General features: G+C 43.6%; 5 protein-coding genes across 12 annotated transcripts; 1 reads left to right on the forward strand and 4 right to left on the reverse strand.

The window, feature by feature from the left end:
- Positions 1-11461: 11461 nt before the first annotated feature.
- On the reverse strand, positions 11462-35036 carry LOC118358397 (V-type proton ATPase 116 kDa subunit a 2-like). The gene is made up of 20 exons (XM_035736186.2): positions 34322-35036; positions 31620-31698; positions 29091-29188; positions 27613-27750; positions 27185-27258; positions 26968-27094; positions 26669-26751; positions 26416-26509; positions 24638-24850; positions 23840-23990; positions 23493-23632; positions 23170-23330; positions 22516-22606; positions 22106-22224; positions 21704-21914; positions 21330-21452; positions 21048-21167; positions 14959-15076; positions 14357-14528; positions 11462-14221 (listed from the first exon to the last, which is right to left on the reverse strand). The coding sequence occupies exons 1-20, from the start codon at positions 34436-34438 to the stop codon at positions 14119-14121; spliced, it is 2532 nt and encodes an 843-aa protein (XP_035592079.1). The 5' UTR covers positions 34439-35036; the 3' UTR covers positions 11462-14118.
- A 414-nt stretch (positions 35037-35450) lies between these two features.
- tctn2 (tectonic family member 2) lies at positions 35451-45304 on the reverse strand. Of its 2 annotated transcripts, none has more exons than XM_035736189.2 (17): positions 45156-45304; positions 44915-45028; positions 44742-44812; positions 44240-44438; positions 44035-44135; positions 43719-43918; positions 43454-43574; positions 43096-43252; positions 42804-42998; positions 42589-42663; positions 42375-42470; positions 42068-42182; positions 41605-41708; positions 41318-41465; positions 40999-41136; positions 40782-40870; positions 35451-40686 (listed from the first exon to the last, which is right to left on the reverse strand). In XM_035736189.2, the coding sequence occupies exons 1-17, from the start codon at positions 45241-45243 to the stop codon at positions 40565-40567; spliced, it is 2133 nt and encodes a 710-aa protein (XP_035592082.1). In that variant the 5' UTR covers positions 45244-45304; the 3' UTR covers positions 35451-40564. The 2 variants fall into 2 exon arrangements, with proteins under 2 accessions (XP_035592082.1, XP_035592081.1); XM_035736188.2 differs by having other exon boundaries at positions 44915-45043; positions 45156-45291.
- Positions 45305-62852: 17548 nt separating this feature from the next.
- On the reverse strand, positions 62853-65745 carry LOC127911690 (uncharacterized). Of its 2 annotated transcripts, none has more exons than XM_052478857.1 (2): positions 65664-65745; positions 62853-65167 (listed from the first exon to the last, which is right to left on the reverse strand). In XM_052478857.1, exon 2 carries the CDS (start codon positions 64908-64910, stop codon positions 63948-63950), a length of 963 nt encoding a protein of 320 aa, XP_052334817.1. In that variant the 5' UTR covers positions 64911-65167; positions 65664-65745; the 3' UTR covers positions 62853-63947. Both variants share the same exon structure in this region, with proteins under 2 accessions (XP_052334817.1, XP_052334818.1).
- Positions 65436-72870, forward strand: LOC118358402 (phosphoinositide-3-kinase-interacting protein 1-like). The gene is made up of 7 exons (XM_035736198.2): positions 65436-65473; positions 65686-66012; positions 66430-66558; positions 67137-67253; positions 68940-69104; positions 69384-69462; positions 71135-72870. The coding sequence occupies exons 2-7, from the start codon at positions 65946-65948 to the stop codon at positions 71346-71348; spliced, it is 771 nt and encodes a 256-aa protein (XP_035592091.1). The 5' UTR covers positions 65436-65473; positions 65686-65945; the 3' UTR covers positions 71349-72870.
- A 310-nt stretch (positions 72871-73180) lies between these two features.
- LOC118358399 (LIM domain kinase 2-like) lies at positions 73181-120836 on the reverse strand. 6 transcript variants are annotated; one of them, XM_035736191.2, is made up of 18 exons: positions 120715-120836; positions 119806-119877; positions 119604-119707; positions 117143-117239; positions 102112-102247; positions 89180-89289; positions 84280-84468; positions 83784-83889; positions 80616-80830; positions 80284-80470; positions 80085-80171; positions 79576-79707; positions 78289-78345; positions 77636-77701; positions 76540-76714; positions 76371-76426; positions 76004-76161; positions 73181-75518 (listed from the first exon to the last, which is right to left on the reverse strand). In XM_035736191.2, exons 3-18 carry the CDS (start codon positions 119617-119619, stop codon positions 75308-75310), a joined length of 1998 nt encoding a protein of 665 aa, XP_035592084.1. In that variant the 5' UTR covers positions 119620-119707; positions 119806-119877; positions 120715-120836; the 3' UTR covers positions 73181-75307. The 6 variants fall into 6 exon arrangements, with proteins under 6 accessions (XP_035592084.1, XP_035592086.1, XP_035592087.1 ...); XM_035736193.2 differs by lacking the exon at positions 120715-120836 and adding an exon at positions 120472-120546; XM_035736194.2 differs by lacking the exon at positions 120715-120836 and adding an exon at positions 120186-120311.
- Positions 120837-121896: the final 1060 nt, after the last annotated feature.

Genomic DNA, 121896 nt, shown 5'->3' on the forward strand with positions numbered 1-121896 from the left:
TTTCTATGGAGTTTTTCCTAGCCACCGTGCTTCTACACCTGCATTGCTTGCTGTTTGGGGTTTTAGGCTGGGTTTCTGTACAGCAATTTGAGATATCAGCTGATGTACGAAGGGCTATATAAATACATTTGATTTGATGAAAACAACCACAATTATGAGAGCTACTATCCCCCAAAACACTCTCTTTTGAATGCTTTGAGAAGCCAAGCGGTTGGGAAGCCAGCTGTCCCAGTGGTCTGATGACCACTGACCTGGTCTGGGCCTGGCACAGAGTGCTGATGACCTGGTCTGGGCCTGGCACAGAGTGCTGAAGACCACTGACCTGGTCTGGGCCTGGCACAGAGTGCTGATGACCACTGACTTGCCTCCATCTGTGGGGCCCACCAGCATAGCGGTGTGTCTGGTCATCATGGTCTCGTACATCTTCACCACCTTGTCCACCTGAACACCACAGACACACCACAGCATTAGGATAGGGACTTAACATCTCCAGTTTCATGTGTTGGAATAATAACAGAATTTGTCATCTTTCAATTGTATAATGCTCATGGTCATTTTCACAAAGGTTCCTATGCCCTGAGATTTAACGTTGAGACAGATAAGGGTCTGCTCTGCAGCATCGTTGAATCTGGGGTAGCGCACACGGGGTTAGTCAAGCCCCGGGAACAGGTCTGAGATCAGCCCCAGGAACAGAGGCACGTCCTCAAACACAAACTTAGGCAGGTCCATGTCACACAGGGCACGCATCAACCCTACATCCTGAGAGAGAAACAGTGAGAGAGAGAGAGGGTGAGAAGGAGTTGGGGAAGGAGAAGGGGAAAAATCATTTAAAAAAACAGAGGGAGAGAGAAAGAGAACAATTGTCTGAGACATCTTCAAGGGCATAGAAATTAAACCACCCACAATTTCCAGAAAATCATGAATGCTCTCTTTGTCTACTTACTGTAAATAAAATACAGAGGAATCGGATGGATCACAGTGGACTTTCACAGGTCTTCATTGAGATCTGGTGAGCCTCTCTTCAGTTCTCCAGCCATCACTAACACACATTTCAGAACCTGCCGTCCAAAGTCATAGCAGAACTGCTTAGACAGCTGCTCTCTGGCCAGCTTTTACAGCACTGTCATCTTCTTGGCCAGAATCTGCATTCAAATGAAGATCACTAACTGAGTAATGTGACTGTCTAACAATGTCAGGTACAACATTTATCTATAACAGTGTATGTGTCTGTGCACGTGAGTGTATGCATGTGTGTGTGTGTGTGTGTGTGTGTGTTGATGAGAGGATATGCTGCTCATTTTGGCCAAGAAGAATCCCCCTGAGAAGAGCATGGTTTCACTGATCTGCTGCAGGTCAGGCACCATGACCACCACAGGTCTGAACAGGGCTTTGATTGACTCAGGCAGCTCTGTGCGTCCAGCTCTGTGAGTCCAGCTCTGTGAGTCCAGCGTAGCCAGGGTTCATAGTGCTGAAGATTCCCATGCGGTCGTCCATGCTGATCTCCAGGCCCGGAAAACTGACACCCACAACAAAACTGAGTTCAAAGCCTCCTGAGTCAATGTCACCAACAGTCTTTAGGGAAAACATCTTAAAATTGTTATTACCTTGCCATAAGTACATCATTGATGTTCTGTAGCAATTGTTTCTAGCTACTTACTCAAATTGCAATGTTATTGTAACAGCCTCTCCCAATACAGAACTGTCCTGGCAGTCTCCAGACATCAAAGAAATCACTGTGTGCCATAATAACTCACATGGAAGCACTTTGAGGTGCAGGATGAGAGCATTGCAGATGGTCTGGATCTTGGAGTAGATGACAGACAGCAAGAGTCATCGATGAGGTTGAATTCATCAAAGCAGCCCCAGGCAACACACTGGGCCAGGCCAGACAAAATGTTACCCACAGCCTGGACACAGAGGAGGAAGACAGAGGAGAGGAGAAATGTGTGGCCCCGAACCTTGGTAAGGTCCTTGGTGGACTGTCTTCCCTGTTCCAGCCAGCCCTGCAGGGGCTCCACCCAGGTACATGGACAGGGCCTGAGGCAAGCACAAACACAGTGGTAGCTAAGTTAGACAAAATCTTAGTTGAGGTTCAGGTATTGGACCTGTGTGAGGGTAAGGTAGATGCGGCCAGTCAGCTGGGTGATGACCAGATGACCATTCAGCCCAATGTATTCATAATCATAGCAGAAAGCTGGTGCACAACAGAGCACGTGGACATTGATGATATGAGCCACGCACACAAACAGCTCCCGGGCAATGCGCTCCGTGAAGGGCTCCATGTGTTTGTCCTTGTTATAGTAGCTGGAGATGATCCACACCATGTACAGACAGTTCATCATCAGAGGGATGGTGTCCAGAAACACAGCAAAGTCTGCCCCAGTGGCCAGGTTCTGGAACACACAACACAAATGCTTAGTCTCTGGGCATGGAGAAGAGCCTACAACTTAGCCTCAGGGATAGAAGGACAACATATCAAAAGAGCATGTCAGCAGCAGAAAAGTCAGAACGACAATACCAGTCAAAAGTTTGGACACACCTACTCATTCAGAGGCTTTTCTTAATTTTTTACTATTTTCTACATTGTAGTGAAAACATCAAAATGATAAAATAATACATGTAGCAACCAAAAAATTGTTAAACAAATCAAAATATATTTCAAATTTTTGATTCTTCAAAGTAGCCTCCCTTTGCCATGATGACAGCTTTGCACACTCTTGGCATTCTCTCAACCAGCTTCATGAGGAATGCTTTTCCAACAGTGCTGGAGGAGTTTCCACATATGCTGAGCACTTGTTGGCTGCTTTTCTTCACTCTGCGGTTCAACTCTTCCCAAACCATCTCAATTGGGATGAGGTTGGGTGATTGTGGAAGCCAGGTCATCTGATGCAGCACTCCATCACTCTCCTTCTTGGTCAAATAGCCCTTACACAGCCTGGAGGTGTGTTGGGTCATTGTCCTGTTGAAAAACAAATTATAGTCCCACTAAGCGCAAACCAGATGTGATGGCGGATCGCTGCAGAATGCTGTGGTAACCATGCTGGTTAAGTGTGCCTTGAATTCTAAATAAATCACTGACAGTGTCACCAGCAAGCACCCCCATACAATCACACCTTCTCCTCCATGCTTCATGGTGGGAACTACACATGCGGAGATCATTCGTTCACCTAGGCTGAGTCTCACAAAGACACAGCGGTTGGAACCAAAAATCTCAAATTTGGACTCATTAGACCAAATGACAGATTTCCACCAGTCTAATGTCCATTGCTCATTGCTCGTATTTCTTGGCCCAAGCAAGTATCTTCTTATTATTGGTGTCCTTTAGTAGTGGTTTCTTTGCAGCAATTTGACCATGAAGGCCTGAAGGTTACTTGAACACTGTGAAGAATTTATTTAGGCTGCAATTTCTGAGGCTGGTAACTCTAATGAATGTATCCTCTGCAGCAGAGTTAACTCCGGGTCTTCCTTTCCTGTGGCGGTCCTCATTTACATTTACATTTACATTTAAGTCATTTAGCAGACGCTCTTATCCAGAGCGACTTACAAATTGGTGCATACACCTTATGACATCCAGTGGAACAGCCACTTGCATCTAAATCTTTTTTTTTTTTTGGGGGGAGGAGAAGGGGGGTGAGAAGGATTACTTACCCTTACTTACCCTATCCTCATGATCCTCATGACTTACCCTATCCTCATGAGAGCCAGTTTCATCATAGCGCTTGATGGTTTTTACGACTGCACTTGAAGAAACTTTCAAAGTTCTTGACATCTTTCAGATTGACTGACCTTCATGTCTTAAAGTAATTAAGGACTGTAGTTTCTCTTTCCTTATTTTTACACCACTGCTACTCTCTTTTTATCATATATGCATAGTCACTTTAACTATTCATGTACATGTACTATTCATGTACTATTCATGTTCATGTACATACTACCTCAATTGGGCCGACCAACCAGTGCTCCCGCACATTGGCTAACCGGGCTATCTGCATCGTGTCCCACCAACCCCTCTTTTACACTACTGCTACTCTCTGTTCATCATATATGCATAGTCACTTTATCCATATATACATGTACATACTACCTCAATCAGCCTGACTAACCAGTGTCTGTATGTAGCCTCGCTACTTTTATAGCCTTGCTAATGTATATAGCCTGTCCTTTTACTGTTGCTTTATTCCTTTACCTACCTATTGTTCACCTAATACCTTTTTTGCACTATTGGTTAGAGCCTGTTAGTAAGCATTTCACTGTAAGGTCTACTACTCCTGTTGTATTTGTCGCACGTGTCACGCTCTGACCTTAGAGAGACGTTGTCTCTGATTAGGAATCATTCTTAGGCAGCCCTTTTTCACACTTTCTGTTGTGGGACCTTGTTTTTGTTAGTTGCTGGTTTAGTGCTACAATTCTTTACGTGTCGTTTATCTTGTTTTTTTGTTGGTGATCATTTAATACATTCAAAATGTACGCCTACCACGCTGCACCTTGGTCTCATTCCGACGATAGCCGTAACAGCACATGACAAATAAACTTTGATTTGATTTATTTGAGCTGTTCTTGCCATAATATGGACTTGGTCTATTACAAAATAGGGCTTTATTCTGTATAAAACCCTTACCTTGTCGCAACACAACTGATTGGCTCAAACTTATTAAGATGGAAAGAAATTCCACAAATCAACTTTTAACAAGGCACACCTCTTAAATGAAATGCATTCCAGGTGACTACCTCATGAAGATGGTTGAGAGAATGCCACGTGCGCAAAGCTGTCAAGGCAAAGGGTGGCTACTTTGAAGAATTTCAAATGTAAAATATATTTTGATTTGTTGAATCCTTTTTTGTTTACGACATGATTCCATATGTGTTATTTCACAGTTTTGATGTCTTCACCATTATTCTACAATGTAGAAAATAGAAAAAATAAAGAAAAACCCTTGAATGAGTAAGAGTTTCCAAACTTTTGACTGGTAATTGACATATTGCAATAACACATGGAATGTTTCTGCTATAATGTGAAGCTTAGGGAGAACAGGGCCTGTTCCTCAGGACTATAAGCCCACCTTGAAGAGTCTCTCCAGTGTGCTAAGGAAGCGCACAATCCCCATATGGAGATTGCTTAGCTCGGTCATGGACAGGTCCAGGTTTCTATGTCTGCTATGGGGCCTGGTGCCTGGGAATGTATAAAACAACCAGTAATAGTACTAACCAGCCATTTCTACTCAATTCATTTTCATTTGAAATCATAAAAGGTCTGAATGAAAAGTATGGATCCAAAAAGCTATTCCCTCTCTCGCCTGTGGTTTCTTCTTCTGCTGCGCCTCGACGACAATGGTGATCTGAGTCTGCTAGTTCAACACACACTGCTCCAGCTTCTCCATCACCTCTAGAGTGGCCAGCAGCACATCCACCTCCGGATCCAGTTCCAGTTCAGGGATGTGAAACTTAATCTCACCTGCAATGGAGAGGCCACAGCATTATCATTCACCACATAAACATCCACCACAAAAACATTCAGATACAGTGTAAAACACCAATGAAAAACAGTGCACTTGTTACATGGTGTATGCATGCATTCAAACACATCACGTAGATTGGTTGATGAACTACCTCCTGACACTGTTGATGGTTGGGTGGGTCCTGTCTGGGAGGAGGAACAATTTTTTACATTTATTTTACTAGGGACGTCAGTTAAGAACATAAAGAACAAATTCTTATTTACAATGACTGCCTACACCGGCTAAACCCAGACGTTGCTGGGCCAATTGTGCGCCACCTATGGGACTCTCAATCACAGCCGGTTATGATACAGCCTAGATTCAAACCAGGGTGTCTGTAGTGACGCCTCAAGATACAGTTCCTTAGACCGCTGCGCCACTCAAGAGCCCATGGTATCTATGATCCACAAACACAGACACACACACCTTCCAGCTGCTGGAGAATCCTGTCGATGTGACCCAGGAACTTGTGACAGCTCTTGAGTAACTCATCACGAATCATTAGGTTACCAATTTGACTCCACAGGATTCTCATCCTTGTTCCCGTTCCCATCACCACTGGCCTCCTTATCCTAGGAGGCTGCTGCCCCCTGCTGGTAGCCTCCATCAGTCAGCTTCAGCTGGTTGACAGACTGACAGTATTGCGATATTCATAAGAGAGCACCAAAAAGTCAAGAGTGTAGTGTAATGAAGGCTAGAAGGAGACAACAAAAACAACCAAGAACAAAAAGCATGAAAAGTGCATATACAGTACCGGTCAAAAGTTTGGACACACCTACTCATTCAAGGCTTTTTCTTTAGTTTTACTATTTTCTATATTGTAGAATAATAGTGAAGACATCAAAACTAAGAAATAACACACATAGAATCATGTAGTAAACAAAAAAGGGTTAAACAAATCCAAATATAGTTTATATTTGAGATTCTTCAAAGTAGCCACCCTTTGCCTTGATGACAGCTTTGCACACTCTTGGCATTCTCTCAACCAGCTTCATGAGGTAGTCACCTGGAATTTTTAATTCCTAATGCATTTGGGTCAATAAGTTCTGTTGTGACAAGGTAGGGGTGGTATACAGACCAAGTCCATATTATGACAAGGACAGCTCAAATAAGAAAAGAGAAACGACAGTCAATCATTACTTAAAAACATGAAGGTCAGTCAATCCGGAAAATGTGAAAGTTTCTTCAAGTGCAGTCGTAAAAACCATCAAGCACAATGATGAAACTGGCTCTCATGAGGACCGCCACAGGAAAGGAAGACCCGGAGTTAACTCTGGAAGACCCGGAGTATACCACCCCTACCTTGCAGAGGACAAGTTCATTTGAGTTAACTGCACCTCAGTTTGCAGCCCAAATAAATGCTTCACAGAGTTCTGGTAACAGACACATTTCAACATCAACTGTTCAGAGGAGACTTAGGGATTCAGGCCTTCATGGTCAAATTGCTGCAAAGAAACCACTACTACTACTAAAGGACACCAATAATAAGAAGAGACTTGCTTGGGCCAAGAAACACGAGCAATGGACATTAGACCAGTGGAAATCTGTCCTTTGGTCTAATGAGTCCATGCTGAAAGACCCAGCCACGTTTCATCTTCAATGCCCTTGTTGATGGAAGGAGGTTTTCACTCAAAATCTCACGATACATGGCCCCGTTCATTCTTTCCTTTACACGGATCAGTCGTCCTGGTCCCTTTGCAGAAAAACAGCCCCAGAGCATGATGTTTCCACCCCCATGCTTCACAGTAGGTATGGTGTTCTTTGGATGCAACTCAGCATTCTTTGTCCTCCAAACACAACGAGTTGATATTTTACCAAAAAGTTATATTTTGGTTTCATCTGACCATATGACATTGGGACAATCTTCTTCTGGATCATCCAAATGCTCTCTAGCAAACTTCAGACGGGCCTGGACATGTACTGGCTAAAGCAGGGGGACACGTCTGGCACTGCAGGATTTGAGTCCCTGGCGGTGTAGTGTGTTACTGATGGTAGGCTTTGTTACTTTGGTCCCAGCTCTCTGCAGGTCATTCTCTAGGTCCCCCCATGTGGTTCTGGGATTTTTGCTCACCGTTCTTGTGATCATTTTGACCCCACGGGGTGAGATCTTGCGTGGAGCCCCAGATCGAGGGAGATTATCAGTGGCCTTGTATGTCTTCCATTTCCTAATAATTGCTCCCACAGTTGATTTCTTCAAACCAAGCTGCTTACCTATTGCAGATTCAGTCTTCCCAGCCTGGTGCAGGTCTACACTTTTGTTTCTGGTGTCTTTTGACAGCTCTTTGGTCTTGGCCATAGTGGAGTTTGGAGTGTGACTGTTTGAGGTTGTGGACAGGTGTCTTTTATACTGATAACAAGTTCAAACAGGTGCCATTAATACAGGTAACGAGTGGAGGACAGAGGAGCCTCTTAAAGAAGAAGTTACAGGTCTGTGAGAGCCCGAAATCTTGCTTGTTTGTAGGTGACCAAATACTTATTTTCCACCATAATTTGCAAATAAATTCATAAAAAATCCTACAATGTGATTTTCTGGATTTTTTTCTCTCATTTTGTCTGTCATAGTTGAAGTGTACGTATGATGAAAATCACAGGCCTCTTTCATCTTTTTAAGTGGGAGAACTTGCACAATTGGTGCCTGACTAAATACTTTTTTTGCCCCACTGTATATAGTGTACTCTATACCATCTACTGCATCTTGCCATCTTTATGTAATACATGTATCACTAGACACTTTAAACAATGCCACTTTTATATGTTTACATACCCTACATTACTCATCTCATATGTATATACTGTACTCGATACCATCTACTGCATCTTGCCTATGACATTCTGTACCATCACTCATTCATATATCTTTATGTACATATTCTTCATCCCTTTGCACTTGTATGTATAAGGTAGTTGTTGTGAAATTTTTAGGTTAGATTAGTCGTTATTACTGCATTGTCAGAACTAGACTCGCTACACTCGCATTAACATCTGCTATCCATGTGTATGTGACAAATAACATTTGATTTGAAGTTTGTAACCCCCAAGACTCTTCCCAGAGCTGGCTCCCTGACCAAACTTAGCAATGGAAGGGCCTTGGTCAGGAAGGTGACAAAGAACCTGTTGGTCACTCTGACAGAGCTCCAGAGTTCCTCTGTGGAGATGGGAGAAGCTTCCAGAAGGACAACCATCTCTGCAGCACTTCACCAATCAGGCCTTTATGGTAGAGTGTCCAGACGGAAGCCACTCATCAGTAAACAGCACTTAAATGCCCGCTTGGAGTTTGCCAAAAGGGACCTAAAGGACTCTCAGACCCTGAGAAACAAGATTTTCTGGTCCGATGAAACAAAAATGTAACTCTTTGGCCTGAATGCCAAGCTTCATGTCTGGAGGAAACCTGGCACCATCCCTACCGTAAAGCATGTTGGGGGCAGCAATGTGCTGTGGGGATGTTTTTCAGCGACAGGGACTTGGAGACTAGCCAAGATCGAGGGAACGATGAACTGAGAAAAGTACAGAGGGATCTAACTTGAGAATGGCGCCAAAGAAGATGGCTGCCGTTTTACTATCCCGTAACCAATTGTGCTATAGTGTATGTTTTTTTTCATGTAATTTGTCATTTATTTTGTACATAATGTTTCTGCCATCGTGTCTTATGACCGAAAAGAGCTTCTAGATATCAGGACAGCGATTACTTACTCCGTACTGGAGGAGTACTTTTTCTTCAACGAGTCAGACAGGAAGGATTTACTTCAGATGCCCAACAAGGCCCTCATTCCCATCATTCGTAGGAGAAAGAGACAGAGGTATCGGGGACGAACGTCCGGGTGCCTTGTAAGGATCCGTCAACGAGAGAGTAATCTACCTTTACCATCGATCCTATTAGCCAACGTACAATCAATCGATTCAATAGACAAACTACGATTACGTATAACCTACAAGCGGGACATTAAAAACTGTAATATCTTATGTGTCACCGAGTCGTGGCTGAATGACGACATAAAAAACATACAGCTGGCAGGTTTAAAGCTTTTTCGGCAGGATAGAACAGCGGCCTCTGGTAAGACAAGGGGTGGGGTCTATGTATATTTGTAAACAACAGCTGGTGCATGAAATCTAAGGAAGTCTCAAGGTTTCGCTCACCCGAGTATCTTGTGATAAGCTGTAGACTTCTCTATTTACCAGGAGAGTTTTCATCTGTATTTTTCGTAACTGTCTATATACCACCACAAACTGATGTTGGCACTAATACCGCACTCAATGAGCTGTATACGGCCATAAACAAACAGGAAAACGGTCATCCAGAGGTGGCGCACCTAGTGTCCGAGGACCTTAATGCAGGGAAACTCAAATCCGTTTTACCTCATTCCTACCAGCATGTTAAATGTGCAACCAGAGGGGAAAAAAACTCTAGACCACCACACACAGAAACGCATACAAAGCTCTCCCTTGGCCTACATTTGGCAAATCTGACCATTATTTTATCCTCCTGGTTCCTGCTTACAAGCAAAAACTAAAGCAGGAAGCACCAGTGACTCGATCAATAAGAAAGTGGTCAGATGAAGCAGATGCTAAGCTACAGGACTGTTTTGCTATCACAGAATGGAATATGTTCCTGGATTCTTCCGATTGAGTACAGCACATCAGTCACTGGCTTCATCAATAAGTGCATCAATGACGATGTCCCCACAGTGACTGAATGTACATTCCCCAACCAGAAGCCATGGATTACAGGCAACATCCTCACTGAGCTAAATGATAGAGCTGCAGCTTTCAAGGAGGGGGACACTAACCCGGAAGCTTATAAGAAATCCCGATATGCCCTCAAACGAACCATTAAACAGGAGAAGCGTCAATACTGGACTAAGATTGAATTGTACTACACCAGCTCCGACGCTCGTCGGATGTGGCAGGGCTTGCAAACTATTACAGACTACAAAGGGAAGTACAGCCACGAGCTGCCCAGTGATACGAGCCTACCAGATGAGCTAAACTACTTCTATGCTCGCTTCAAGGCAAGTAACACTGAAGCATGCATGAGCGCATCAGCTGTTCCGGATTACTGTGTTATCACGCTCTCCGTAGCCGATGTAAGTAAGACCTTTAAACAGGCCGTTTGAAGCAGCTCTGGCTCGTGGTGGCCTAACGACACTTTATGTTGGTGTTTCCTATATTTTGTCAGTTTCTTGTATGTGAGGCTAGAGCAAAACATGTAGGCCTAACATACCTATCAGTCAGATTGCACAGGAATGAGATGAGGATTGGGTAGCAGTATTCCATCTCATCCTTGTTGCCTGGACTGAATGCAGCCTTAACAGCCTTCTTCTCCAGGAGCTCAGGAGCTAATCCTCTGTACTCAATCCTAAAGACGAGTGCCAAAGCAAAAAAAAAGAGAAATCAAAACCTTCATCTCTTAATACTATACTCACAAGAATTGTTACGATAGGCCTATTTGAATAAAACTATCCATGCAACCTTTCTTACTCCAGTTTGAGTCATTAGACCTAACCAGCACATCACAGATATGCAAGAGAACTAACATACAAGAGGTAAATCTCTGAGCAGCAGTTGTATCTGTGCCCTGCTCCCCTGGCTTTTTGGAACTATTTTCCTCTTTGCCTTAGATGGAATAGAACAGATTCCAGATCACAAATAATGGAGGTTACATTAGGTCAATGCAGCTGTAACAATTTAATGTTACTAGTCTAGTAGTTGCCCAGTCACTCCTGACATCTTACTCCTCAGCACACTCGAAAAGCATGTCATTGTCTGTGTTGGCTAATTTCAAGTCGAGTTATGATTGAAAGCAATTTTTGCTTTCAAAAACAGTGTGCATGTCCAAATTCAGTCAGGAATGCTTGGCCTCTATACTTTTTCAATCAAATCATCAGGTTTATTCACAAGTGACATGTCATATTTTGACAACATGTTCACCATTTAAAAAAAGAAAATAATTATGCAAAGCCAAAACAGAGGAATGTATGGATACCCCTAAGTATGGACTTTTTAATGACGCAAAGTAATCAAGTAGTTACATTACTCTTTAAAATAAATATGATTACATCTAGACCAGGAACAGACATTTACAGCAACCGTTCAACAAACCACAGATTGTGTTATCAAGGATTAGATGACAAGAAGCTAATGACACACTACACCTTTCTAAGAATTAGTGGTGATCATAGTTGTAGAAGTCTTTCTAGCCACTATTTTGACATGACCTCATCTCAACTTCACAGCAGCATTTCCCATAGAATCCTGCATTAGGAGCATATTTAAGCATCAATAACATACAGCTCATTGAGGTTTGATAACACAGAAAATCAGTTTACAATGAAATGGTGCAAGCTCCCCATAAAGTTCTGTTACATGGTAATCACAATTAAATCAATTAGCTCCTCTTCAAAGGGTTTAATACCATTTAGACAAATACAATATATATATACAGTAGCAGTCAAAAGTTGACACCTTCTCATTCAAGGGTTTTCTTTATTTTGACTGTTTTCTACATTGTAGAGTAATCGTGAAGACATCAAAACTATTAAAGAAAACATATGGAATCATGCAGTAAACAAAAAAGTGTTAAACAAATAAAAAATGTCATTATATTTGAGATTCTTCAGAGTAGCCACCCTTTGCCTTTATGACAGCTTTGCACACTCTTGGCATTCTCTCAATCAGCTTCATGAGGTAGTCACCTGGAATGCATTTCAATTAACAGGTGTGCCTTGTTAAAAGTTCATTTGTGGAATTTCTTTGCTTCTTAATGCATTGGAGCAAATTAGTTGTGTTGTGACAAGGTAGGGGTGGTATACAGAAGATGGTATTTTACTAAATAGGGCTACGTCCATGTTATGGCAAGAACAGCTCAAATAAGCAAAGATAAACAACAATCCATCATTACTTTAAGACATGGGCAGTCAATCTGGAAAATGTAGTCACAAAAACCATCAAATGGTATGATGAAATTGGCTTTCATGAGGACTGCCACAGGAAAGGAGGACAGAGGTACCTCTGCTGTAGAGGATAAGTTCATTATAGTTAACGGCACCTCAAGAAATTGCAGCCCAAATAAATGCTTCAGAGTTCAAGTAACAGACACATCTCAACATCAACAGTTCAGAGACCACGTGAATCAGGCTTTCATGGTCAAATTGCAGCAAAGAAACCACTACTAAAGGACACCAATAATAAGAGTTAATTGGGCCAAGAAACACGAGCAATGGACATTAGACCGTTGGAAATCTGTCCTTTGATCTGATGAGTTCAAATTTGAGATATTTGGTCCCAACCACCGTGTCTTTGTGAGACACAAAGTAGGTAAATGGATGATCTCTGCATTTGTGGTTCCCACCATGAAGCATGGAGGTGGTGTTATGGTGCTTTGCTGGTGACTGTGTCAGTGGTTTATTTAGAATTCAAGGCACACAACCAGCATGGCTACCACAGCATTCTGCAGCGATACATCATGCCATCTGGTTTACGCTTAGTGGGACTATCATACAGGACAATGACCCAAAAGACACCTCCACGTCGTGTAAGGGTAATTTGACCACAAAGGGTGGCTACTTCAAAGAATCTCATATATTTGGATTTTTTAAACACTTTTTTGGTTACTACATTATTCCTTGTGTTATTTCATAGTTACGATGTCTTCACTATTATTCCACAATGTAGAAAATAGTAAAAAAATAAAGAAAAACCCAAACTTTTGACTGGTACTGTATATATTGTACCTTAAAGATGAAAAAAGGGTTATCATTTTATATATATATATCAAATCAATTATACCCCTTCTTTTTTCATCTTTAAGGTACAATGCCATTACCCAACAACAAAAATGACATTCTCCGGCTATGGTGCTACAGGATGGGAATATAGGAAAAAGCTTCAGCAAGAATTGATTGCTGCACTGGTCCAGTACCTGCTTTATTCCTAATCGGGGATTGTTGGTGTCATTAAAATGGCTCTTGACCAGCAGAACTATCTCTGTGAATGATGTCTTGAGCTATACATTCAATTTCCATCGATGGAATGTACAGTTAAGAGTAGTCTCCCACAAAGCGATGGAGGCATAGGCAACATGTGTTAGGACATTTTTGCTAACATTCAGCACAACAGTATGCATACATTTTCTCTTGAATATATGCACCACTATAGTTAAGCCAAATGCTAAACTCTCATTCCAACTTTATTTTTTATAAAAGAAAATGTACATCCCGCTCCTACATTCATCTAAAAATACTTTCATTTTCAACCAAGACTGAATGAGGCTTTTCTTTGCAAAGTTTTGGTAACCCAGAATATCATTCAATTGAAAATAGAGCATGATATGTTGACATTTGTTTGTACATATGTAAGGCAGTCAGTCAGTACATCAAATAGTATAAAAAAACACTATGAAATTGAACTGTACATCGATGAGGCTCAATAGTAGTTAGGGTACCAATCGTTTTGTGCCATCACATGTCGCGGGCAGAGAAGGCCAGCCACTTGTAGATGATCATGTTTGGCATGAAAAGGAGTGGCATGATGGCACAAAGAGACTGGTACGCAGGCTAGCTCAATAGCACTGGATCCTGCTGGTACATTGTGGCAGTTTGCCTCGGAGGGCGGGAGCATTGTGTCCCATTCACAGCAAGCCATCATGTTCAAAGCTAGAGGGCAGGAGGGAGAAGGCAAAGGGAACAAACTTGATTCCAGTCCCACTGTAGAACTTATTTTGGAACTCCACCCTATGGAGAGAGAAGAGAGATCACTGAATATAGAGTACAAATTAATCAAAGCATTATAAAGGCGTGATGTGTTGCATTTTTACACAGATTTCCTGTACTACACTGTCAATTCTGCAAGTTTAGTAAATAACCAACCAGTGCAGCCTGAGAGCATGGAGGAAGGCAGACAGTCCCTCCATAACCAGGAGGATAGACACAGTGAGCACAGCGAATATCCCAAACACTGGCACCAGAAACATGATGCCTAGACTGGTGTCCATCCGCAGGCCCACCCGCATCACCATGGACCACAGCACCTCCGACAGCTCTGGGGGAGCAAGGACAAATAAACGTCACATCAGTCTCTGATTTAATTAAATGTATGTGTTAACTAAAAAGAAGGCTTCAAGTCAGAGACAAAAAAAACATATACATATACATATATATACACATATACATACATATATACATATACATACACATATACATACATATATACATATACATACATATATACATATATACACATATACATACACACATATACATACATATACATACATATACATACATATACATACATATACATACATATACATACATACATATACATACATATACATACATACATATATTTGTAATAAGTTAACACAAGGCTTATTTCCAATGTGTTCCACTCTCACAATAAAATTAACTTTAAAATGCTCATCCATCAGAAAGATGAATTTACCAAACTGTTTAGGTGCGGTGATACTCACGGGCATGTGCCAGACTCAGAGCCCAGAGGCGCAGGTAGGAGGCTGTGTTGGAGATGCAGCCCAGGCAGTACTCTATGGTGTGAATAGACTGGTGCAGGAACACATCCCCAAAGTCAAACTGGAAAAAAAAAAAAGATAAAAAAAAAGACATGGGTACTGAAAGTATTGGATCCTCCTTAGGGTTTAATATTTTTCCAGTATTTTAGAAAATGTTCGTCCCGAGAGAAAAAATAAATAATCCCAGGTAACCCGGTATTTCCCGCCAAAACCGGAAGTGTCATTCAAAATCATATAATTGTGTCTAGATTTGATTAGAATTTAGATCAGCATGAAAATTCAAACCTGATGCTACCGGAGCCTGGTGAGACATATATTAGACATTTTATAAGCCCTACATTTACAACATTTAATGGGCCGAAGCCCAAATGATTGTGCCGTTATCTAATACATATGGGATATTGCACATTACACACAAAAGAAAAACAAAAGCCCATAGATGTAGCTAGCTATATGCTCTTGTCATGACTGTCCTCTGATGATCAGAATGGGTCACATCAGACTGGGGAGGGGAGGGGGTGGGGGGGTGACCGTAACCAGGCCTCTTTCTCTCTCCCAAAGAGGGGAGCTGTTGGATGGACAACCGTTCACACGGTTGGAAATTAAGCAGGAGGGTACTCTCTACCCTTTTAGTATCAACTAAAGCAGTGGTAACCAACCTTTGAGTCAAGAAAACTTTCGCATTCAAAAAGCAAGCTGAGATCTACTGCTCAGATAAAAAATATCTATACATTTTATTTTTTACATTAACCCAAACAGTTTTGTAAGAATGAGGTTTGGGCAGTAGGCCTAATACATTACCACCCATATTGGCTATATGATTGGCCTGCCAATATTGTTAGTCAGACCATGTTATATTTCAAAACGCAAGCTTTTTCGCAAAACAAAATTAGATCAGTTGGTTTAGCACTCGTGAGGCACTGTGGAGCATGAACATAACAGTTAGCTTTTTTTATATTACAGGACTGATGGTACCTGCATCTGATAGTCAACGAGATCAAATCAATACCTCAATGATCTTCAGGTCGAAAAGTCAGAGCTCTAGAAAGATGCCCGAGTTGGATGACCATTCAAAACTAATTTTTCCCCAACCTCCTCTCACGGTCCCTGTTCTCTCCTTCCCTTCCTCCGGTGAGACTGCCCAAAGAGAGGGGACAGCGTCTTCCACCTGCTCTCTCCTTCCCTTCCTCCGGTGAGACTGCCCAAAGAGAGGGAACAGAGTCTTCCACCTGCTCTCTCCTTCCCTTCCTCCGGTGAGACCGCCCAAAGAGAGGGGACAGCGTCTTCCACCTGCTCTTTCCTTCCCTTCCTCCGGTGAGACTGCCCAAAGAGAGGGGACAGAGTCTTCCACCTGCTCTTTCCTTCCCTTCCTCCGGTGAGACTGCCCAAAGAGAGGGGACAGCGTCTTCCACCTGCTCTCTCCTTCCCTTCCTCCGGTGAGACTGCCCAAAGAGAGGGGACAGCGTCTTCCACCTGCTCTTTCCTTCCCTTCCTCCGGTGAGACTGCCCAAAGAGAGGGGACAGAGTCTTCCACCTGCTCTTTCCTTCCCTTCCTCCGGTGAGACTGCCCAAAGAGAGGGGACAGCGTCTTCCACCTGCTCTTTCCTTCCCTTCCTCCGGTGAGACTGCCCAAAGAGAGGGGACAGCGTCTTCCACCTGCTCTCTCCTTCCCTTCCTCCGGTGAGACTGCCCAAAGAGAGGGGACAGTCTTCCACCTGATGGTAAAACTAGAGTCGCACCGCATCTGCCTCATGCACAAATTCATGTTGTTCCTATGACCAGAGAAAGTTAAATATTCCTTAATATTATAAAATCGACACGAGCTGCTAATAATAAAAACGCAGGGCTATCGATACTTGGCAACTCATTCATTGCAGCTGCAGCCAGAGCGGAAGTACGGAGAAGAGCGTTCGTAAGTGTTGAATAAAAAGTGACAGTGCTGAATATAAACTTCAACTCAAATCAGAAAAACAGCAGTGCTTTGCTGTAATCGTTGAGTCTCTCGGTGGTCATGGTTTTAAAAGTGATTAAATCTTACGCTGGCTAGTAGCCTATTAAACTTGGTTGTGGCCAGGGTCATGGAAGCTCTGTAGCCACGGTGATTTGATCTAGCCGATTGGGCAGCAGAGCAGGAGCACTCGATTTAGTCACAGATTTTACGGTTCGCCGGGTAGGCGGAGTTTTGAATCAAGTGCACCTACCGGCAACAGCTCAACACGATTTTTAAAAAAGGAGCGCAAGCCTATCGTTCGTTGGCTTTTCTACAGAAATATTTGGTGATCGACTAGGAGTGCCTTGAAGATCACGATCGACCGGTTGGCGACCACTGAACTAAAGGAATGTACTTTAGTCCCCAGAGAATTTTGCCCGTCCAAAACTCTTACCGTCCCAAAAGTGGAGAATGGAACAATTCTAACAAAGAATTTGGAGAATGGTCAGTGGGGAGATGTAGAAAACGAATGTAATATTTTTTTTCATTGTGTGATGTTATTAAAAACTGTATGGACCAAATACGGTAACTTGGAATGGATGCCCCCTATATCTGTTAAGTTTTCATCCAATTTGAGTTTTTGTTAAGATAGGAATGTGATTTTAGTGTCTCCCCCTTTGAAGAGGGGGATGACCGCGAGAGACCGGGAGACACTCTAGACAAACTGCTACAGACCTATCTATCTTACCCTGAAAGCCAAATTAACAAACAGATCACCGACCATTTCGAAATCCACCATACCTTCTCCGCTATGCAATCTGGTGAGATTGCAGAGCGCCAAACTCAAATACAGAAATATTCATTATAAAAATTCAGAAAAGATACAACTATTTTACATAGGTTTAAAGATGAACTTCTTGTGAATCCAACCACGGTGTCAGATTTCAAAAATACTTTACGGCGAAAGCATACCTTACAATTATTTGAGAACATAGCCCAGCAGACAAATCATTACAAACAGTAACCAGCCAAGCAGAAGAGTTACACAAGTCAGAAATAGAGATAAAATTCATCACTTACTTTTGACGATCTTCATGTTTGCACTCAGAAGACATTCATTTATTCAATAAAATGTTCCTTTTGTTCGATAGTCTCTCTGTATATCCGAAAACCCCAGTTTTGTTTGAGCGTTTTATTCAGTAATCCACAGGCTCAAACGCAGTCACAACAGGCAGACAAAAAAATCCAAATTGTATCCGTAAAGTTCATAGAAACATGTCAAACGATGTTTATATTCCATCGTCAGGTTGTTTTTAGCCTAAATAAATCAATAATATTTCACCTGGACAATAACGTCATCAATATAAAAGGTAAACAAGAAAGGCACTCTCGGTCACGCGCATGAAAAATCTCTGACACTGCAGGGTCCACTCATTCAGACTGCTCTTACTCCCTCATTTTTCAGAATACAAGCCTGAAATAATTTCTAAAGACTTGACATCTAGTGGAATGCAGAGGAACTGCAATTTGAGTCCTAAGTCAATGGATACTGTAATGGCATTGAATAGAAAACTACAACAACAACAATCCTACTTCCTGAATGGATTTCTCTCAGGTTTTCGCCTGCCAAATCAGTTCTGTTATACTCAGACATTTTTAACAGTTTTGGAAACTTTAGAGTGTTTTCTATCCAAATCTACTAATGCTATGCATCTCCTATCTTCTGGGCCTGAGTAGAAGGCAGTTTAATTTGGGCATGCTTTTCATCCAAAATTCCAAATGCTGCACCCTACCCTAGAGAAGTTAACTAACCTCCAGACGAGCTTCAATGCCATACAACTCTCCTTCCGTGGCCTCCAACTCCTTTTAAATGCGAGTAAAACTAAATGCATGCTCTTCAACCGATTGCTGTCCACACCTGCCCACCCGCCCAGCATCACTACTCTGGACGGTTTTGACTTAGAATATGTGGACAACTACAAATACATAGGTGTCTGGTTAGACTGTAAACTCTCCTTCCAGACTGACATTAAGCATCACAAATCCAAAATTAAATCTAGAAACAGCTTCCTATTTCACAACAAAGCATCCTTCACTCATGCTGCCAAACATAACCTCGTAAAACTGACTATCCTACCGATCTTTGACTTCGGCGATGTCATTTACAAAATAGCCTCCAACACTCTACTCAGAATGCATCCAATTTGCTATCACAGTGCCACCCGTTTTGTCACTGAAGCCCCATATAATACCCACCACTGCGACCTGTATGCGCTCGTTGGCTGGCCCTCGCTTCATATTGGTCGCCAAACCACCTGGCTCCAGGTCATCAATAAGTCTTTGCTCGGTAAAGCCCCACCTTATCTCAGCTCACCATAGCAGCAGCCACCCGTAGCACGTACTACAGCAGATATATTTCACTGGTCACCCACCCCCAAAGCCAATTCCTGCTTCGGCCGCCTTTCCTTCCAGTTCTCTGCTGCCAATTACTGGATCAAACTGCAAAAATCACTGACGCTGGAGACTCATATCTCCCTCACTAGCTTTAAGCACCAGCTGTCAGAGAAGCTCACAGATCACTGCACATAGCCCATCTGTAAATAGCCCATCCAACTACCTCATCCCCATACTTTTATCCATTTGATTTATTTTTTCTCCTTTGCACCCTAGTATCTCTACTTGTACACATCTACCACTCCAGTGTTTAATTGCTAAATTGTAATTATTTGGCCACTATGGCCTATTTATTGCCTTACCTCCGTCATCCTACCTCATTTGCACACACTGTATATAGACTTTCTGTACTGTATTATTGACTGAATGTTTGTTTATTCCATGTGTAACTCTGTGTTGCACTGCTTTGCTTTATCTTGGCCAGGTCGCAGTTGTAAATGAGAACTTGTACATAAATTGTAAATGAGAACTTGCTCATAAAAAATGGGTCTGAATAAATAACTGCTATAGCCTACCGCCATTACGCATTCGCTCTTCTTTCAAACTACCTGTGAGTTCTATTGGTTGCTGTATTTAACATTCAGCAAAACAGAGCTTGCATCGCTCTTCGGTATAAGTGCAAAAAAAAAAAAAAAGGAATGTCCATCAATGTATCATAAGAGTATAGCTTCTGTCCCTCTCCTCGCCCCTACCTTGTTTCATACCAGGGAACCTCTGCACACATCGACAACAGCCACCCTCGAAGCATCATTACCCATCACTCCACAAAAGCCGCAGCCCTTACAGAGCAAGGGGAACAACTAATTCAAGGTCTCAGAGCGAGTGATGTCACCGATTGAAACACTATTAGCGAGCACCCCGCTAACTAGCTAGCCATTTCACATCGGTTACACTAATCTAGTCTAGATTTTCCTGCATGGGACTCCAAGAGAAAGGCCAGCGGAGCACAGGTGGTTATGTACTAAGCAAGAGAGAGGCTATAAGTTAAGCTTATTATACATAACCCATTATTAATGAGCGAAATACAAGGCTAATATTGCATTGAATTGATTACCTGAAAGGGGTAGGCTAGGACATCTATATATCAATCTAGAACAGGATGATCCATTGTGGATGCAATTTGAATGGAGTTGATGGCGAGAGAGAAAGACAGAGTGCTCATGGGTGCATGGATTTAAAGCAACGATATTCGAGTGATAAGCTATTTTAAAACACAGCAGCTGCAATTATTATTATTATTTTTTAATCTTCATGATTAAAAAAGGTGACCCGCAAAAGCCAGATAGATAGATTAGACACGCATTAAGTCTCTATATTACATATGCAAAAGCAAATATAGGTCTACGTGTCACAAGAAAAAAGTTACCAAGATGAGATTATTCTTCAAGTAGGTCTGCATGCATTGTGAACTACACTACACATACTGAGATGGGCTGTCTCTTCCCACCTGAGCGTTGATTCATCATGAGGCCGTAGAAAATATTTAGACATTGCATACAATTTACCGGTTTGTCAGTTATTTACCCCGGGGAGTGGTTTTGGGCAGTAACTGGGTTCCTGCCATTCAACCCTAGTACCCATACTGTAGTGTACTGATGCCTGACTGAGAGGCTAGTCGGAGGTGGTGATGGTGTTGTCATCAGCTAACCTCTTCTTTCTGCTGCTCTCTGCTAGTGGAGAGGTCATTGTGGACACTGCCCTCCTCCATGTCATGAGCCCTCATCAGGGAAAGCTCTTCCTCGCTGTGCCGCCGCACACGCTCATAACCCTGGGGAGGGACACACACAAACACCACACTGTTACAACCAGAACACACTCCTATAAACAGACTACACACCAGCATACTGTTACAACCAGAACACAGACCCATATGGAGAAACTACACACGCCCATGACTCTTGAGGTCAGAAACAGACACACAAAACCTCACCCTGTACATTCCCATGAGGTTGGCACCCCCGTTGTGCAGCAAGTAGAGGTAAACTGGTTTCCCCAGCAGTAAGACAGGCACTGATAGTATAGCAATTAACACCAGGAACACCTGCAGCCCAACCTATCGTAGCAGAGGGACACAACAGACAGGTCTGTTAGTCTCACCGAAGTATCTTTGGAGCGGGTTGGGCTTGTATACATGTCTTCACACCCACTTGGAAAACCACTCCCTTTTCCCAGTGGGTGCGTCCGAAATGCCACACTATTCCCTATATAGTACACTACTTTTGACCAGGGCTCTATAGTAGTGCACTATATAGGGAATAGGATGCCATTTGGGACACAAGCACGGTGCGATCCCCATCTTTGTACCTGTCCTGGGAAGAGGGGCGGCACCCCGTCCCCCTGCATGAGGAACATGTTGATGAAGTGTATGAGGATGCTGGGGGCCACCTGGGAGTCACGGGCAGAGAAGGCCAGCCACTTGTAGATGATCATGAAGACCAGGTAGCCAAACAGACACAGCAGGAACAGCAGCTCCGGGAGGAATACTAAGTACAGGTTGAACTTCTTTCTGAAGTGTCTGCACAGACAGACAACAGGGCTTTAAAGTGTCTGCACAGACACAAACAGGGCTTTAAAGTGCCTGCATGGATAAACAGAGCTTTTAGGATTCAGAACAGAACACTATATATCTTTAAGTTGGCCATAATCCTATATAGTTCTTAGCATTCCAGTGCTGATATTGTGGGGAATGTGTGTGCTGTAACTTACAGGTGGTTGAAGACACCTAGGATGACCCCAAAGCTCATGTGAATGATACCCACAATCACAGACATCTTCATCTTGTAGGAGTTCAGAAAGGTCAGACGATTTGACGCCAAGTTCCAAATCTACATAGTGGAAGAAATTAGGAAAACCCTGTCAAGTTAAGGTATGGACAGACAACAATCCCATCAATCTAACTGTGATGTAAACAAATATTGTTATAAGAACATTAAAATGAGTAATGATCCATGATTTACTTTATTGGCTCTGGTTGGTGAGAGGCAAGAGGCAAGTGTGTATGGTTATGAAGGGACAGGGCATATGAAGGGACAGGGAATAACATGTGTGTGAGTGTAGTGAACATGGAGACAAGACAATGCTGTTTATGACCATGGATCATAAAGCCATGTACTTACCGGGTCAATGCCCAAAGGGTAGGGTCCATTGAAAACCCCAGGGACAATGGGATCAAGGGTCAGAAAGGCATTGGTGCGGAGCGTGGAATCCCTTTTAAAGAAAATACCAAAGTCAACAATTATAATAAAGAGCAAACTATCAGGTGATTTAATGTTTAATGTTACATGCATTGTTATTGATATTTTGAAACTTAATTTTACATATAATTCATATGTAATAAAAATGTTAAAAAGAGTGTTCAATCAGTGATAAGGAAAAGGGATCTTCAGGAGATCAATGATCATATCAATGAATGAATGATAAATCTCTTGCACTTCATCATCATAAAACTGACTTCTTTTAAAGAGACAGTGTACAATTTTCTATGTACTCCATATCATTAGGAAAACAGTGCTTTTACACAATGTAGACACCTAATATTCCACAAATGACTAATTTCAATGACAGGTATTTGTATGCATTTTCAGTGTTACATTAGTTTATAGGACACAATGTGCTTCAAAAGTATTCATTAAAGGGCTGTATTTTCTGGTGCCCTTAAATTAATGTGGTGCTCCTAACTTTTTAAAATTGGGAGCACCAGTTCCACCAATGAAAAATGTTAATCTAGAGCCCTGGGTACATTACAGAACAGATTATAGTATAGTACTAACCAAGTCCAATTTCCAGATTTAAACATGGCGTTGACATTCCAGCCAGAGCCAAAGATGTTGAGAGACTTGGAAAAGCAGTCGTTGTAGATGAGGCCGGTATAGACCGAGAACAAGCCCATCATCAGGATGATGTAACGGCCCTCGAAGAACGTGTTCCAGATCTGAGCATACAAACACACCAATATCAATGTCAGGGAAATAATCTAGCTAACCAGATTTCCTGTTAATTTATTCATATGGGCCTGGTCAAACCTAGTGCCCTACATAGGGAATAGGGTGCCATTTGAGTGGCACCCCCAAGAGCCTCTCCCTGGCCCTCTCACCTCGTTTCTTGTGCGCTTCAGTTTGCGGTTGTCTTCATACAGCACCATCCAGAGAGCAAACAGAGCCATGATCATACCATGGCCCAGGTCTCCAAACATCACAGCAAACAGGAAGGGGAAGGTGATGACTGTGTAAGGAGCTGATAGACAGACAAAACATCATATTCCATATACACATTTAACTATCCCTCAAGTTCATTGTCCATTCTTGTTCGGAGTGGAAATGTGTCTTTGGCTACAGGCATGTAGCTCATACACATAGCAAACAAACAGAAAAGCCGTAGGGCTAATGAAAGCTTCCTAAATATACTCATCAGTGGTCATTCACTGATGAGGTCTTACTGTACCTGGGTTAACCTCTCTATAGTTTCCCACTCCATAGGCCTCCACTATGCTCTGGAAGCCTGAGGTGAACTTGTTGGTCCTTATCAGGGTAGGCGGAGTGTCGTTGCTGGGGATACGGTTGACAAAAGAAGGCACTGTGGCTCCACTTTTCCTCTGTGAAGGCAAGTCAATAATGTCAGACAGACCAGGATTATTGCAATGTTATTAGTCTAAAAGTTGCATAGAGGTTTTTTGAGGGCAAGCCAATAACTTGACATAAAAATGTATATTTTCCAGAGGGTAAGACAGAAAACTAAGAGCTTATCAAATAGCTAGTAAGTTCAAATACTTTAAGACCATTCAGATACATTTTGACCATTCAAGCTTCGCTTTTGGAAAACTCATTTAAGCCATGTTTAAAGGACTAAAACCCCTGGCAGAACGCTGACATGGGCTACTGCCATTGAACTGACTGTGACCTTTATTATGTACATTAACCAGTGCAATTAATGAATGGACAGAAGCCCTGATAGCCATCAATTGGGACCCAACAGGACCTATAACATGTCTAGTTTATTAAATATGGCTTAAATCATCAGACGTGGTCAGGATAAGATCAATGCCACTCCCCTCTTTCAACAACCATGACCCCATTACTAAAGCAGGGCATACTGACTAGGTGTGTGACTTGTGTTGGTTTAGCCAAATACTGAACTTAGAAGGGGGAGGTCACAAACAATGACATTACAATTCAAAACGCAAAGAGTTAAGCCCAACAATGACATTACACAGGTAGCCATGGTAACAACGAGCTGACTGACCGATCCTTCCTCTAGCGCCCGCCGCAGGGTCGGCAGGTCGTTGACAGGGCACCACACCTCAGCTATCAGACACTTGTTAGTGACGTCAAAGCTGCACAGGTTGAGGATGTAGTAGATGGACTTCATCTTCTTGACCTGGATGACCCAGGTGTAGACAGACTCAGAGGCCTTGTTCAACACCTGTCTCAGGTAGTCTTCTGTCCTATGGAGAACCTGGAACAGCCAGCATAGGGAAAGAGGAATAGTATTACATTTAAACAATGGGAGGGTTTCCCATCCATTTAGAATATCAAGAGGGTGTGGGCAAATGATGAATGACTGTTTAAGAATGTTCTGTGCATGAGATAATCTTCCAATGCACATACTAGGGATGGAATTTGAGTGTGCATGCTGGTAGTTTTAGTGTGAGTGTGTGTTAATGTTAGCATGAACGAGAAAGAAAAAACAAAGAGTGAGCATTCAGCTAAGTCCTCATGGAGATCATATGCTGGGACCAGAGGTTAATGCAATTATTTTTTCCCTCCGGGGGTAGAACATCCAAAAGGATTGATCTTTAAAGTCTACCACACAGCAAGGAACAAGCTAAGTCATTTGACCCCACAGTGGTCATGACAGAAAACGCGCTCTGGCGCCTGAGTGAGAGCTCTCCCTTTCTCTCGCGCCTGAGAAATATACCCCTCACACGCCATTCTGCTTCTTTCCAAAAAGTTATAATGTTCTAAATCACTCTAAACACCCGCTGTCCATGCCTCGCTCTAGCCAGAAGCACAAGGCCCATTCTGTGAGGGATACCTCCAGCACTTCTTTACTATCAGCCAAGCTTCATTTTCTATTTTATCTAAAAGCCAAAGTCACAAGTCTTGCAACATCCTCCTTTGTTAAAATGCCTCATCAAGCACAAGATATTTCAACAGCTAAATCCAGCAGTAGGAACACCTTAAGCTGTAAGCCATTGATAGCTTACATTTTAACTAGCAAAATGTTGCTGTTTTAAAGCTCATTTCCTGCAATTCTAATTGCCGCTGTTAAATACATTTAGGGGAAACACTAACTTATAAATGCCTCATGAGCTTAGTTCAACTCTCGTACGCCATCAATTTGTAAACATTGTAAATGTAAACAAACACTAAAGCCTCAAAAACATGCTTAAAACTATCATTTTTATATCTTGGATGGTAAGTCCTTGCATCCAGAGCTCCATATATACATTTGAGTGGTTACATTTCTCCAGGCTCTGCCTCAGCTTTTTACCAAAACAGAGACGGCGAGGGCTCTTCATTATCATTTCAACTGCAGACTTGCCCTTTAAAAACAAATTATTAATAAATAATGCATCAACCACTATCTTGTTGCTGACAAGGCTTTTTTATTTATTTAAATTTTACCCCCTTTTTCTCCTCAATTTCGTGGTATCCAACTGTTAGTAGCTACTATCTTGTCTCATCGCTATAACTCCCATACGGCTTCGGGAGAGACGAAGGTTGAAAGTCATGCGTCCTCCGATACACAACCCAACCAAGCCGCACTGCTTCTTAACACAGTGAGCATCCAACCCGGAAGCCAGCCGCACCAATGTGTCGGAGGAAACAACGTGCACCTGGCAACCTTGGTTAGCTTGCACTGCGCCCGGGCCCGCCACAGGAGTCGCTGGTGCGCGATAAGACAAGGATTTCCCTACCGGCCAAACCCTCCCTAACCCGGACGAAGCTATGCCAATTTTGCGTCGCCCCACAATCCTCCCGGTCGCGGCCGGCTGACAAGGCTTTTATAGAGCTTACAGTGTGCAGGTCCTGGATGCGAGTCCTGAGTCCCTCCACAACGTCATTCCTCTCCTCATTGCTGTTAGGGTATGGATACACATGACAGTGGTAGCTGAGGGGCAAAAAGAGGAGATGATGTTATTATCGCACAGGTTAAAGTCACCGTCTTCAGAGCTTGTTGGGGACAACATATTAGGCCTAATGGTTTGACAGAGAATGACCTCAAGCTGAAAGTGGAACAGGAGGTCATTGGGAGAGGAGGTTTAATTACCAGTCACAGATCTTCTTGACTTTCTGTCCGATCTGCTCACCCCAATAAGAGATGAGGAACACCACACTCTTGGTTGGCTCACCCTGCAATAACCATAGAACAGGAAGTGGTTTAGAATAGACACACATTACTGCAGAGGTGAGAGGTTCTAATTCTCATAGGCCCAACACAGGTGCTGTTATATTTAGCTATGTGATAAACAGCATCTTATTCTTTTATCTTTGATTTCACTTTCACACTAAGCACTTACTGTAGAAAATGGTAAACAATATATTTTACGCAGAACAAGATTGACCCACCGTGTCAGGGTCCTCCAAATACTCGTCAATCTCAGAGTAGCTAAGAATGGTGTAGCCCTTACACACTCTCCACAGCATGCGCTCAAAGGCCTCTATCTTCACCCTCTGAATCAGCCCTGATATAAACCTGCAGGGGGAGGGGAGAGAAACAGGGTGCTACAGTAAACAGGCACACACAAGTGTGTATAAATCTATATGTCTGCTAATAGCCCCTTACCCTAGTTTGGCTCCTAGCCGCTGCATGCTAGTGTACTCCATCATGGAGTCCTCTAGGAAGGAGAACTCCTCATGCTGGGCGTGCAGGAAAAATAACATTTTCACAGCGTAAGAACACACATACCAAAATACATACCCCAAATTCACACCAGGAGAGAAAAACACATTGCTAGAATAAAGGCTACATTTTGCCCTTGCATGAATGAGGTTTTGGCTAATCTAAGATTTATCCCCAAAACCTCCTATATAGAGGGGAGGAAAGAGCAAAGAAATTGTCACAATGGAAGCAGCCAAGCCAAATCATGTGATTTAAACTATTTAGCGTCTCCTCCTCAAGCATACCAAAGCAAGTGCTCTGAAGTCAAACAGTGGGGCAGAGAACTTGGTCAGTAGTGGGATCTTGCTTTGTGGAGGAGCTGTTGGACTTACTTCTGTGCTGCGGTGCACAAAGTTGCGTGTGATACGCAGCATGTGTGTGTACTCTGTCAGCTCCAGGAGGTTCTTCTGTAGCTTCTCCTTATTCCTGGTCACCTCGCTCAGCTCCACCTCCAGCCTCTGCAACTGCTCCTGGAGACAGCCATACATAGTGTCAATTAGCAATGATACTATGGGATGTCCCAAATGGCACCCTATTCTCCATATAGTAAATAAACTGAACAAAATTATAAACGCAACATGCAACAATTTCAAGGATTTTACTGAGTTACAGTTTGTATAAGGGAATCAGTCAATTTAAATAAATTCATTAGGCCCTAATCTATGGATTTCACAGATGTGCATCCTGTTGGTCACATATACTTTCAAAAAAACAGTATCTGGTGTGACCACCATTTGCCTCACGCAGCAAGACACATCTCCTTCACATAGAGCTGATCAGGCTGCTAATTCTGGCCTGTGGAATGTTGTCCAAATGGATGTGCAAAGTTGCTGGATATTGGCGGGAAATGGAACGCGCTGTTGTACACGTCGATCCAAAGCATCCCAAACATGCTCAATGGGTGAAATGTATGGAGAGTATGCAGGCCATGGAAGAACTGGGGAATTTTCAGCTTCCAGGAATTGTGAACAGATCCTTATGACATGGAGCAGTGCATTACTATGCTGAATGGAGGCGGATGTCTGGCACGACAATGGGCCTCAGGATCTCGTCACGGTATCTCGGAGTGTTCAAAATTGTCATGCCAGCCATCCAAATTAGCTTATGCCTGCCCATACCCCCACCATGGGGCACTCGGCTTACAATGTTGACGTCAGCAAACCGCTCTCCCACACGATACCATACAGACGCTGTCTGCCTGGTACAGGTGAAACCGGGATTAATCCGTGAAGGGCACACCAATGGCCAGTGTGCCAGTGGCCATCGAAGGTGAATATTTGCCTTCTGAAGTCAGTTACGACACCGAACAGCAGTCAGGTCAAGACCCTGGTGTAAACAACGAGCATGTAGATGAGCTTCCCTGGGATGGTTTCTGACAGTTTTTGCTGAAATTCTTTGGTTGGTCAAACCCAGTTTCATCAGTTTATGCTGGAGAAATTAACATTCAAATATCTGGCAACAGCTCTGGTGGAGATTCTTGCAGTCAACATTCCAATTGCACACTCCCTCAAAATTTGAGAGATCTGTGGCATTGTGATGTGACAAAACTGCACATTTTAGAGTGGCCTTTTATTGTCCCCAGAACAAGGTGCTTCTTGATATGCCACAACTGTCAGGTGGATGGATTATCTTGGCAAAGGAGAAATGTTAACTAACAGGGATGTCAACAGCGAACCAACATTAAACATGTTCTGTTTATATTTTTGTTCAGTGTATATGGTGCCATTTGGGACAAATAAAATACTTAATTCTTATGAAAAAAAAGATTCATAACATTTTAGAGAATGAGAGACAGGTAGAGTGTGCTAACCATTATAACCAGGACATGCTTGGGCTGGGGTGCAATCGGGTTCACTTCTCCCTCTGGAAGTGGGATGTCTGCTCTCTTGATTTCCCTTAGAAGGTACCCTGTCAAAGACGCAGTGAAGTCTTAGTACACAACACACAGTCACTGAATCTATTTGTTTAAAATACTACATCTTTAGCAATAAGCTTAATCTGTTTTCATTTAAAAACTCTACAGTGTTTTTCATTGAATCTTAGTCTCTATTCTGCCTCACGCCAACTCTCTCGCTCTTCCCTCAGGAACTCACATTCCTCTGAGAAACCTACCTCAACACTCCTTGTACTTTCCTTTTTTAGGGGCCTAAATTTAATCTCCAAGCATCTGCCTCCAATTAAGCCGGAGTTTAGATTCCTTTAAATGAGACTCATTGGCCAGGGCACAGTGTATCTCAGAACTGTACAGTGGTCATGTAATGGAGACTGGGATTTGTGCAGCAACTGTGTGAAAGTTAAAGAGTTATTCAGGAGTGCATCAATGCCCATCACTTTTAAACAAGGGTGAAAGTAAACCTATACGGTCCAGTACAGCATCTCAGCAAAATAAAAAGTGGGGGTACATCGAACCGTTAAAACATGAGCCTATCACAATAACTAACACAAAATACCAAGAATACTATAGGCTATCACACCATTATTTAACCTCACTGTATGTCAGTCGCATGAACATTTAGCGAATTGACTTGAAACCGGGTTGTATAAGCTCCAAATTGCGTTGTGGTTTGACGAGAACACTTACATTTTGCCAAGGTGGAGATGAGTGGCCAAGCCCGAGACACGTGTGGACAGCAGTGGACGCATCAATTTGGGTTACAAGTGTAGGCCTAATGGCAGAATGTGATTATGTAACGGATGTGAAACGGCTAGCAAGTTAGCGGTGGTGCGTGCTAAATAGCGTTTCAATCGGTGACGTCACTTGCTCTGAGACCTTGAAGTAGTGGTTCCCCTCGCGGCTTTTGTGGAGCGATGGGTAATGATGCTTCGTGGGTGACTGTTGTTGATGTTTGCAGAGGGTCCCTGGTTCGCGACGGAGTATGGGCGAGGGGACAGACTAAAGTTATACTGTTACAATTACAATACACGTGTAGGTTTTGGGACAGACGTCTTTCCATTCATCAAATTGCGGGTGCACAGTTTGGATGCTGGAATAATTTTGTGAGTGGAAGAACGTACGCAGGGAGCCTACAGGAGCACCTGTTTGATGTGATTGACAACCAGATGAACACATCATGGCTGGTTGTGTTCATTCCACATTAAAAGGTAATACATGTTAGAAGTTCTATGACAATACTTTTCAACCGATCGCTGCCTGCACCCGCATGCCCGACTAGCATCACCACCCTGGATGGTTCCGACCTTGAATATGTGGACATCTATAAGTACCTAGGTGTCTGGCTAGACTGCAAACTCTCCTTCCAGACTCATATCAAACATCTCCAATCGAAAATCAAATCAAGAGTCAACTTTCTATTCCGCAACAAAGCCTCCTTCACTCACGCCGCCAAGCTTACCCTAGTAAAACTGACTATCCTACCGATCCTCGACTTCGGCGATGTCATCTACAAAATGGCTTCCAACACTCTACTCAGCAAACTGGATGCAGTCTATCACAGTGCCATCCGTTTTGTCACTAAAGCACCTTATACCACCCACCACTGCGACTTGTATGCTCTAGTCGGCTGGCCCTCGCTACATATTCGTCGCCAGACCCACTGGCTCCAGGTCATCTACAAGTCCATGCTCGGTAAAGCTCCGCCTTATCTCAGTTCACTGGTCACGATGGCAACACCCATCCGTAGCACGCGCTCCAGCAGGTGTATCTCACTGATCATCCCTAAAGCCAACACCTCAATTGGCCGCCTTTCGTTCCAGTACTCTGCTGCCTGTGACTGGAACGAACTGCAAAAATCGCTGAAGCTGGAGACTTTTGTCTCCCTCACCAACTTCAAACATCAGCTATCTGAGCAGCTAACCGATTGCTGCAGCTGTACATAGTGTATTGGTAAATAGCCCACCCACTTTCACCTACCTCATCCCCATACTGTTTTTATTTATTTACTTTTCTGCTCTTTTGCACACCAATATCTCTACCTGTACATGACCATCTGATCATTTATCACTCCAGTGTTAATCTGCAAAATTGTAATTATTCGCCTACCTCCTCATGCCTTTTGCACACAATGTATATAGACTCCCCTTTTTTTCTACTGTGTTATTGACTTGTTAATTGTTTACTCCATGTGTAACTCTGTTGTCTGCTCACACTGCTCTGCTTTATCTAGGCCGGGTCGCAGTTGCAAATGAGAACTTGTTCTCAACTATTCTACCTGGTTAAATAAAGGTGAAATAAAAAAATATAAAAATGACACCTAGGCTATAAAAACCTTCTTTTTTTTAAGTGCACGCACACACATAGGGAGTCCCGTACCGTAATAAATGACATGTACTTTCACTCCTGCTTTTAAGTTAGGAACAAACCAACCTGTTTTATCCTTACCTAGAATTCTCTCCATTTCCTCACATCGTTTTATCTCAGTGACAAACTTCCGCTGGAATAGGTTTACGCTGGGGTTGAGCTGAAACAGTAGGAGCAGAGCCACATTGTTACTGTCACCACAAACACACACCTGTCTAAACTGATATTGAATGGATTTTGCAAATGATCGCCAACATTCCACATTCTCTCTGATACACAACCCTACAGGGCAAGAAGCAACATTTTGAGATGTCACTATGAAATCAAACTGGTCCACAGACTTCTCACGATCCTATTAAGTGTCAGTAAACAAGCATATCCATAATCTACTGTACTCGGTAAGGTTAGATATAGTCTGGTTAATCAGGCTGTAATACACAATTAATTGGCATCTACAGACAAACATTTGTGCAAAATTGTGTAAATGTTGCTTACAAGCCAGAATGTTGAAAGAAATGACATTGGAACTTACTCCACCGGTTGTCTATGCCGTATGCCCTTCAGCTGCTCGAAATTTGAGACAAAAATATCCACAGGAAAGTATTGCTTAGGCAACTTTTCAGAAAGCTGGTAGTTCGGTTTGGAACCAAGGTACATTTAGTATTGTGTTGGATATTCAGTTGTTTTCTATTGTCAAACATTGAACCAAGCACGCCATGACAATGAACATTGTATATTCTGAATCAGGGGACGTTGGAGAACAATTCACCTTTTTTTTGTATTTATCTTTCAATTAGGGGTGGAATATTCTCCATCCTCACCTGATTCAGAGTATACCATTTTAATGTATTGTTTGGTTCAATAGCTATTGACAAGAGAAAACTGAATATCCAATATAAAACCATATACCTACTGGCTCTCTAAAAAGTCTGGTCAACAATACATTCCACTGGAAATTTGTCTACAATTTTGAGCAGCTGAAGGACAAACCGCACAGACAAATGGTAGAGTAAATTCAAATCTAATTGTATTCAACATTCTGGCTTGTACAAAAAAAATACACAATTCTGCACAGAAATGTTTCAGGTTGTATATACACCAATAAATTGTGTATTACAGCCTGATTAATCAGACTAGGTTAGACAAGACGTTATCTAAGCCAGTGTTTCCAAACTCCACTCCTCAAGTACCCACAACAATGAGTTGAATCAGGTGTTTTTGTCCAGGGCTACAACAAAAATGTGTGCTGTTGGGGGTACTCGAGGACCAGAGTTGGGAAACACTGATCTAAGCTATTTTATCAAGTCTTGTGTTCGGAACGCTCTAGCTCTCAAACTCTAGGTGGCATTCTGCCTTCTCCCTACAGTTCTCAGACATCATTAGCTTCGCCCATGACTGCCTCATGCAAACTACAATCCCCACGCTGTGTTTTAACATTTAGAAACATCAATAATCATCGCTTGCGATACAAATTTCGGAATATATACACCTTATCTTTCATCGGCGAGAAAGAATTCTTAAAATAAAAATATATATACGCATCACCGGGTGCAAACTACCTGCCCTCCAGGACACCTACATCATCCGATGTCACAGGAAGGCCATAAAGATCATCAAGGACAACAACCACCCGAGCCACTGCCTGTTCACCCCGCTATCATCCAGAAGGCGAGGTCAGTACAGGTGCATCAAAGCTGGGACCGAGAGACTGAAAAACAGCTTCTATCTCAAGGCCATCAGACTGTTAAACAGCCACCACTAACATTGAGTGGCTGCTGCCAACACACTGACTCAACTCCAGCCACTTTAATAATGGGAATTGATGGGAAATGTAAAATATATCACTAGCCACTTTAAACCATGCTACCTAATATAATGTTTACATACCCTACATTATTCATCTCATATGTCTCATCTCATAAAACTGTACTCTATATCATCTACTGCATCTTTATGTAATACATGTATCACTAGCCACTTTAACTATGCCACTTTGTTTACAGTCATCTCATATGTATATACTGCACTCAATACCATCTACTGTATCTTGCCTATGCCGCTCTGTACCATCACTCATTCATATATCTTTATGTACATATTCTTTATCCCCCTACACTTGTGTGTGTAGAAGACAGTAGTTTTGGAATTGTTAGTTAGATTACTTGTTGGTTATTACTGCATTGTCGGAACTAGAAGCACAAGCATTTCGCTACACTCGCATTAACATCTGCTAACCATGTGTATGTGACAAATAACATTTGATTTGATTTACACTTACTGTAGTAGCTTCGCACAGATCCATAAACTATGGGTGCCTCCATCTGACTAAACTAAACCAAGTTACCGCTTACACACAGGTGTTCAGAGCATGCTAGATAGCACAGGTAAACAAGCGCTGTAACATGGAGATGTGGCCATGTGGGAACACTAACCCATTCAAGGTGTGTATAAATGTTATCTTAAAAATAATGTATATTTACATAAAATACGTTCCTTATGCTTCCAAACCCGTAACGCAAATGGTGCATATTAATGTTCAGGCTGAGCGTCATGGATCTTAACAAAACTCCCCCCTACAAAAGACGCCTTCGTCCAATAACTCGTGTAATGTAATGAACTTGAGAGTCATGATCAAGGGCTAGGGTCGGGCAACATTCTACCTACCTGATCATGTCTGACAGCTCACAATGCAACTGGACCATCAAAGAGAAATTAACTTCGACCGCTGCGCAAGTTACATGAGACTGTTTATTTGGAAAGAAATCAATCAGTAAGTTACTTACGTCTCTGAATTCCACCAGACCCATTTCTCCCAGTTCGCTAATGCAGTCGTATGCCGATCCAGACTGCAGAAAAATCTGGGCCAAACACATCTCTTCACTTCGGAACAACGAACCCATCTTGACAGCTTGCTCTTGTCCTTACAATACAACCAGCTAGTTAGCTTCAACTACAGCTAACTAACGTTAGTCTCGAGCGCAAACCACTTAACTGGGTAGGCTTATAAATGCGGGCTCCGGCGTCGTTGGAAGTAGCTACCTAGCATGCTAGCTAACAAACTACTGATGAGCATTCGCTTCAACACCGTGTCAATCATTGGCTTATCAGTGACACGTCTCGAGTCCAGTCAAGACGTTCCCGTCGAAGTGGTTGTTGAAGTCATCTTGCTGTAGCCATATAACCTAGCTATCGATAGAGAACCAGAAGATCCTAGCTAGTAGGAACTCTGTCAGTTGTGCTTGCTAGCTCTGCTTCCGTGAACTCTAATCAATTTAGTTATCGTAGTTAGCAGAAGCTACTGTTAGCTAACTGACACAAGAAACAATCATGTTTGGTAGCAAACTATAACTATAAGCACATTTAAACTTGAAACTTCAATAAAGACTACAGTAGCTCGTTTTATTAAATACTCTCGAAATCATGCGCACTTTGATATCGCGCTTGTAAGCGAGTTACAAATTCCACGTCATTTCGTACAACTCTTGTGCGTGCTCTGGGGCGTATTCTCATTACGCAAATGATGTTGCAAAACGTTTCTTTAACAGAACGAAATGGGGCGGGACCTACCTCAATTTGTCCAGTAGAAACTCTCGTTTTAGTTTTGCAACTGTTTAGACTAATGTATGGCTTCTCGGACGTCTGAAGCGAGAGGTTTTATTCCGCCCAAAATCTGTCGACAAAACAAAACACAGAAGTGGTGATTTTTTTAGATGGAGGTTAATGAGAGGGTGTCAAATTTGATCAACAAAAAAATGTAATTGCTAATTTGCTACGGAAAGCTTATATGATCAACTATAGGTTTTGTAATGGTTAGGTTGTTACGAGTGCACTGATATAAGTTATGGATAAGTGGACCTATGTGGCATTTCGGCAACTTTTAAAGAAAAAATACTTTATTTCAATTGTGCATAATTATTGTTTAAACCTTTATTTTATCAGGGAGTCATATTGAGACCAAGGTCTCTTTTTTTTATACAGATGAGCCCTGAATTACATAAATTACAGAAAATACACACATCAAAATATAAATACAACATGCAGAAAGTAAAACACGGTCATAAATGTCTTCAAAATATGTTGTTCTGCCATTGAATAAGGCAGTTAACACACTGTTCCCTGGTAGGCTGTCATTGTAAATAAGAATTTGTTCTTAACTGACTTGCCTTATTAAATAAAGGTTAAATGAGATAAACATTTAAAAAAAAAACATTAATCAGTAATAAGGTCCCCAATCAGCTTTCTGAAATGCCCTGGAGGCACCAGAACATAAAATGTGGCACCAGAACATAAAATGTGAGAACATTTTGAAGATTGTTTCACAAATAAGGTGCAAGAAAGCTAAACGCTGATTTACCTAACTCAGTAGAGATCAAAGGAATTTCCAGAGTTTGCAATCCTTGAGACTGGGTGTGGTAACTCCTATGTCTAAAGATTAGTAATGATGTTAGGTACAGTAGGACTTTTTTGTAAAAGGGCGTAATAAATGAAAACATAGCAATATATCAACATACATGACATCAAAGGCCAACCAACTATATGGTAGAGAATGCAGTGATTTGTACCAAAATTGTCACCCGTAATAAAGCACAGTGCGCCATGATAAACTGCATTTAACGGTTTTAATCAAGTGGCAGCTGTGTTCATATAGAAGATGTTGACAAAGTCTAGGACAGATAGGAACATCGACTGAAGAGGGGCAGGACCTATTTCTATAAAAGAAGCCCATTTTCATTCTCAGCTTCTTATAACTAACTCATCCATGTGCTTTTTAAAAGACAGCTTTTCATCTAACAGATGCCCAGATATTTATAAGCATGGACACGATCAATATGGACACCATCCAAAGTACAGTGCCTTGCGAAAGTATTCAGCCCCCTTGAACTTTGCGACCTTTTGCCACATTTCAGGCTTCAAACATAAAGATATAAAACTGTATTTTTTTGTGAAGAATCAACAACAAGTGGGACACAATCATGAAGTGGAACGACATTTATTGGATATTTCAATTTTTTTAACAAATCAAAAACTGAAAAATTGGGCGTGCAAAATTATTCAGCCCCTTTACTTTCTCTCTCCAGAAGTTCAGTGAGGATCTCTGAATGATCCAATGTTGACCTAAATGACTAATGATGATAAATACAATCCACCTGTGTGTAATCAAGTCTCCGTATAAATGCACCTGCACTGTGATAGTCTCAGAGGTCCGTTAAAAGCGCAGAGAGCATCATGAAGAACAAGGAACACACCAGGCAGGTCCGAGATACTGTTGTGAAGACGTTTAAAGCCGGATTTGGATACAAAAGGATTTCCCAAGCTTTAAACATCCCAAGGAGCACTGTGCAAGCGATAATATTGAAATGGAAGGAGTATCAGACCACTGCAAATCTACCAAGACCTGGCCGTCCCTCTAAACTTTTAGCTCATACAAGGAGAAGACTGATCAGAGATGCAGCCAAGAGGCCCATGATCACTCTGGATGAACTGCAGAGATCTACAGCTGAGGTGGGACACTCTGTCCATAGGACAACAATCAGTCGTATATTGCACAAATCTGGCCTTTATGGAAGAGTGGCAAGAAGAAAGCCATTTCTTAAAGATATCCATAAAAAGTGTTGTTTAAAGTATGCCACAAGCCACCTGGGAGACACACCAAACATGTGGAAGAAGGTGCTCTGGTCAGATGAAACCAAAATTGAACTTTTTGGCAACAATGCAAAACGTTATGTTTGGCGTAAAAGCAACACAGCTCATCACCCTGAACACACCATCCCACTGTCAAACATGGTGGTGGCAGCATCATGGTTTGGGCCTGCTTTTCTTCAGCAGGGACAGGGAAGATGGTTAAAATTGATGGGAAGATGGATGGAGCCATATACAGGACCATTCTGGAAGAAAACCTGATGGAGTCTGCAAAAGACCTGAGACTGGGACGGAGATTTTTCTTCCAACAAGACAATGATCCAAAACATAAAGCAAAATCTACAATGGAATGGTTCAAAAATAAACATATCCAGGTGTTAGAATGGCCAAGTCAAAGTCCAGACCTGAATCCAATCGAGAATCTGTGGAAAGAACTGAAAACTGCTGTTCACAAATGCTCTCCATCCAACCTCACTGAGCTCGAGCTGTTTTGCAAGGAGGAATGGGAAAAAAATTCAGTCTCTCGATGTGCAAAACTGATAGAGACATACCCCAAGCGACTTACAGCTGTAATCGCAGCAAAAGGTGGCGCTACAAAGTATTAACTTAAGGGGGCTGAATAATTTTGCACGCCCAATTTTTCAGTTTTTGATTTGTTAAAAAAGTTTGAAATATCCAATAAATGTCGTTCCACTTCATGATTGTGTCCCACTTGTTGTTGATCCTTCACACAAAAATACAGTTTTATATCTTTATGTTTGAAGCCTGAGATGTGGCAAAAGGTCGCAAAGTTCAGAGACAACGATAGACAGCTGCCTCTGATTGAGAACCATACCAGGCCAAACACATAGAAATACAAAAACATAGAACACATAGAATGCCCAAAAAGGAACTAAAGTCAGGACGTGACACTAGTACACTTATCAGAATTTTGTTGTAATCCAGAAAGGTTTGAAAAAGTTGTCTAGATCATCTATGAGGATGTGGAGGGACATTTGCCTCAATGCTGTCATATCCGTGGCTTATTGCTAGTGTGGCTTTCAGTTAGTTACTTTTGGCAACCTACCCTGTGAGAGGGAATATCATCATATATTTAATCAAATCTGACTAACCCAGTGCACTGCTTGCTATTAATTCTATTGGAGGGTGTTTGCATGTTTATGTAAAAATACACACCTCTGACTCTCACACAAAACCTTTACACATTCCCATACAGTGCAATCGGGAAAGTATTCTGACCCCTTCACCTTTTCCACATTTTGTTACATTACAGCCTTATTCTAAAATGTATTGAATAAAAATGTCCTCAATCTACACACAATATCCCACGATGACAAAGTGAAAACAGGTTCTTAGAAATGTTTGCAAATGTTTTAAAAATATTTACCTAAGTATTCAGACCCTTTGCTATGTGAATCAAAATTGAGCTCAGGTGCATCCTGTTTCCATTGATCAACCTTGAGATGTTTTACAACTTGGAGTCCACCTGTCGTAAATTAAATTGATTGGACATGATTTGTAAAAAGCACACACCTGTCTATATAAAGGTCCTATAGTTGACAGTGCATGTCAGAGCAAAAAAACAAGCCATGAGGTCGAAGGAATTGTCCGTAGAGCACCGAGGCAGGATTGTGTCAAGGCACAGATCTGGGGAAGGGTACCAAAACAGTTCTGCAGCATTGAAGGTCCCCAAGAACACAGTGGCCTCCGTCATTCTTAAATGGAAGACATTTGGAACCACCAAGACGTTTCCTAGAGCTGGCCACCCGGCCAAACCAAGCAATCGGGGGAGAAGGTCCTTGGTCAGGGAGATGGCCAAGAACCCGATGGTCACTCTGACGGAGCTCCAGAGTTCCTCTGTGGAGATGGGAGAACCTTCCAGAAGAACAACCATCTCTCCTTTATTCCACCAATCAGGCCTTTATGGTAGAGTGGCGAGACAGAAGCCACTCTCAGTAAAAGGCACATGACCACCCACTTGGAGTTTGCCAAAAAGGCACCTAAAGGACTCTGACCATGAAAACCAAGATTGAACACTTTGGCCTGAATGCCAATCGTCACATCTGGAGGAAACCAGGCACCGCTCATCACCTGAAGCATGATGGTGGCAGCATCATGCTGTGGGGATGTTTTTCAGTGGCAGGGACCGGGAGACTAGTCAGGATCGAGGGAAAGGTGAATGGAATAAAGTACAGAGAGATCCTTGATGAAAACCTGCTGCAGAGCGCTCAGGACCTCAGACTGGGGCTAAGGTTCATCTTCCAACAGGACAATGACCCTAAGCACACAGGCAAGACAACGCAGGAGTGGCTTCGGGACAAGTCTCTGAATGTCCTTGAGTGGCCCAGCCAGAGTCTGGACTTGAACCCGATTGAACATCTCTGGAGACCTGAAAATAGCTGTGTAACTGACAGAACTTGAGACGATCTGCAGAGAAGAATGTAAGAAACTCCCCAAATACAGATGTGCCAAGCATGTAGCGTCATACCCAGGAAGACTAGAGGCTGTAATTGCTGCCAAAGGTGCTTCAACAAAGTACTGAGTAAAAAGAGTCTGAATAATTATGAAAATGTGATATTTCAAAAACCTGTTTTTGCTTTGTCATTGAGGTATTGTGTGTAGATTGATGGGGAGAAAAAAAAACAATTGAATCAATTTTAGAATAAGGCTGTAACGTAACAAAATGTGGAAAAAGTGAAGAGGTCTGAATACTTCCAAATGCACTGTACACTACATATACACAAACACACACACACTTCTGCAGTCATCATATGCTGCTGCTACTCTGTTCTTTATTTTACTCTTTATCATCTATCCTGATGCCTAGTCACTTTACCCTGTCTTCATTTGCATATCTACCTGAAATACTGTACCTCATACCCCTGCACATTGATCTGGTACTGGTATTCCCTGTCTGTATATTGCTCCATTCTTGTGTATTTTACTCCTCGAGTTACCATTTTTTACTATAATTGTTTTTTTACTCTGCATCTTTGGGAAGGGCTAGTAAGCAAGCATTTCACAGTAAAGTCTACACCCATTGAATTCGACGCATGTGACAAATAAGGCCAGATTCACATTTCAAGCCTAAATCAAAAATGAAAATTTCCAAAAGGTAACAAAAATATCAAAATACAGTCAACTTGATAATTTACCTTCTTACCAACCATGAAAGAAACCTGCTAAACATGTTTGAATTTACCACCTGAAAATTACTTACTTACTGGCTGTTTACTAGCTCAATAACAATATGTTCATCCATTATCTTTCAGCAGGAGCAAGAAAATGTAAGCCATTAGACAGTCATGGTCAAGGTGGGTAGCCCACGTCAAGAACTAGGGCATGTCAGTATGTCTACTATTGCTCTCTTTCTCAGATTCATTGGTTTAGAGAGAAGCACTTCTCCATGCCTGTCGGATCTGTTTCCATGGAGTCCCGAGAATGGAGGCAGCGATGAAGAAAAACACCAAGATGAGGCCCTTGGCCAGAGACAGGGAGTACGACTCACCTGGAGATAGAGGGGTGGAGGGAAAGAGTTAATCCTACTGTCATCATCCATTTAGCATATTTAATTAGTCACATTTTGGGACAGCAGAGTCTCACCTGTATAATACCTGGTGAGGGGGAAGGCAAGCTGGGGCCAGCACACATCGTTCCTGTCGCAGTCATACTCAGTAAAGTTAATCTGAAACCTGAAGGACACCAGGGCAGAACCACATCAGAGTTTTATTCACTGCACTTACCAACTGTTCAACATAGTCAGGAAACCTTATACTGAGGCTATATTTAAATTCTCAGGCCTTTAGCCTTTCAGACTCACCTGGTTTTGGGTGGTCCTGTGTTGATGGAGATATCAGTGAAGGTGATGGAGGAGGTGACAGGGAAAGTCTGAATCCTAGTCGGCTCCAGACAGGGGTCACCCCCTCCACACTCAAACTTCCAAGTGGACACATGGTCACTGTGGAGAGGCAACACTCACATCAGACACAGTGGAGTAAACAAGGTATTCAGTCACACATAAACATCCAATCAATGCATTGTAATGGGCCCGTCCTGAGTATGAACAGAAGGTCAGCACAGACAGAAAGGAAAGATGTTTGTGATGGCAATGGACAGTGTTGTAGGCTGTTACCACATACCTGACTTCCACTGCTTGTATCTCCCGCTGAGGCAACCCCCCCACCACCTCTGTCACAATGCTCGTAACGTGGATGTGCCGGTGGGAGGGAATCCCAGAACATATTCCAATACCACCACCCACAGGCTGGTTGGAGTTCAGTTCTACAACTGTTGGTTATTCAGTGTGTTGAATACAGAAGTGGAATTGAAGCAAGCAACAAAACCAAAATAATGAATTAATAGGGTGAATATTTTGGCTAATATTTAGATGAATTTAACAGTTAAAGTTTGAAAGGTTTCTACTCACAGCTAATGTTCAACCAGTCAGTCAGGTTCAGAACATCTGGGTCTCCATTCCTCGCTATGTGTGTTGCTGTGCTCAGTGCTCTCTGAAGAGAGGCCACATTCTGACTAGCAGAGGTAAAAAATAATTAAAAAAAGGGGGTCAAACATTTTACAGGAGACATGGATCCTTTCCATTTGCAGGCATGCAGCTGTAATTTGATCAACTCCAGAAATGCTATTTATCTGTGTGTGTTTCAAGTTTCTAAGTTGTATTGTCACATGCACAGGATACAGTATGTGTAAAACAGTACGGGACACACTCTTTTTACAAGACTTCGATACAAAGATTTTCGTAGCAGGTTAGGAGAGCATTTTCACTAACCCTAACCCTTTTCTTAACCTTAACCTCAGTCTCCTAACCTGCTACGGAAAAGTCAGTGTCGAAGTGGCGTGAAAATAGTTTTTTTGTGTATCCAGTGACTCACCTAAGCAGGCTACATTGGGTCAGGTTCTGTAGGCTCACAGGTAACAGACATCCTGCAGTTGAGTTCTCCCCAAATAGTACTATTCTCCCCTCAGAGGCACACAGTCCACTGCTTACTGAAAACAGAAATAGAAAAACATGAATACACATACACTAACAGCTGTAACTGCTGGTTTTCACAATAGTCTAATCGAAGTGCCTAAGCTAAAATATGTCATATATTTTTGATGTGTAGAGTTAAATAATTGAGGCCTTTCAAAGCCGTTGATTTTTCAGTGCACTATCCATGGTACAAAGACGACCGTTACCTGGCTTCCAAAGATTGACTGGGGTCCTCTGTATGACTGTTTCATTCTCCAAGGTGTTCACAATCCCACCAATCACAGGCCTGCCCACCTGGTAACCTGAGAGATTACACAAGGCTTTGTCTGTAAATCAGTGAAACTAGTCTCATCTTTTTATGTTGCACATTAAGATCCCCATTATGAAACGCTTAGAAAAAGTGTATTAGGTTGCACAAACCTGGGTTCCCCGAGTTGGGCTGAGCCAAAGCATTTCCATTCAGAAACACAACTGAATAGCTGGCTGTCAAACCCACTGTGAGAAACACATAAAAGCAGGACAATTATCTGTTAATCATTAACAAACACAACGTCAGCGTTGATAAGGATAATTAATGATACTACAAATACCCAGTAATGCCCAGCATGTAAAAACTAAACAAAAGAGGCCCTTACCACTAGCAGAAAGGACATTCCCAAGTATGCGGGTTAGTGTGATATTTGTGAGACCATTCCCTTTCCAGAAGAATTTGTAATTTAAGGCCAAGGTCACATTTTCACACAGCAGTCTGCCATCTTCAGCCACAGGACTCGCGACAAAGGGCCTCAGATCAACAGCCATTTTATCTGTGACATCCACTGTGACCACACCTGAAATGTTTCCCCAATGACCACACAAAGGAAATCAAATCAATCAGAAAAAGTTGAAAAAGTAAGTAATTGTTCTGATCATAGAGAGACAGAGTACCCCCTTGGCCATCCCTGACTTGCACCCTCAGCTCAGTTGGTGTCGTCTGTAAGGGGGGTCCCGTTGGGCAGGAAAGGAGACGGGTCACACACTGCGCTTGGAAGTTTTTCAAAAATGCCACAGGGGCATTATCTACACACTGGCCAACCAGGGAGTTCTGAGGAATTAAGACATAAATTAGACATATCAGATGGCATAGAAGACAAAACACTTTGCTTTGAGCCACAGAGACTTCTGACTGTACATTTACAAACACACAGTTTAAACACAGAGAGAGAGAGAGAGAGAGAGAGAGAGAGAGAGAGAGAGAGAGAGAGAGAGAGAGAGAGAGAGAGAGATTCAGACACACAAGTCTAACCTGAGGAATGGTGAAATACTGATCACTTATGGTAAAAATGGGATCCCCCTGCTGGTAGATATGGGTGGGCAGTGGAGCCGACAGCACTGGCCTTTGGAAAGATGGCCTGGGCTTTGGTGTGCTGGAGCACGTATAGAAGAAGGCACAACACATATTAGGTCGATGCAGTAAAGGAGATATAGCAAACACAAAAACTCTATCAATTAAGATTGAAGTCTATGTTTATCAAGACAAAACTGTCTTAAGTAAATAGACGGCGCCTCACATTGTGTCCCCTTCATAAAAGAGTCCAAGGAAGGGATTGTTTTCAGGCAGGGAGATGACACAGAGAAATGGAAACCAATCAGGGGCATTTTCAGCAGACTGTGCAATGCACAGGTAATCAGGAACTGGAGAAACTTCCCCTCCAAAGGGCCCCGAAAGACACTGGCCCTGAAACAGCTTCAGGGCTTCAGGGGAACAGTCCTGGGGGAGACACATGACAGAAACACCATTACCTGATGGACAGACAAACAGAAACAAAATGTCTACTCTAGCCACAGAGCAAGCAGATTAGCATGTGTAAAGATGGATGTAAATACCTTGTCACAGCAGCATCGCACATCACAGGCTCCCACAGTGAGGTCGCAGGAACAGGAGCCCAGGGGCCGGTACACTTGGTTGGGAATTACTGTTTTGTTGTCTGACAAAAATAAAAAAGCACTATTAAAAAAGGGGGACAACCAGACAAACAGAATATCTCTTGGATTGATTAAAGATACCTACTTTAAAAAGAGCCAGACTTACCAGACACAGGTTCAGTGGGAAACACCTGGGCATAGATCCTAGCCTGGATTAGCAGTGAAGCCTGAGATGTGTTCCCCAGACAGGCAGACACACGTAGAGTCTCCAGCACACACAGTGGCTCAGGACAGCAGTCTGTGTCATTATTATTACCACACAGGAGCAGGCTGCGGTTCAGACTCAGCTGCACTCGCACTGTAGTCTGACACACAGGGAAAGAGAGAGGTTGCAGGGAGACAGCAATTAAGTGGCGAGAGTAATTTCCATGAAGAAAGTTCTGAATGGTGTCAATCATTTGGTGTCTTTGTGTGCAGACAAGACTATTTGGTTGCAAACAGAATATTCTATGTCAACTTAAACCGTGAAAAAGCAGCCCACTTGTGTGGTATGTGGTGCTGCTAAAAGGCCAGGTAGAGGTAGCAGTCATTTTTGGTAGCAGTGGTCAGGGGGGACTCTGTCGTGCTAAAAAACAGCTCCTGATGAGAGCAGTATGTCACACACTTACCTTGCCCACCAACTCCTGTGTGAGAACCCACTGTGTCAGATTTTCTGAGCCTGATGGGGGTGGAAGGCGATCTGTCAAAATGAATCCACAAAATGCATGTCATTGCTGACAAAACCCATGCCATGGACAATGACAAGTGTTCACTGACAACATCATGCAAGTAGCTTATTTACCTGGGGGATTGGAGAGCGATAGAGAGCTCAGGGTCAGGGATATGCCAGATGTGTTTCCAAGCAAGAAAGCAGACAATCTAGGTCCAGATGTGACGAGATACGACGGCTGAAAAACTAGAAAATGGATTGCTGCTTGATGTTAGCCAGGTAACGTTAGCTAGCTAAAGTTAGCTAGCCTTAGGGCCACACATCATGTTAGTTGATTGATTGATGGAAAAAGTATGAGAGTTGAATGACTTACCGACATTGCTCTTTGCATCCGTAATCAAAACACTCAGAAGAATGTATGCACATCGACATAGAACACGTGCAGAAAGTATATTAGCCATCGCTGAAAATATCGGTTCACCAGGGAGTCGCCATTTTTACGAAGTGTTGTAGAGATGTCTAGCTATGGCAACGACATATCAACCAATCACAGCTTATACGATGACTTATTCTCTCGTGCTCCATAGAGGCCATGCTACTGTTAAGACAGTCAACAGCGACGCTTGTGGAGCCGAGTGTGTACTATATAAACAGACAAATAATCATGCAACTGTTAAAGAACGCTAACTTCTTGAAACCAACATGCAACATTATATATAATCTCTGCATGCACTCGAATTCATTTGCAACACAACATGAAAACAAAAGCATAATGTTGCAAAGATGATCTGTTGAGCCAATGTATAATCCTATACAGTAGATGGCGGCAATTCATCAGCTCCAATAGTAGAGTTAAAATGACAAGGAAAAACACGAGGAAGGAAGCAAAAGCCTTAGGAATTAGCAAACAATGGTGCCTGTTGGATCAGTCGAAGATCAAATGAAAGCTGTACTAGACTGTCTGGTTGCTGAGGATAAAATACCCACAGATGCCAGCACTACTTTGAAGCTCTTCATAAACAACCTTGACGAGTGCTCAAGGTAAATCTGGTTGAGAAGTGCCTAATGTGAATAAAAAATATAAAAAATAAGTGCCTAATGTGTTTTCTCTGACAGTTGTAGGGAAGAGCATGTGTAGCCTCACCTGTATATGAATGATGTACTACTGCTTCTGCCAAAATATCTGGGATTTTGTGGTACCGGCAGTATGTGGTAGTGCAATGACTGGAACGAACTGCAAAAATCACTGAAGCTGGAGTCTTGTATCTCCCTCACTAACTTTAAGCACCAGCTGTCAGAGCAGCTCACAGATCACTGCACCTGTACATAGCCCATCTGTAAACAGCCCATCCAACTCCCTCATCCCCATACTGTATTTATTTATCTTGCTCCTTTGCACCCCAGTATCCCTACTTGCACATTAATCTTCTGCACATCTATCACTCCAGTGTTTAATTGATATATTGCAATTATTTTGCCACCATGGCTTATTTATTGCCTTACCTCCCTTATCCTACCTCATTTGCACACACTGTATATATACTTTTTCTACTGTATTATTGACTGTATGTTTGTTAATTCCATGTGTAACTCTGTGTTGTTGTACGTGTCCAACTGTTTTGATTTATCTTGGCCAGGTCGCAGTTGTAAATGAGAACTTGTTCTCAACTAGCCTTCCTGGTTAAATAAAGGTAAAATAAAATAAATACATTTTTACCCCTTAACCACAAGGTTGCTGCTTCAAGCTCTTCATTGACTGTTCTCATTCAATCACTACGTGGGTGGCAGCAGTGTTATATTATCTGCGGTCTCTGAGTGACTGGTTCAAGCCCACCACTGACTGTTCCTACCATCTTGTTACACATTCATTGTTTGTGTCACTGTCTCTGTCTCTTGATGGCATCACATATTGTCCCCACACCAGATACAAACATACACAGACGCACACAAACAACGACTACATCTCATCTGCCCAGTCCTGCATTCTCACACCCCCATCCCTAGTGCCTGCATTATTATTATTATATATTTTTTAACCTTTATTTAACTAGGCAATTATTGATTTTCACATGGCCTTAAATTGTACCAATTTGTTTTTCCTCGGTTGCCCATGCTATTTCAATAATAAATCTTTAGAGTTTCCATGGTGATGTTTTCAATGATCAGTATGAACTCATTTGCTATCCCGAATATGTGTTTGATCATGTCATTACAGATGTTTCAACATCTGGTGAAAGTCAACCACCTTTTGGTTCTTAGAGAGATCCAACCCTGTTTGTCCACTATAGTGTAAAATTAAAAATCTTATTGTTCTAAAAAATAATCCATGGTTAGAAGTATTCTTTAGCAATGCAGTAATGTTTCAGCAGCTTTCCTTTTCAGACCTCCACAGAGGTCATCATGTTTGTCTTCTGTTTTAGTGTGAGTGGCATTGTCAATATGAACAGTGATCTTGTTGGCCTCGTTTTAAGTTCCATGTTATATCATATCCGCAAGACATGCTAACTTCTCACTATTACAATAACAGGGGAGGTTAGCATTTTTGGGAGGGATTGTCAAGGTTGTCCTCCTCTTCATCTGAAGAGGCGAGAAGGATCGGAGGACCAAAATGTGGCGTAGTATGTGTTCATGATGAGTATTTAATAAAAGAAATCACTGAACACTGAATACAAAAACAATAAATAAATAACGACCGTGAAGCTATAAATGAGACCTGTGCTGACACAAGTAACTAACATAGACAATCGCCCACAAACAAACAGTGCAACCCAGGCTACCTAAGTATGATTCTCAATCAGAGATAACTAATGACACCTGCCTCTGATTGAGAACCATACTAGGCCGAAACATACAAATGCCCAAATCATAGGAAAACAAACATAGACTGCCCACCCCAACTCATGCCCTGACCATACTACATAAATACAAAACAAAGGAAACAAAGGTCAGAACGTGACAGGGATATGATATTTATGTCTGTGTAACTCTCTCACTCATTATAATTATTTACGATTCATTCAGGATTATCTGTAATAATGGTAGCATTCACATTAATGTAGAAGTGTTTAGATATATTCTTATTTACAATAAAAGTGACTCCAAAATGACACAATACATTATGTACCATTCATTTCTATTGGGCACGAAATAATCTGAAATATTACCTAAACAAACAGCAAATGCATCCAACAAGTTTGTAGTCAGACGTTTGATGTAGTCATTGCGTGCTATGAATATGGGACCAAATGCTTAACTTTTGACTACTTTAATACACATACAGTTGAAGTCAGAAGTTTACATACACTTTAGCCAAATATATTTAAACTCAGTTTTTCACAATTCCTGACATTTAATCCCAGTAAAAATGTACTGTTTTAGGTCAGTTAGGATCACCACTTTATTGTAAGAAAGTGAAATGTCAGAATAATAGTGGAGAGAAGGATTTATTTCAGGTTTTATTTCTTTCATCACATTCCCAGTAGGTCAGAGGTTTACATAGACTCAATTAGTATTTGGTAGCATTGCCTTTAAATTGTTTTAACTTGTGTCAAATGTTTCAGGTAGCCTTCCACAAGTTTCCCACAATAAGTTGGATGAATTTTGGCCCATACCTCCTGACAGAGCTGGTGTGTGCATCCTGTTTTAGGCCTCCTTGCTCACACCTGCTTTTTTAGTTCTGCCCACACATTTTCTATAGGATTGAGGTCAGGGCTTTGTGATGACCACTCCAATACCTTGACTTTGTTGTCCTTAAGCCATTTTGCCACAACTTTGCAAGTATGCTTGGGGTCATTGTCCATTTGGAAGACCCATTTGCATCCAAGCTATAACTTCCTGACTGATGTCTTGAGATGTTGCTTCAATAAATCCACATAATTTTCCTGCCTCATGATGCCATCTATTTTGTGAAGTGCACCAGTCCCTCCTTCAGCAAAGCACCCCCACAACATGATGCTGCCACCCCCGTGCTTCACGGTTGGGATGGTGTTCTTCGGCTTGTGTAACAGTATAACTTTAGACCGTCCCCTCGCCCATACCCGGGCGCGAACCAGGGACCCTCTGCACACCTCAACAACAGTCACCCACGAAGCATCGTTACCCATCGCTCCACAAAAGCCGCGGCCCTTGCAGTGCAAGGGGAACTACTACTTCAAGGTCTCAGAGCAAGTGACGTCACCGATTGAAACGCTATTTAGCGTGCACCACCGCTAACTAAGCTAGCCGTTTCACATCCGTTACACTTGCAAGCCTCACCCTTTTTCCTCCGGACATAACAGTGTATGGGATGTACAGCATCATTCTCTGACAATTCATATCTAATTTACCTTCAACAATCATGTTGCGTGCATATTTAGCTAGTATGGTTAAACCGTGTGTGTGCTAAACTGCTAACTGGTTTTCTCTCCAGGGCCTAGAGGTGTTGCAGTCTCACTGTACGTCAATGACCCGGCGGGCAGCAGGACTACCCATGCTCATCCTGTGAGTGGTGTCAGCAGAAGAGGCCAGTAAGGCTCTGTCCCTCCTGGCCCACAGCATACACACCCTGCTGGGCACAGCCAGAGCCCCTCTGCCCCAGGACTGGGACAAGACACTGGTCCTGCCACAGGTAACACACATCATCAATGCACCAAACACAAGTTAGCCAGATATACAGTGCCTTCAAAAAGTATTCATACCTCTTGACTTATTCCACATCTTGTTATGTTACTGCCTCAATTCAAAATGGATTAAATATATATTTTTTACCAATCTACACACCCTTACCAATGTACTTGCAATTATTCTTGAATGAGCGGCAGTTCATGTGCGAAGGATTAGCATTTCAAAGTATATGATTATAGACTGTGTAATGAATCCATTTGGTCTATCCCTCTCTCTCTCAGTCCACACCCCCTTCCCCCTTGTCCACCTAGTCGTCATATCGGTTTAGCCCACTAGGGAATCTTCCCTATCATTGTTAGTAACCAATATCTACTGTTTGTTTGTTTATGTGTTTCTGTGATTATTTAGTTAGTTAGTAAATAAATGATTAAGCCAATTGGTGTATAGAGGATTTGTAGTAAAAGCTGGGTTTGTGCAGATAACCAATCATTTACGACGTTCAGATGAGACTGACGTTAGGTAAAGAATAATTCATTAATAGAAGACTAATTAATCAGATATTAAAATATCTGAACAGTTATATTCAGAAAAGTATAACTTTGTAATCTGAAGATTTTCCGTGGTGCCCTGACTTTCTAGTTAATTAAATGTACATGATTAGTTTAATCACGTAATAATAATTAGAGAATTGATTTGATAAACAGTCTTCATCTTTAATGATGCCAAAGACACGACACCACTATGCTCAAAGGGTTATTATTTTTACCTGTCTATCAATAGGTGCCCTTTGTGAGCTATTGGAAAATCTTCTTGGTCTGTGGGGTTGAATCTGTGTTTAAAATTCACTGCTCGACTGAGGGACCTTATAGATACTTTTATGTGTGGGGTACAGAGATGAGGTAGTCATTCAAAAATCCTGTTAAACACTATTATTGGACACAGATTGAGTCCGTGCAACTTATTATGTCAATTGTTTGCATATTTTTACTTTTTGACTTATTTTGGCTAATCATAACAAAGGAGTTGAATACTTATTCACTCAAGGCTTTTCATTTTTTATTAATTAGTAAAAATAAAAATAAAACATCATTCCAGTTTGACATTATGGGATATTGCGTGTAGGCCAGTGACAAAATATCTAAATTTAATACATTGTAAATTCAGGCTGCAACACAAAATGTGGAAAAAATCAAGAGGGTATGAATACTTTCTGAAGGCACTGTACATGCACGTTACCCACCACCAACATAGATGAGATGCACAGCCACAGGGATACTCAAGTACAGGTCAGTTAGCATTCTGTCTAATGTTGGCTTTCCCCCTCCTCTCCCCCAGGTGTGTGCAGTCAACACCCTACAGGCCCTGGTACGGGGCTCTGGGCTGAGGGTAGTTGTGCTGCAGTTTACCCAGGCTGTGGCAATGCTGTCCCTGACCCTTCTCGGCTCCCACTGCTGGACCATGAGGAATGCTGCCCTACTGTAAGACCTCCTCTCCTCTCACAACTGTAATGCACACACACAGAGTCAAATCTCACATTTCAGTGTAATTTGTATTGTCTGAAACTGACCAAATCAAAAATGTAATTATATAGACCGGGCAAAAATCTATTAGGCCCACTTGAGTGGTCTGCTCCAATTTGTTTCATGTAGCTATCAGACATGCATATTAAATTATTGATTTGTTATTGTGCGCCCTCTGACTGAACTCTTTCCCATGCACAGGCGCTCTGTGCTCCAGGATGCTGGGTCAGTGCTCTGGGGGTGAGGAGGACTCCACCCAGCATGTCAAACAAGCTAAGCGTCAGTATAGAGACAAAGTAGAATCTCAATTCAACGGCTCAGACACAAGAGGTATGTGGCAGGGTCTACAGTCAATCATGGATTACAAAAACAAAACCAGCACTGTCACGGACCAGGATGTCTTGCTCCCAGGCAGACTAAATAACTTTTTTGCCCGATTTGAGGACAATACAGTGCCACTGACACTGCCCGCAACGAAAACATGCGGACTCTCCTTCAATGCAGCCGACGTGAGGAAAACATTTAAACGTGTCAACCCTCGCAAGGCTGCAGGCCCAGACGGCATCCCCAGCCGCGCCCTCAGAGCATGAGCAGACCAGCTGGCTGGTGTGTTTACCGACATATTCAATCAATCCCTATCCCAGTCTGTTGTTCCCACATGCTTCAAGAGGGCCACCATTGTTCCTGTTCCCAAGAAAGCTAAGGTAACTGAGCTAAACGACTACCGCCCCGTAGCACTCACTTCCATCATCATGAAGTGCTTTGAGAGACTAGTCAAGGACCATATCACCTCCACCCTACCTGACACCCTAGACCCACTCCAATTTGCTTACCGCCCAAATAGGTCCACAGACGATGCAATCTCAACCACACTGCACACTGCCCTAACCCATCTGGACAAGAGGAATACCTATGTGAGAATGCTGTTCATCGACTACAGCTCGGCATTTAACATCATAATGCCCTCCAAGCTCGTCATCAAGCTCGAGACCCTGGGTCCCGACCCCGCCCTGTGCAACTGGGTACTGGACTTCCTGACGGGCTGCCCCCAGGTGGTGAGGGTAGGCAACAACATCTCCACCCCGCTGATCCTCAACACTGGGGCCCCACAAGGGTGCGCTCTGAGCCCTCTCCTGTACTCCCTGTTCACCCACGACTGCGTGGCCACGCACGCCTCCAACTCAATCATCAAGTTTGCGAACGACACAACAGTGGTAGGCTTGATTACCAACAACGACGAGACGGCCTACAGGGAGGAGGTGAGGGCCCTCGGAGTGTGGTGTCAGGAAAATAACCTCACACTCAACGTCAACAAAACTAAGGAGATGATTGTGGACGTCAGGAAACAGCAGAGGGAACACCCCCCTATCCACATCGATGGAACAGTAGTGGAGAGGGTAGTAAGTTTTAAGTTCCTCGGCGTACACATCACAGACAAACTGAATTGGTCCACCCACACAGACAGCATCGTGAAGAAGGCGCAGCAGCGCCTTTTCAACCTCAGGAGGCTGAAGAAATTCGGCTTGTCCCCAAAGGCACTCACAAACTTCTACAGATGCACAATCAAGAGCATCCTGTCGGGCTGTATCACCGCCTGGTACGGCAACTGCTCCGCCCACAACCGTAAGGCTCTCCAGAGGGTAGTGAGGTCTGCACAACGCATCACTGGGGGCAAACTACCTGCCCTCCAGGACACCTACACCACCCGATGTCACAGGAAGGCCATAAAGATCATCAAGGACAGCAACCACCCGAGCCACTGCCTGTTCACCCCGCTATCATCCAGAAGGCGAGGTCAGTACAGGTGCATCAAAGCTGGGACTGAAAAACAGCTTCTATCTCAAGGCCATCAGACTGTTAAACAGCCACCACTAACATTGAGTGGCTGCTGCCAACACACGGACTCAACTCCAGCCACTTTAATAATGGGAATTGATAGGAAATGTAAAATATATCACTAGCCACTTTAAACAATACTACCTAATATAATGTTTACATACCCTACATTATTCATCTCATATGTATACGTATATACTGTACTCTATATCATCTACTGCATCCTTATGTAATACATGTATCACTAGCCACTTTAACTATGCCACTTTGTTTACATACTCATCTCATATGTATATACTGCACTCAATACCATCTACTGTATCTTGCCTATGCCACTCTGTACCATCACTCATTCATATATCTTTATGTACATATTCTTTATCCCCTTACACTTGTGTCTATAAGGTAGTAGTTTTGGAATTGTTAGCTAGATTACTTGTTGGTTATTACTGCATTGTCGGAACTAGAAAGACAAGCATTTCGCTACACTCGCACTAACATCTGCTAACCATGTGTATGTGACAAATAAAATTTGATTGGATTTGATTTGATTTGATGTCATGTCTCCCCTCCTGCCTTCTTCACCCAGTACCCTGCCTTGCAGCCCTTCCTCCTGGGGGAGTTGAGGGGGGCGGCAGGGAACTTACACGGTCCCTAGAGGGGGCCCGGCTCCGCCTGTACCCCTCCCTCTACCCTGAGAGGGGTCCAAGACCAAACAGGGTGATTACTGTTTTCATGTCATTATTACATTTCCTCAAAGAGACAAGCAAAATGATCCCTACTCAATGAAACAGGTGATTATGTACACTACTGTTCAAAAGTTTGGGATCAATTAGAAATGTCATTGTTTTTGAAAGAAAATCCATTTTTTGTCCATTACAATAACATCAAATTGATCAGAAATACAGTGTAGACGTTGTTAATGTTGTAAATGACTATTGTAGCTGGAAACGGCAGATAAACTGACGAGTTTCAGAAGATAGTTCTTTGTTTCTGGCCATTTTGAGCCTGTAATCGAACCCACAAATGCTGATGCTCCAGATACTCAACTAGTCTAAAGAAGGCCAGTTGTATTGCTTCTTTAATCAGCACAACAGTTTTCAGCTGTGCTAACATAATTGCAAAAGGGTTTTCTAATGATCAATTAGCCTTTTAAAATGATAAACTTGGATTAGCTAACACATAGGCCATGTACGCCTATGTAGATATTCCATTAAAAATCAGCCGTTTCCAGCTACAATAGTCATTTACAAAATTAACAATGTCTACACTGTATTTCTGATCTATTTGATATTTTAATGGACAAAAAATGTGCTTTTCTTTCAAAAACAAACTTCTGTCATCCTGTTAAAGGATGACAAACCTGTATGCTCAGTTAGGCACATAATCATTTACAGTGTTCTGTGCGTCCGTCCCCCTGCATTATGGAAAGTGATCCATGTAATCTTTGTTCCCGGGGCTCTGTCAGACTTCCTGATTCCCCTGCTCCATCTGGCTGCCAGTCTCATCTGCAGTGTGAGGATCTAGACCTCCAAAGCCTTGGCCATCCTGGACTGAGCTCTATGCACACAGCTGAGGGTTTACAGAACAGAATAAAAGGGAAAGATTCCATTGAGGTCATAGAGATCCTTTATTTCATGTTATTTTTAATTCAGTGATTGTCAGGTTTTATCATCTGTTTTCTATTTCGGCCCTCTCCCTGATGTGAGATATGTAGAGTCCAGACTATGGCTGGTGATGGAGGATCAACATTTCCCACTGGTGCGGGGGGCCTACCTGGGAGTGACTGGCATGCTGTGGGGGCGCTGCTCACAGGGGTTCCTCAACCAGCTGAGTAATGTACTCCAGGCAGAGCTGCACTCACCACAGGCTCCAAGTATCTCTCTCGCTTTCTCTCACTCACTCACTCACTCACTCACTCACTCACTCACTCACTCACTCACTCACTCACTCACTCACCCACTCACCCACTCACTCACACTTTTCCAGAAACACAGTTCAGTCATGATGTGCTAACTAACCACATTGTATTTGTGTTAACCATCCCACCATACAGAAGGTTTATGACATGATTGGTGAACCTTACAAGTTGGGTGCACCTCCTTCCGGCTCTATCGACTTCTTGTGTGCAGAGCCCAAGTGGGTTTGGGGGTGTTTATCCTCCTTGAGCTCCTACCTGAGGCTGCCATTGGTCAGTTGGGCGGCGATGGTGTGGGTCCAGCATGCCACAGGTGCTGCAGATGGCACTGCAGGTGAGACATGAATGCCGGTATGGACTTGAGCATGCTGGGAAAGTCACCCTGCCCAAAACCTACTGATAGTTTTCATGGACTAGTTTTCAACGCACAATATGAGGAAACTAAGGCATTAAAGATATGTTTGACTTAAAACACACTGCTGCATGGGGCTGAAATCAAGCTGCATGGGGCTGAAATGGGTGTGTATCAGCTCACAGCTATTATATACTAACTAATCAGGCAGACCTGAACAAGACCAGTCAAGGATATCCGTCCTTTTTCTCTGTTGTGTCAAAGTCATTATGGGTTTGTTGAGATTGTTTTATTAAAGAAAACTAAGTCAACACTGAACTACATTCTCTCCATAACCCATTGGTGACCAAACTGCCTTTCAGTCCGCAAATGTTTCCTGTAGCATAGTCTGATAAGAGCTCTTGATCCTTCCTCTATATAAAGAAAACATTATTTTGCCTTTGATAAAAGCCCCATAGGTCCAATCAATCTGCGTGTGTCAGTGCCTGTGTTACACCTCCTTCAGTTTCTGGAAAGCTAAGTGTCCACACCTATTGGCTGCCCTTTTAGTCCCTTTAATGACTCCACATTCCTGAATTGACAATGCTGACCTGATCTTGCTGTGTGTTATGTTGAATGGTGTTTAACGTTGCACTCTGCTCCGTCCTGAAGGAGGCGCTGTTAGACCAGAGTGTGGAGTACAGCAGGATATACTGTATCTGACAGCCCTAGTGGTAGTGATGACTCTGTCCCAGGACCCATCTCCTTCTCCCACATTGGATGGTCCAGTCCTGCTGGAGTGTATGGAGCTGCTGCTGGTGGCCCTGGCGGGCAACAGAATGGGGTACAGAGTTCCTCTCCCAGACCCTGTGGGATGCCAGCCTGCTACTCTCCCAAAGGTCAGGATACAGATTCAGCACACCACACTCTTCTCTGTTTTTGCCATGATTTATTACACTGTACAATAACATGTCATTATGGTGTCAGAGACACAAAAAACATGCAGAAGCCTTCAGAGTCTTTTTCTTCTCCCTCTATCTCAGTCTTCAGACATCTCTGTTTCCTCGCTGGTGCAGTCTGTTGGAGGTCCACCTGGCCCCGAAGGCCCCTGAGGCTCTCAGGATTGCCTGGGGCCTGTCTGGCTGGGACCCCCTCACTGAGCACGGCCCTGAGGGACCACACTCCTCTCCCTGTCTTCAGCACCAGGTAGAGATCTAGAGCAGGGTCGTAGATTCAAAAGTACAGTATACTATACCTACTGACCTTCTCACAATCTGCTGTCGTTTATCTCATCTCATCATGATAATATCCTCTACTTGTGCTTCCTATGCATGCTGATCAACACAGTGCTTTACCTGCTGCAGGATGAGAGGAGGCCAGGAGAGGAGGAAGGGAGAGGAGCTTGTACCTGATGCAGGTCAATCAGGCTCTGCCCTTCCTGCTGGAGCTGCGGCTGGAGGAATACTGGGATGCTGGTGCCCTGGAAGTGTTGCTGTGTCACCTTCCCCAGTCTGACCTGAGACCTGTACTGAGGGAGGCCAGGGACATTGGGTGAGTTACCACACTCACAGGCAATTAACAAACTCATGTAAACAGAATATTAGCGGTGAGCAATTTAGTTATTTTTGAGGTTGGTTCAATTATTTAAAAAAATATCACTGTTTCGGCTTCTATTCTTGTTTTTATTTTTACATTAAATGCAATATGCATTATGTGAGTTGAATGCTGTAACAACACAGAATAAAACAATTAATAATGTATTATTTAATTCCAAGTCATCATCTCATCTGTCTGACAAAAATCACTATTTTAGTAGTTCTTCAAAGTAAGTAAGGCATACATTTGACTGCTGAATACCAATACCTCATGAAGCAACTGCTCTCTATGCCATGATTTATAACTTATAAAAGCCCTGATAATTAACTACATTGACCCTAATCTATTGCATGGCTATTTGTCCTGTCTGTGTTTATTTTACACCTGCTAGATAAGAGACAGAAACAATGGAGTATGGTCATTGTAGTTAATTATCAGGTTTTCTGTGCTAAACTATGCAGAACATTGGTCTGTTGGAAACTACAACTCCTTACTACATTGCACAGTTCGGGCTTGATCTGATTTATCTCTAGAGAAACTGCAGCATAATGTGCACATTGAGCCCGTTGAAAAAAAACGAACCAAATGGAATTTAAATAATTGAACCGATGTCGGTCAATTACTTGTTTAAAAAACGAAAAATAGCTGACATTTCAGTTAATCGCTCTTCACTCCAGAATATGTATTTTGTCATTCAGTCTTATGTTCTTTTTGTTGTTGTTCATCGTTCACTCTGTGTTTCACAGGTGTGCTAGTCTCTATGAGCAGGATGAGGCCAACGTGTTTGCAGAACCATCTGTGATGTCAGCATGTCTGCTTCCATACCTGCTTCAGCTCGCTGAAAAGTACCCAGCATCGTCAGGGGTGGCAGAGCGCGTGGGTGTGTGCGCCAGGGAGAATGTTACAGACCTGCTGGAGAACCTTGGGGTCTGCAAAGACCTCCAGCCAGGTAACACAGAGGCCAAGGGCCACATATTTAACGATCGTGTCTAACTGTTCTTCCATTCTAAGTGAGCCTCAGCCCGGCCTGGTTGGCTCATCTCGTGGATTCTGGTTTCCATGGTGGCCTGTTGGCCAGGCCAGTATTCCTCTTGTGGCTGCTGGAAATGTCTGACCTACGGCCCCCTCTGTGATCCTAAGAGCTTATGTAAGAACATCCAGGAAATTACCTGTATGCTCAGCCAGAACGGTATGCAGTTGCCTGCTGCCTTTACTGCAGCTATGACTGGAGACCTGCCTGGATGATACAGTAGTCTGGTTTATTGATTGCCTTAGGACCTCCTCTTTGATGATTTAAGTCCAGAATAAATACATCCATGGATGCTGTATGAATGCCTACGGAAGTTACAAACTATGTGGACTTTGAATGGACACTCTGCAGCTGCTTTATTCCTATGGTCCTATCCCACACTACAGTACAGTACAGTACAATGCAGTAGCATTTGGCAGGCAGGCTCTCAGATGAGTAATGTACGAGAGCTGACTGACTACAGCCAGATGAATGGCAATGATCAGATAACTCACTGCTGCTGATGAGAGGCCTGCTAAGTATTGAACAGCTATAACCTATGGAGAGCCTCTCCTTACACCTACAATGCCTGAGCTGAGTGTCTGTACTGACTCATCCAAAGAGCCTCATTTCAGTTGATGCTATTGCTTGTTTTATTAACATTGTGATCGTGCATTTGCACGTCTGCGTAATAATAATGCAACCATGATGCAAGTAATATTTTGCATTGTTTAAGTTATGTTTTTAATGTCATAGATTAAATAATCTATTCAAGTGGGATTGTCCTCTCTTCCCTAAAGCCGTTCATGTTTAGATGTGTTTTATCTGTAGCCCAACGTTAAATCCCTCTGTTGTACTTGACTAGACCATGAACAAAGCCCCTCTGTGAGGATATGCATACAGCTCTGACTCCCTAGACCGGTTCCAACTGCCTCTGACCACTCCTGGTGTAACTGTCATACCCCCAGCAGCCACAGCAAGGCACCCTCCTTAATTTCAGTCTACAGTAAGCTACATTGCCTTTTCTTTTCTCCTGTTGATTGATTGAAATTATTATACAATTTAAAAAAAAATACATACTTAAGGGTGCTCCAGCCAGTGATGCCTCAACATACAATTTAAGAAAAGCATCAAATATTACATTTAATAAAGGAAGGGGGGAATGCAGCAATGGTAGTGGAAAACAATAGAGTATCACAGCATTAAAACCTAGCCTCATACAAGGGAATGGTTCCAATCATTTTTCCTATAGGGGACTTTTAGAAACACTTAAAATAGGGGCTGTGTTTCATGAAGGTTTATCCTGGCATGACGTTTAGATAACCGTGTAAATCTCTCTAAGACAAGGTGACTTTTATCAATATATTCACCTGTGTTTCCCCTGACAAAAAATGAATGCTAATTAGCTGCTAATGTGGCCATCATAAAGAACTACTAATGACATGATGATCTGGACAAGACAGGAGCTTGCAGGGATTTGTAATCTTGCCTGATGTCTACTTTGATTCTAATTCACATTTTCTAATCTGAGCGTAAATAGTGCTTAATATATTGATAAAAGTCACCTTGTCCTAGAGAGATTTACATGGTTATCAAAACGTCACGCCAGGATAAACCTACATGAAACACAGCCCCTATGTTAAGTGTTTCTAAAATCCCCTATGGGAATAATAAATGGTGGAAAAATGATTGGAACCATTTCCCTGTTTGACCGCTAGGTTTTATTGGTATTATGACACCTCCACTGTGGGGTTCTATTACAGAAAAAAAAGAGTTGTTTGTTTCATAAAATAAGCTAATTAGTAAAGTTCCATTTCCTATTAAACTACTTTGGACAGGTACATCTCCCTGATCTCGCATACACCCAATACATACACCAATCAATGTCTTATACATACACAAGACAATCACAATATGATACACCAAAGGCAGACCATATGCTATCCTGGGTATTTTCTTCTCACTCACGTACTGTAGTCTTACGACTCACTTCTTCTTTCTATATTAGCTACGTCTTATTGGGTTTCATCTGCAGCAGGGAGACTCAGACGGTGACGTAATGCCAGCAGTAGGCCGGCAGCAGTAGAGACAGACAGACAGCATGGGAATACAAGGCTTTACGCTCCGTTAGTGGTCGGCCTTCTTCCTGGATAAGTGTCCATTGTCAGACCGCCTGCCTCCCTCCGTCAGATGAAGATGATTGACTGTACTGTAGAGCTGCTGGTTTCCCTGCAACACCCTACACACTAGAACAGTGTTACATCATAATCATCCACTCCTTTTGTTGGAGATGTGCATCTATCAGTGCAGGCAAATATTTGATAAGAGGCTACAGCTACTGTGCTGTCCACCCTCTTTGGAAGCGTTTGTGTGTACATTGGGTCTGAATGAACTTTTCTAATATGTCCTTGATGTGCTTGGAGGAGGTCAGTGTGATCATGTGTGATGTAGTGTTATTGAGGCGAGGAGCGTATACACCAGATGTGATCAACAGTCAGACAAATAATACAATTCTGCCTTCTTGGCCTTGGAGGAAATAATAGTGTGGTTCCAGGATGTGGAGGGCAGCACACAAAGGGGGTAGTGATAACATAAGAAAACAAGAGTCTATTATCTGAACATTTGATTCTGAAAAATGAGAGACACAGAGAGATAAACGGGGATTTAAATAGGTCTAAGAGCAGGTACAATACTATAGCACTAACATAATCTACTGATTTACTCATTGTGATAGCAACACTGTGTGCTTTGAAAACAAACAGTACAAATGTTTCTATGTGAACTCTGTGCTACTTACAGACAGACAAATAACATGTTGTGATTTCGGTCCTTGAGCATGTCTGAACACTGAACTAAAAAATACATTATGAAATGAATCATGGAAATAACTTGTGTAATCTTATACACAACATTTTAGTATCTTCTTGCTCCTTTCACTTCAGTGTTGTTTCCTTGTCTGGCTCACTCTAACTATGACCTATTTAACTGTCCAAATATTTTCCCATGGGAAACTTTCCATAGATAATTAAGAAAATTAAAGTTGGACATTTTCCAGAGTGTGTGTGTCGGTGTGTGTGTGTGTGTGTGTGTGTGTGTGTGTGTGTGTGTGTCGGTGTGTGTGTTTCCTGCACTCTGGCTAGGGTTTAATAGGAACCTGGAGGCAGACCATCTGGCCTTATTAGAGCCTTTGTTACCATTCCCTGAGACTGCAGGGTTACCTGGATACAGTCTCAGAGGTTTTCATTAAGTCTGTGTCTATGTAATGAAATGATTAGCCACGGCAGACAGGAACAAGGCCAAGTAAGCATCAAGGCTTTTATGAGCTGTGTGTTCCATTTAAGGTCACAAGGAATCTGCTTTTCCACTCACTGACATATCACTGCCAGTCTTCTGTTCTGGTTAAGAAAACAATAAGAGGGAACATTCACACTTTACTCAGCATCAACACAACATGATTTTAGGTCAACTCAATGTAAAGAGCTAATCAAATATATGAAGTCAGTTTGAATAAGATTGGTTTTAACTTCCTCTTACACTGCTATCAGCAGCAGTGGGTATTTGTGTTTACATGAGAGAAAAAGAGAGCGTGAGAGAGTATTTGTGTTAGCTTGGGAAGAAAGAACGAGTGACTGTAGAATGGGATAGAGAGTTTGAGGGAGAGAGGGAGAATGTTTGTACTGGTAATTGACAAAGCAGGGTGACATTTGTGTGAAAAGCCGCTGCTGAGTGAACGCTGACTGAGTCATGCTCTGTTAGTGGCCTGTGGCTCTCTCCTTCTGCTGGGGTCAGCCAACAATGACAGGGGCCTCTCTCCTTTAAGCACCCAGCTGCCTGCACAAGGAGAGGAGATAGCATTTGACATTGGCCTCCTTCGCTCCCCATGCCCTTATGAAGTTTTGGCCTGTCAGTGACATCAACATGGGTCAGTGACTGAGGCTGAGGGAGAATACAGTAGGGTTGAGAGAGAGGGGCTGTGTGGGGGGATGGAAGGGTCTGTCTGGGATAAAGTGTTGAATGTAAAGTCTATTGCCAGCATTATTTTATAGAGTGTGTCTGATAATAATTTAAGTAACTCTGACACTAAAGTAACATAGTCCTTAAAATATTGTGAATATTTTTGGTAAAAGTTTCTCTGGGATTAGACCTCCTGCAAGTAAAAAAGCCACAGTGAAGTTGAAATCTCTGTCAACGAAATTTGAAAATCATTAGAGTGGTTTGTTCACCTAAAAAAAGTGTTTTATTTTAGTGTTAAAAGCAGGAATGTCTGAATAGTAAACTAATCCAGTATGTGTTGGCAGAGTGTGAGTTTTTTGGGAAAATCTTTGGACAGCTCAGGAAGGCAGAGATTTGAGATATACAGTGGAACAGTGTTTGGACTCTGAACAGTCTCTAAAGTGATGTTTTGGAAGCTTGCAAAGTAGGGCAGTGGGGCAAATGATTTATGAGTACTGTAATGTGTTCTATTTGGCCTAGTGGGCCAGCAGGATAAATGGTGAACAAACGAGGGAGATGGGTTTCAATGCTGCTACTGTACAGGGAGATTGTTCCTTTTTTCTTTTGCTGCATTTATTTGTTCTTTCCATGTATCCTGCAGCCTATAATCTGATTGGAAGGGCAGTTCTATGCTGCCAAAGGAGGAGGTCAAGTCTTACCACCATAAAAAAAAAGATTGGAAAAAACTGATCAGTGATCAGTATAACAAGGCCCTTGGTGACCAAGTCTAGAGTAACAACTTCATGGTTCTTCCTCTGTTTCATTTAACACAGGGTTCAGATCAGAAGATTCTAAAAGAACCAGATATATTATTTATAACAATTACCAATAAAATTACCAATAATATTACCAATAAAAACATTTATTAAGCTACTCAAATATCAGGAGAAACCATAAGTTATTCAAATCAAACTGAGTTGTATGACCCTCACTATAACTTAATTAAAATTAGTAGAATTCATATAGGCCTGATCTATTTGAGCATGTACACCTTTAGAAAAAAGTTTTTTTGGGCTGTCCATAGGAGAAACGTTTTGGTTCCATGTAGGACCCTCAGTGGAACTGGGCCGGAGTGGTGTCACACTTGACCCCCATCCCTAGAAAACACAGCTGATTAAAGTAATTGCATTCTAAACTGAAGATCGTGATTAGTTGATTATTGGAGTCAGGTGTGTTAGCTGGGGCTGGGGCAAAAGTGTGACACCACACAGGTTCGAAGGACTGGAGTTGCCAATCCCTGGATTAGAACATGGACACAAAGGCCATTTAAAATCAAATCAAATTTTATTTGTCACATACACATGATTAGCAGATGTTAGTGCGAGTGTAGCGAAATGCTTGTGCTTCTAGTTCCGACAATGCAGTAATAACCAACAAGTAATCTAGCTAACAATTCCAAAACTACTACCTTATACACAGTGTAAGGGGATAAAGAATATGTACATAAGGATATATGAATGAGTGATGGTACAGAGCGGCATAGGCAAGATACAGTAGATGGTATTGAGTACAGTATATACATATGAGATGAGTATGTAAACAAAGTGGCATAGTTAAAGTGGCTAGTTATACATGTATTACATAAGGATGCAGTAGATGATATAGAGTACAGTATATACGTTTACATATGAGATGAATAATGTAGGGTATGTAAACATTATATTAGGTAGCATGGTTTAAAGTGGCTAGTGATATATTTTACATCATTTCCCATCAATTCCCAGTATTAAAGTGGCTGGAGTTGAGTCAGTGTGTTGGCAGCAGCCACTCAATGTTAGTGGTTGCTGTTTAACAGTCTGATGGCCTTGAGATAGCTGTTTTTCAGTCTCTCGGTCCCAGCTTTGATGCACCTGTACTGACCTCGCCTTCTGGATGATAGCGGGGTGAACAGGCAGTGGCTCGGGTGGTTGCTGTCCTTGATGATCTTTATGGCCTTCCTGTGACATCGGGTGGTGTAGGTGTCCTGGAGGGCAGGTAGTTTGCCCCCAGTGATGCGTTGTGCAGACCTCACTACCCTCTGGAGAGCCTTACGGTTGTGGGCGGAGCAGTTGCCGTACCAGGCGGTGATACAGCCCGACAGGATGCTCTCGATTGTGCATCTGTAGAAGTTTGTGAGTGCATTTGGCGACAAGCCAAATTTCTTCAGCCTCCTGAGGTTGAAGAGGCGCTGCTGCGCCTTCTTCACGATGCTGTCTGTGTGGGTGGACCAATTCAGTTTGTCTGTGATGTGTACGCCGAGGAACTTAAAACTTACTACCCTCTCCACTACTGTTCCATCGATGTGGATAGGGGGGTGTTCCCTCTGCTGTTTCCTGAAGTCCACAATCATCTCCTTAGTTTTGTTGACGTTGAGTGTGAGGTTATTTTCCTGACACCACACTCCGAGGGCCCTCACCTCCTCCCTGTAGGCCGTCTCGTCGTTGTTGGTAATCAAGCCTACCACTGTTGTGTCGTCCGCAAACTTGATGATTGAGTTGGAGGCGTGCGTGGCCACGCAGTCGTGGGTGAACAGGGAGTACAGTAGAGGGCTCAAAACGCACCCTTGTGGGGCCCCAGTGTTGAGGATCAGCGGGGTGGAGATGTTGTTTGCCTACCCTCACCACCTGGGGGCGACCCGTCAGGAAGTCCAGTACCCAGTTGCACAGGGCGGGGTCGGGACCCAGGGTCTCGAGCTTGATGACGAGCTTGGAGGGCACTATGGTGTTAAATGCCGAGCTGTAGATGATGAACAGCATTCTCACATAGGTATTCCTCTTGTCCAGATGGGTTAGGGCAGTGTGCAGTGTGGTTGAGATTGCATCGTCTGTGGACCTATTTGGGCGGTAAGCAAATTGGAGTGGGTCTAGGGTGTCAGGTGGGGTGGAGGTGATATGGTCCTTGACTAGTCCCTCAAAGCACTTCATGATGTCGGAAGTGAGTGCTACGGGGCGGTAGTCGTTTAGCTCAGTTACCTTAGCTTTCTTGGGAACAGGAACAATGGTGGCCCTCTTGAAGCATGTGGGAACAACAGACTGGGATAGGGATTGATTGAATATGTCCGTAAACACACCAGACAGCTGGTCTGCGCATGCTCTGAGGGCGCGGCTGGGGATGCCGTCTGGGCCTGCAGCCTTGCGAGGGTTGACACGTTTAAATGTTTTCCTCACGTCGGCTGCAGTGAAGGAGAGTCCGCATGTTTTCGTTGCGGGCCGTGTCAGTGGCACTGTATTGTCCTCAAAGCGGGCAAAAAAGTTATTTAGTCTGCCTGGGAGCAAGACATCCTGGTCCGTGACGGTGCTGGTTTTCTTTATGTAATCCGTGATTGACTGTAGACCCTGCCACATACCTGCCACATATGTTTCCAGTCACCTTGCCCTGATTAAAAGCAGTGGTTCGCACTTTCAGTTTCACGCAAATGCTGCCATCAATCCACGGTTTCTGGTTTGGGAAGACTACTAATTGAGTTTTGGGGTTAGTAATCCGTTAAATTACCTGCAGCAGGCTCACATTGTTGTACAGAGACAACATTGCTTCATTTATTTTATTCACAGTGTCACGCAACAGGTGCTCAAACTTGGTCCCAATGGATAAAGCTTGTTTTCTGCAGTGGTGGAAAAAGTACAAAATGGTCATACTCGAGTAAAAGTAAAGATACCTTAATAGAAAATGACTCAAGTGAAAGTTTAAATATACTGAAGTATCAAAGTAAATGTAATTACTAAAATGTACTTAAGTTTCAAAAGTAAAAGTATAAATAATTTCAAATTCCTTATTAAGCAAAGCAGGTGGCACCATTTAAAAAAATGTTTCATTTAATGGATAGCCAGGGGCACACTCAGACAATTTACAAACGAAGCATTTGCCAGATCAGAGGCAGTCGGGATGACCAGGGATGTTCTCTTGATAAGTATGTGAGTCAGACCATTTTACTGTTTTGCTAAGCATTCAAAATATAAGGAGTACTTTTGGGTGCCAGGGAAAATGTATGGAGTAAAAAGTAAATTTCCTTTAGGAATGTAGTAAAGTAAAAGTTGTCAAAAATATAAATAGTAAAGTAGCAGCAACAACAAAAAAACACTTATAAGTACTTTACACACCTGTTTTTATGCATGGAGCTAGGTTGGCTCTAGGACCTTGAAGATGCTGGCGCAGCCGCACGATACTGCAAATGGGATTTCCTTGTCCAAGAGAGGCTGTTTACGAAGAAAGCTCTACTCCCTTCGACAAGAAAGGGCTGATCTGCAGATGGGAGCAGTTTGACTGAATTATTCAGCATAGGCTTCCACACAAAGTTATTTTTTTGGGGTTGAGAAATAGCCTATCAATTTAATTTTCGTGCATATTGTTTTCGTTTTAATTCACCCTATAAATTCTACAGTATGTTTTTGTCGTTGCACTTTGTTTTGCTGAGCGTCGCTTTTGTGGGCAGCGCATCCATTGTGGAAGGTAACATTCATATGACTGAAAATCAATGCCTTTGTTCACATTAGTCCACATTATCCGATAGAATGTGTGCATGTGTTACTTAATTAATGTGCAATGCTTTGTTGAAAAAGTTATCATCCTATTTTCAGTTTAAAATGTGGATTTTATAGTTCCGTTATTGTGTAGGACCTGAGAAATGTCTAAGCAGTTGCAAAATAAGTTATGTATTTGTTTACAACAAGAAGATTCAATAATACAATTTTTGTTGATTATTATTAAGCATAATTGTAACACTTCAATGGGAATTCCTTTTTGAATGTATTGCATTGTGGAAACATCAGACTTTTACATTCCACATTTAGTATGTTTTATTTGCTGGTAATTTATCCTCTTAATTTTCAATACAATTTTTCCATAAATCACTGAATGTGTCCCCAGACTGCATCAGATTCAATGGTGTGGAGTACAGAGGGGAGCAACAGAGCTCTTCCGCAGGACAAACCTGTCTAAACTGGACCAACACAACCCGGGACTATGATGTAATGGCATATACAGATTCACAAATGGGTAAATTACATTACACAATCAAACATGTAATATGCCATCAAATTGCTGTTTCATTGATTTGACACAAGTTTATCATCTGCTACCATTGCTGTGGTGTTCACTACAAGTGCCATGATTTAAATGTCACTCACATTTGTTTTAATGGTACACAGTTTGTTTGGTTCTAGATGTTATTTGGAGTGTATAACTGCAGGCTCTAGTCTCTCTGTGTGGGTTATAGTTCAAACCTGACCTTGCTAATATCTGAATCTTGTTGGCAAAATACCTACCCAGAGTATGCATTTCAGTAGTACAGTATATCAAAGATGTCACATGCATATCCACACACACACACACACGTTTGTTTTTACTATCCTTTTGGGGACCAAACAGTTAATTCCCATTCAAAACCCTATTTTCCCTTATGCTAAACCTAACTTTAACCCCTCGTCCTAACCTTAATTGTAATCCTGAACTTAAGCCTAAAATAGCCTTTTCCTTGTGGGGACCAGCAACATGTCCCCACTTGTCAGAATGTTCCTTGTTTTACTATCCTTGTGAGGACTTGGTTGATGTGTCCTTTTCTTTATGCTCTGTAGGCGTTGGGGACCATAACTACTGCCGTAACCCAGACTCCTCTGAGAAGCCCTGGTGCTACGTGACTGGCCTAGACGCACAGGCCCAGAGACAATCATGTGCCATTGACACCTGCAAAGGTATTTAGCTAGGTTTCCATCCAACTGGCAACATATTTTCATGTGACTATTCTAAAAGCTGCATAAAGAAAATATGCACTTTTTCTCACCAGTGGCAGGTTTCCACCAAACTGACTTGTTGCAGATAAAAATCAGTTTGTGATTACATAGTGTACACACAATGTACTGTGCACACACAATGTACTGTGCACACACAATGTACTGTGTACACACAATATACTGTGTACACACAATGTACTGTGTACACACAATGTACTGTGTACACACAATGTACTGTGCACACACAATGTACTGTGCACACACAATGTACTTTTTCACTTAAGTTTTCATGTGCCAAATAAAAAATGCTGTTTAAACATAGCTGCGACGGAGTGAATAAATATTGTGCAGACATTGAAATGTAGGTCAAGGCTGGGCAAAATGCATTACTGGATGGGAAAAAGACTCGCCTCAGCCCTTCCTTCCTTGGAAAAGGGTGTCACTGTATTTGGGGAATGTCTGTCTTTAAAGAGATTAAATGTTAATGTTTTTCTGAGGCTCTTTCTAACCCTGTGAATGTTATTATTAAATCCAAAGTGAGAGTCTGGAAGTGGTATGGTGGGACACCCCCAGTGGGCCGTGAGAACAAAGAAAACACATGGCTCCCCTTAGTTTCTTTCTTGGGATCCTAGAATGTATTTATTCTCATAAGGAAGCTAGAGCACTTTTGCCACAATATTTTTTGACGATATATTATTTTATAGTTATGCAACAATTTATACAAGGACTGCTGCAAAATTATCGAGATCCTATTAAAGTATTCTAATTCCTAATTCTTTGTGCATAATGTTCAAATAAGACAGCTAATTAGGCACCTCTAGAGAAATATCTTATCCCACGTGAGAAGCTGTAGGAGAAGAAAAGACTAGGCCAGTTTGTCAGTTAATCCACTTTGAGGATGTTTCCTGGGGTTTGACCTTTGCTCTCACATTGTCTGGGAAGGCGGTGCATGTTAAGCAATAACAAGGGCCCTGTCCATACTGAGCCTGTAGAGCCATAACTTGTTAGGCAGATGGCTGCCTCAGGGTAGGTGTAACCCCACCCTATTCCTCAACCCATTGGTGGAAAGTTATACTTTTACCATGGAGACAGTAGGTAATTGGCTACTGCTGGTTATGACCTCAGGCTCTTCAACTCCAGCAGAGTTGATAAACAACTTTTTCTGGAGGGGTAGGGCCTGACTCCGTGGAGCTCAAGAGCAGATGTTGACACTAGCAGCTTCCTTTCCTCCGAGACGTGTAGTGCACTTCTGCCCCATTTTGTTGGGAAATGGCTGTCCTTTTTAATTATTTAATTTCTTTATAGAACTGCTTCCAAAGTGAACAAATGAGACAAATCCAGTAGCTCTCCTCATCCTACTGAGTCCATGCAGCAACGTTTTTAATGTCAAACAATGCAGTGATTTTAGAGACCATGCTGTCTGATTTCTTAAAATGGGACAAAGTGGAAATTATTCACGCATTTATTCTACAATAAAAGCACTTTTAGTGAAATTAAACAATAGTTAAATTTAATCCACTACTACTATCATGTGTTCAAGTATGCAAACCCAAAGGCAACATCAGTAAACCTAGAAAGCAAACCAACAGGCAGTGTATGGGGGGGATTGGCTGTTGATCTTATCTGCTTTTCTCATATTGTCCACAGACGAAGCCCCTACAGAGGCAGGCCCCCATACCACAGCACAGAGCGAGGTCTTTGAGCTGACCAAGTCTGGGTCAGCCCAGAGAGGGGGCGCTGCGGTCCAGCCAGTCATTGGCATCAGCCAGCGGATACGCACAGGACCCAAGAAGAAGGACCTGGGCACTCTCGGTATGTCCTGATCTCACTGCTGAAGCAGAGGGATTAATGTAGGGGGGATGTGATAGGGCCATAACGTGAGCCTCAAGGGATACTCTTAAAAAGAGTGGTCCAGCTCGGCTTAGTACAATAGAATGAGATGGATAGGATATAAATAAGTTATAAAGGACAATATTATCATAGGGATAAAATGTGAGGTGCATTGATATGCACATTTTCAAATGCAGACTGTATATAAACCTTTGAATTCAGTTTGGTAACCATAGAGCCTGTGTGTCCTGTCTCTCTCAGGCTATGTGGTTGGCATCCTCATGATGGCTATCATCATCCTCATGGGGGTGGGCATCACCTTCGGCTACTTCTACAAGAGGTCAGTATCAGCCACTATGCTACACTAGGTGCTCCGACTGGAGACAGAGCATTAAAACCCAAGTTATTGTCTACTACTTTGTTAGGTTGCATCATGTGGTATGTCTGAGTGACGTAAGAACCCAGGAACCACTACACCAAATGGTGCTTCAGAGAGTAGGGACACACAATGTTACATTGATTTGCAACAGATGCTTATTTCTATAGCGCAGAGAGACCGAAATAGAACATGAACAAAATGTTCCACTATATTGGTGATTCAGAACTCTGATGCAGCGCTGCACAGCTTAGACTTGTGTCCGTGACACAGGCACCAGTTAAAGGCTTGGAACCTCTCAGGCAGAATGGCAGTGGGGTGAGGGAGGGCTTGTGTGGGCAGTTGGCACAGAATGTTACCAGGATGTGTAGCAGAGGCCACAGGCTGCCTCCCCCTCTACCCATCCTGTTGCTTCCCTCCACTACCCATCCTGTTGCTTCCCTCCACTACCCATCCTGATAGCGGTCTCTCTCCAATGTGATGAGGCCTGTTCAGAAGCCACAACAACAACAACATGAAAGCGGAAGGGAGAAAAAAAGAGAGCGCCTGTAGCCTGGCTATTTTAAGCACCCGCGTTTGATGTTTCTGAAGTAGTGGAGAGCATGCAGGAGTCCTGGGGGAGATGGAGAATCTACTGCAGTGGTGCAGCAGGCAGAGAGAAGGACCCAGTTCTGCAGATGGGGGATTCTGACTGATGGCCTCTGGCACAGAACTAAATGTTCTGGAGCTCCAAGTTTGGCTGTCTAATCTGATTATGTGACTGTCAGCGTTATCTATTCTAAGAAGCTGGGGGGGGGGTGTGTTTCAAGTAGCTTGATTTAAATCGGTCAAGGAAATTGATTTCTTTCTCACGCAGTAATATCAGTTTTAAGAAAAAAGTGTAGCCTCTGAAGCCTGTGCTTATCAAGTCAACAAGATTTGGAAGGATGGCCCCACAAGCCTAGGAAAAGTGTGAATAGTCGGGTTAGGAGGATTTGCTGATTCCTAAAATTACACTATGCAAACCCAATGCATAGGAATCCGTGCTGTAGTGGAGCAGAGCACAGTTGCGTAACGTGTCGCATAGAATCAGTCAAGCAGGAAGAGGCGCCAGTCCAAAAGAATGGCATGTTCCCTGTGTTGGATAGGGTTCAGCAGATCTCACACCCTCAGAATGTACCCCAAATTGGCACCCTATTCCCTCCATAGTGCTCTACTTTTGAGAAGAGCTCTAGGAAATAGGGTGCCATTTGACACTCTGCCCCAGTCAGCTGCCTGGACTGGCTTATGTCATACTGCAGGATGCCTGCCACCACCTAGCCCCGGTCCCATCAAAACATTCCCTGTGCCAGACCAGATACAGTAGCCTCATCCCAGTGATATGAGACTCAGTATGGGATGTTGCCTCTCGTTCTGGTCATAATTAGAAATCGTGACCTAGCTGTCTCTGTGTTTCAAAAGATGATGCAGGTCATTGGAAGTTGCCGAGGCATGCTATGATGAAACTCTGATTCATAGCAGTGTTTTTTTCTCTTCAGGTTAAAGACATTAGTCCTGTAAACTGTTATTGTAAACAACCCCATGCGCCTACATAATCTGCTCCGATGATCAGTACCACCGTCATCCTAACCTCTTGTGTCTGTGCTGTTTGTTGCAGGGGTCGGGACCTGAAGAAGCAGCATGAACAGCGAGTGTATGAGCGGGAGATGCAGAGGATCACCCTGCCCCTGTCGGCCTTCTCCAACCCAACCTGTGAGCTGGTGGATGAGAACTCCATCGTCATCATGGCCCAGGAGCAGACCCCCACCCAGGAGGGCATGGAGGGGGGAGACCCCCTGATGGGCCAGCAGGCTGGTACCCCAGGAGCCTGAGCACTGACCACCCCACTGAATTGGGAATGAACAAGGACATTCGAACCTCAAAGGATCCAAATACTCCCCTCAGCCCCCAAATCAACCACCCTTTTTTTTGAAGGCCTATGAGGAGAAGGGGAGCAGGGCTGAGCTCCAAAGACTAAATTGTGTCCTTATTGCCCTGGTTTTAACACAAGTGTCACCAACAGGGGAAAAGATGACAACAGGTGGAGCTGAAGGACTAATTTCACTCCACGTGGAGACCAATCGGGGAGGGTTGTGTACAAAAGTGCATGTCAGGGATGCTCATTAAGAAACCGTGCATTTCATATCCAAGAAAACATGATCACGGGCTGACGCTCTGCTATAGCAGTATGATTGTCTTGTGAATGGGATGTGCATCCATCAACATTAATGATGGAGGGTGATGTTATAAGCTTTGGATGAAGAGTAGGAGACAGTGTTTGGAAAGGGGGAATTCATAGCCTTTACTTATTTTTAAATTGAGGTGTTTGGCAGTTTGGTGTTATGGGCTTACCTGAGAAAACAATGCTACACTTCCCCTGGCCCTTTTGGCTTTGCTAGGGCGGGTCTGGGGAGGGCATCTAGTATAGGAATAGGATAGCCCTGTTAAACATCTTAAAGGCCGTTGGAACAGATGTGGAGTAATAATTAGCATGAGGGAACATTTATGTCAGATCTGCAAAAGAAAAGGAAACATCTCCTGCTCTCTGAAGCTGTGACGTCGCCTTAGCATAATGAATGTATTTGTACATGGTGACCCTTCTGTTTAACTCATAAGGCTGGGTGATAGAAACCAATGTGCAGTAACTAGAAACATCAGGAGTCGGTGGCTTTACATGAGAGGACAGGCTGTATGGTTCCTTAGGTTAGAGACTGACAGGAAAAGGGAGATGTCTTTGTAAATCGGAGAGTCTGTTCTCAGGAGGAAATGCCGCAGCACAGCTGTGAAACAGAATACAGCTTAGTCTGAGGTCTGGCTAGAACCGAACAGATGCTGTCTGAATGATGCTTGGGCAGAACAGAAGTCTGTTTAAAAGTTGAAGCCTGGGGCACTAGATTTGAATTCGTCCCAAACGTCAGGGCAAGCAGACGAGCAAAGCAAAAGGGTAAACAGGATATGAGTCAAACTGAGGTAACCTACCATATTTGATATGTACAGGATGGAATAATTGCATAATAAGCAGCCTGTTGCATGTTTTGAAACAGGATGCTGAAAGTATTGCCACAGTTGGTTAGAAAATGTAATGTGTTATTGACCAACAAACTCTTGTTGGGATTAAATGTAATGTCTTTCTGCTTTACATGATTGCTCTATTCTGCTAATGCAATATCTTGCATCACTCCAAATGGTTGTCATTCTGCATCACTGGATTACTCTTCAATCATTGGTTCCTTAGTTTTGGTGCAATGCTGATTTAAAAAAAAAAGTTTCTTCACTGTTGCTAATCATTGGAAATGAGTACCTGTATTTGTAAGTTTGGCAGATTTCAATATAATGTACTTTGAAAAAGCATAACTGCATCCTCATTCCTCACCTTTTAAATGAATACAAATGAGTTCCTTAATTTAGCTGAAACCTGCTAAAAGTAAGTGACTCATGCTCACTGGGAATTCAATAAGACTATCAGGTTTAAGATTCACCCATCCCATGAGCAAAGTTATACACTATACCACCCTCTAGTGGTCATCTACACATTCATTTACAAAGAGAGTAGGGTTTGTGTGCATCTTTAAAGTTAGTATATTAGCAAAAAATGAATTGTATTCATTCAACATCATGGTGATAAGTGATTACAATGTGTACAAATCAGTACCTTAGATTATGCTAGCATACAAAACCATGTTTATTTTAATCTCCATATTCTACAAATATTGTTCATGTCTAAACAAATCTACAAACCCTTGATTCCCTTAGGCATATATACATTTCTTACAGCCAACTTAAATATATAAATCCAGTTTTATTTAACTACAATTCACTTCAGGGTTTACAAAAGCAACCCAATTTAGATATTTCACTAATTTGTCCTTTGACCAAACAGATCTGAAAAATATACATTTAGCAGAGCAATTAGGGTTAAATGCCTTGCTCAAGGGCACAGACAGATTTTGCCTAGTCAGCTCGGGGAATTGAACCAGATTTCTTACTGGTCCAACGCTCTTAACCGATAGGCTACCTGATGTGATTGGTCAAGACGAATGTGGGAAAAAGATCATAATTGGGTTGCCTGTGTAAACAGAGCCTTTTTTAGTAAGTTGTACAATGCCTTTGAGAGCAGAGCTCCATTAAGTACACACCAGGTTCATGCTGTCCAATCAGAGTTGAGTGGTCCTTATCAACAAGCACCAGGTACCAGTCTGGTTCTAAAGGTGTGCTGCATGTAAAAACACTATTCATCCTGTAACAAACTCCAAATCTGTCAACAGCTCCAAATTCCCAAATCATAAAACAATTAAAAATCTGTCCATGTGCACATGGACAAAACAAACTCAGTTAATTTAGTGGATTAAAAACATTTAGTTAATTGTAAGAAAATCTATACACTACCATGTCCACCCTCTACAGTAACTTTACATTAGTAGATGCCCCACAAACCACATGACAATAAGACTAAAGGATGATTACTGTTAACAGTTGTAGAGTGAATCTGATGCCATCATTGAAGCTGGGAGGTTCTCTAAAATCAAGGTCACATTTCAAGTTGAATCACTGTTTGAAGAGGATTTTCCTGGTCAGTGAGCTCATGACATTCCTTTGACACAGCTCCACATATTTCTCTGACTGGTGTGACAGTGTGTGGCCTCCTCAGAGAGTGCTTGTTTGGTCCCTGCTGTGCTCTTCACGCCAAAGGGGTATCCTACAAAGCAAGCTAAATCTACTTAGCGTTTTCGAAAGCTAACTAGTTTCAGTTAGCTTCACATTCCAGCTCAGGCTTCATCCGTACTATGACGGTGGATATTGCTTGTCCGCCTGCCACTAACTCTAGCAGGCTTGTAACTGCGAGTGCATGTAATAAATGTGTAATGTGATATATTTTAATCAGTCGTCTTCCTCTAATTGAAAGGGATGACAATGCAGTCCTCAACTCGTGGCTCAGTCATTTCAGAGTAAGTAGAGTTAACTGAATTAGCCTGACCCGGAAAAGGTTAGTTCTGAAGGATTCATTGTCATAGAAATTTACCTGGATAAAAGGTGAATCACCTTCGTATGACCAGTTATTCCGAGTTGACCAAAGTAACCTTGCTAACTACTCAAATCTGCTTCGTAGGATACCCCTCTGTCCTCCTGTTGGTAAACAAACTTCACTCCAAATGCTCTGCCCTGGGTTAACTCCGTCAATCAGCTAGTCTGTCACACATCTCGATTTTCACTGCTGTTGCTCGCCGAGCGAGTCTTCTCTCCACAATCCACACTATAACTTAAGACCCACCCGACGAGATAAAAACAGTCCGTGAAAAACACAACAGCTTTCACATGAGGATTGATATTAAATGCTGCAGAGAGATGGTCTCGATAAAATAAGGAATCACATTGAGAGAGCAGAGAACCAACCACATAACAGGATCTGATAGCAGGGCAAACAGATGTGTAAAACCCTGCATGTCCTGGTGTGTGCAAAAAAAAAAGCATTTTAAAAAATGTAACAGGACAAAAATAAATACCAAACACCTCTAGTCTTCTCATTAAAATGTGTCTCCTCCCTTGTCTCCAGTCTACACACACTGCAGTTCCTTGGTGCTCTCAGAGCTGTATGGTCACTCATACACATCCACTACAGACCATATCAACATAACACACAGAGAGAGGAGCTTGGTCCAGCTCGCTCAGGTTATCCAGTTCCCAGATGGCATGAGTTAGGTTTGTCTTCCCCACCCCTCCTCCAGCTGTGTTAGTGCAGTCCAGGCTGCGGTCTTGGAGGGAGGGCTTGGGGATCCAGAGGGGCAGGCGTCTGCTAGGTGCCATTGTCAGCCAGGCTGGACTCCTCTGGGGGGACTGGTGTTGGGACTGTGCTCTGGGGAGCTGGGAGCGAGGAGCTTTCTTTTGGAGGGTGGAGTCGACACAGTTTCTGGTGCAGCTCTTCCAGTTCGGCTGGCAGACGGATGCCCATCTCCTGGTTAAGGAACAGGGCCTCAAAACAGTCCTCCAGCTTCTGGAAGGCAGGCCTGGGGAGGGAGTGGGGGGGAGATACATGGGGTGAGAGGTTACAACCAGGAAGGAAGGTCATGGTGTGAGAGAACATGAGGGAGCAATCTGCCTTCTGAGACGGAGATGCTATCTGGTTCTAAAGAGTGTTCGGTTTTTCCACTTGCTTCTGTGGCTCTAGAGGGCAGAGAATAGCCTGGATAACGTCTCATGGGGAGGCAGGGGAAAACTTTCCCACATGTGGCCGTTCAGCTCAGTTACAAACACTGTGCTTTCTGTTCCATGTGCTACCCCTCACCCCCTCTCTGTTATCTCCCTCCCTGGTCTCTACCTTTGTTTTCGCTGTTACTTTGAGCCTTCAATTACAGAATGTTTTATATACATGCCTACTACAGCTATCTTGTCACTACACTGACTTGTGTATCAAAGTAATACATTCAACTGAAATACATTACTCAGCATCTTAAGCCATCAGCCACTGTATAAAACAATTGTCTCAACTCACCTGTTTTCAGGGATGAGGTCACAACAAGCCACAGCCAATGGGAAGAAAGCTGGAGGGCAGTTGTCAGGGAGAAACTTCTCCATGAACTTGTCTACATTCAGGCCAAAGTCATAGGTCCTGGGAAGGCACTCTGGGTCTGCATTCACCTGCCCAATAATCTACAATAAGAGAGAGAGTTAAAAATGGATATACACTCAAGATTGCAGTATCTGACCAACACTGTGGACAAATCAAACAAAATAAATGATACAGAAGCAACATAAGCACAATTTCCAAACACAACAAGTATTCTCCATTTCAACATACAGCCCATAGTCTAATTCTGTGAGTAAATATAAAAAGCAGGCCTTTAAAATGGTATTCTTACCTCACAAAGCACAATCCCAAAGGAGAAAATGTCCACCTTTTCATCATAGCGTTTACCTGAGGATGACAAAATGTTAATTAACAGGCCAGCATACAATGAATGAAGAAGTGTTAAAGTGAATAATACGCGTGATCCACAGCTCCAAGCTAGGTCCTCCTGCTTTGCTCACCATTCAGCATCTCTGGAGCCATCCAGTAGGGGTTCCCCACCACTGTATAGCGCTTCTTACGGTCAATGCGCCTGAAAACCCTCTTCTTATTGACCAGTTTCTCAGGGGGAGGTTGCTTGACCTCCTCCACCATGAGCCGGGATAGGCCGAAGTCTGCCACCACCACTGTGTTGTCCTGAGGGAGGTCAGGGGTTAGAGGGCAACAGAATATGATGTGGCAATGTAACAGTGCCAGGTGTTTTCTTCAGTCATGGAGCATATTACTTAACATACCTCAATCAATATGGGTCAAATAACAACAAAAGATAAGATTGTTTCCAAGAGTTGTTGCTTGTGTGTAAAGTCAATGACCAATAAAATAAATCACAATAAAGTATGACCAGATGGGTATATCAACTGTAAACAACGTGTGTTGTCTTCCTACACACACACACACACACACACACACACACACACACACACACACACACACACACACACACACACACACACACACACACACACACACACACACACACACACATACATACATACATACATACATACATTGAACTGAGACAGGTATACAGTTATACATAGGTCACTACATGTAAAATCAATGAATCTGTCTGTGGAAATAACAGACAAGACTCATTACACCTCATGGAGGGTTGCCATACAGTGAAAGTTCTGTGAAGACCTATATAAGCCTGTACTTTATTACTTACACAATATGTTGTTGTGAGTTGTGTTCTGCTGCTAGAATAGAACATAGCTCTACCTGGCCTGTACCAACAAGACTACTCTGTCCCAATCAAAGACTTCTGTCACAACAACAAAACATGTTCTAGAACACCCTGCCTCCAGGTTAATCTAAAACAAGAAGCTACACTACCCCCGGTACATCAATCTTTAACAGTTTAGAAGCCAAACACACATTTTGGTATAGGAGAGAAACAATGACTGATTAACAAGAGATATTGAAGCAGGAGTGCTATCTGCATGCGTTTCTGTAAATGGATCAGGAAAACAAATGGATCTCTGCTCTTCTATATTCTCCTCTACCTGTCTATCTTTGAGTTAGCGTGCCATGTACAATTCAGGATAGGTCACCTACCAGTTTCACCAGGCAGTTGTGAGAGTTAAGATCTCTGTGGATGATGCTCATTGAATGCAAGTAAGCCTGAAATAAGGAAAAAATAGTCAAACAAACTAATAATCCACAAGTGGAAGCATATTAAAGACAGAAATAGTGCTTTATGCTGCATAGAAAACAATGTAGCTTTAAAACGTCTCCCACTAAGCCTGGCTGATAGAAACGTCATCATTTGACAATGTCTTGACAATAAATGATTTTGTTGCCCTACATACTTGTGTTTCTGTGGAGGGACTGTGGGTTGTAAGGAAAGGGAATCAGAGAATAAGGAATAGTCAGTATTGAAGTGGTCTCCAGGGAAATTGGAAGGCCTCCCACCCACTCTGTTGGCTAAGACAGACATTAAGGTATGTGGAACATATGGCTACCCCTAGGTCACTGCAAAGCCCCACACTCCAGTATGACCCATTGGCAAGAGCAATCCCTGCCTCAAGTAATCTGATCTCAGTTCATAGAGTCAGAGTCAACCTGAAACCAAGTACCTTTAAAATGCATTGTGTTTAACTACCACCATACATATTGGAAGCTGCTCCAGCTGAACAAAAAGCAGCCAGTGTCTACATGGACAGTATTTAACCTCCAACAGTAAATATCCCTGGAAGGGGCCAACTCACCATTCCAGAAGCAATGCCTTTGGCGAAACTAACCCTCTGCTCCCATGGAAACTGGTCCTGTAGCAACCCATGGAAAAATAAACAACAAGAAATGAATAGGTGGGCCCCTGAGTAGCCTTTATGGCTACACAGAATATTGTGGGACTTCAAAGGAAAGTTACACAAAATCATAGTGTAACCCACCACTGAAAATCTCAAATCAAATCATTAAAACTCCAGTTCCCTCTGATTGCTGTTGACCATAAGTTTTGTTGGACTGCGGTGTAAATGATCCAATCTGGGAAGTAAAGGTGGTAATAAACTCCTTTGAATTTTCACCTGGGAACAATTGCTCTATTTACCCCCATTCCACATCTCTGCTGGTTGACATGCCAGCCAGCCCACCACTGAGCCAACAGCCTTTATCTGAGCAGAGTTTACCTCAGGTCAAGTCAGTCCCAGTCCCACACAGCACAGGCCCTTAAAGGGATACTTTTGGATTGGCAATGAAGCCCTGTATCTACTTTCCCAGAGTCCGATGAACTCGTGGATACCATTTTTCGTCTCTGTGTCCAGTATATAGGTAGTTTTGTGAGCCAATGCTAACTAGCATTAGCACAATGTCTGGAAGTCTGACTTCCTTCATACTTGCCAGACATAAAAATGGTATCCACAAGTTCATAGGACTCCGGGTAAGTAGATTACCAAAATCCCAAAGTATACCTTTTTTTGTGTTGAATTTTACCCCTTTTTCTCCCCAATTTCGTGGTATCCAATTGTTAGTAGCAACTACCTTGTCTCATCGCTACAACTCCCGTACGGGCTCGGGAGAGACGAAGGTTGAAAGTCATGCGTCCTCCGATACACAACCCAACCAAGCCGCACTGCTTCTTAACACAGCGCGCATCCAACCCGGAAGCCAGCCGCACCAATGTGTCAGAGGAAACACCGTGCACCTGGCAAACTGGTTAGCGTGCACTGCGCCTGGCCCGCCACAGGAGTCGCTGGTGCGCGATGAGACAAGGACACCCCTACCGACCAAGCCCTCCCTAACGGCGCTAGGCCAATTGTGCGTCGCCCCACGGACCTCCCGATCGCGGCCAGTTATGACAGAGCCTGGGCGCAAACCCAGGGACTCTGATGGCACAGCTGGCGCTGCAGTAGAGCGCCCTTAGCCACTGCGCCACCCGGGAGGCCATCAAAGTATACCTTTAAGGAAAACAGTAACAGCTATTTATTTATAAACTGTATTTTGGTGCAGTGGGAGAGAAGAGAGAGGGTTAAGTGAATTAATTAGCTGAAACGCACCATGTCTCCAATGAAATCCTTCAGTGTGCCTCCCTCAATAAACTCTGTTATTAAATTCAGCCTCTTGTCCTTGTATAGCACACCGATGAACTTCAACACGTGGGGATGTTCCAGACTCCTCATCACTTTGACCTGGAGAGAGAGATACACTTAAAGCTGCAATCCTTAATGGTGAACCAGCCACGTCCTGTAAACAACCAACACAGTATTTTCTACCTCGGACATCATTGCACGCGCAATAGAAGACCACAATATGTACTGAACTTTGTTTTACCATGACTCTCCTCAACTCGACAATAAAAACAATAACAACGGTGGTGGGCGGCCAGTGGCGCCATTTCCCCTTAATGCAGATTCCATCTTTAAAAACTCACCTTTATGCTTTCGATCTGAACTTTAACACCACAGCAATCAATTTCCAAATTTTATCTTTGAAAAAATTCTGAAGCTTATTTTTCCCTCTGAAGACTGAAGCAAATCCGTAAGGATGAGTGGACTAGACTACTGACCTCCTTTAGAAAGGTCTTCTGCGTCTCCTCATCACAGCGAATCAACTCCTTCATCACCATCACCTCACCAGTGGCTTTGTGGGTTACCTGTCAATGAGGAGAAAAATAAAACACTGACGCCTGTGTGAAGGCATGGAGTAGATGTGAGAGATTGAGATGTGTGTGGAAAAAGAGGTTGATTGTTGGGTGAGAAGCTGACCTTGATAGCCTGGCCGAAGAAGCCCTTGCCCAGCACTTCTCCGTGGATGAGGTCACAGGGGCGGAAGATGCGATGGGAGCAGCTGCTGGAGGAGCGCAGGGATTCGGAGCGCCCAATGTCCCGGGTCAGGATAGGGTGTTCCTTAGGGGAGGTTGGCCCAGGGGACTTACAGATGCTGTTGCTACGCCTTCCATTTACAGAGAGGGACAAATGTCAATTAGACATACGTAGATCAAGATATACTGGAACAAACTATAAATAACTTTGTATCTCTCCATTCCTGCCCCCAATGATTAGACTCTCTCTCCTAAGGTCAGCTGGTTCAGCTGTACCTTAGAGACCTCCTCTTTAGGGTGCCGTCATCCACCACGTCTGTCCTCTCCAGAACACTGTTAGAGGGCGAAGACAGGCGCATGCGGGAGGTGGCGGGGACCCCCAAGCGGTTTTGCGAGGACCCCAGTCTGAGCCTGTCCAACCGCTGCCTGACTGGATCATACTCTATGAGCAGCTGCAGTGTCTGACTGGTCCGATGGATGAGGTCCTCCACCTGAAAACACCAATGAAAATACAGAATCTGCTTGGACAAAGTCCTCTCTGACATAGTAAGATGAGCAAGCAACACTAATGACAGAGGTATTGGTATAAGGCCCATAGAACACAGGATGCAATTAGAAGAACTAGGCAGGGTTCCAATGAGAACAGGTTCGTGATTTCTGACCCCCCGAAGAGCTATCAAATTGACTTATACAACATGACTTGAATGGAGCCAAAGAATTTGAATTCGAACGCACCTTGTGGGAAACAGGAAAGGTGGGAACTAAAATGATATCAGTGAATGCACCATTGGAATGCACATGGTTTGGTATGGTGGTGTGGTGAGATTGTGTTGAGTCCTTCCAGATGCCATCCTCCCCAACTAAACAATGATTCAATTAAGGCAGAATGGACAGAATGCAAAGATCATGTTCTGTCTTCAATCCACCTCATATTAGAACGTGGCTATGGGCACAGCCAAACAATGGAAGTGATGGATTTGACTTCCGCTTTACTTACCTACTACAGCGGGCCGGTGGCAAACTTGCTAGAGTAAATTATTTGAAGGAGTCAATTTATAGAGTCTAAAAGTCAAGTAAACAAGTGTAAGTGTATATGTGGCCTATTTCATTCACGTTCGCTAATGTTAGCTAGACCTACTAGTAGTTCTGTTGTGATAATTACGTTAGTGGTGTTGTTTAAGAGTTGAGGGCCATCCACCAAGCCAATAACGATAACTATAATGAGAAACTATAGGCTACATAACTATAAAACGTTGGTGAGCCTGTACAGGAAAGTTTATCATTCTATAGTCCTGCACCTGTTAATCAACTGATCAACGCATCCTACTGCACACTGCCTATTAATAAGAGGATAACACAAAACCATTCATGAGGTCTCTTAACGCACAGATACTGGTTCACACCATTCAGTGCTGTCAAGGTGTGTTTTGTCAGTGACAACTGCAAATAATACTTCACTGTACATGTAGGCCTAACAAAAAATAATATAACCTGTATTTAAATGTAGCAATCGACAACAAACGCCATTTATCCTGAGCATCTTTTACAGCATGCCATTAACTCATTGTCAAGTGGTTTGCAAGTGATTTTGTTTTTTTCTAACGGCTGTCAATTCCTTTGGGTCTTCTGTTTCACTGTGCTCAACTAGGCTATGCCTGTGCAACTACACTATATATACACGAAGGTATGTAGACACCCCTTCAAATGAGTGGATTTGGCTATTTCAGCCACACTCATACTAAAGAGCTCAGTGACTTTCAACATAACACCGTCATTAAATGCCACCTTTCCAACAAGTCAGTTCGTCAAATGTCTGCCTTGTCCCCGTCAACTGTATGTCCTGTTATTGTGAAGTGGAAACGTCTAGGAGCAACAATGTCTTAGCTGCAAAGTGGTAGGCCACAAAAGCTCACAGAACGGGACCGCCTGCTTCTTTCCCTGAATCGGTTATTGGGCTTAGTATTAAAAAGTATTTTAAAAAATGTCCTATAGCTTTCCTGGGATTTCACGAGAAGAGGAATGGCCTATTGTACCACTATTGATTAGGCATAGGCCTACATTTTTAAGACAAGACAATTATTGTACCCGGGCTACAAGAACACAGTGCAACAAGAAATGTATTGTCATTCTCAAGTGAATATACAATTATTTAGGTTGTAAACTGCAGTGATGTTGGCAAATTTGAATAACCGCTTAAACATCCTGTTTTGTTTCGTGCCCAAATAACTGCATAGTCCTACAGCCTAGGCCTGATTATGAAACAATATGGATCAGTTTGGGTCTATTCTCCACAGTTTAGAAGGACAAGAAAGGTACATTAGCAGGCCGCTCATATGGTATATTTTGTCAGGATGTAGCCTATCGATGTTAAGATAGGCATACTATAAGAAAATATGTGATTCTCCTTTCAAACTCCCCGACCGCTAATGCTGTAGCCTATTTTACATTCAGCAAGCAAGAGCAAGCGCGCATCTCTCCTCCTATAGGCTATAAGTAGGCAAAAAAAGACAACATAAGTGTCCAACCACATTCTGTAGTCTGCTTTTTCCTGGGACTTCACAAGATGTAAGAGGAATCGCCGTGGCAGCGGAGGCCAGGTGCATAATTGTGCAACAGAACAAAGACAGAGGCTAGAAATGTAGCCTATAGCATAAGTAGAAGCGTATGCATATTATACCATATTTCATGAGCTCAATGTTAGGCTTAGTACCGCAGTGTATGTCCTGCCAATTTACACAGCGAAAGAAAAATAAGTTGATCCTGAAGCTGATCCCGAAGCTGTGCTGAGTGTGCTCCCTCCCAGTCCCTGGGAATGTAGCTGGAAAAGCTACATTATGTTTCAGTTTTTTAGGGACCTAGGCTACAACATCAGAATGTAATGAAGAATATTATTATTGTTTTCAAATGAGTACAAAACTCTAGTCTAGGCTGTAAACTGCAGTGAAAAGTCTATGTAATTTGAATAACCAGTCAAATGCCCAGTGTTTTCAACGCATAGCAGTATTCATTTAAAAATAACTGCATTTATCCTGCCTGATTGGGTAACCAATTATGGGGGGATTTCTCTGCAGTTTAGTCAACAATGTCCAGACACATAAGGCCAGTGATCTATTGTATTTTGTAAGGATGTTTCGGCTAACAGAAACACGCTAATGCAGGGATTTGTAGTGGCGCACAAATTAATTATGAATAATATGCGAGCGAGTGGGAAGTTGTATCCATAGTTTCTGCGTTTGGCTTCCGTGTTTTAAAAGTGTTTGAAAATGAGGTGCACAGTAGAGCAACGGTTGCAAACACTTATGTAACAGTCGCGCTTTATAAAACACCACTGGGTTAGTACTGAAGAGAGACTACATTTCATTGCTTTATTCAAACTACTGAATGTTATGCAGTTAACCACGTAAAACGTCAGTGAATGGTGAAAAACGGGATCATGCAGCTCACCTCTTCCTCCACCAGTGTCCCCACTGTAAGACCGTTGATCTCCAGGATCCTGTCACCAACGTGGATGGCATCCCGAACTTCCGGGCTGATATGCATCCCTCGGACTCTGAGAGAAATACAGCACAAATACATATCTGTCAGAAGCACCAGTATCAGCATGAACTAGAAGAGAGCTGGTTCTATGGACTAATCAGCAGTGAGCACCTAGACAATACAGAGGTGGGTGTATCTGACTGTCCACAACATCAAGTACATCAATCAACTAATGAGCGACTCCTTTGGCCGAGTCCGTATCAAGACTATAATAACACCACCAAAGTAAAGAGACACGGGATTTAACATCCAGGTTACATCTGGGTACCAAGGAATAATGCCTTGTTATTCAGCAAACCTATAATCAGTTAAACAACACATGACTCATCCTGTCCCACTCAAGTTCTAGACAGTCAGGGGTGTATAGATTCACTGGCTGTGAGTGACAGTTAAATCCACTCACTCTTTGACTTGCACGCTAGCCAAGCCGCTGGCCGCGTCCCCTATGACAGAGACAGAAAAGCCCCTCTTGCTGTTGGTGGCAGAGGGCATGGAGATGAGGGTGACCGTGTGAGGCAGAGAGTCCAGGGATGAGTCGGCGGAACGCTTCTCCAACACGGGTGCCAGGACGACCTGCTTATAGCACTTCCCACTGCACCCGAGAGGAAGAGGAAGAGAACGGAGGAGAGAAGAAAGAAGGAATAAGGGGCAGTGTTGTGGATAATGATGTTATTAAAGTGTTTACCAGTTGAAAGTGGGTCAAAGTGTTCATCAACGTGTTCTACTTCACCTATGTCATTTGTCTGTACATGGTTTCAAAACAATTGCCCTTTGGGAACAGTAAAGTTTGTTGTAGAAAAATATGTAGAGAAGGAGAGAGCAGGAAGGAGGGGTATGGCGAGAGTCAGACCGTAGAGGGAGCTCAGGTGTGACAGACAACAGATTCATCAGAGAGTCAGATCGTAGAGGGAGCTCAGGTGTGACAGACAACAGATTCAGAGAGTCAAACCGTAGAGGGAGCTCAGGTATGACAGACAACAGATTCATCAGAGTCAGACCGTAGAGGGAGCTCAGGTGTGACAGACAACAGATTCATCAGAGAGTCAGACCGTAGAGGGAGCTCAGGTGTGACAGACAACAGATTCAGAGAGTCAGACCGTAGAGGAGCTCAGGTGTGACAGACAACAGATTCAGAGAGTCAGACCGTAGAGGAGCTCAGGTGTGACAGACAACAGATTCATCAGAGAGTCAGAACGTAGAGGAGAGCTCAGGTGTGACAGACAACAGATTCATCAGAGAGTCAGACCGTAGAGGGAGCTCAGGTGTGACAGACAACAGATTCATCAGAGAGTCAGACCGTAGAGGGAGCTCAGGTGTGACAGACAACAGATTCAGAGAGTCAGACCGTAGAGGGAGCTCAGGTGTGACAGACAACAGATTCATCAGAGAGTCAGACCGTAGAGGGAGCTCAGGTGTGACAGACAACAGATTCATCAGAGAGTCAGACCGTAGAGGGAGCTCAGGTGTGACAGACAACAGATTCAGAGAGTCAGACCGTAGAGGGAGCTCAGGTGTGACAGACAACAGATTCATCAGAGAGTCAGACCGTAGAGGGAGCTCAGGTGTGACAGACAACAGATTCATCAGAGAGTCAGACCGTAGAGGGAGCTCAGGTATGACAGACAACAGATTCATCAGAGTCAGACTGTAGAGGGAGCTCAGGTGTGACAGACAACAGATTCATCAGAGAGTCAGACCGTAGAGGGAGCTCAGGTGTGACAGACAACAGATTCATCAGAGAGTCAGACCGTAGAGGGAGCTCAGGTGTGACAGACAACAGATTCATCAGAGAGTCAGACCGTAGAGGGAGCTCAGGTATGACAGACAACAGATTCATCAGAGAGTCAGACCGTAGAGGGAGCTCAGGTATGACAGACAACAGATTCATCAGAGAGTGAAACCGTAGAGGGAGCTCAGGTGTGACAGACAACAGATTCATCAGAGAGTCAGACCGTAGAGGGAGCTCAGGTGTGACAGACAACAGATTCATCAGTCAGACCGTAGAGGGAGCTCAGGTATGACAGACAACAGATTCATCAGAGTCAGACCGTAGAGGGAGCTCAGGTGTGACAGACAACAGATTCATCAGAGAGTCAGACCGTAGAGGGAGCTCAGGTGTGACAGACAACAGATTCATCAGAGAGTCAGATCGTAGAGGGAGCTCAGGTATGACAGACAACAGATTCATCAGAGAGTCAGACCGTAGAGGGAGCTCAGGTATGACAGACAACAGATTCATCAGAGAGTCAGACCGTAGAGGAGCTCAGGTGTGACAGACAACAGATTCAGAGAGTCGGAGAGTCAGATCAGAGAGTCCGACTGTAGAGGGAGCTCAGGTGTGACAGACAACAGATTCATCAGAGAGTCAGACCGTCAGAGGGAGCTCAGGTGTGACAGACAACAGATTCATCAGAGAGTCAGACCGTAGAGGGAGCTCAGGTGTGACAGACAACAGATTCATCAGAGAGTCAGACCGTAGAGGGAGCTCAGGTGTGACAGACAACAGATTCATCAGAGAGTCAAACCGTAGAGGGAGCTCAGGTGTGACAGACAACAGATTCATCAGAGAGTCAGACCGTAGAGGGAGCTCAGGTGTGACAGACAACAGATTCATCAGAGTCAGACCGTAGAGGGAGCTCAGGTATGACAGACAACAGATTCATCAGAGTCAGACCGTAGAGGGAGCTCAGGTGTGACAGACAACAGATTCATCAGAGAGTCAGACCGTAGAGGGAGCTCAGGTGTGACAGAGAGTCAACAGAGGAGCTCAGGTCATCATCAGAGAGTCAGACCGTAGAGGGAGCTCAGGTATGACAGACAACAGATTCATCAGAGAGTCAAACCGTAGAGGGAGCTCAGGTATGACAGACAACAGATTCATCAGAGAGTCAGACCGTAGAGGGAGCTCAGGTATGACAGACAACAGATTCATCAGAGAGTCAGACCGTAGAGGGAGCTCAGGTGTGACAGACAACAGATTCAGAGAGTCAGACCGTAGAGGGAGCTCAGGTGTGACAGACAACAGATTCATCAGAGAGTCAGACCGTAGAGGGAGCTCAGGTGTGACAGACAACAGATTCATCAGAGAGTCAGACCGTAGAGGGAGCTCAGGTGTGACAGACAACAGATTCATCAGAGTCAGACCGTAGAGGGAGCTCAGGTATGACAGACAACAGATTCATCAGAGAGTCAGACCGTAGAGGGAGCTCAGGTGTGACAGACAACAGATTCAGAGAGTCAGACCGTAGAGGGAGCTCAGGTGTGACAGACAACAGATTCATCAGAGGGAGGAGCTCAGGTGTGACAGACAACAGATTCATCAGAGAGTCAGACCGTAGAGGGAGCTCAGGTGTGACAGACAACAGATTCATCAGAGAGTCAGACCGTAGAGGGAGCTCAGGTGTGACAGACAACAGATTCATCAGAGAGTCAGACCGTAGAGGGAGCTCAGGTATGACAGACAACAGATTCATCAGAGAGTCAGACCGTAGAGGGAGCTCAGGTGTGACAGACAACAGATTCATCAGAGAGTCAGACCGTAGAGGGCTCAGCTTCAGAGTCAGACAACAGATTCATCAGAGTCAGACCGTAGAGGGAGCTCAGGTGTGACAGACAACAGATTCATCAGAGAGTCAGACCGTAGAGGGAGCTCAGGTGTGACAGACAACAGATTCATCAGAGAGTCAGACCGTAGAGGAGCTCAGGTACAGACAACAGATGACAGACAGACAGATTCATCAGACAACAGATCAGAGAGTCAGACCGTAGAGGGAGCTCAGGTGTGACAGACAACAGATTCATCAGAGAGTCAGACCGTAGAGGGAGCTCAGGTATGACAGACAACAGATTCATCAGAGAGTCAGACCGTAGAGGGAGCTCAGGTATGACAGACAACAGATTCATCAGAGAGTCAGACCGTAGAGGGAGCTCAGGTGTGACAGACAACAGATTCATCAGAGAGTCAGACCGTAGAGGGAGCTCAGGTGTGACAGACAACAGATTCATCAGAGAGTCAGACCGTAGAGGGAGCTCAGGTGTGACAGACAACAGATTCATCAGAGAGTCAGACCGTAGAGGGAGCTCAGGTATGACAGACAACAGATTCATCAGAGAGTCAGACCGTAGAGGGAGCTCAGGTATGACAGACAACAGATTCATCAGAGAGTCAGACCGTAGAGGGAGCTCAGGTATGACAGACAACAGATTCATCAGAGAGTCAAACCGTAGAGGGAGCTCAGGTGTGACAGACAACAGATTCATCAGAGAGTCAGACCGTAGAGGGAGCAGACAACAGATTCAGGTCAGTGACAGACAACAGATTCATCAGAGAGTCAGACCGTAGAGGGAGCTCAGGTGTGACAGACAACAGATTCATCAGAGAGTCAGACCGTAGAGGGAGCTCAGGTATGACAGACAACAGATTCATCAGAGAGTCAAACCGTAGAGGGAGCTCAGGTATGACAGACAACAGATTCATCAGAGAGTCAGACCGTAGAGGGAGCTCAGGTGTGACAGACAACAGATTCATCAGAGAGTCAGACCGTAGCTCAGGGAGCTCAGGTGTGACAGACAACAGATTCATCAGAGAGTCAGACCGTAGAGGGAGCTCAGGTGTGACAGACAACAGATTCATCAGAGAGTCAAACCGTAGAGGAGCTCAGGTGTGACAGACAACAGATTCATCAGAGAGTCAGACCGTAGCTCAGGGAGCAACAGATTCAGGTGTCAGACCGACTCAGACAACAGATTCATCAGAGAGTCAGACCGTAGAGGGAGCTCAGGTGTGACAGACAACAGATTCATCAGAGTCAGACCGTAGAGGGAGCTCAGGTGTGACAGACAACAGATTCATCAGAGAGTCAGACCGTAGAGGGAGCTCAGGTGTGACAGACAACAGATTCATCAGAGAGTCAGACCGTAGAGGGAGCTCAGGTGTGACATCAGAGAGTCAGACCGTAGACTCAGGTGTGACAGACAACAGATTCATCAGAGAGTCAGACCGTAGAGGGAGCTCAGGTGTGACAGACAACAGATTCATCAGAGAGTCAGACCGTAGAGGGAGCTCAGGTGTGACAGACAACAGATTCATCAGAGAGTCAGACCGTAGAGGGAGCTCAGGTGTGACAGACAACAGATTCATCAGAGAGTCAGACCGTAGAGGGAGCTCAGGTGTGACAGACAACAGATTCATCAGAAATAGAGCGATGCTGCCTGTTTCCAATAATATAAATCACATTCCCTAAACGGCCTCTATCAACATCAGACTAAACAAAAACATTGAACAGAATTCAAACAACTCTCACCAGTACAGTTTGGAGCGCTCCACCAGGGCATAGGTGTCCCTGTCCTCGATGACAACTTTGCAGCTCAGACACACAAAGCACTCTGGGTGATACTTGTATTCTCCGGCCACCTGGAAGAACAGATACAGGTGGGTTTGTCTTTCCCATGGCTTTCCAGCTTCATGGAGAGAACACTGTGCAGTTCTGTACTGTCCGGTGTTGTGTGCTTGATGGTGTTGTGTTCCGTGTGCTGTCCTCTCTGTGTGGCAGTGACACAGTCAGTAACACCTGCTCCACTCTTAACCTATCTGGAATATGCTATGATGTCATCCACCTCCCCGGGACCCAAGCCCTGCCTTCTCTAAGCACAGCATGCCTCTCACTGACACTCTCTCTTTTCACACATTAACAAACTCTGAAAGAAAGTCTGGTTCTCTCACACATGTACAACAGCTTACTCATTCACATGTGACTTCTCTATATATCTTACACACTCCCAATCTATTGGTCTTGCTCTCATGCTAAATTAGACAAAGTATCCACCTCCTGAAGCAAGTGACACACACACACACTCCTACACACATGGTATGTGCCATAGAGGAGGTTCAGAGGCCACTTCATGTGGGTTTGAACTTCATTCCTGGATCTGAAGTGATCATGTGATGTTAAGGCTGGGCGAGCTGGAAAACCTAAAATGTGCTCCTGTACATGAGGCCCGGAGAGATAATCTATTTTAACCAGTCAGTGTTTAACCGACTTCAATTTCATTGGAGTCTTCAGTCTACAACAACAACAAAGAGCTGCAATGCTTCTAAAGCTTGAATTCAACTTTGGTTAGAGATTTTGTCTCAAGACCTAAGCTCCTCATCAGATCATTTGAAAACAGGATCATTTCTAAAGAATGTGAATATATTAATGAAAACCTGTAGTCTTTGAAGTGAGATAATATGTTCCATTCTCCCCAGCTTTTCCTTGTAGGCTGCTATGAGTAAAAGTGTTGGGAAAGGATCTTGTTGCCGGTCCAGGGGGCACTAGGATTAGGCTGAGTGATGTAAGCCATGTGTGCGTCTGTGGCTGTGACTCCCTCCCTCCAGGCTGAAGCATTACCACACCGACCCCAGTCAGAAACAGCCTGAAGGAACCCCAGCTAGACACACACAGCTGTGTCATAGTCCATAGCTGGCTGTGTGTGTGCAGACTCTCTCGGCAAGGGGAGGCTAGTGTGTGTGTGTGTAGAGCTGTTCTATATTTATTTCTCTATTAATTTCTCCATTTTACCAATTGAAAAAGAACAAAAGAAGGATATTCCAAAGCAGTCTAATTTGAGAGGATTTACAACTGTCAAGAACTGTAAAACGTCTCCACAGCCACAGAGAAAGGCAAACTGAAATGAAAAATGCCATGCGACGATCTCCTCATCAGAGAACAAAATGGCATTTGGTGCCATAGCCTGCCCCACAAACACACAACAGCTTTAAGTAGCTGCATGCTCCACACTACTCTCCTCTCCTGAGAGACCCAACAGCTTTAAGTAGCTGCATGCTCCACACTACTCTCCTCTCCTGAGACCCAACAGCTTTAAGTAGCTGCATGCTCCACACTACTCTCCTCTCCTGAGACCCAACAGCTTTAAGTAGCTGCATGCTCCACACTACTCTCCTCTCCTGAGACCCAACAGCTTTAAGTAGCTGCATGCTCCACACTACTCTCCTCTCCTGAGAGACCCAACAGCTTTAAGTAGCTGCATGCTCCACACTACTCTCCTCTCCTGAGACCCAACAGCTTTAAGTAGCTGCATGCTCCACACTACTCTCCTCTCCTGAGACCCAACAGCTGTAAGTAGCTGCATGCTCCACACTACTCTCCTCTCCTGAGAGACCCAACAGCTTTAAGTAGCTGCATGCTCCACACTACTCTCCTCTCCTGAGACCCAACAGCTTTAAGTAGCTGCATGCTCCACACTACTCTCCTCTCCTGAGACCCAACAGCTTTAAGTAGCTGCATGCTCCACACTACTCTCCTCTCCTGAGACCCAACAGCTTTAAGTAGCTGCATGCTCCACACTACTCTCCTCTCCTGAGAGACCCAACAGCTTTAAGTAGCTGCATGCTCCACACTACTCATCCTCTCCTGAGAGACCCAACAGCTTTAAGTAGCTGCATGCTCCACACTACTATCCTCTCCTGAGAGACCCAACAGCTTTTGTAGCTGCATGCTCCACACTACTCTCCTCTCCTGAGAGACCCAACAGCTTTAAGTAGCTGCATGCTCCACACTACTCTCCTCTCCTGAGACCCAACAGCTTTAAGTAGCTGCATGCTCCACACTACTCTCCTCTCCTGAGAGACCCAACAGCTTTAAGTAGCTGCATGCTCCACACTACTATCCTCTCCTGAGAGACCCAACAGCTTTTGTAGCTGCATGCTCCACACTACTCTCCTCTCCTGAGAGACCCAACAGCTTTAAGTAGCTGCATGCTCCACACTACTCTCCTCTCCTGAGACCCAACAGCTTTAAGTAGCTGCATGCTCCACACTACTCTACTCTCCTAAGAGACCCAACAGCTTTAAGTAGCTGCATGCTCCACACTACTCTCCTCTCCTGAGACCCAACAGCTTTAAGTAGCTGCATGCTCCACACTACTCTCCTCTCCTGAGACCCAACAGCTTTAAGTAGCTGCATGCTCCACACTACTCTCCTCTCCTGAGACCCAACAGCTTTAAGTAGCTGCATGCTCCACACTACTCTCCTCTCCTGAGATACCCAACAACTTTAAGTAGCTGCATGCTCCACACTACTCTCCTCTCCTGAGACCCAACAGCTTTAAGCAGCTGCATTCTTCACACTACTCTCCTCTCCTGAGACCCAACAGCTTTAAGTAGCTGCATGCTCCTCACTACTCTCCTCTCCTGAGACCCAACAGCTTTAAGTAGCTGCATGCTCCACACTACTCTCCTCTCCTGAGAGACCCAACAGCTTTAAGCAGCTGCATGCTTCACACTACTCTCCTCTCCTGAGACCCAACAGCTTTAAGTAGCTGCATGCTCCACACTACTCTCCTTTCCTGAGACCCAACAGCTTTAAGCAGCTGCATGCTCCACACTACTCTCCTTTCCTGAGACCCAACAGCTTTAAGCAGCTGCATGCTCCACACTACTCTCCTCTCCTGAGACCCAACAGCTTTAAGTAGCTGCATGCTTCACACTACTCTCCTTTCCTGAGACCCAACAGCTTTAAGTAGCTGCATGCTCCACACTACTCTCCTCTCCTGAGACCCAACAGCTTTAAGTAGCTGCATGCTCCACACTACTCTCCTCTCCTGAGACCCAACAGCTTTAAATAGCTGCATGCTCCACACCACTCTCCTCTCCTGAGACCCAACAGCTTTAAGTAGCTGCATGCTCCACACTACTCTCCTCTCCTGAGACCCAACAGCTTTAAGTAGCTGCAAGCTTCAAACTACTCTCCTCTCCTGAGACCCAACAGCTTTAAGTAGCTGCAAGCTTCAAACTACTCTCCTCTCCTGAGACCCAACAGCTTTAAGTAGCTGCATGCTCCTCACTACTCTCCTCTCCTGAGACCCAACAGCTTTAAGTAGCTGCATGCTCCACACTACTCTCCTCTCCTGAGAGACCCAACAGCTTTAAGTAGCTGCATGCTCCACACTACTCTCCTCTCCTGAGACCCAACAGCTTTAAGTAGCTGCATGCTCCACACTACTCTCCTCTCCTGAGACCCAACAGCTTTAAGTAGCTGCATGCTCCACACTACTCTCCTCTCCTGAGACCCAACAGCTTTAAGTAGCTGCATGCTCCACACTACTCTCCTCTCCTGAGAGACCCAACAGCTTTATGTAGCTGCATGCTCCACACTACTCTCCTCTCCTGAGACCCAACAGCTTTAAGTAGCTGCATGCTCCACACTACTCTCCTCTCCTGAGACCCAACAGCTTTAAGTAGCTGCATGCTCCACACTACTCTCCTCCCCTGAGACCCAACAGCTTTAAGTAGCTGCATTTTCCACACTACTCTCCTCTCCTGAGAGACCCAACAGCTTTAAGTAGCTGCATGCTCCACACTACTCTCCTCTCCTGAGACCCAACAGCTTTAAGTAGCTGCATGCTCCACACTACTCTCCTCTCCTGAGAGACCCAACAGCTTTAAGTAGCTGCATGCTCCACACTACTCTCCTCTCCTGAGAGACCCAACAGCTTTAAGTAGCTGCATGCTCCACACTACTCTCCTCTCCTGAGAGACCCAACAGCTTTAAGTAGCTGCATGCTCCACACTACTCTCCTCTCCTGAGAGACCCAACAGCTTTAAGTAGCTGCATGCTCCACACTACTCTCCTCTCCTGAGAGACCCAACAGCTTTAAGTAGCTGCATGCTCCACACTACTCTCCTCTCCTGAGACCCAACAGCTTTAAGTAGCTGCATGCTCCACACTACTCTCCTCTCCTGAGACCCAACAGCTTTAAGTAGCTGCATGCTCCACACTACTCTCCTCTCCTGAGAGACCCAACAGCTTTAAGTAGCTGCATGCTCCACACTACTCTCCTCTCCTGAGACCCAACAGCTTTAAGTAGCTGCATGCTCCACACTACTCTCCTCTCCTGAGACCCAACAGCTTTAAGTAGCTGCATGCTCCACACTACTCTCCTCTCCTGAGACCCAACAGCTTTAAGTAGCTGCATGCTCCACACTACTCTCCTCTCCTGAGACCCAACAGCTTTAAGTAGCTGCATGCTCCACACTACTCTCCTCTCCTGAGACCCAACAGCTTTAAGCAGCTGCATTCTTCACACTACTCTCCTCTCCTGAGACCCAACAGCTTTAAGTAGCTGCATGCTCCTCACTACTCTCCTCTCCTGAGACCCAACAGCTTTAAGTAGCTGCATGCTCCACACTACTCTCCTCTCCTGAGAGACCCAACAGCTTTAAGCAGCTGCATGCTTCACACTACTCTCCTCTCCTGAGACCCAACAGCTTTAAGTAGCTGCATGCTCCACACTACTCTCCTTTCCTGAGACCCAACAGCTTTAAGCAGCTGCATGCTCCACACTACTCTCCTTTCCTGAGACCCAACAGCTTTAAGCAGCTGCATGCTCCACACTACTCTCCTCTCCTGAGACCCAACAGCTTTAAGTAGCTGCATGCTTCACACTACTCTCCTCTCCTGAGACCCAACAGCTTTAAGTAGCTGCATGCTCCTCACTACTCTCCTCTCCTGAGAGACCCAACAGCTTTAAGTAGCTGCATGCTCCTCACTACTCTCCTCTCCTGAGACCCAACAGCTTTAAGTAGCTGCATGCTCCACACTACTCTCCGCTCCTGAGAGACCCAACAGCTTTAAGTAGCTGCATTCTCCTCACTACTCTCCTCTCCTGAGACCCAACAGCTTTAAGTAGCTGCATGCTCCTCACTACTCTCCTCTCCTGAGAGACCCAACAGCTAGACCATTTAACGCAGTGTTGGTTCGGCTGCAGGGTAAGAGAAGGCTGCCAATTCAACCCTGCCAGAAATACTTGGCACTTCGCGTACAAAGCCAATGTGTCCAAAACCAAATAGAAAGGCCCATTATGTGTTTTGCTTACTGGCAAACTTCAGGTTAAAAAAAGACTTCATTTTGGGGCCCACTTTAATCCAGTTAAAGAGAAATGACCCTTTTGTGACCAGCAATTGTTTGTGTTTTCAGCAGTTCTAGTTGTATTTAGACCTGGTTTAATAGGGACCATAACACTGTTAAAATGAAGTTCCATTAAAAGGCACAGCACTCCAACCCCATGCATGGGAATTCCATAGCACTGATGAAACAAGAAGAAAGCTAACCAATATTCAGCCTTCAGCTACACTTTAATAGCATAACCATGAGCTCATGATCTAATCCTGAAAGATGAACATTGATTTGACAAACTCAGTCGAGCCAAACATTCTAACCTTCCCTTAATAACAGATACTTGATCTTTCAAAAACTGTCTCCAATAAACACTGTGGTGGTCTGGTGGCAGACTGGCCGTACAGTGTGGGTAGTATCTGTTGCCTTTCCACCGCAGTGTACTGAATCAGGTGATGGACTGGTTCCAAAACCACTCCATGTTCTCCATTTCCCCCCCAAAGTTCACTATGTGCTGGGGGAAGTGAACTGTGGAGACTGTACAGAGGATAACAGAGCGGGGCCATGACGGGGAAACCTAACTAACAGAGAGAGAAGCATCCATGACGGGGGAACCTAACTAACAGAGAGAGAAGCATCCATGACGGGGGAACCTAACTAACAGAGAGAGAAGCATCCATGACGGGGGAACCTAACTAACAGAGAGAGAAGCATCCAGAGAGAAGCATGACGGGGAACCTAACTAACAGAGAGAGAAGCATCCACGACGGGGGAACCTAACTAACAGAGAGAGAAGCATCCATGACGGGGGAACCTAACTAACAGAGAGAGAAGCATCCATGACGGGGGAACCTAACTAACAGAGAGAGAAGCATCCACGACGGGGGAACCTAACTAACAGAGAGAGAAGCATCCATGACGGGGGAACCTAACTAACAGAGAGGGAAGCATCCACGACGGGGGAACCTAACTAACAGAGAGAGAAGCATCCATGACGGGGGAACCTAACTAACAGAGAGAGAAGCATCCACGACGGGGGAACCTAACTAACAGAGAGAGAAGCATCCATGACGGGGGAACCTAACTAACAGAGAGAGAAGCATCCATGACGGGGGAACCTAACTAACAGAGAGAGAAGCATCCATGACGGGGAACCTAACTAACAGAGAGAGAAGCATCCAGAGAGAGAAGCATCCACGACGGGGAACCTAACTAACAGAGAGAGAAGCATCCATGAGAGAGAAGCATCCATGACGGGGGAACCTAACTAACAGAGAGAGAAGCATCCATGACGGGGGAACCTAACTAACAGAGAGAGAAGCATCCACGACGGGGGAACCTAACTAACAGAGAGAGAAGCATCCACGACGGGGGAACCTAACTAACAGAGAGAGAAGCATCCATGACGGGGGAACCTAACTAACAGAGAGAGAAGCATCCACGACGGGGGAACCTAACTAACAGAGAGAGAAGCATCCACGACGGGGGAACCTAACTAACAGAGAGAACCTAACTAACAGAGAGAAGCATCCACGACGGGGAACCTAACTAACAGAGAGAGAGAAGCATCCACGACGGGGGAACCTAACTAACAGAGAGAGAAGCATCCACGACGGGGAACCTAACTAACAGAGAGAAGCATCCATGACGGGGAACCTAACTAACAGAGAGAGAAGCATCCATGACGGGGAACCTAACTAACAGAGAGAAAGCATCCACGACGGGGAACCTAACTAACAGAGAGAGAAGCATCCACGGGGAACCTAACTAACAGAGAGAGAAGCATCCACCGGGGAACCTAACTAACAGAGAGAGAAGCATCCATGACGGGGAACCTAACTAACAGAGAGAGAAGCATCCACGACGGGGAACCTAACTAACAGAGAGAGAAGCATCCACGACGGGGAACCTAACTAACAGAGAGAGAAGCATCCATGACGGGGAACCTAACTAACAGAGAGAGAAGCATCCACGACGGGGGAACCTAACTAACAGAGAGAGAAGCATCCATGACGGGGAACCTAACTAACAGAGAGAGAAGCATCCACGACGAACCTAACTAACAGGGGAAGCAACCCTAACTAACAGAGAGAGAAGCATCCATGACGGGGAACCTAACTAACAGAGAGAGAAGCATCCATGACGGGGAACCTAACTAACAGAGAGAGAAGCATCCACGAACTAACAGAGGGCATCCACGAAACCTAACTAACAGAGAGAGAAGCATCCACGACGGGGAACCTAACTAACAGAGAGAGAAGCATCCACGACGGGGAACCTAACTAACAGAGAGAGAAGCATCCATGACGGGGAACCTAACTAACAGAGAGAGAAGCATCCATGACGGGGAACCTAACTAACAGAGAGAGAAGCATCCACGACGGGGAACCTAACTAACAGAGAGAGAAGCATCCATGACGGGGAACCTAACTAACAGAGAGAGAAGCATCCACGACGGGGAACCTAACTAACAGAGAGAGAAGCATCCACGACGGGGAACCTAACTAACAGAGAGAAGCATCCACGACGGGGAACCTAACTAACAGAGACTAACAGAGAGAAGCATCCACGACGGGGGAACCTAACTAACAGAGAGAGAAGCATCCACGACGGGGGAACCTAACTAACAGAGAGAGAAGCATCCATGACGGGGGAACCTAACTAACAGAGAGAGAAGCATCCATGACGGGGGAACCTAACTAACAGAGAGAAGCATCCACGACGGGGAACCTAACTAACAGAGAGAAGCATCCATGACGGGGAACCTAACTAACAGAGAGAGAAGCATCCACGACGGGGAACCTAACTAACAGAGAGAGAAGCATCCATGACGGGGAACCTAACTAACAGAGAGAGAAGCATCCATGACGGGGAACCTAACTAACAGAGAGAGAAGCATCCATGACGGGGAACCTAACTAACAGAGAGAGAAGCATCCATGACGGGGAACCTAACTAACAGAGAGAAAGCATCCACGACGGGGAACCTAACTAACAGAGAGAGAAGCATCCATGACGGGGAACCTAACTAACAGAGAGAGAAGCATCCACGACGGGGAACCTAACTAACAGAGAGAGAAGCATCCACGACGGGGAACCTAACTAACAGAGAGCATCCACGAGGGGAACATCTAACAGAGAGAGAAGCATCCATGACGGGGAACTAACAGAGAGAGAGCATCCACGACGGGGAACCTAACTAACAGAGAGAGAAGCATCCACGACGGGGGAACCTAACTAACAGAGGAAGCATCCATGACGGGGAACCTAACTAACAGAGAGAGAAGCATCCACGACGGGGAACCTAACTAACAGAGAGAGAGAAGCATCCACGACGGGGAACCTAACTAACAGAGAGAGAAGCATCCATGACGGGGAAACCTAACTAACAGAGAGAGAAGCATCCACGACGGGGAACCTAACTAACAGAGAGAAGCATCCACGACGGGGAACCTAACTAACAGAGAGAGAAGCATCCATGACGGGGGAACCTAACTAACAGAGAGAAGCATCCATGAGCATCCATCCATGGGGGGAACCTAACTAACAGAGAGAGAAGCATCCACGACGGGGAACCTAACTAACAGAGAGAGAAGCATCCACGACGGGGGAACCTAACTAACAGAGAGAGAAGCATCCATGACGGGTGAATCTAACTAACAGAGAGAGAAGCATCCATGACGGGGGAACCTAACTAACAGAGAGAGAAGCATCCACGACGGGGGAACCTAACTAACAGAGAGAGAAGCATCCATGACGGGGGAACCTAACTAACAGAGAGAGAAGCATCCACCTAACTAACAGAGAGAGAAGCATCCACGACGGGGGAACCTAACTAACAGAGAGAGAAGCATCCACGACGGGGGAACCTAACTAACAGAGAGAGAAGCATCCATGACGGGGGAACCTAACTAACAGAGAGAGAAGCATCCACGACGGGGGAACCTAACTAACAGAGAGAGAAGCATCCACGACGGGGGAACCTAACTAACAGAGAGAGAAGCATCCATGACGGGGGAACCTAACTAACAGAGAGAGAAGCATCCATGACGGGGGAACCTAACTAACAGAGAGAGAAGCATCCACGACGGGGGAACCTAACTAACAGAGAGAGAAGCATCCACGACGGGGGAACCTAACTAACAGAGAGAGAAGCATCCACGACGGGGGAACCTAACTAACAGAGAGAGAAGCATCCATGACGGGGAAACCTAACTAACAGAGAGAGAAGCATCCATGACGGGGGAACCTAACTAACAGAGAGGGAAGCATCCACGACGGGGGAACCTAACTAACAGAGAGAGAAGCATCCATGACGGGGGAACCTAACTAACAGAGAGAGAAGCATCCATGACGGGGGAACCTAACTAACAGAGAGAGAAGCATCCACGACGGGGGAACCTAACTAACAGAGAGAAGCATCCACGACGGGGGAACCTAACTAACAGAGAGAAGCATCCACGACGGGGGAACCTAACTAACAGAGAGAGAAGCATCCACGACGGGGGAACCTAACTAACAGAGAGAGAAGCATCCACGACGGGGGAACCTAACTAACAGAGAGAGAAGCATCCATGACGGGGGAACCTAACTAACAGAGAGAGAAGCATCCATGACGGGGGAACCTAACTAACAGAGAGAGAAGCATCCATGACGGGGAACCTAACTAACAGAGAGAGAAGCATCCATGACGGGGGAACCTAACTAACAGAGAGAGAAGCATCCATGACGGGGGAACCTAACTAACAGAGAGAGAAGCATCCATGACGGGGGAACCTAACTAACAGAGAGAGAAGCATCCATGACGGGGGAACCTAACTAACAGAGAGGGAAGCATCCACGACGGGGGAACCTAACTAACAGAGAGAGAAGCATCCATGACGGGGGAACCTAACTAACAGAGAGAGAAGCATCCATGACGGGGAACCTAACTAACAGAGAGAGAAGCATCCATGACGGGGAAACCTAACTAACAGAGAGAAAGCATCCACGACGGGGAACCTAACTAACAGAGAGAGAAGCATCCATGACGGGGAACCTAACTAACAGAGAGAAGCATCCACGACGGGGAACCTAACTAACAGAGAGAGAAGCATCCATGACGGGGACACCTAACTAACAGAGAGAAGCATCCACGACGGGGAACCTAACTAACAGAGAGAGAAGCATCCATGACGGGGAAACCTAACTAACAGAGAGAAGCATCCACGACGGGGAACCTAACTAACAGAGAGAGAAGCATCCATGACGGGGAACCTAACTAACAGAGAGAAGCATCCACGACGGGGGAACCTAACTAACAGAGAGAGAAGCATCCATGACGGGGAAACCTAACTAACAGAGAGAAGCATCCACGACGGGGAACCTAACTAACAGAGAGAGAAGCATCCACGACGGGGAACCTAACTAACAGAGAGAGAAGCATCCATGACGGGGAACCTAACTAACAGAGAGAAGCATCCACGACGGGGAACCTAACTAACAGAGAGAAGCATCCACGACGGGGGAACCTAACTAACAGAGAGAAGCATCCACGACGGGGAACCTAACTAACAGAGAGAGAAGCATCCACGACGGGGAAACCTAACTAACAAGAGAGAAGCATCCACGACGGGGAACCTAACTAACAGAGAGAGAAGCATCCGCGACGGGGAACCTAACTAACAGAGAGAGAAGCATCCATGACGGGGGAACCTAACTAACAGAGAGAGAAGCATCCACGACGGGGAACCTAACTAACAGAGAAAGCATCCACGACGGGGAACCTAACTAACAGAGAGAAGCATCCACGACGGGGAACCTAACTAACAGAGAGAGAAGCATCCATGACGGGGGAACCTAACTAACAGAGAGAGAAGCATCCATGACGGGGGAACCTAACTAACAGAGAGAGAAGCATCCATGACGGGGGAACCTAACTAACAGAGAGAGAAGCATCCATGACGGGGGAACCTAGCTAACACAGACATACACATTGTGCTGGGGGACCTAACTAACACAGACATACACATTGTGCTGGGGGACCTAACTAACACAGAGAGAGAAGCATCCACGACGGGGGAACCTAGCTAACACAGACATACACATTGTGCTGGGGGACCTAACTAACACAGACATACACATTGTGCTGGGGAACCTAACTAACACAGAGAGAGAAGCATCCACGACGGGGGAACCTAGCTAACACAGACATACACATTGTGCTGGGGGACCTAACTAACACAGACATACACATTGTGCTGGGGGACCTAACTAACACAGACATACACATTGTGCTGGGGGACCTAACTAACACAGACATACACATTGTGCTGGGGGACCTAACTAACACAGACATACACATTGTGCTGGGGGACCTAACTAACACAGACATACACATTGTGCTGGGGGACCTAACTAACACAGACATACACATTGTGCTGGGGGACCTAACTAACACAGACATACACATTGTGCTGGGGGACCTAACTAACACAGACATACACATTGTGCTGGGGGACCTAACTAACACAGACATACACATTGTGCTGGGGGACCTAACTAACACAGACATACACATTGTGCTGGGGGACCTAACTAACACAGACATACACATTGTGCTGGGGGACCTAACTAACACAGACATACACATTGTGCTGGGGAACCTAACTAACACAGAGAGAAGGTTCAGGTACAAATTGCCATCTTTTAAAGCAACCAGAATGCAGAGCATGGTCGCTTTGTGTGGATTATTACTGCTGTGCCAGTGCCCAGCCCCCATGACCTCTCCTGTACATAAGTATTGACCTCAATCACCAAGGATATGTTTGTTACAACATAGGGCTTCAACCTTCCCTCTAGGGATTCTGCTGAAAGTTGAGGAGAGGGGGAAAAGTGGGTAAAGCTGACAGTTCCCTCATTTGTACACATGGAGAAAAACAGATCCTATTGCTGCACAACCCACTGAGCTCATATCAAAGAACAGTGATTCACTGTGAGTTGGTGTTATCCGAGTGTGGCCCTACACATCTAACATATGAATACAATAGTAATCCTGACAGTGAATTATTAATATATTATCTAATGTACAGCTTTGTCTGACTGTTCTCCATACCAACACTGTCGTCTTTATGTTCAATGAGATCTAAAAGTGAACCAAGCCTGAAGCCTACTGCATTATAATACCTGATACTTTGGATCTTGGGCCAACCTAAACAGCAACCAGGGTTGAAAGCACGGACCAGGTGTGCAGAAGCTCCAGGATCACAATCAGACTGGGATATACCGATACGTGGAAATGACAAACCATAGTCTCAGTGTCTACTGACAGTGAGGTGAGGAGGATGGAGTGGGGTGACTCACCATGGCAGGTCCAGTCATGAGCAGAGAACAGCCGTGACACAGCTCTCCAAACTTCTCCCAGTAGTGTTTACGGCAGTACAGCTTTCCATCCTTCTCATAGTACCAGTTGGTCAGGTGGTCACAGCACTCTGAGCACCTGTGGATGGGAAAAACACGTTTACCTCTGCAAGAAATGAAGAGAGAAGAGTGGACATACGGATCCCTTCAGCAGAGACCATATCAAGTGTAGAGCAAGCTGTTTCAAGGTGATTTAGAGGAGAGTCACTACAAAGCCTGAGTGTATCATTTCAAAGACCTGTTGACAATCTCAAAGGCTTGTGTTAGATTTCTGAAAGATTCCTATTGAGCAGAGATTCCCACCACTCAAACAATGGAGTCTGAGAGATGACATGCAGATAGAACCAATAGGCAATAGACGAAGCTGGAGCAGAATAATTACAAAAAGATTCTCAAAGAAAACAGCATCTGAAAAAGACAAATACACTGGGGACTTAGTGCGAGATCTGAGTCAATTAATATTGGAAATAGTTTAACCAACACGCAAACAGATGACCGGTCTGTACACTCTCCCTCAACCAATCCTCTTTACAAAGAAAGTGAGGGTGAAAGTATCCCTTAACGAGAGGCACTGGCACTGTAGACACAGCGCAGCAAAAGCCATTCATCATGTGAGAAATGACACTGGTGAACATGATACCTTCCACTCCCAGGTTGCACTGGATGACGGTATCTACTTGTCTCTGATCGCCAGGGTACGATGTAAAGGAAGTAGGTTACCTTGTTACTGAGACATGTCACGTCTCGTTGGTGTGATCCATCACAAGGTAGGTAACACTGTGAAGAGAGTGACTACACACACACACACACAATGTCTACATGAGGGCTGTGGTTTCCCAGAAGAATAAAGCGATAAGCAGCAGACCTTGGGAAACACTGATCATTAACCTTACCTAAATACCAGCAACTAACACCAAAGGCTGCCCTCAGCTCTCCCCATCCACAGCCACATTCCAGCATCTGAATGTGTTCCAGTTGTTTCTGAGCATGATGAAGCAGCTCTCAGACAGAAAGCCTCTACACAGCCTGGTGGAGGGGGATCAACAAAGAATGTGGTGAATGCACCGATTTGTCTGAATTTCTAGTTGAGTAATGTGCATAGAGTTAGGAATGCTGAAGTTGCTGAGAGATCAGGGAGCACCTGCAGGCTGTGAGGATACCTTCAGGTAGTTTCACAGGTTATGTAAAATGGCAGCACCTGCAGGCTGTGAGGATACCTTCAGGTAGTTTCACAGGTTATGTAAAATGGCAGCACCTGCAGGCTGTGAGGATACCTTCAGGTAGTTTCACAGGTTATGTAAAATGGCAGCACCTGCAGGCTGTGAGGATACCTTCAGGTAGTTTCACAGGTTATGTAAAATGGCAGCACCTGCAGGCTGTGAGGATACCTTCAGGTAGTTTCACAGGTTATGTAAAATGGCAGCACCTGCAGGCTGTGAGGATACCTTCAGGTAGTTTCACAGGTTATGTAAAATGGCAGCACCTGCAGGCTGTGAGGATACCTTCAGGTAGTTTCACAGGTTATGTAAAATGGCAGCACCTGCAGGCTGTGAGGATACCTTCAGGTAGTTTCACAGGTTATGTAAAATGGCAGCACCTGCAGGCTGTGAGGATACCTTCAGGTAGTTTCACAGGTTATGTAAAATGGCAGCACCTGCAGGCTGTGAGGATACCTTCAGGTAGTTTCAGGTTAGTTTCACAGGTTATGTTAAAATGGCAGCACCTGCAAAATGGCAGCACCTGCAGGCTGTGAGGATACCTTCAGGTAGTTTCACAGGTTATGTAAAATGGCAGCACCTGCAGGCTGTGAGGATACCTTCAGGTAGTTTCACAGGTTATGTAAAATGGCAGCACCTGCAGGCTGTGAGGATACCTTCAGGTAGTTTCACAGGTTATGTAAAATGGCAGCACCTGCAGGCTGTGAGGATACCTTCAGGTAGTTTCACAGGTTATGTAAAATGGCAGCACCTGCAGGCTGTGAGGATACCTTCAGGTAGTTTCACACCTGGTTATAGTTTCAAAAAATGGCAGCACCTGCAGGCTGTGAGGATACCTTCAGGTAGTTTCACAGGTTATGTAAAATGGCAGCACCTGCAGGCTGTGAGGATACCTTCAGGTAGTTTCACAGGTTATGTAAAATGGCAGCACCTGCAGGCTGTGAGGATACCTTCAGGTAGTTTCACAGGTTATGTAAAATGGCAGCACCTGCAGGCTGTGAGGATACCTTCAGGTAGTGTTCACAGGTAGTATGTAAAATCACAGGTTATGTAAAATGGCAGCACCTGCAGGCTGTGAGGATACCTTCAGGTAGTTTCACAGGTTATGTAAAATGGCAGCACCTGCAGGCTGTGAGGATACCTTCAGGTAGTTTCACAGGTTATGTAAAATGGCAGCACCTGCAGGCTGTGAGGATACCTTCAGGTAGTTTCACAGGTTATGTAAAATGGCAGCACCTGCAGGCTGTGAGGATACCTTCAGGTAGTTTCACAGGTTATGTAAAAAATGGCAGCACCTGCAGGCTGTGAGGATACCTTCAGGTAGTTTCACAGGTTATGTAAAATGGCAGCACCTGCAGGCTGTGAGGATACCTTCAGGTAGTTTCACAGGTTATGTAAAATGGCAGCACCTGCAGGCTGTGAGGATACCTTCAGGTAGTTTCACAGGTTATGTAAAATGGCAGCACCTGCAGGCTGTGAGGATACCTTCAGGTAGTTTCACAGGTTATGTAAAATGGCAGCACCTGCAGGCTGTGAGGAGGATACCTTCAGGTAGTTTCACAGGTTATGTAAAATGGCAGCACCTGCAGGCTGTGAGGATACCTTCAGGTAGTTTCACAGGTTATGTAAAATGGCAGCACCTGCAGGCTGTGAGGATACCTTCAGGTAGTTTCACAGGTTATGTAAAATGGCAGCACCTGCAGGCTGTGAGGATACCTTCAGGTAGTTTCACAGGTTATGTAAAATGGCAGCACCTGCAGGCTGTGAGGATACCTTCAGGTAGTTTCACAGGTTATGTAAAATGGCAGCACCTGCAGGCTGTGAGGATACCTTCAGGTAGTTTCACAGGTTATGTAAAATGGCAGCACCTGCAGGCTGTGAGGATACCTTCAGGTAGTTTCACAGGTTATGTAAAATGGCAGCACCTGCAGGCTGTGAGGATACCTTCAGGTAGTTTCACAGGTTATGTAAAATGGCAGCACCTGCAGGCTGTGAGGATACCTTCAGGTAGTTTCACAGGTTATGTAAAATGGCAGCACCTGCAGGCTGTGAGGATTATCTCCAGGAGGATACCTTCAGGTAGTTTCACAGGTTATGTAAAATGGCAGGTTGAGGATACCTTCAGGTAGTTTCACAGGTTATGTAAAATGGCTTCAGGTAGTTTCACAGGTTATGTAAAATGGCAGCACCTGCAGGCTGTGAGGATACCTTCAGGTAGTTTCACAGGTTATGTAAAATGGCAGCACCTGCAGGCTGTGAGGATACCTTCAGGTAGTTTCACAGGTTATGTAAAATGGCAGCACCTGCAGGCTGTGAGGATACCTTCAGGTAGTTTCACAGGTTATGTAAAATGGCAGCACCTGCAGGCTGTGAGGATACCTTCAGGTAGTTTCACAGGTTATGTAAAATGGCAGCACCTGCAGGCTGTGAGGATACCTTCAGGTAGTTTCACAGGTTATGTAAAATGGCAGCACCTGCAGGCTGTGAGGATACCTTCAGGTAGTTTCACAGGTTATGTAAAATGGCAGCACCTGCAGGCTGTGAGGATACCTTCAGGTAGTTTCACAGGTTATGTAAAATGGCAGCACCAGGTTAAGCTGTGTGAGGCGCACAATCAATTCTAAACCTCTCAAGGAGATTAGTCTAGGTCACTAAACTGGCAACCCACTTACACAGACTCCCTGTGAAGAAGGGGTTGCCAGTTCTGCATACTGACTCATTCATCTGGAGGATCATTTAAAAACCGTGCAAACACACAAAATATGCCCCAAAATGTGTGTGCACCAGTTTTCACGCAAAAGTTGCCATTTCAAATGTTTTACGTGAAGTGAGAATGTGCACACCTCCCTGCAAACTTCAGACCATGCGTACGCACATCTGCTAGTGGTTGAAATATTGTATTGCAAGCTGGCAAGTATTTTGTGCAAATGGGGTATATGATGAAAAGCTTATACATAAAAAACTAACAGAAAAACATTTGAATAAGAATGCAACCATCAGTGAGAACGGCAAACCTATGTGTATTATATTCAGAATCTAAAATAATTCAACATAGGAATCATTTTCCTAATTTATTTTCATAGCCATTGCAGAATATATTCCTCACATTTTCTGGCCGTGATGGTTTCATATTCCCAAAGTAGCCATACAACAAATTTGAAATGACCATGCGCATCTCTCATTTAATTGGACCTTGTAGCCCAGTAAATAGACAGGCTATACAGTATGTATTTCAAACTTTGCAATATCATAAGCAGCGGGCTTTATAATACTGGTATAGCGTTTAACAGCTAATCTTTTACATTGAAGTAGGTCTATGTATCAAGTTAAGTTTTTAATTGTCATGTGCAAAAGTAGCCTACAGTGAAATGCCTTTCTTGCTCTTTACCAACAACGCAGTAATGATTATCAGTAGTACTATATAAAATGTATTTTAAAAAGTCAAGCAGAACAAAAACATACAAGAAATATTACTAACACTGGAAGTAGTGTAATTGCATTTCTTTTTTGCAGCCTGCCCTACAATGTTTCAGGATTTGTGGGCGGTCCGTCATATTTAGGTTGGGGAAAAAGTCGATATAAAACATTGTTGAATTCAAACGTTCTGCTGACAGGTCTACGACAATTTGACTTTGTTTTCTCATTCACAAATCGACACAGTCGATTACAACATTCTGCCAACACAGTAAATAGACCAGTAGCTTATGTTAACATTTTGACAGTATGGGTAGGATACAATAGACTACTCATACTGTCAGAATACAATATAGCTGTGTGATAGGAGCACAACATCATTGCCTATTAAATCAAAGAGCCTATACCAAGGCAAGACATACTGTATGAACCCAATAATCTATTGATAAACTAAATATTGAACAACCATTTGTATTTTGCATGCTGAAGCCTAATGCCAATAGTTCCAAATTATACAGCAAATAAAGAGCATTATTGTCACCATAAAAAGTGAATGGAGGCATTTTCCCAGGTGGAGTTTTAATGCTCGTTCACGTGTGCACAGTTGTACAACAACATCTGATTTAAGCAGGAAAAGAGTGAAAAAGTTATTTCCAGGCCTTCCTGTGCACACAGCCTGGTCTCATAGACTAGACATAACATAGCAAATCTAAATCCAGGACACTCTAATTAGTAATGATATGTTAAGTTTGGTATGGTTACATAAGACAGATGGTTACTTAAAGGAGGGATGGTTGGTCGGGATGGATGGATGGGCGTATAATGCGAAATTATAGCAACTCAAAGGTTGCGAGTTCAAATCCAATCATCACAGAAAACTTTTGCAACTTTTCAACTACTTACTACTTTTTAGCTAATTTGCAACTACATAGAATGTTAGCTAACCCTTCCCCTAACCTCAACTCTTATATCAACGCTTGATGATTCTTTGATTATCAGCTGTGTAGTACTAGGGCAAAAACCAAAACATGCACCCCTTGGGGTCCCCAGGACAGAGTTTGGGAAACACTGCCTTCACCTTTAAACAAACTCATAAACTTAACCCTAGCCTAGCTAACATTAGCCAGCTAGCTAGAATTCATAACATATCATACGCTGGGCAAATTCATAGCATATAATACAAATTGTAATTCAAAATGGGTGATGGACATCCACAAATTAATACATACCATACAAAACGTAACATATCATACTAAAGGGAGTGTGACGGATTTACGTACAGAATAATACGGAATGCTCCGAGACTAGGTTGGTGCACAGAGGGATGGTGTAGAAAAGCAGAGGGGTGCAGAAAGGCTGCCCAGATAAAGATCACATTAGTGAGGGGAGTGCTGTATGTAATAGGGAACGCTGCCCTCGGACTGGCCTAATGCCCAAATGAGATCCTTTTGTCTGACGGAATGTTGACCATACATCTTGGTTACAGAAAGAAACTAAAAAAGTGACCAAAAAGGAACTGTATTAAAACATTGTTTTTGTCTTTTTTTCCTCATCTGTACTCTCCTCTGTACTACTGAGACTGTTTAGTGTGTTAGCCAATCTGTGGTCAGTAGTAGTGCCCTACTCTATGTGATAGTAAACCTGAATATTGCATGTACACTCACGCACGCACTGTATGTGAGTATTTGTGAGGAACCTGTATATCATCATTGTGTGTGTAGAGCCAGAGTGTTTTTATAACACAGTCATGGAAACGGACAGAAACAGGATGCAATGCTGAAATACACACACACACACACCTGTGTGCGTATACGACAGGTGTGAAGAATATCCTGTCTACAGGTGTGCGTTTCAGGGAAACCAACTTTCACTGTAAAACTGAACAACGTAACGTTTGGATGTTCTCTGTTGAGTCATAGTGTGTCCTCCCTCCCTGTCATACCAAAACAACCCAATACCTGAGGAGAAACATTGGATTGGTCAGTCCTAGTGTGGGGGATAAAGGATAACTGTAGGGTGCACAGTCATGTCCCTGAATAAATAGACCAAAACAAAGATGATCTGATCTAAAAAGAACAAAAAACACAATCAGTAGAGTAAACAACACTGGTGCTTCTTGAAAGAATGAAAGAAAAACAAAAAGAGTCAGGTAAGAGGAAGGACTGGTCCTCCCAACAATGTCAGGGACTTACCCTGCTTAGACAAACGCCAACAGGCAAGCATTACTCGTTTGATTTCCTCAATTCCACATAACTAGTGGAAGGCCTTTACAAATGCCTTTTGTTTTAGTGTACTAGAATCTCCCAGGCAGGTCGCGCAACTAAAGCTGGTCTTAAGCTAGGTTTCCATCCAATTGGAGACAGATTTTCATGCAAATATTGTCAAATCGACATGAAGAAAATATGCACATTTTCCCTCTAGTGGTGTTCCCACCAAACAGACTTATTGCAGATTTAAAATATATAAAAAAAATCAGTGCATGATGACATAGTGCACACAAAATGTACTTTTTGGCTTACATTTGTATGTACCCAATAAAAATCTAAAGTTCAATGTGTTTTCATTGCATTTTCAACTCTACCAACATTTTTCTAATGAAAACGGTTGCCTTAAATAGCTAAAAATGTGCCCACTCTGGCCTTGGGACATGCGCTCTAGCCAACAGCTTGCACATAGTGCAGGTAGGTTGTGTGGGTAGGCTAGTCTACATGATGACATGATTTTGGATAAGAGTGAGAATATTTGAATTTGTCAAATAGCAGTCAAGCATGGATGATCATAACATCAGAATAAGACTCTTGATATTTATTGTAAAGGATCATCAAGCTCATCACCATGCACTTTATGAACGCTTAAGTTCAGCACTACTATTTTCATAGCATTTTACATTTCAACTTCAATGGGGTAGGGAGGAAGTCCCAAGGATTCCGGATAACGCGGACCCTTATCTCAGGGTGACTCTGTTGTGCTCCCATGTTACACTACAAGTTTCTGAGAGGGAGAGAAACCCACTCCTCTAATTCTATTGCAAGGAGGTTCCATAGAGAATTCATACTGAAATGTATTCTAAAATGCTGGAAACTGACACTAAGCATTAAGCCTATAGGGAAGCAGTGTTTTAGGAATGGAAACAACACAAACACTAGTTCAAGATGCCGTAGGACTCCCTTTCAGACTACCCAGAAGGCAACCAATGTGAACAGATAGTTACAGTTCTAATCAAACACATCAAGGTTACATTATTGCACCCCACAGACAATTAATAAGGGGAAAGGATTGTCAGTATGACTTGAGCCAGAAGGCTTCACCTCTTTTAGAGGAATAACATTGACTCATAAAGCACAATCCTTCGGAACAAGCCAGGATCCAGTTTTCCATGGCAAAAACAAAGGACTTTGTGCAGTGTCTGGCACTGCGGGCCCACGACTCTGAATCGCTGTCTAGGAATGCGGGCACACAACACACTGTCCAGTCTTTACCTATACTTTCGCCTCACAATGTCAGCCTTACTGGAACAGGGATAACGTCAGCCTTTAACAATGCTGTATCACCTGGAGGAGGTGCAAAGCTCTGTGTGCACAATAGAACAGAGCGGGGGGTAACATGGAAAAGGAAACTACTGTCGTTGCTTTAGAGTTTGACAATGTCCCACATGGAGTGAGAATAATTCTGTATTACAATGACAAAATGAATGAAGAAGTTATGAGAAAAGAGGCTCACATTTGAGGAAAACTCCAGCCCACTTGGTTTTGCATCAGTATGGTAGTCTGGATTGGAGGTTTTTTCCAAAGCAGATGCTCCATCTGAAGAGTTCATTTCACAGAAAAATTGTGAGGTGATTTGGGTGGGGGGGGGGGCAAGAGAGAAAGAATGAGCTAAAAGGAGAGAGAAAGAAGGAGCAGAGAGAGAGAAGGAGATGGAGAGAGAAAGTTTCACAACTGCATCAAGGACTTGGCTTATGAACTGACACTAGGTGCAGTGGAGCTATAAAAGAGTCAATTATAGAAATACAGAAAGAGACCCAAATACTGGGTTATGTAAGAACATTGTGCTGCTAAAAGCTTTGCTAGACATTTGAATGCTTGGGCAAATTTCAGTTTAAAAAATAAGGAACACTCACAAATGGCAAGTCCCTTCTACTCGAGGGAGACATAATCGGAAATACCTCATACTAGGATGCACAATTCAGGTAATCTTAGACTTCATTCATTTATTATATTTCAGGGGCAATTCAGAGCTCAAGGAAAACAGCTATACTCTAATCAGTTCTATTCAACTAGTCATTAGTTCTACTCTTTCATTCGTGTTACGTAACCTTGTGTGCTGGACAGGCACAGTGAGTGCCAGAAACACACTCCCTCTCCTCATTAAAGCTGCCGTGACTCTGCCCTCAATCCCAGCTTCCCCTCTCACAAAAGCCCTGTGGAGCGTATTGTCATCTTCTAGACCATGACCTGTCCATTCTTGGATTGTCTATCTGAAGTCCCATAGTCAAATCCATAAATTATATTCAGGTAAAGTAAAACCTGAGTGATTGCGGCAGGGTAGCCTTAGTGGTCAGAGCGTTGGACTAGTAACCGAAAGGTTGCAAGTTCGAATCCCAGAGCTGACAAGGTACAAATCTGGCGTTCTGCCCCTGAACGGGCAGTTAACCCACTGTTCCTAGGCAGTCATTGAAAATAAGAATTTGATCTTACCTGACTTGCCTAGTAAAATAAAGGTAAATAAAAGTAGTCCTTGTGCATAGAGTTGTTTGTTTTGTTGACCTTTGCAATCATTGGTTTTCGTGTGACATACATATATGAAACATCTGAGTCTCAGTGTCACTCTTAACGTGGAATTGACCACATACAGGGCCGACAGAAAGTATTCAGACTCCTTGACTTTTTCCACATTGTTACATTACAGCCTTATTCTAAAATAGATTAAATAGTTGTCCCCCCTCCCCATCAATCTACACACAATAGCACACAATGACAAAGCAAAAACCGTTTAGAAATATTATCAAATGTATAGAAAATACAAAACTGAAATATTACTTTGTTTTAAACGAGGCAAGTCAGTTAAAAAACATTTTTTATTTACAATGACGGCCTAGGAACAGTGGGTTAACTGCCTTGTTCAGGGGCAGAACGACAGATTTTTAGCTTGGGGATTCGATCTAGCAACCTTTTGGTTACTGGCCCAAGGCTACCTGCCGCCCCATTTACATACAGTACCAGTCAAAGGTTTTAGTTCATTTTTACTATTTTCTACATTGTAGAATAATAGTGATGACAACACTTTTAAATAACACATATGGAATCATGTAGTACCAAAAAAGTGCTAAACATATACTTTATATTTGAGATTCTTCAAAGTAGCCACCCTTTGCCTTGATGACAACTTTGCACATTCTTGGTATTCTCTCAACCAGCTTCATGAGAAAGTCACCTGGAATGCCTTTCAATTAACAGGCCAGCCTTGTTAAAAGTTAATTTCTGGGATTTCTTTCCTTGAGCCAATCAAATCAAAGTTTATTTGTCACGTGCGCCGAATACAACAGGTATTATTTCAGGCTCTTACTTACAGGCTCTAACCAATAGTGCAAAAAAAAAATATTAAGTGAACAATAGGTAAGTAAAGAAATAAAACAGTAAAAAGACAGGCTATATATAGTAATGAGGCTACATACAAACACCGGTTAGTCAGGCTGAATGAGGTAGTATGTACATGTAGATATGGTTATGCCAGCAGCATACCACCCTGCATACCACTGCTGATTTGCTTCTGAAGCTAAGCAGGGTTGGTCCTGGTAAGTCCCTGGATGGGAGACCAGATGCTGTTGGAGGGCCAGTAGGAGACACTCTTTCCTCTGGTCTAAAAAATATCCCAATGCCCTAGGGCAGTGATTGGGGACACTGCCCTGTGTAGGGTGCTGTCTTCCGCATGGGACGTTAAACGGGTGTCCTGACTCTCTGAGGTCATTAAAGATCCCGTGGCGCTTATCGTAGGTTTGTTAACCCTGGTACCCTGGCTAAATTCCCAATCTGGCCCTCAACCCATCATGACCACAAGAATCCCCAGTTTACAATTGGCTCATTCATCCCCCTCCGCTCCCCTGTAACTATTCCCCAGGTTGTTGCTGTAAATGAGAATGTGTTCTCAGTCAACTTACCTGGTAAAATAAATAAATGAATAAATGGTTAAAGTGGCAATCCATATATGATGATCAGAGAGTAGCAGTAGTGTAAAAGAGGGGATGGTGGGTGGGACACAATGCAGATAGCCCAGTTAGCCAATGTGCGGGAGCACTGGTTGGTCGGCCCAATTGAGGTAGTATGTACATGAATGTATAGTTAAAGTGACTATGCATATAGGAGAAGAAGTTTACTACACTAAGTTGACTGTGCCTTTAAACAGCTATGAAAATTCCCGAAAATTATGTCATGCTTTAGAAGCTTCTGAGTCAATCGGAGGTGTACCTGTGATGGAATTTAGGCCTACCATCAGAATCAGTGCCTCTCTGGATATAAAAGGGGGAGGCTTGCAAGCCGAAGAAGACAATCCCAACCGTGAAGCACGGGGGTGGCAGCATTATGTTGTGGGGGTGCTTTGCTGCAGGAGGGACTTGTGCACTTCACTAAATAGATGGCATCATGAGGAATTTAACATTTTGTGGATATATTGAAGCAACATCTCAAGACATCAGTCAGGAAGTTAAAGCTTGGTTGCAAATGGGTCTTCCAAATGGACAATGACTCCAAGCATACTTCCAAAGTTGTGGCAAAATGGCTTAAGGACAACAAAGTCAAGGAATTGGAATGGCCATCACAAAGCCCTGACCTCAATCCTATAGAAAATTTGTGGGCAGAACTGAAAACCCATGTGCGAGCAAGGAGGCCAACAAACTTGACTCAGTTACACCAGCTCTGTCAGGAGGAATGGGCCAAAATTCACCCAACTTATTGTGGGAAGCTTGTGGAAGGCTAACCGAACATTTGACCCAAGTTAAAAAATTTAAAGGCAATGCTACCAAATACTAATTGAGTGTATGTAAACTTCTGGGAACCCACTGGGAATGTGATGAAATAAATAAAAGCTGAAATTTAAAATAAATAAAAATAAATAGCTCTCTCTACTATTATTCTGACATTTCACATTCTTAAAATTAAAAGTGGTGATCTTAACTGACCTAAGACAGGGGATTTTAATGTCAATAATAAGAAGAGACTTGCTTGGGCCAAGAAACACAAGCAATGGACATTAGACCAGTGGAAAGGTGTCCTTTTGGTCTGATGAGTATCAATTTGAGATTTTTGGTTCCAACCGCTGTGTCTATGTGAGATGCAGAGTAGGTGAACGGATGATCTCCTCATGTGTGGTTCCCACCATGAAGGAGGTGGTGTGATGGTGTTTTATTGGTGACACTGTCAGTGATTTATTTAGAATTCAAGGCACACTTAACCAGCATGGCTACTACAGCATTCTGTAGCGATAAGCCATCACATCTGGTTTGCACTTAGTGGGACTATAATTTGTTTCTCAACAGGACAATGACCCCAAACACACCTCCAGGCTGTGTAAGGGCTGTTTGACCAAGAAGGAGCGTGACGGAGTGTTGCATTAGATGACCTGGCCTCCACAATCACCCAACCTCAACCCAATTGAGATGGTTTGGGATGAGTTGGACTGCAGAATGAAGGAAAAGAGGCCAACAAGTACTCAGCATATGTGGGAACTCCTTCAAGACTTTTGGAAAAGCATTCCAAGTGAAGCTGGTTGAGAGAATCATAGAGTGTGCAAAGCTGTCATCAAGGCAAAAGCTGGCTACTTTGACGAATATAAAATCTAAAATATATTTAGATTTGTTTAACACTTTTTTGGTTACTACTGGATTCCACGTGTTATTTCATAGTTTTGATTTCTTCACCAATGTAGAAAATAGTAAAAAATAAAGAAAAAGCCTTGAATGAGTAGGTGTGTACAAACCTGCCTGGTACTGCAAGTATTTAGATCCTTTACTCAGTACTTTGTTGAAGCATTTTTGCAGCGATTACAGCCTTGAGTATGACACTACAAGCTTGGCACACCTGTATTTGGAAGTTTCTCCCATTCTTCTCTGCAGATCCTCTCAAGCTCTGTCATGTTGGATGGGCAGCTTTCAATGCTCAGAAATGTTCAGGTCTCTCCAGAGATGTTCAATCGGGTTCAAGTCTGTGCTTTGGCTGTCCAACTCTAGGACATTCAGAGACTTGTCCCGAAACCACTCCTGCATTGTCTTGACTGTGTACTTAGGGTCGTTGTCATGTTGTAAGCTGAACCTTCATCCAAGTCTGAGGTCCTGAGCGCTCTGGAACAGATTTTCATCAAGGATCTCTGTACTTTGCGCCGTTCATCTTTCCCTCTATCCTGACTATTCTCTCAGTCTCTGCCGCTGAAAAACATCCCCACAGCATGATGCTGCCACCACCACGCTTCACCGTAGCGATGGTGCCAGGTTTCCTACAGACATGACGCTTGGCATTCAGACCAACAAGTTAAATATTGGTTTCATCAGACCAGAGAATCTTCTTTCTCATGGTCAGAGTCATTTAAGTGCCTTTTGGTAAACTCCAAGCTGGTGGTCATGTGCCTTTTACTGAGGAGTGGCTTCCGTCTGGCCACTCTACCATAAAGGACTGATTGGTGGAGTGCTGCAGAGATGGTTGTCCTTCTGGAAGGATCTCCCATCTCCACACAGGAACTCTGGAGCTCTGTCAAAGTGACCATCAGGTTCTTGGTCCCTTCCCTTACCAAAGCCCTTCTCCCCCGATTGCTCAGTTTGGCCGATCGGCCAGCTGTAGGAATACTATTGGTGGTTCCAAACTTCTTCCATTAAGAATGATGGAGGGCACTGTGTTTTTGGGGACCTTCAATGCTACAGAAATGTTTTGGTACCCTTCCCCAGATCTGTGCCTTCACACAATCCTATCTCAGAGCTCTACAGACAATTCCTTCAAACTCATGGCTTGGTTTTTGCTCTGACAACTGTGGGACCTTATATAGACAGGTGTGTGCCTTTCCAAATCATGTCCAATCAATTGAATTTACCACAGGTGGACTCCAAGTTGTAGAAACATCTCAAGTTTGATCAATGGAAACATGATGCACCTTGAGCTCAATTTCAAGTCTCATAGCAAAAGGTCTGAATAGCTACGTAAATACGGTATTTCTGTTTTTAATTTGAATACATTTGCAAAAACCTCTAAAAACCTGTTTTCGCTTTGTCATTATGGGTATTGTGTGTAGAATGATGAGGGAAAAAATAATTTAAATACATTTTACAATAAGGCTGTAACGTGTAAAAAGTGAAGGGGTCTAAAATCCTCTCCGAATGCACTGTATGTCCTATTGTACTGCCCTCAGTGTTCAGCTTAAATCCAAAGGTTTCTCAATGGGGGTCAGTAACCTGGGAATGCCAGATAGTTAAAGTCAGTCTCCATCCAGACAATGATTAAGCCACCGGACAAGATAATCTTCCAGGGCCAAAGTCCTCCTCACATTCTGTCCCGGTGACCCACCCAAATTCATGTGAGTGTTGCCTCATACACGTTTACCATTTTCCCCTTTAAAAAGGCAAAAGGACGACAATCATCTACCACCTCTAAGTTGTTAACTTGTTGTACTAACAACAATGGTTCAAAATAATAGAATGGTGGTATCTGCCACTGGGATGTGTACAGGAATGCACTGTACAATAGTTCTTCCTCACTGACCTGCCCACAATGATGCTAAAACATTCCACATGTAGAACTCTCCAGGACTACCCACATGTAGAACTCTCCAGGTCTACCCACATGTAGAACTCTCCAGGTCTACCCACATGTAGAACTCTCCAGGTCTACCCACATGTAGAACTCTCCAGGTCTACCCACATGTAGAACTCTCCAGGTCTACCCACATGTAGAACTCTCCAGGTCTACCCACATGTAGAACTCTCCAGGTCTACCCACATGTAGAACTCTCCAGGTCTACCCACATGTAGAACTCTCCAGGTCTACCCACATGTAGAACTCTCCAGGTCTACCCACATGTAGAACTCTCCAGGACTACCCACATGTAGAACTCTCCAGGACTACCCACACGTCAATTTGTAAGCATGTGCATACAGCATTTGACCACAAAGAATACCTGAAATAGTCAAAAACTGCATTTTAACCAACAAAATATAGTCTCTATTAATTTCATTGCTGCTTATTCCATGTCATAAGGAAACCAAGCTCACATGTCTACTGCACAGACAGTAAGTCCTACAAAAAAAAAAGATAAAAAAAAACAAACAGTGAATGCAACTGAAATCTATATTTAAAAGTATGACTTACTGAAAACAGGCATTGTGCCAAGTTCCTTGAAGAACCTTCACATTGAATGTGTCTTGAATTGTTCCCCCGCAACCCGCACAGTGGCGTCCATCTGTACCTGCAGGGTACAATTATGTCACTACAGGAAAAGCATACTCTATCCATTCATAAAAATAAATCACAGAAGCAATGCATTTCTGCATAGATTTTACTGACTGAACAAAGGTGAGACTTGTAATCTGTTTGCATAGACACATTTTTATATATATACACACACACACACACACACACACACACACACACACACACACACACACACACCAAAAGTTTGGACACATACATGTTTTTACTATTTTCTACATTGTATAATAATAGTGAAAACACAAACTCTTTGAAATAACACATATGGAATCATGTAGTAACCAAAAAAAAAAGTGTTATACTAATCAAAATAGATTTTTTATTTGAGATTCTTCAAATAGCCGCCCTTTGCCTTGATGACAGCTTTGCATACTCTTGGCATTCTCTCAACCAGCTTCATGAGGTAGTCACCTGAAATGCATTTCAATTAACAGGTGTGCCTTGTTAAATGTTAATTTGTGGAATTTCTTTCCTTCTAAATGCGTTTGAGCCAAACAGTTGTGTTGTGACAAGGTAGGGATGGTATACAGAAGAGAGCCCTATTTGGTAAAATACCAAGTCCATATTATGGCAAGAACAGCTCAAATAAACAAAGAGAAATGACAGTCCATCATTACATTAAGACTTGAAGGTCAGTCAATAAGGACATTTCAAGAACTTTGACGTTTCTTCAAGTACAGTCGCAAAAACCATCAGGTTCTGGGCGTCTGGTAGCCGAGTGGTTAGAGCATTGAACCAAAAGGTTGCTGGATTGAATTCCCGAGCTGACAAGGTAAAAAGCTGTCATTCTGCCACTGAACAAGGCAGTTAACGCACTGTTCCTTGATAGGCCATCATTGTAAATAAGAATTTGTTCTTAACTGACTTGATTAGTTAAATAAAGGTCCAATTTAAAAAAGCGCTATGATGAAACTGGCTCTCATGAGGACCGCCACAGGAAAGGAAGACCCAGAGTTACCTCTGCTGCAGAGGATAAGTTCATTAGAGTTACCAGCCTCAGAAATTGCAGCCCAAATAAATGCTTCACAGAGTTCATGTAACAGACACATCTCAACATCAACTGTTCAGAGGAGACTGTGTGAATCAGTCCTTCGTGGTTGAATTGCTGCAAAGAAACCACTACTAAAAAGGACACCAATCAGAAGAGACTTGCTTGGGTCAAGAAACACAAGCAATGGACATTAGACCAAATTGGAGATTTTTGGTTCAAACCTTTGTGTCTTTGTGAGATGCCGTGTGGGTGAACGGATGATCTCTGCATGTGTATTTCCCACCATAAAGCATGGAGGAGGAGGTGTTATGGTGTGGGGGTGCTTGGCTGGTGACACTGTCTGTGATCTTTTTTTTTTTTAATTCAAGGCACACTCAACCAACATGGCTACCACAGCATTCTGCAGCAATACGCCATCCCAACTGGTTTGGGCTTAGTGGGAATATAATTTGTTTTTTAACAGGACAATGACCCAACACACCCCCAGGCTGTGTACGGGCTATTTGACCAAGAAGGAGAGTGATGAGTGCTACATCAGATGGCCTTGCCTCCACAACCCCATGACCTCAACAAAATTGAGATGGTTTGGGATGTCGGAAGGCAGTGTGAAGGAGAAGCAGCCAACAAGTGCTCAGCATATGTGGGAACTCCTTCAGGACTGTTGGAAAATCATTCCAGGTGAAGCTGGTTGAGAGAATGCCAAGAGTGTGCAAAGCTGTCATTAAGGCAAAAGGTGGCTCCTTTGAAGAATCGCAAATATATTTTGATTTGTTTAAAACTTTTTGGGTTACTAAATGATTCCATGTGTGTTATTTCATAGGTTTGAAGTCTTCACTATTATTCTTCAATGTGGAAAACAGTAAAAATAAATAATAACCCTTGAATGAGTAGGTGTGTCCAAACTTGAATGGCACTGTATAAGTCTAAAAATATATGTAGCAAATAAAGATTCCAGCTAGATCTCTTTAAATGTTCCAAAAAAAAGCCTGCATTCACAAGACTTCCATTCCAATGCAATACATATTGAGTTTTGAAATGAATGGATCCAAGCTGCTAAATTCAAGTAACATTATTTTACACATCTGCCCGAACTTAATGGCAGAATCATTGACGTTGTTACAAAGTAACTATGCATGTTATGATGATCAGATGCATTGTAGCGAGCTCTCATTTGACAAATATCAGCTAACAAATGTATCAAGTCTCGAAGACCGTGCATCCCCCTAATCGTTTTAGCTTGGGCTTCCCTTTCCCCAAACAACAGATTGTATGTATACATTTTAAAAAGTCAACATTGTTATCCACATGTAAGCGTAACTATCAACTGGGAGAGACGTTTAGACTGCTCACCTTCCAGCTCCTCCATCTAATTGTTGTGTCGTCGTTATTTGTTCTTTATTTCCCAGAAAGTTCTCACAGTGATCCAGTGTGTGTTACATTCGGGGTTATTTATACTACGAATACAAGAAACGTATATAGAAATTGTAGTTTAAATCCCGGGTACATTTTCTTAGGAAGGAAAATATCGCCGTTCAGTTTTGGAATAGCCTACTTTGTTGGCAGGATGACGTCATGCAGTTGGAATTCCTGTACGGAGACCGGAAGGGATCGGCAGCAGCAACACCTGGAACAGGAGCAAATTGGAGCCGAAAGGGCAAATATCCACTACCCTGAAACTATAGCACCATCTACTGTCAGAAATATTTCACGTTATTATTTTTGTTAAACCATTTTCATATATGAATAACTTAAATGATGACATTCCCCGAGCATCTGTAATGCCAGCTTGTTATGACTGAGTCCTACACGCAGGATAGCCTACTGTTCCCCAAGCATGTCTGTGCGGCGAGTGGATACTTATACCTGAAGATAAAACACGACTTTGACACTAGTCAACCAAAATTATTGCAACCATCACACTGAATAAGCTACCCTGTAACTCCAAATCGAGCAGCTGTGAAGAAGGAAACTTCTAAGGGAAGCCATGCGGTTGGTCCATTTGGCTCTACATCAACTTTTCAAATCGCTGTTAGTGCATTCAGATTTCTATCACCTGAAACATGCACAGAACCATATAAACATGTGCACGAACTCGGCAAGTCTGCATGCATATATTTCTTTTATATTGTGCGCATGCTTCAGGTGGTAGAAATCTGAACGCACTACCAGCTTTTTGAAAAGTTGATGTAATTATACTTTCCTGTGGATATTGTCTCACATTCCTACTGCCAAACGTCCAACCCCAACGACAATGTTATTCAACATTCTGGCCTGTAGAAGTCGTGAGAGGAACTCCTGATTCAAACGCTAATTTCTGCCTGACGTAAAATGCAATGGAAATCAACGTCGGGTTTCCAGGCAAACTGCATAGGTGCAGTGGCCTAATGACTTAATTTTCAATGATTTACCTAAGGTATTGTGCCTATCTAATGTATGTTGACGACTCTTGTGGTTACTTAACTTTACTTAAGTGTCTGAGGTCGTATCGCCCTGTCCTGCTTGATGGACATTCTTGTTACATTTTCACAAATGGAATGACCACCTTGCTACAGTATTATGTCAACTGCCCAAACAACCACCAGACTGCTTTACTATATTGGCTTAGTTTAGTGCTCAGCCTCGTCATGGGAGTGAACCAATTATGGGTATAAACCCTGGATGACAGACAGGGGGCGTTGTATTGAAGGCACCACGCAGCCATCTCCTCGATTGTAAAAATATTTTTGAAGGTATAGAAATGCATATATTATGCATATAAGGTCTACATTCATTTGACACATTTACTCAATTTCAATAACTTAATGCATACTTTTAAATTATGCGAGCTAAACATAATTATGATTATTTTTTAATAATTCAAGTTGTTTTTTTATTGAGTACTAGTGTTACTGTCCCCACTTCAACAAAAACATATATATTTTTTAATGTAATTTAGTCCTTGAAACATATAATTGAAATACTGTAGAATTGCATTCATTCCTATGGAGTGCCAATAGATGCGTGGCTTCAAAGTCTCTCAATGGCCAATACCTAGCATCAGCAATCCAGGGTTTATAAACTCAGCAAAAAAATAAATGTCCCTTTTTCAGGACCCTGTCTTTCAAAGATAATTTGTAAAAATCCAAATCATTTCACAGATCTTCATTGTAAAAGGGTTAAAACACTGTTTCCCATGCTTCTTCAATGAACCATAAACAATTAATGAACTTACACCTGTGGAACGGTCATTAAGACCGTACAGACGGTAGGTCATAGTTATTAAAGCTTAGGACACTAAAGAGGCCTTTCTACTGACTCTGAAAAACACCAAAAGAAAGATGCCCAGGGTCCCTGCTTATCTGCGTGAACGTGCCTTAGGCATGCTGCAAGGAGGCATGAGGACTGCAGCTGTGGCCGGGACAATACATTGCAATGTCCGTACTGTGAGATGCCTAAGACAGCACTACAGGGAGACAGGACAGACAGCTGATCGTCCTCGCAGTGGCAGACCACATGTAACAACACCTGCACAGAATCGGTACATCCCAACATCACACCTGCAGGACAGGTACAGGATGGCAACAACAACTGCCCAAGTTACACCAGAAATGCACAATCCCTCCATCAGTGCTCAGACTGTCCTCAATAGGCTCAATGAGACATT

Source organism: Oncorhynchus keta, chromosome 25, assembly GCF_023373465.1.
Source record: "Oncorhynchus keta strain PuntledgeMale-10-30-2019 chromosome 25, Oket_V2, whole genome shotgun sequence".
In the NCBI taxonomy this organism is placed as follows: Eukaryota; Metazoa; Chordata; class Actinopteri; order Salmoniformes; family Salmonidae; genus Oncorhynchus; species Oncorhynchus keta.

What these genes read in the sequence shown, in the direction of transcription:
- tctn2 (XM_035736188.2), bottom strand. Translation starts at nt 45,243, where the DNA reads ATGGCTAATATACTTTCTGCACGTGTTCTATGTCGATGTGCATACATT. An exon ending in GGATGCAAAGAGCAATGTCG is followed by an intron (nt 45,044 to 45,155) that starts GTAAGTCATTCA and finishes AACATCAAGCAG; the next exon opens with CAATCCATTTTCTAGTTTTT. An exon ending in TGCGATGCTGCTGTGACAAG is followed by an intron (nt 43,919 to 44,034) that starts GTATTTACATCC and finishes TGTCTCCCCCAG; the next exon opens with GACTGTTCCCCTGAAGCCCT.
- LOC118358402 (XM_035736198.2), top strand. Translation starts at nt 65,946, where the DNA reads ATGTTTTTGTCGTTGCACTTTGTTTTGCTGAGCGTCGCTTTTGTGGGC. An exon ending in CAGCGCATCCATTGTGGAAG is followed by an intron (nt 66,013 to 66,429) that starts GTAACATTCATA and finishes ATGTGTCCCCAG; the next exon opens with ACTGCATCAGATTCAATGGT. An exon ending in ATATACAGATTCACAAATGG is followed by an intron (nt 66,559 to 67,136) that starts GTAAATTACATT and finishes TATGCTCTGTAG; the next exon opens with GCGTTGGGGACCATAACTAC.
- LOC118358397 (XM_035736186.2), bottom strand. Translation starts at nt 34,438, where the DNA reads ATGGGTTCGTTGTTCCGAAGTGAAGAGATGTGTTTGGCCCAGATTTTT. An exon ending in ATTTGGAGGACCCTGACACG is followed by an intron (nt 26,752 to 26,967) that starts GTGGGTCAATCT and finishes TGGTTATTGCAG; the next exon opens with GGTGAGCCAACCAAGAGTGT. An exon ending in ACCCTTTGGGCATTGACCCG is followed by an intron (nt 22,225 to 22,515) that starts GTAAGTACATGG and finishes TCCACTATGTAG; the next exon opens with ATTTGGAACTTGGCGTCAAA.
- LOC118358399 (XM_035736191.2), bottom strand. An exon ending in AGGATTTCATTGGAGACATG is followed by an intron (nt 78,346 to 79,575) that starts GTGCGTTTCAGC and finishes GGGTTGCTACAG; the next exon opens with GACCAGTTTCCATGGGAGCA. An exon ending in GGCTCCAGAGATGCTGAATG is followed by an intron (nt 76,427 to 76,539) that starts GTGAGCAAAGCA and finishes TGTCATCCTCAG; the next exon opens with GTAAACGCTATGATGAAAAG.
- LOC127911690 (XM_052478857.1), bottom strand. Translation starts at nt 64,910, where the DNA reads ATGTGGCAGGGTCTACAGTCAATCACGGATTACATAAAGAAAACCAGC.